This window comes from Poecile atricapillus, chromosome 20 (assembly GCF_030490865.1).
Source record: "Poecile atricapillus isolate bPoeAtr1 chromosome 20, bPoeAtr1.hap1, whole genome shotgun sequence".
NCBI classification, from domain to species: Eukaryota; Metazoa; Chordata; class Aves; order Passeriformes; family Paridae; genus Poecile; species Poecile atricapillus.
In genome coordinates, this window is record NC_081268.1 from 2,994,501 (window position 1) to 3,133,945 (window position 139,445).

At 46.5% G+C, this 139,445-nt stretch overlaps 5 protein-coding genes and 2 long non-coding RNA genes across 10 annotated transcripts; all 7 read right to left on the reverse strand.

The window, feature by feature from the left end:
• Positions 1–3,582: 3,582 nt before the first annotated feature.
• LOC131586653 (uncharacterized) lies at positions 3,583–7,482 on the reverse strand. Its single transcript, XR_009279198.1, has 3 exons — positions 7,400–7,482; positions 5,783–5,990; positions 3,583–5,568 (listed from the first exon to the last, which is right to left on the reverse strand). It is a non-coding gene; the product is annotated as an uncharacterized LOC131586653 (long non-coding RNA).
• A 2,336-nt stretch (positions 7,483–9,818) lies between these two features.
• Positions 9,819–13,746, reverse strand: TMEM250 (transmembrane protein 250). Its single transcript, XM_058853908.1, has 3 exons — positions 13,591–13,746; positions 12,247–12,417; positions 9,819–10,366 (listed from the first exon to the last, which is right to left on the reverse strand). Exon 3 carries the CDS (start codon positions 10,258–10,260, stop codon positions 9,841–9,843), a length of 420 nt encoding a protein of 139 aa, XP_058709891.1. The 5' UTR covers positions 10,261–10,366; positions 12,247–12,417; positions 13,591–13,746; the 3' UTR covers positions 9,819–9,840.
• A 52,707-nt stretch (positions 13,747–66,453) lies between these two features.
• LHX3 (LIM homeobox 3) lies at positions 66,454–72,472 on the reverse strand. The gene is made up of 6 exons (XM_058853757.1): positions 72,403–72,472; positions 69,471–69,642; positions 69,092–69,294; positions 68,753–68,904; positions 68,490–68,661; positions 66,454–66,878 (listed from the first exon to the last, which is right to left on the reverse strand). Exons 1-6 carry the CDS (start codon positions 72,470–72,472, stop codon positions 66,460–66,462), a joined length of 1,188 nt encoding a protein of 395 aa, XP_058709740.1. The 3' UTR covers positions 66,454–66,459.
• A 2,284-nt stretch (positions 72,473–74,756) lies between these two features.
• Positions 74,757–100,006, reverse strand: QSOX2 (quiescin sulfhydryl oxidase 2). Of its 2 annotated transcripts, none has more exons than XM_058853829.1 (12): positions 99,723–100,006; positions 94,242–94,342; positions 92,994–93,042; positions 91,771–91,876; positions 91,497–91,587; positions 90,022–90,167; positions 89,345–89,488; positions 87,466–87,595; positions 85,403–85,525; positions 84,189–84,339; positions 80,532–80,720; positions 74,757–78,421 (listed from the first exon to the last, which is right to left on the reverse strand). In XM_058853829.1, exons 1-12 carry the CDS (start codon positions 99,997–99,999, stop codon positions 77,871–77,873), a joined length of 2,058 nt encoding a protein of 685 aa, XP_058709812.1. In that variant the 5' UTR covers positions 100,000–100,006; the 3' UTR covers positions 74,757–77,870. The 2 variants fall into 2 exon arrangements, with proteins under 2 accessions (XP_058709812.1, XP_058709811.1); XM_058853828.1 differs by having other exon boundaries at positions 91,771–91,879.
• A 2,451-nt stretch (positions 100,007–102,457) lies between these two features.
• On the reverse strand, positions 102,458–107,977 carry LOC131586792 (centrosome-associated protein 350-like). Of its 3 annotated transcripts, XM_058854011.1 has the most exons (6): positions 106,094–107,977; positions 105,644–105,814; positions 104,677–105,018; positions 104,194–104,337; positions 103,633–103,758; positions 102,458–103,349 (listed from the first exon to the last, which is right to left on the reverse strand). In XM_058854011.1, the coding sequence occupies exons 1-6, from the start codon at positions 107,624–107,626 to the stop codon at positions 103,164–103,166; spliced, it is 2,502 nt and encodes an 833-aa protein (XP_058709994.1). In that variant the 5' UTR covers positions 107,627–107,977; the 3' UTR covers positions 102,458–103,163. The 3 variants fall into 3 exon arrangements, with proteins under 3 accessions (XP_058709994.1, XP_058709992.1, XP_058709993.1); XM_058854009.1 differs by having other exon boundaries at positions 102,459–103,349; positions 105,644–107,977; XM_058854010.1 differs by lacking the exon at positions 103,633–103,758 and having other exon boundaries at positions 102,464–103,349; positions 105,644–107,977.
• Positions 107,978–108,340: 363 nt separating this feature from the next.
• CCDC187 (coiled-coil domain containing 187) lies at positions 108,341–121,032 on the reverse strand. Its single transcript, XM_058853990.1, has 13 exons — positions 120,924–121,032; positions 120,592–120,767; positions 115,030–115,127; positions 114,560–114,670; positions 114,175–114,278; positions 113,572–113,675; positions 112,935–113,059; positions 112,625–112,812; positions 111,397–111,484; positions 110,407–110,621; positions 109,071–109,254; positions 108,768–108,885; positions 108,341–108,363 (listed from the first exon to the last, which is right to left on the reverse strand). Exons 2-13 carry the CDS (start codon positions 120,689–120,691, stop codon positions 108,341–108,343), a joined length of 1,458 nt encoding a protein of 485 aa, XP_058709973.1. The 5' UTR covers positions 120,692–120,767; positions 120,924–121,032.
• Positions 121,033–126,090: 5,058 nt separating this feature from the next.
• Positions 126,091–127,481, reverse strand: LOC131586767 (uncharacterized). Its single transcript, XR_009279227.1, has 3 exons — positions 127,302–127,481; positions 126,759–126,858; positions 126,091–126,194 (listed from the first exon to the last, which is right to left on the reverse strand). It is a non-coding gene; the product is annotated as an uncharacterized LOC131586767 (long non-coding RNA).
• Positions 127,482–139,445: the final 11,964 nt, after the last annotated feature.

A 139,445-nucleotide genomic window follows, 5' to 3' on the forward strand; every position in this document is an offset into this window, starting at 1 on the left:
ATAAATCTCCCCTCAACAACCCAGCAAAACCCAGACAGAGCGTGGTTATGTAATTCCCAGCACTTCTGATGTTATTAAAAGGGCTGATTAAAGCAATGTATGCACAAGAATTCCCCATCAGTTTTGCAGGGAAAGCTCCACATTGAAAATTCCGACCCTTTTTCACTGCCTGTGCTGCTCCCCACCTCCCTCCCCTCATCCCCATCCCCATTGCACAACGCTGGTTTCATGTTTGCCACCAGACAGTTTGCAGTCAGCCTCACATGGAAAAGAAGGAAGTAACAGTGCCTACATTGCACAGAACTGCAAGCAAACGCCTTTCCAAGAAACTATTAAGCAGTGCTCATTTGAAGTTTAAACGAAAAAAAAAAAAAAAAAAAAAAAGACAAACTTGGAAGGATTTTTCTTGGCTCGGAGCTTTTTATGAAATTCAGATTGGAAGCGAAACGTGGCCAGGCAACAGCAGTGGGGCAGCAGAGACAGGGTGCAGGCAGGAATGTGCTGATGGATCCAAGCTCTCCGCAGTGCCAGTCCCTTCCCTGGGTGCTGTCCCCTTCCAGAGGGGCTGCAGGAAGGAGCAGTGAGCTGCAGCCCCTGGGGCACAGCTGGCACCCCTGTGCTGCTCCTCCTGCCCCCATGGCCCAGCTGTCCCCTGCTCCATCACCCCACAGCTCCCCTGTGCTGCTCCTGCCTGGTCCCATGGCCCAGCTGTCCCCTGCTCCATCACCCCACAGCTCCCCTGTGCTGCTCCTGCCTGGTCCCATGGCCCAGCTGTCCCCTGCTCCATCACCCCACAGCTCCCCTGTGCTGCTCCTCCTGCCTGGTCCCATGGCCCAGCTGTCCCCTGCTCCATCACCCCACAGCTCCCCTGTGCTCCTCCTGTCCCCATGGCCCAGCTGTCCCCTGCTCCATCACCCCACAGCTCCCCTGTGCTCCTGTCTGGTCCCATGTCCCAGCTGTCCCCTGCTCCATCACCCCACAGCTCCCCTGTGCTGCTCCTCCTGTCCCCATGGCCCAGCTGTCCCCTGCTCCATCACCCCAGAGCCCCCCTGTGCTGCTCCTCCTGCCCCCATGGCCCAGCTGTCCCCTGCTCCATCACCCCACAGCTCCCCTGTGCTCCTGTCTGGTCCCATGGCCCAGCTGTCCCCTGCTCCATCACCCCACAGCTCCCCTGTGCTCCTCCTGTCCCCATGGCCCAGCTGTGCCCTGCTCCATCACCCCACAGCTCCCCTGTGCTGCTCCTCCTGCCCCCATGGCCCAGCTGTCCCCTGCTCCATCACCCCACAGCTCCCCTGTGCTCCTCCTGTCCCCATGGCCCAGCTGTGCCCTGCTCCATCACCCCACAGCTCCCCTGTGCTGCTCCTGTCCCCATGGCCCAGCTGTCCCCTGCTCCATCACCCCACAGCTCCCCTGTGCTGCTCCTGCCTGTCCCCATGGCCCAGCTGTGCCCTGCTCCATCACCCCACAGCTCCCCTGTGCTGCTCCTCCTGCCCCCATGGCCCAGCTGTCCCCTGCTCCATCACCCCACAGCTCCCCTGTGCTGCTCCTGTCCCCATGGCCCAGCTGTGCCCTGCTCCATCACCCCACAGCTCCCCTGTGCTCCTCCTGTCCCCATGGCCCAGCTGTCCCCTGCTCCATCACCCCACAGCTCCCCTGTGCTGCTCCTGTCCCCATGGCCCAGCTGTCCCCTGCTCCATCACCCCACAGCTCCCCTGTGCTGCTCCTGTCCCCATGGCCCAGCTGTCCCCTGCTCCATCACCCCAGAGCCCCCCTGTGCTCCTCCTGCCTGTCCCCATGGCCCAGCTGTCCCCTGCTCCATCACCCCACAGCTCCCCTGTGCTGCTCCTCCTGCCCCCATGGCCCAGCTGTGCCCTGCTCCATCACCCCACAGCTCCCCTGTGCTCCTCCTGTCCCCATGGCCCAGCTGTGCCCTGCTCCATCACCCCACAGCTCCCCTGTGCTCCTCCTGTCCCCATGGCCCAGCTGTCCCCTGCTCCATCACCCCACAGCTCCCCTGTGCTGCTCCTGCCCCCATGGCCCAGCTGTCCCCTGCTCCATCACCCCACAGCTCCCCTGTGCTCCTCCTGTCCCCATGGCCCAGCTGTCCCCTGCTCCATCACCCCACAGCTCCCCTGTGCTGCTCCTCCTGCCTGTCCCCATAGCCCAGCTGTCCCCTGCTCCATCACCCCACAGCTCCCCTGTGCTCCTGTCTGTCCCCATGGCCCAGCTGTCCCCTGCTCCATCACCCCACAGCTCCCCTGTGCTCCTGTCTGTCCCCATGGCCCAGCTGTCCCCTGCTCCATCACCCCACAGCTCCCCTGTGCTGCTCCTCCTGTCCCCATGGCCCAGCTGTCCCCTGCTCCATCACCCCACAGCTCCCCTGTGCTCCTCCTGTCCCCATGGCCCAGCTGTCCCCTGCTCCATCACCCCAGAGCCCCCCTGTGCTCCTCCTGCCTGTCCCCATGGCCCAGCTGTCCCCTGCTCCATCACCCCACAGCTCCCCTGTGCTCCTCCTGTCCCCATGGCCCAGCTGTCCCCTGCTCCATCACCCCAGAGCCCCCCTGTGCTCCTCCTGCCTGTCCCCATGGCCCAGCTGTCCCCTGCTCCATCACCCCACAGCTCCCCTGTGCTGCTCCTGTCTGGTCCCATGGCCCAGCTGTCCCCTGCTCCATCACCCCACAGCTCCCCTGTGCTCCTCCTGTCCCCATGGCCCAGCTGTCCCCTGCTCCATCACCCCACAGCTCCCCTGTGCTGCTCCTGCCCCCATGGCCCAGCTGTCCCCTGCTCCATCACCCCACAGCTCCCCTGTGCTCCTCCTCCTGCCCCCATGGCCCAGCTGTCCCCTGCTCCATCACCCCACAGCTCCCCTGTGCTGCTCCTCCTGCCCCCATGGCCCAGCTGTCCCCTGCTCCATCACCCCAGAGCCCCCCTGTGCTCCTCCTGTCCCCATGGCCCAGCTGTCCCCTGCTCCATCACCCCACAGCTCCCCTGTGCTCCTCCTGTCCCCATGGCCCAGCTGTCCCCTGCTCCATCACCCCACAGCTCCCCTGTGCTCCTCCTCCTGTCCCCATGGCCCAGCTGTCCCCTGCTCCATCACCCCACAGCTCCCCTGTGCTGCTCCTCCTGCCCCCATGGCCCAGCTGTCCCCTGCTCCATCACCCCAGAGCCCCCCTGTGCTCCTCCTGTCCCCATGGCCCAGCTGTCCCCTGCTCCATCACCCCACAGCTCCCCGAGCCCCTCGCACCGCCCGGGGATGTTTTTGGCCGCAGAGGCCGGGGCTGGCCGGGGTCCCGGGGCTGTGTGGGTCCCTGTGCCCAGGGATGCTGGCAGAGCACCCAGCAGGACACGGCAGTGAAACAGCCCCTTTGTGCTGCACACAGCAGCAATTGTTCCCTGGGAGCTCTGCATGGACGAGGCTGCTGTCCCCCGGCGGCTTCAGACACCCTTGATGTCAGAATAAACGAACAGGCAGCGTTAAAGTAACCGCGCTGGGCTTTTCCAATATACATCGCTGGCGTTTATTTTTTAAACCGTTGCTCGTTTTTCGAGGCAGGGAGATAAGACTCCTCTGGAAAAAAAAAAAAAAATAAAAAATCTCTTTGCCCATCTAAATTCTCCCCATTACTGAGCAAATGGTTTGCAACAACAAATTTATTCCTCAGCGACTCCTGTGCTCTTTTTTGTTTGAAAAAGCCACAAACAGATTGTGATTTTCTCTAACAGATTCACCATCTGGGAAATTTTTCATGCAACTCCTTTCCTCACTGGGAGCAAGTTACTCAGAGGGGAATTCCCAGCAGAGAGCAGACTCTGAAGGGATGGGTCGTTCATTTAATTAGCATGCATAATCTGGATGTCCTTACTCAGGCAAAACTCTCACCAGGGCCAATGGGAGATTTATTTCTTTTTTTCAAGAACCAGCTAAGGACTTTGGTATTTGTCTCTTGGTGTTACATACAGTGTTTTCCTTGCAGGGAAAAGTTGGCTTTTGGCTGCATTAGAGGCTCTGATTTACTACAGTCTTGTGCATCCAAGGTCAGGATGTGGCCCTTGCAGGCCCTGTCACAAGGCTGAGCCCTGGCAGGAGCAGCTCCCTTTCACACACTTCCCCAGCCCAGGGAACATCCCACGTTTTGGGAGCGCGCCCTGGGGCGGTGTGGGGTGGAGGTCAGCAGGGGAAGAGGCTCTGCAGACCCCAACATGCATCAGCACAGAGAAGTGTCCTGTTCCTACAGCCCTTGTGTAAGGGCTGAGGTGTTTTTTTTCTCCTCAGCAGATGAATTTATCACTTGGGAAGATGCAGGAAGCGAGGGATGCTCCTTTCATCTGCTCCCTTAGAGCTGCTCCTGTGGAACATCAGCCCCGATTGCAGCCTCCTGAGCAGAGAGCTCAGAGCAGACCCCAGTGCCCGGCTCTGCTCCCACCTCAGCACAGCTCTGAGAGCTGCACAAGGAGATCTTACACTAAACAATTTTCACTGGCTCATTACTGGACAAAACTTCTCTTTGAACTGACGTTTTCTGGGCACGACGAGCGCTTTGAAGCAGGGAGACAAAATTAGTGCAGAGAGTTGGCAGGTGAAGAAATGACAGCGTGGTTTTTTTTCTTTCCCCCAGCAGCAGAGCTGTCCAGGAGCTATGGAAACCTTGTTTGGCTAAATAAAAACGCAGAAAGATAACAAGGCTTCATATTTTCCAGCAACGTGTTCTCTGGAACAGCACTCTATCTGTGCGTGCTGCAGGCTCCAGAACAGCCAAAGCTGTTCCTGAAGGGAAATGTGCTGTGCTCTTCTCCACAACTGGAAGTAAAGACTGTCTCCTTCCTCCCCAGGAGGGAGGGAAATCAAGTCAGTGATGTAGGAGAACCCTGGGAAGAATTGCAGTGAGCATTCAGACAGGTGAGGGGCTGGTTTCTTCTCCAGTCTGTTCCTGGTGACTTTTTGAGACTTGCAGCTATAAACTGGGACAAAACTTGGCCCCAAAGCTCCCTCTAAGAACTGGACAAACAAGTTCTTCCCCAGGAGATGGCAAAGACTCAATATCCACATATTACTGAAAGTTAAAATACATCCACCCTTGTCCAAATCTTCCTCCCTCTCAGAATCCTCCTCCCTCTTCAAGTTCTGCCCTGTGGCTCTTCAGCTCTTGGGATGAGAGAAAGGAGCATCTCCTACACACACAGGGATGGTGGGCTGCTCTATCCACACAAATATGTCTCCAGTTTGGTCTGGAATGGTCCTGCAGGTCTCCAAAACCTCTGCTCCATGGACTCCAACTTTGCCAGTCACTGGGGAAAAGTCCTGTCCAGCATCTATTTTAGGGTTTCATGCTGTTGAACATCACTGCAGTATTTTCCACACAGGAATAATAGGAATGACAGAGTCCACCATAGCAGGAATATTCCTCTGTTCCCATAGGAAGCATCACAACTGTGTCCTGAAACTACAGCTCTGCACAGCAAGCTCAGCTCCACCAGGGAAAGGAGGAAAGACAGCACCTCCTAGGAATTAATTGCTGTGCTCTCAGTGGGAAGTGACAGCTCCTTCCATCCCCTCTACCCTGCATTGCCCTGTTTTGGAGAATCACAGAGTCATTCATTTTGGAAAAGACCTCCAAGATCAAGTCCAGCCTTCATCCTGAGCTGTGCTCCCAGCCTGCCATCCCCACATCACAGCGATACCACCACGAGAAGAGGAAACTCTTCCTTTTTCTTCCCAACCCATCCACCAACATGTTAACAACCCAAGTTTAATGTAGGTGGCATGTTTCATACAGAATCTTACCGGCACCCAAAACACCAGCTGGTGCCATGTTCTGAAGAGTTAACGAGGTGAAACTCCAACACTTCAGTCTCCTTCCAACATTCCCAGACTGAACAACAGGCCCAAGGCAGCTTCGCCACCGCACGGCTATCAGGGATCCCCCGGCACCCAACCACTCGGGAAGCTCTGGAGCCAGCAGGACTCATTCTCCAAAGGCTTTGGAATAGCTCTGCCATGGACATACTCTCCCAAATCAGTATTCCTAATATTTTTTTTTTTTTTTCTAATTAGTCTTAAGGGTGTTTTTAACCCACGATGTAGAATAGCAATGTTTAAAGACCAATGTTTAAATGTGGAAAGAAAGGAAAAGTCCAAGCAAACCATCTGCTCTTGCTGTTTAAGATGGAATCTGCATGAAGGAATGCTGAAATGAAAATTGCAATAATTTTAGAGTTAAAGCCATCTATATTTTTAATAGACTTAATATATGTTGGAGCCTGATCCATTCCTCCCAACACTGAATTTGGAAAGAGCAAAATACCCAAAAGAACATGAACTTCCCCAACGAGGCACAGTTTGGAAGAACCTGCTCAACCTGAAATATTTCTGGCAAATATCATTATAAACCACTCTTGAAAAGCAGAAAGTTCAGCTTCCCCTGTTTCCTTATTTGTATTCTACAACATTTTGTGTGTCCCTTTATTAAAATTGCCAGGTTTTTCAATTAAATTAAAGGGGGGAAAAAGCTCAACTTATTCTTTGCATAAAGTGAATACAATATTTTGTCTGCCTCTTTCTCCCTTCCTCGGCTGTGGCTTGGCTCCCTTTCAGCTTCTGAGAAAGTTTAGGAATCTCAATTCTGCAAGAAAGAAATACTTTGGCAAAATAATCCTAAAAGCTTTTAAAAAAAAATTAAAACCAATGAATTTACATTCTGAACCATTCCCAAGATCTTACTTACTGTGCAACCTCCTGGGGATGTTGTGAGGTTTAATTAGCTCCAGTTGGAAAATGCTTTGAAGAGGAAAAGTGCCAAATATTGCTCCACTCAGGTAGAGCTAAAATGTCTAAATTATTACATCATAAAACAAATACTTTGAAAATTAATTCCTCTTCCTTGCCAGCACAACTTCACAGCGACTTCACTTCCCCAATGTGCTGGTAGGATCACACCACCGAGGTGTCCAAGTGCTGGTACTGACCAAAAATCAGAGATTTTTGAACATCATGGTGCCTTTGAGGCCACCTCAATTACTGAATTTTGGGGTTGTCTAACTCTGTTTGCCACAGGAGAGCTGATCCTCAGGGCATTCTCAGCGCAGGTACTTGGCCACCTTCGTAGTCTCTGAGACTTTGGAGTCACTGAGCTAAAGCAGCTCAGCCCCAGGGTGTCTCTGGAGGAACATCTGGGCATTTGGCAAAGGTTATTTTTCACGATTTAACAAGGACACGTCCTTATTCCTCAGAGCACAGGGCCAGTGGAAATCTGAGCAGCCAACATGGGTTTATTGAAGGAAGGTGTAAAAGTGAGGCTCAGTCTCCAATTCCCTGCACCAAGGACGTGATAATGACCCAAGGCTCCCAAGATGAGATTTTAACTCTGTGATAAGTTGGTTGTGCTCAGCATCAGTCACTCACCCATATCTGCACTGGGCACTGGGGCTCAGCCTCCAGCACTGACCTTGGGAGGCTCCAGCTCCAGGGCAGATCCCCCATCCCGGCAGGGACAGCTCAGAAAAGGTTCCCTCAGGCTGTCATATTTATGGAATAAAGCACTTGGCTCGCAGTCAAATTACAAGTGATGAAAAAAGGTTGTGAGACTTCTTGTACCCGCAAGCTCCTTTGTTCCTTGACCAAATTAGCGCTGGAAGAGGCACCTGCTATTCATGTGTTAATCGCATGATCGCTGCTCTGCTTTACAGGCTCACACACATCAAAGCCGCTTGTGTCACCCTGTTCCTCTGGGGGTTTTCAAAGGACGCCGTGAGACCGGAGAAGTTCACGACCTGCAGAGAGCCCACACCTTTATTTCCCTCGGAGCTGGAAGCGAAGCAGCGCAGGTTTGGCCGGCCACTTGAGTGTGTCCATCACAGAGCACAAAAATCACCCCAAATCACCCCAGGAGTTCAGCCACCCCCAGGTGAAACAAGGTCCCACCGGCCCAGGAGGATCCCGGTTGTCCCAGCCCCCAGCAGGGCTGTTTGCTGTGTGCTGGGACAGGTTTTGTGCAGGAATTCTGGAGCACAGCCACCCCGGGAGCCTCTCCAGGCTGCACCGGGCAGGAGAGCACCGGGCTGGGCATCACTGGGAGCTCTCTCCACACACAGAACGAGCTGGAGCTCAGACCTGCAGGACATTCAGGATCTGAGGTCCACAGAACAATCCCAGAAAAGGCTCTGGGGAGCTCTCTGTCGGGAGGAAAGTTCCAGACACCAGTTTGTGGCAGATGCTGATGCTACATCTTTGCTGCAGAAAGAGCCTTTGGCTCTCTCGGGGATAATCTAAAGTTCACACCACCGTGGCCATTATTTATTCAGCTCTGCTGTTCAGCTGCATTATCTGTAACACTCCATAATGAGAGAATTTCAGGGGGTGCTTCAGCTTTGGCCTCCACACAGAAGCTTCTCTATTTTCTATCCACAAGCCTCCAAACCAAAGTATGTCAGCAAGACTGCATCACTCACGAGCTGAAATGGGAAGGATCTTTCCCTGTGTGCAACTGGAAATCACAGCTCTGACCAAGAAGATGATAAAAAAACAGTCACATAATTTCACTCTTGCTTATTTCTGTATGATTGACCCCAAAGATTTTGTGGAGGGAGGGAAAAAGGCTCTGCATAATTTTTACCAACTTGTTTTCAAACAGCTCCTTAAAGAATGCAGGGAAAAAGGCAATATTCCATCATAAGGCAAAACAAACAAACAAAAGCAGAATAAAAATAAACTTTAGGCCAGCTTCTGGGCTCCAGAAATAGAGTTACTTAACTGACTGCACAGTAACATCTCAGATCAAGACCAGTAGAACTGAGCTTAAAATTAAACTACCTTTCTGAGCTGTTGGTAACGCTCTGCAGTGACCCTCCCTCTCCCTGCTGCAGAGGAAGAACAATTTGTGTCATTTCAGGGAACAATTATTGTCAGCTCAGACCACTCTCTGCTTCCAATCTCTCCTAGGTAAGACAGTCTCACCTCATTGTGCTCCGTGAGACAGAAGAATCTCTGTGAGAAAGCTGGAACTAATCAATTTGGGGAGAAGTAGAAGCAAATGCCAGGATGTGAACACTGAGGATCATTGCAATGGGTCCCCCTTAATCACTGCAAAATGAGAACATATTTGCCGTGACTGGGAATTTCAGGAGCACATGATAGCAAGCCCTGCTCCCATCCCTCCTGTGGATTTGTGCTGTTAGGGAAAGACTCAATTACTCAGCACTAAATGCCTGGAAAGGACAAAGCCACGCAAAGCTACATAATCACCTTAAAGTGGATGAAACAGGAGAGTGGGGCAAATGTATGTCTTGCATAAATCTAAAAATAAGAGGGGAAAAAAACCCCTAAAGCCCTCTAGTCTGGAATTTCGGGCCCAGGTTCTTATTTGGAATATGCAAAATGAAAATCTACAAGAAAGATACTTATTACATGCCTGAGACATTAAGGAACATTTTTAGGAAAACATTTAGGAAACATTTTTAGGTGAAGATGGATTAAGAGTGTGGAATGCAGAATTATCTGGCTTCTGTCCTCCAGCTAAATCACTGCCTTTTTCATGGCCACAGGAATACAGGAACAGCAGCAGAATAGGCTTTTATGGATTAAAAGAAACTTATACTGACCTGCAATGTGCAAAGAATAAAACACCCAATCAAGAGTTGCACTTTGATACTCAAAATGGCACCTCAGCCCTCAAAGAAATACAAATTCCAGACACAAGCACGTTAATTTATCCACAAAAAAAAAAAATAGCACTGAGAAATAAGTTAATTTATATTAAAGAAAAAAAAAAAAAGAGTAGAGGATATTGACACATTTCGGGGGTAGAAGAAAAATCACCTCCTGATCCCACATGCTCTTGGTTTTATTTACATATCCACAAAGACCATGAAACACCAGCCCAGCCCCCCCACCAGCAGCATGGTCACATGAATCCCGTAGATGAGCAGTTCATTCATGAGGCTGAAGTCCACCCGCCTCCGCCCCAGCAAGAGCAGGATGATGGAGAGTTTGTACTGGAAGCGCAGGAAGATGCGGATGCCGAGGTACTGAAGGCAAAACAAGATCGAGAGAGCCACCCAGAGGATGGAGGTAAAGAGGCTGCAGCTGAAGTACAGCAGGAAGCGGATGAAGCCGTACATCCATCGCGATTTGAGATAGATGTCGAAGTTGTTGTACTTGGTGCGCACCAGGTGCGTGGTGCGCACGGGGCCGCAGGCGGAGTGCAGGCAGGTGGTGTGGGGGCCGTGGAACGAGCGCACCCGCCGGGGAATGGGGATCACCGGCATCGGGCCCTGCCCCGCGCAGCCCGCCCCAGGCCACCGGGGCACATATCAGGAGGCAGCGGGACACGGCACTGCTAAGCCTGGGCTGGATGTCCGCGGAGGGAGACACCTGCGGGAGGGAGGCACAGTGAGCACACTCGGCTTTGGTGCTGATAAAGATCACACACCAGAGAAATCTTCTCTAAATAACACAGACAACAGAAAGCTTCGGTTCTCCTGAAGCTGTTGAACAGAGCAACTCATCCTGGCCGATTTCAACTGCCTTCAACTCACAGCTGCCTTCCGAACCTCAACTCCTTCCCTTAAAACATCTTTGTTTTGCCCCTTTGCTTCTTATTCCCCACACAAACACACTCTATTTCCACGCCAGATTCCAAATAAATTCCCCACACAGCACCAGTTGTAGCCTGTTACAAACTTTATCCAGTGTTAATGCAGCAAAAATGCCTGGTCTGAAATTACCCTGGCTAATTCATAGATTATAATATAGATCATAGATATAATTCATAGATCTTCCCTAATCTAACAGCCACCCTGCAGGAGCCCACCCACCTGAGCAATAATATTAATGTGAGAGCAGTAATATTAATGTATGTGTTTGCATTGGGTTGTATTTCCTTTAAAAAAAAAAAAAGAGTTCTCCAAGTACTTTCACAAGTGGATTCCAGATTTGTGCTCATTTCCAAACTTGGCAAAGCTTCACCAAATAAACAAAGTGAAAATAATGGAAGGTCTTGGAAGAACAATGAGGCAATCATGTTTTTCACACTCCACAGGATGTACCTCCCCTGGCTCAGGCCAGCCTTGTGCTCTCACTGTCACTGCAAGGCCAGGCAGCCTTTCAAAGGCATCCACCTGTTTATTTCTCCCCTTGGGGACCTGCAGAGATAAGTGAAATTATCTTGATCTTCTGCAGTGTTTAGGATTTATAATCTTAACATCCTTCCACACACCCATTGTTGTTGTGTGAGTGATGAGCAGGAACCTCTGAGCTGCTCTCTGCTTCACCCCAGGCTTCTGATGTGCCAAATTCCGGGAATTATGAAATGACAATGCACTCATCAGATAATGCTGGAAAACAACAGGGACTTCCCCAGACTCCTCGCACACCCAAGTGTTCAGATCCAGGCAGATCTTTTCTTTGTTGAACCAAAATTCTGACTGCTCTTAAAATTAAAACCAATTCAAGAGTTACTTCAAGAATTCTTTAGTTTCATTACTAACAGAACTAACCACAGAGCAAATGATAAAGCTGCAGGAAATTGTATTTTCGATATCAAAATCCTTCTCTGATTCAATGTGTCTCAGTGGGGAAGTCTCTGCCCTGCTTCCTGCCTCAAATTCCATGGAAATGGAAATTTCCGTTCTGATCTCTCCTGCTCAGCCCCACGTTCCAATCCCTTTTTGCTCTCAGAGAAATGTGAGGCAGAATTGGCTCTACACGGACCAGGGACTACCAAAAAGGACTAGGGGCTAAATTATGATTTAAAGAATTTAGGAAACCAAGGGTTCTCCTCAATCATCACAGACACCCTCACAATTTGAGGTGCCTCTTGCCCCATTTCCTGTCTGGAGCCAGGAAATGCCAATCAGAAATGTGGCTTTTGCAAGGCACAGGAACTGCTCAGACACTGAACCAGCCCTGCCTAAACCCAACCCAGTTCTGTGCCTGCAGCATGTGACCCCACACACTTCCCACATGATGGCTATGAAGTGCTCAGCGTTTGCTCTCAGGGATATTTTTGGAGGACTAAAGCAAGACAGGTCAAAAATCACATGCTGGGGATTCAGAGCATTCAATTCCTGATGATGCAGGCTCTCCTTGCAACTTCCTCCAGCAGGACACAAAGTTTTCCACAGCTTCCACAAACTCTTGCACAGTTACTGTGCCCACCACGGGAACAGCTTTTGGTGGGTTCATGCTCTTTGAATCAACTCAAATATCAACACTGGAACATTGGGAGGACAAAATAAACTCTGAATTATTACATTTTAGGGGTGCTGCCATCCACTCTGCAGGTCAAGGCTCCGATGCCACTCTGGGATGCCGCTGAATTCTTGGAACAAAAGACTGAAGTTTTCCTGTGACTCCTTCTAGGAAGAGTGACAGAAGCTGCTGAAGTGCTTCATAAACTCACAACTCTCTGCACAGGAGCTGATCTAAAAGACAAAAGGGCACAATAATTGTCAGTTTGCTCATTTTGTGCATTAAACTGCTTACAATTACTAGGCCTCTCCTCAAGCATGAATTTCTAAGTCCATAAAGACTCTAAAAAGAATCCAACACTCAGCAATAGATGGATTCCAGCTCCCTGATCCATGCTGGGAACAATCAGTGAGCTGCTACTCAATGCCAGGACAGAAAATCACAACCAGCTCGTGCTGGTCACCTTCTCCTGCCACAGACTGTCCTGGGGCACGTGAAACATGATGCAGGGAGCACAGACTTTCCAAACTGAATATGGAATAGCAGATCCTCCCCTGTGAGGGTGGGGAGGGGCTGGCACAGGGTGCCCAGAGAAGCTGTGGGTGTCCCTGGATCCCTGGAAGTGTCCAGGGCCAGGCTGGACAGGGCTGGGATAGGGGAAGGTGTCCCTGCCATGGCAGGGGTGGGATGGGATCAGGTCCCTTCCAGCCCAAACCCTTCCGTGGTTCTGTGATTCTCCCCCAGTCTGTATTTTGCCCACCAACAGGTTTGGACACCCCTCCACAATTTTGGGGGCCAACTCGGTCTCTTCCCACAGCTCCCAGGATTGCAGCTGGGGCAGCTGTGTGTCCTGCAGGCCGTCACGGTGGGCTCGGCAGGATGTGAAACACACGAATAACTCAGTGTTTAGCCGAGTTCTCAGCGCTCGCCCGTAGGAAGGGAGGGTGCGGTGAGCGAGGAGCTGAATCTCCGCATCCACCGGGAGCTCCGGGCGGGCTCCGCCGGGCCCCGGGCACTCCCCGCTCCCGGAGGAGGAGCGCGGGCAGCACCGAGCCCTCCGGCGGGCCCCGGGCGCTGCAGGAGGAGCCGCACAAGGTTGGGGACAATGACAAATAAAGGTTAGAGCCGGGGGACGAGCGCCGGGAGCGGCGGAAGCGCCAACTCCTCCTCCATGGGCCGATCCCGAACGGAACCGCGGCCGCTCGGGGAACGAGCTGCGGGAGGGAGCTCGGCCCGGCCTTCCCCGGCGGCCCCGCACGGCCGCGATTCACCCCGGGGACCGGAACCCCCGGGCCCGGCGGGCAGTGACCGAGCGCTGCCGCATCGCCGGGCCCCGGGGCGGAGCTGCCGCCGCCGCAGGGCGAGGCCCGGGCCCCGCCGCCCGCCGGGCCGTGCCCCGCACTCACCGTGGTGCCCATGGCCGCGCCGGGCCCGGGCGGAGCGAGGCCCGGGCCGCCGGGCGCCCGCTCTGCGCATGTGCGGGGGCGGCTCCGGTTCCTCCGGTTCCGGCGGCGGCGGCGGGCGGGGAGCGGCGGCGCGCGGTGATGGCGTCATCGCGCCGCGCCGCCCTCAGCCGGAAGTGGCGGGGACGCGTTGCCCTGGCAACGGGGGCGGCCGGGCCTGGTCACACCGGGGGTCACATCGAGGGGTCACACCGGGGGTCACTGCGGGGGTCACACACGGGGGTCACACCAAGGGTCACACCAGGGGTCACTGCGGGGGTCACACACGGGGGTCACACCGGGGGTCACTGCGGGGGTCACACACGGGGGTCACACCGGGGGTCACTGCGGGGGTCACACACGGGGGTCACACCAAGGGTCACATCGAGGGTCACACCAAGGGTCACACCGGGGGTCACACACGGGGGTCACACCAAGGGTCACACCGGGGGTCACACCGGGGGTCACACACGGGGGTCACACCAAGGGTCACATCGAGGGTCACACCAAGGGTCACACACGGGGTCACTCCAGGGGTCACTCCAGGGGTCACTCCAGGGGTCACACTGAAGGTCACTCCAGGACTGAGGTGCCATGTCCAATGTCACAGGAGCAGCAGTCAAGGGTTGTCCACAGAATCCCCAAGAGACACAAAAAGTTCCTAAAAAACAAACAGGTGGAGAAAAATTCAAAATAATGTAAAGGGAAGGAAAACAACTTCCTCCCTGCTGTTTCCTCTTAGCTTTAATTCGGAATTCTTCTCCATAATGGAAAGAATAGACAACTTGGTATTGGCTCCCTTCCCCACTTTCTGTCTGGGCAGTGCCATGGTGGAAAAACATTAAATAATAATAATAATTCAGGCCATCTGTCACCTCTCAGAGCCGCTGCTGTGCACAGGCCAAGCCTCTCCTGGTGTCCCGGTGCCTCCTTCCCCTGCCCTGCAGAGCAGCTTCATCATGAAATGCCAGAGGGAATTCTGGATAAAGCAACAGCTGGGGAGTTCTCCTGGGAAATTGGCATCTCCACGTCCCCCACGCACCTCTTGGTGGGAGGGAGAAGGGGATGTGCAGAGCTGATGAATTTCCCCAGTAGCATGGAACTGGGAACATCTGCTTGGTGACTTGGATGAAGAGGAGAGGCACCCACATTCCGTTTGTTTCCCTCTGCCATTCTCTGGGACTGGAGCCATAAGCCAGGGAATTTCAGCAACAGAATTATGAAGTCACTTTGTCTGTCCAGTTTTGCCTTGGGGAATCACGAGGATGATGCTGAGTGGAAGTGTGGCAGTGGGGGCTCCTGGTGTCCTGCAGGAATCCCTTGAGTGGGAAAGGTCTTTCCTACCCTCCATAAAACCCCAGGGAGTTTCCTGAGTGACCACACAACCCAAATACGTGTGTGCACCGGTGCCAAGGCTGGCCCTTCAGTGTTTTAGATCAGGGTGACCTTCAGCTCAAGGCCTGGTCCAGTGGAAGATGTCCCTGCCCCTGGCAGGGGGTGGAATGAAATGAGTTTTTAAGTCCATTCCAACCCAAACCATTCCATGATTCTGTGACAAAAATCAGGACAGCCCTGTTCAATTTTCTGCCTGGCACATTTTGACCTCTCTGCTGCTGAAAGGCACGTGGGGCTCCATAAACAATAACCTGCCCTGGGGTCAGGCATGAATCGAAGCTTTGACATTCAGAGAGATCCGATCCTGAAGGAGGGCTCCAAGCAGAGCCCACAGGGAACCCGCCCACAGCCCTCGGGGCTGTATTTCTTCCCCGTGCTAATTTTACTAAAGACACAACTCATATTCCTGTTGATTGAACAGTTTTGTGTTGACAGCGTTGAAGATTTGTGATGAAACTCATCATCAGCCCCAAGAGCGAGCCATTAGTCCCCGTCAGCGCGGCCGGCGAGGCCTCGGATATTTTATGGCCCGCTCTGAAGACAAACATACACATTTATATGTCACTTGTTGCAATATAAATGCTAACTTGTACTTCTTTCAAAACTTTTAATGAATTGTACACATTTCACAAGATTTATAGCGAGAAGCGGACGGCTCAAAATATTGCTTTAAACATATTTGTCACTTTGGCAATGGAACAAAAAAAATCTGGAAGATACTGCCTTTAGAAATAAATCATAAATATATGCGTCTTAAAAGAGTTTATTTTGGTCATTAATAGTTGATGCTCCCTCCCCCACCCAGTGCAGGATTTAAAGTTAAATTATGCAAAATCAAAAACAAACCTTATAATACTTAATCAAACACGCATAAAACTGTCAGGACCAAATAAATTCTCTCAATTAACTTGCTTCAGATTGTGATTGCATTTACTAATTTAATCAACACTAGAATAATTTGGAGACTGGGTAATGATGAATTGCTGCGGTGCTGGACGTGAAGGGCCGCTAAGGTGGTGTGCTGAGGCAGGAATGCAAGAAATGCCTTCGAGGCTGAGGGTAAAATACTCACAGCTGAGTCTTCACAATCATTTAGTAATGGAAACAGCTTTTTTTTCCCATTCAGAGGGGAATTTTTGCCAGCAAACACCCATCATGGGTAGCCCTTGTGTGGATGAATGGCTCCAATGTTAGTCCATGGAGTCAATCTAATTTCAGCCCGAGATGAGCGAAGGAGTCAAACGTGCAGAGACTTTCCCTCCCCATTTTTGAGTCATTTTGTGAGTGTGATCTTTCCCTGGGGGTGGAGACCTCGAGCCCTGCTGCCTTCAGCCTCACTCAGGTCGTTTAGGCTGGAGCTGGAGTAACAGCCCTGCAATATCGAGATGTCCTTTAGCTCAGTCCTTTTGCACTTTGAATGGATCTGCACTTACAATAAAATGGGTCTGACCCCTGCCTAGGAAAGCTTTCAATACTATTACTTGTGGAGAGCTAAACATTACACTTCTGCAGGCGTAAGCAAGGTTTTATGGAGAGGTTCTCATTTACAGGTTCATGTGAAGGAGGCTGTAAGGTGTATTCAACCCTATAAAATACCTGAACCTCAGAAAAATCACACCTGTATTTGGTCTTTAACCTTTCCACACCTGTTTTATAAAAAATAACAACGTCCACGTAGTTGCTGTGGAAATGAACTCATTGCAAGACTCTCCTCCTCTCTCTTTCTCTCTATCTCTGAGAAATATGCATTCTACACCCTAACTGACCATTTTGGCCACTTTTTATTTGAAATGGGGATTGTGTTTTATAAATGTCTGGCACTCAGCATCATTTGGTCCCCAGCAGAAATCAGTAAATAAAAATCCATGTTCTGAAGAGAATATCCAGAATAATAGTTAACAAGTTTCCTTGGGTGACCCAGAAACAATTACTTCCCCAGCCATTCCATAGCCATGTAGACATCCATAATTCTTCAGGGTTTAAAGATTAGTGTTGTTAACATGATCTTATTCAAGCATTCACTGCTGCCTTCCAGTCATATCCAAAAGCACCATTCAAAACCAGCAGCATCTTAAACTCCCTTGGGTTTTGCTAAGCAAGAAATAAAACAAATGAAGGAATTAATTCTTTCCTTTTCCTTAAAGGAGACTTGGGATTCAGTCTGGCCCTTAAATTTTAAATGTAATCGATCCTCCCTGCAAATCTAAAGTGCAAAAGCTTGTGAAATAATTTTTCCTTATTACTTCTTTCCAGATATCATCTCATGGCTGAAAATGCCAGCTTTAATCAGTTTGAGGAGATTTGCATGTGGTAAATAATAATGCAGCCTATTAGACTAATCATATAAAAAGACATGTAGCAAAAAGTGGAACTAATTCCAAATTCTGCAGCCCTTCAAGCCCGGGGTGCAGCCCTGGAGCAGCACTCCCAGCCCTTGGCTCTCCCAGCTCCCCAGGGCTGCAGAGTTTTGGGGTTTTATTTAGGGTTTGGCAGCTTTGGAGGGAGTGAGGGATGTACAGCCCAGCAAAGGCTGCACTGAGCACTCTGCAGGCTGGGGAGCAGCAGTGCCAGCTCCGTGCCGTGTGCCAGCGCAGATGGTCGGGTTGTGGAGCTCAGCGAGGCCAGGCTGCCTGTCCCTGCAGGAATCCTCCTCCTGGAAGGGTTTTATGGATATATATTTTACAGGTGACTTGCGAAATATAAAACTAGAGCAGTCTGCAGTTTCTAAAGAAATAAATGATTGGTGTGAGGCTCGGTGAGACAGTAATATTTGATGTATTCCATCTACGTGACACCTCAGGCTGCTTTCAGCCATAATAATCTGCTGCTGCCAGCCTCTGCTGCTCTAAAAACAAACCAGGGGATGCTCGAGGGGCTGGGGGCTGCCTGCCTCCCTTCTACCCCAGAAAACTGCTCCCTCCCTGCTGCAGGAATCAGGACAGTGAGGGAAAATCCTGTGACTGTGTAGGTGGGATCCCAGTGAACCCAGAAAAGGTTGATGCACGTAAAAAATGTGTGTTGTCCTGTAGCAGGGACACTTGATTACCCCAAAAGCCTCACTAGGCTGGCTGTTCCCTCCACCTCTGGAAAATGGGAAGGTGGTTATTTTAAAGATGCTGGAGTCATGGAAAGATTCCTGCTGACCTGCGGGGGCTGGAGCAGGAGGCAGCTGCACACATATGGTGAGTGAGGAACTGTCTCTAAAACAAATGAAAATAGAATCAGATGCTTTGCCAGGGACAGAATTCCTGCCAAAGCTTGTTGCTGCATCATGTTGGCGAGTCCTGATCTGGCTGATGTCAGAAAGTGCTTATTATGCAGAAAACTCTCGAGGAGAAATGTCATTATTGCCTTCTGTTCCTTTGTAGGCTGGGTCTAATTTAAGAAGGAGGCAGTAAAACCCAATCCATCCCTGCCTCGTGGAGCTGAGCTTTGGTGGGACGGATGAGGAAGCTTCCCACACCCTCTGACTCTGCAAAGTGCTTCCCTAAGAGTGATATGTCAGGCCAAAGTAGCAGCTTTTCTCTGGGAATCTCTGTTCCCTGTTTTTCCATTCATCCATACTGATTATATCATGTGCAGATGGGTCCTCTTAAATTCATTGCATAGATCCATCAGGATCCTCCAGTGTGGATGAGATTTGTCTGCTCTGGGGTCACTTTAGCCACAGCAGCCTCCTCTTGTGTCACCCACAGTGCTGGGCCATGCCACGCTTCAGTGACAGGAGAGGCCAGAGACAAACCTTCACTTGGCAAAGGGATTTGTGTCCAAACTCTGAATTGGTGAAATCACCTACCCTGAGCATTGGCCAATGTCAGATTTAGGGACAGCATTCCGTTTGGTGGGATCAATGGAAAACAGAGTTTGCCCCTGTTCCTTGGTCTTCATTCCAGAGCATCAGTCGGTGTCAAGTCCTCACTTGGCTGGGATAAACCGTGATGGCATCACTGTCAGCACGAGAGGGTCCACTGGGCCAGGAATCCAAAACACCACCTGCTTTCCGATGGGGTGCTCTAAATACACCTCTAATAACCTAATTTTAATGTACATTACTGTAAGAGCTCCTTTTAAAATTATTATTTTTCAGAACCAATAGGGAAGAGCAGGTGAGCACCGCTGCACTCCAAACTCCCCAGGCAGCATCTCCCGGGTGGGGAAAGGATCAGCCCCGAGTGGCCGGGACGTGGGCAGCCCTGGAGGGTCCCCGCAGTGTGAGCAGCCCCTGGAGGGTCCCTGCAGTGTGAGCAGCCCCTGGAGGGTCCCCGCAGTGTGAGCAGCCCCTGGAGGGTCCCTGCAGTGTGAGCAGCCCCTGGAGGGTCCCCGCGGTCCGGGCAGCCCTGGAGGGTCCCTGCAGTGTGGGCAGCCCTGGAGGGTCCCTGCAGTGTGGGCAGCCCTGGAGGGTCCCCGCGGTCCGGGCAGCCCCCGGAGGGTCCCCGCGGTCCGGGCAGCCCCCGGAGGGTCCCTGCAGTGTGAGCAGCCCTGGAGGGTCCCTGCAGTGTGGGCAGCCCCCGGAGGGTCCCTGCAGTGTGGGCAGCCCTGGAGGGTCCCTGCAGTGTGGGCAGCCCCCGGAGGGTCCCCGCGGTCCGGGCAGCCCCCGGAGGGTCCCCGCGGTCCGGGCAGCCCCCGGAGGGTCCCTGCGGTCCGGGCAGCCCCCGAAGGGTCCCCGCGGTCCGGGCAGCCCCCGGAGGGTCCCCGCGGTCCGGGCAGCCCCCGGAGGGTCCCCGCGGTCCGGGCTGTGCCTGCGGCCGCATCCCACGTGGCGGTGCTCCTGCCCCAGGGATGCTGCGGCTGCCGCGCCGCAGCCGACAGCGACAGGCGGGGGGGAGAAAACCAACTCCGAAACGTTGGAAGCTTCGAATTCAGGGCGAAACCTCTTCCCCGAGGTTCTCTCGGTGTGAAGCAGGCATGTCCCCCTCGTGTCGTGCCCTGGCCCGTTCCCCCTGGCACAGCAAAGCTGCGGGATGGAGCGGAGCCTGCGGGAAGCAGCATCAGCCCCTGAATCCTCTGTGATGGATTCTCCGTCCTTCACTGCTGCCCCCTGAGCCTTCTCCACCTCTGTTTTTGGGGACATGAACCAAACTCTTACATTTCTGTGGGACAAACTGCATCCCCTGTCTCTTTTGCTCGGTGGAATTTTGTCCCTGTGTTCCCAGGGCAATCGGCACTGGCAACCCAAGAGGTCTGGCTGCAATTTGGAAAAATGCTTTGCTGACAGTTTGAGAGAAACTTCTGGTGCTGAAAAGCTTTTGAGAGTCTTTTTGACATTGATTATGCATAGACTGTGTAGTGCAAATGAGAAAATGGCTTTCCAGCATCAAACAGTAGCAAAATCCATATCAATAAAAATTATCAAGAAAAAGGAACAAAATGTTTTTGAGACAAAACTGTCTTCAAATTTATCCACAATTTTCAAACTGAGGGAAATCATTGCAAGGAAATAAAGCTGATTTTGGTGCAGATCATTGCACTGCCCCTCTCCTTATGTGGGGAAATATGGATCTCTGTGGCAAAATTGCCCCTCCATCAATAATATGATATATATTTTATCACTACAAGAAACACAGGGATAAGAGCTTCTAAAAATGCCACACATGGTCACCCAACAGACGAATTTTGCTGGAGTATTTTTCTGGGGTGTCTCTGCCAGGATGAATCCTGCTCCTTGCTGCCTAACTTTCCGTAATTCACTTCCAGCCTGTAACTTACTGGTGCAACATTTTGCTGGGAAGAACATGAAGGAGACAAAACCTCAAAGCCCTCATCAATCACAGCCTGGTTCCTGATACAATTAGCAAGTTCTATTATCTTAAGAATGACACTTGTAGCACGGAGCAAAGCCAGGCGCACCCAATATTCTAATTCTGCATGGAAAAAAGGGAAGGCTTGAATTGCATTAGCATTGCATTAGATTCCCATGACTTTTTATATCAGCACTTGTGAGTTATTTATGAATTCATTTATTTACAAGGACAGCCCTTTCTGCATTCAGTTGCCATGGTTGCTTTAACTCTTGTATCCTATTAATTCTGGATGTTATGAAATAGATATAGATCAGACAACCATTGTGTGTTGGCGAGGGTTTTTTTATTATTCTTATTTTACTGTTTGATTCTCTGTGTCCTGACCAGAAAGGCTTTAACACCCATCATCTCTCCAGAGTACCCACTGCCAGCTGGCTGGGGAGGTGCTGTTGGGGCAATTCCCAAAGCTCTCCCCCTGCCAATCCTCCCTGGCACAGAGATGCAGCCTGGGCTGGGAGAAATGTGGCAGCTGATTCCTAGCACAGAGCCACTCCAACTTTGGTTTGAGGCAGCAAGTGAAGAGCAGAGCTGGGAGCAAAGAGGGAATTCAGGAAGTTCCAGCCTGTCTGGGTGGCACAGGGAGGCATGTGGCACCCTCACCTTTGGGAATTGCTGCAAAACCTGTCGTGATGGGGATTGTTTTCCTGCCTTCCCCTTGCACACAGTTTGTTTGCAAAAACCTTGGGGAATCCCAGAGTGCCAAAGCAGACTCAGCCCTAGGGAGAAGCCAGAGGGTTTTGTCACCTCAGAGAGATCAGAGTGTGTTTGAGAGCACAAATCTCACATTCAGCTACTCCCCAACTCCTTCTGGGAGGAGGAGATCGGTTTGGCTGCTCTGCCAGCTGAGGGACAGGGAGAAACTTGGCTGACAAGGGAGAGCTTTGAGGTGCTGCCTGTTCCAGCCAGGACAGAACATCCCTTGAGACTCTGGGGTCTGTCGGGACAAGGAGCTTGGGGTTTGTCCCTTGGAGAGGGCAGAGGTGCTGCTCAGGGAGGAGGATGGCGCTGTAGATCCCAAAGCCAATGTGCTGGAAGTGTTTTGTAATAGAATTCCACAAGAAAATTAAATCAATTACTGAGTCTAATAAAGCTCTCAAGGTTTTTAATTAAACGAAGTTTTAATTAAGGCAGCATGAGCCCATGCTCTTTTGATATTCTGCTTCAGACCCCAGAGGATTGTGACTCCTTTTTGTAATTTACACGGGCTGGATCAATCACCAGAGTCACAAAAATGTGAGAACGATGTCAATTTTATGGGATGAAATACTGTACGTGAGCCTGAAAACTCCAACAGCTCCAGCTGGGAGATGTTTTTAGCTTGGGATCACCTTTCCTGCCATGGGCAGGGCATCAGCCTGAGCTGGTGTCTTGGGAAAAGTCCTTTCCCAAGTAAAACTCCTGCCATCTAATCCCAGAGGCCGCTGTTAGTGGGAAGTTACGTGAAGTCAGAAATTCCCTGTTCCACACTGAGCTGCACTTTTGCCTCCCACAGAAACATCTCCCTCTTCCCTCAGCAAAGCCCATCCGAGGCTGTAACTCTGGTTCAGAAGCCAGGCAGGAAAACTGCAGGCAAACCAGACCCACATCTTCCAACCTGGACATCTGGTAAGTGGCCCCAGAATGTTCTGTCTCTATTTTAGTCTTGTTTTGTACACAATATGCCCAAAACATGCTTTATTTCTTAAGGAGATAAGGATCTTTATGTAACCCATTTTTCCTTAACGCTAAGTCCTTTGTCAGGATTAAAGAATCCTAAAACATCTGCACAGGCTTGGGTGGCAGATGTATAGAACAAACAGCCTAAAATAACATGGAATATTAACCTCCTAAATGAGGTATTAAAAAAATAAAATGAAAGGACCCTCTTGCACTCTTACTTACAGCCAATTCCCAACCCCAGCTACCACGGTGCAGGTGAATAACAAGTGGGAAATGGGGATTTTCATCTGAGGAAGAGAGGGGTGAGGAGGGGCCTTTGCTCACTGTGTGTCTGTAGAGTGGGAAAATGGAAACCTGACTCCAGCTCTGCCCTGCCAGGGGCTGCCCCTGCAATGCTGTGCTGGTGGGAAGCAGGATGCTGGTGCTGTTTCTGGACAGGTGTACACAGCTGGACTCAGAGCCTGGGGCTGAGGGGCTGGCAGGGAGCCCCTCTCCAGTGCTGCTGGTCCTTGAGTCCCAGGGGTGTCTGAGAAAGGCTGGGAGCTGTGCAGAGCACAGGAACTGCCCCGTGCCAGCTCCATGGCTGCTCCTTAGCACTGACAGCTCAGCATGGACGGATGGACAGGGGTGTGGGTGGATGGATGGCTCAGGGCACTCAGTGACCACTCTGTCAATACCCAAGATCAAACCTGATGCGGTTCAAAGTCTCCAGAGCAGGTCAGAAATCCCCTGCAGCACCTTGGCCAGTTAGAGCCCAGCATTAGCAGCCTCTGCCATCCTCATCTCCCATTTCCAACGATCCATACAGGTCCCATCAGTCCTGGCCACAGCCAGCTCCCTCCCAGCCAGCCAGCTAAGGCCATTAGTGTGATTACTGGAGGTCATGAAGTTCAAACCAAAATGTCAATTTTCATTTGGAAGAATGGTCCCATTTTAGGAGCAAAGGGAATTTTTTTCCTCTCTCAAAGAGACCCCCACTGTGGAATCATTGCTCCCCAAAGACTTGCAAATTTCTGGCCAGCGAAAGGTGCCAATAGTTGCTGGAGCCAGTGAAAAGATTAACAAGGGTCACCAGTGCTTTCCTCTTTGCCTGCACTCAAAGGCTCTGGGGCCTATTTGGAAGATATTAACCATTGCCTTTACCTTCTGCACGTTCATCACAGGGTTTGGGGTCTTTATGGATTTATTGACAAGACAGTGCCCATTAATCTTCCCTGCAGAATGCCAGCCTGGGAGTCACTCAGGTTACATCACCCTGCAGACAGGAGCCTTTAGGCAGAGTTTTAAAAGGAAGATGGAAATGAGGTGAAGTAGGTGGTGTGTGAAGCCAAGTGCTGCCCTGAGAGGCCCTGGGGTAGGGAGAGCACCCACCCAGCTGCCTCTGCCAGGGTGTGAAGGCAAAACCTGACCTTGGGGAGGCTGCTGGGCTCTGCTCATTGACTCAGCAGGGTCAGGATGACCCCTCTGTGATCTGGGGTTAATGATCCACATTTGGGGGTGATTTAGGAGAGCCCAGAGATGGCGAGAGGATGGATGCTGACCCCACTCACAGTGTCCCGGGCAGGGCTGGTGATGTCATTGGAAGTTTTAGATGTCTCCTCTCTGGAGAAACTCAAAACAGCTCTAAAAGTCCTTTCTCACACCAGGCTGCTGCTGGGAACACTGGCTGGGCCATTGGCACTAGGAGATGTCACGCTTTTAAAGTGGGTTTTTTCTTCTATGTCATTGTGCTAAATAATTAAGTCTGTTCCATCTTTACCTACTGACAATGTGGCACTTAATTAAGTAGTTTAATTAGAAGCTGGCAGCTTTAATTAAGTTTAGGACTGTAGAGGTGATTGGGAGCCTCCAGCCGAGTCACAGAGCCTTTCCCTGGGCATGAAATGTGGTGGGGGAGAAACCTTTGCTCCCTTGTCCATTGTCCTTAGACACACCAGGGAGGGAACCAACACCCTGCTGCAGCCCCCAGCATCTCCCTGCCAATGAGGGAGGGGTGGTTTGAGCACCATTTGGGAGAGCTGGGGTCACTGGGCCCATGGAGCAGGAGGGGTTTGGCCAGGAGGAAGGGTGGGACAGCAGGAGGGTGTCTGCAGCCACAGGCTCTGCCCAGAGGGTGCCAAAGCCTCCTCACCCTGGCTAAACCTGCTGAACACCTGGGAAAGGTGACTCTGAGCACGACAGGTAGCACAGGGTGAAGCCTGTGGTGGGCTCAGAAGAGCATCTGCAATTCTACACCATGCCCAGGGCTGTCTAAAAGATGTATTGCTTTTTAATAATGTAAATATGTAAATATTACCAAGGTGCCATTAATCCTCATTGCTTCAACATGATACCACTCTTAAGAACAAATGTAATAAGAGATTATTAATATGCAAAGTAATAGTACATTAACCTGACTAACACCAATAAATTCCCAGATTAGCACAAAGCCAGAGGTTGCTCAGGAGCAGCCTGAACCCCGCTTGCCTTGGGCCTCCTCCAGCAGCACCCCAGGCTCTGCACCACAGAGAAATCCCAATTATCCCTGCAGGATCCTTTGCCTGGGGATCCCAAACAACTGGGAAGGAGCAAGGAGGCCCTGGGAGAGGAGGTGGGTAGGAGCAGGCTTGCTTTGGAGCCCTAACAGCTGAGGGTCCTTTTCCAAAGCCTCATGTTTCTCAAAGGCATTTCTTGGCCCCTTCTGGAAGCAGATTTATTTTAAATTCTAAACATGTATTAGGAAGGAGAGTCTTGTTGGTCCCAGGAGCACAGGAGTGAACCCAGGCTCTGTGCCAGAATTCCTGGCTGGACTTGCTAAGATGTAGCCAAGCCTCCATCTCCTTGGTGGCTGGAATTTTCTCCCCAGTACCTGCACCTCTATTCCCAGCCCTAAACCTCAGCTCTGTTAAAGGTTTCCAGTGCCCAAGCTGGGTCCAGTGCAGCCCCTTTCTCTCTGCCTGCCTTTGCTGGTGTGTTTCCTATTGGAATACAAGCACATCCAGGGATTACACATTGGAACAAGTGTCCCAATTTTCAGGTTGCTGTCACCTCTCCTTGGCCCTGGCAGGGCAGCCTCTGCCTTGAGCTGTGTGAACAACAAGCGGGATCAGAGGGAGGACACACAGCAGTCCAAAAAGAGCAGGGGAAGCCATAAAATCTGAATTTAGGGCTTGAAAAGGACATTATTCTGTGCAAATGGCTGTTTCAGTTCAAATCAGCCCTGCCTTGTAAATCCTGCTCATCCCTCTCAGGAGGGAAACCCGGTGAAACAGCCAATATTTCAGGAGCACAGACTCCCAGAGACCTTCACCTCTCAGTGTCCCTTCACCCACACCCACGCACGGGCCTGGAGAGCAATTCAGGCACAACACACGGTCATGGTTTATGCAAAAATTAACCTGTTGCCCTTACTTGGGTCAAAGTAATTCCATTTAATTTGGTAATCTGGGCCCTTTATCATTAATGAGTCCTTGGGGGTTGGGGGTCAGAGCATCCCTTTTTTGGCTGAAGAGAGCAGCAGAGATTACTGTTAATATTCAGGCTGTTCAATAGAGCAGAAAGACCTCTTGCTATTGACAGTACTGCTGGTTTTCACCTCATTGGTGAAGGGAAATTGCCAAATTAATCTCTCATTGGATCTGAAATTAATCCTCTATTTTGTGGTTAATGAACATCAGAACACAGATTTACCTGACTAGAGTATACAGTAGTTGTCTACAAATAATCAAGAATAACCAAGGAAAAGAATAAAACATAGTTTCCTTTCTGTGGAAAAATTTGGTGGAACACAGTAAAATCATCAGGCTGATTGTTTTTTCCCCCAGAGCATTGCAGAGTGATGGAACTCACTGCTGAAGGAGCTGTTTAAGTTTTCCCTATGAAGGACCTAAAAAAGGCTATGAAAATTCATACAATACATGTGCATCTACTGCTTTTAACCCAGGGGCTTCTCATCACTGGGTTGCTGAAGGCTGAGATAATTAAACCACTCCAAGCTCACATAAATAAGGGTTTAGGCCAACCAGAAGAGCTCCAGTTTATCTGCCTGAGCTGTTTTTGTCTCTGTCCCTCACCAATGCCCTCCTTGGACTCTGCCACAGTCCCTGGTGCTCCTTTCTCCCCTTCCCCAGCTCACTGGAGCAGCTGGTTGGAGTTCACCGTGCTCAACTGTGCTTCTCTTTCCAGAATGTGAACCTTCCCTTTCCTTCCATGGTTTCTTTTATGCATCATCATTTTAGCAGGCCCTTTTGTACTGGAAATCTGTTTGCCACATGTTAGCTGGAGCTCATCTGCTGAGATCTTCAGTTAAATATTCATGGGGAGGGAGCAGTTGAACTCAGGTTACACAGCAGAGATGAGAAGGGTGCTCTGGCAGAGGAGACCGACTCCATATCAAGTTAAAAACCCTGTGGAAATGGTTTACCCCACATAAGGCCTGGGCATGGAGAGGTAGGAAAACATCCCAGTCACACTGTGCTGCTAAAGTGTCACCCATAAAGTGTCATCCTGGAGCCCTAAAGCACAGTTCTGGTGGCAGGTGAGACACTGCATGAGCTTGTGGCTGTCACAGAAGCCAGAAGGAACTTTCAAACAGGTTGTGCTTGTAAAGGGAAAAGGAAAATGAAGTGTCCTTGCATTGCACGTGTCCATGCCCAAACACACGGGGAAAGGAGATGGGTTGGATGGGGAAAAGCATCAAAGCTGCTGTGCCAGCCTGAAAGAGTGACCCACAAAGAGGAGATGCTTGGGCAGGGCAAGGTGGAGAGCAGCACTGGCTGTGACAGGGCCTTGTCCCTTTGGAGAAGTCTGGGGACAGGACAGCAGCCTCAGCTTTTGGAGGAATGGCTGGGGACAGCGCCTGAGGAGGAGGAGGCTGGGACAGACCACCCAGCCAGCTCCTCTCCACTGGCTCTTAACTCCCACAACCTGGGAACAGGAACAATAAGGGCAAAAGGACAAGAGAGCAGAAGTCAGTCTGGGGTGTCGGGTAACCGGTTACCTGAGCTCTGCCTAAAGGTAACTTCCTCATGAATAGCCCAGGAGCGCTCATCCGAACGCTCATCCCAACAGCGACATGCGAGGCTGCTGAATTATGCAGGGGGGGCGCTGAGCAGATGGCATCGCTGCCGAAACCTGAGCAGCCACACGACACAACACGCAAAGCCCAGCAATTAACCTTTTCCAAGGTTTCCTCTTGTCTCGGGGATTAAACCTCTTTCAACCCCCTGTGCTCCACTCCTGCCCGAGAGAAATGAGTAATCCCCCAAATAAATATGGGAAATAGATTTCGATAGCTCCGGCAGCCCTGTGAGATCGTCACTCGGGCTCCAGCCCTGCACATGAATAGCTGCAGGTCTGAGAGCGAGAGCTCCGTGCTGCCTCTGGCACTTGCCCTTCCCAGCTCCGGAAGAATCCCACCCTGGTGGGCTAAAGACAGGGAAAATGTGGATTCCAATCCCTGTCACTCCACCTTGGCAGCAGCTTGGTGACCACACAGTGCGGTGAGGAAGGGAAATGTGAATGTGGGCAATGATTTACTACTTAGACGAAAAAAATATTTGCCAAATGCGAGGCGTTCACCTCAGTGCATGACAAAAGCTATTATTTTAACTATGATACTTGATCCTCTTTGTAATTAAACTGATTAATTCACAACAATAGAGTCTATATCGCCTAATACTTTTAATTAACCAAGTGTTGTACATATACTGGCAGAGCATTACTGGCATGCTTCCTAGGCAATACACTTAATTCTGTAATAAATTATTAGGACAAATGACTAAGATACATGGCACCCTGGAAGAGACTGTCAAGAGAGAAGGACTTGAGACTCTTGGGCATTGGTTGGGCCATCATGGAGCAGAACAGAGCCTGGGGAAGGTAAATGTGTGCAAATACAACACTGACAGCTACAGCACCTCCAGAACGAGCTGAATGCAGAGCCAGTCCTGCTCCTGCCACCCCTGGTGACTCAAGATTGGGGTCACCAGCCAATGTAGGGACACCCTAGGAAGGAAAAGAGTGGAGTTGCCAGGGGAAGAAAGCACCAGAATGGATCCAACAAGCAGGATTTGACTCTTGGCACATGCTGGACTTCACTTAGAGGTGACCAAAATTTCTATGATCGGTCACCAGGTATGAGAAGGAAACTTTGCCTTGTAAAGTAAGAATATGGAGCTTAGGGGAAGGATCCTATGTTTTCCCAGGTTTATTATGAATCAGTTAAGAGACAAATACCCTGGGGCTGCATGCAAAGCAAAATTCATTCCTGCAACTTTTATTGGATCACAGTTGAAGAACCTCACGGTCACAGGTCATCCTGTGTTGCTTTAAGACACAATCCCTGGGGTCAAGCTAATTAGCACCAGAGATCACATCACAGGCTTTTCCCTTTCCTCTTTGTTTCTGAGTCCTCTCTGACCTCTGGTCAGAGCTTCCCAGTCCCCACTTGCCTCCAGTTTTCTGGCTGGCAGACCTGTGGCTTGGCTCAGACACTCAGCTGAAGAAACATCCAGGTTTCTTCCTCTTCCAGCTCCGTTTGGAACCAGACAAGAAACAATCCATGGCAAACACAAATTTATCCCTCTCTCCAAATTCTGAGAGCTGTTTGCTGGAGAGACCTACCCATAACTGATACACCACAGCTGAAGGGTTTTCAGCAACATTCAACTGGGGCTGAGCACATTCTCTCCTGTCCCTGGGCAATGTGGGCCAGCACCACTTCTCCTCTGACTGGCAGATCCCAGCCCGTTGTGCTTGGTCAGCACATCACAAAGATGAGTTTCATGCAGAAGCTGAGCCTAGCCCCAGTCTCATAAATTTGTTATGCATTACATCCAATTAATGTAAATTATTACAGTGACTAAATAATGGCTCTGCATCAGATAAGGGAATAATCATAAGTGAGCCTGAATAACCCTTTCCCCTGACTCCACTGGACCTGGTGTGAGGACTGGGAACCAGTCCAACTCCTTTGCCTTTGGAAAAGGGGACATGGACACGTAGTCCTGTCTCAGAGGCAGATTTAGTGTGGGCTTTGGGGGGTCTGTGGTCAGAGTGTCCCAGGCAGGGAGCTTATGCTCATCAGAAATGCCTGCAAGTGTCTGTGCTGCTGAAACCTGGAGGGACCCTGGTGTGTTTTTCAAGGCAGAAGTGGTCATCAATGTTTGCAATAATTCCTGGGCTCAGATTAAATGGAATAAAGGCATGAGTTCTGAGCAATAAATAAATAGTCCTCTCCCTGCCTCAACGTGCTTCTCATGGATTCATTCGCAAGATTTCCTGCCTCTTCCTCCTTGCCTTGCTTGTGCCCAGCTCCTCGTGGTACCTGTTTTACCTTGGCAGAGCAGCCCACAAATCATAGTGACACACCAATCAAGAGATCTGGAAATTTTTACACCACTCTGCCTCTTGAAAGATGAGTCACCTTCTGCACCATGTTCCTGGGCATCCAGATAAATCTGTCACAAACTTCTCCTTCCCTCAAGGTGCAAAATCTTCTCCCTCTCAGTAGAGCTGTATTTCCTCCTTTTAAGCTCCTCTTTCTTGCCCCAACGCACATTCCCACCCCTCGGCCATCTCAGTATATTTCTCCCTTTGTTCCTGTTTCACTGACAACTTCATCCTAATAGTCTCCTCAAAGGAATGATGAATGCATAAGCTGCATATTGATCACTGCAGTGATTGATTACTGGATCTCTTTGACAGATGAGCCTACTAAGGTAGTTGCCAATATGGAGGTATGGATGGCAGGGCCCCCTTGTACAACAGTCTAATGGTATCTGACCTGATAGGGCAGAAAGGCAACTCCCTCATTTCAGCAGGAAAAAAGGCCTCTTTATACTCTTTATAAAATAATTCATAGGAAACTTAAAACACTCAGACACAGAGAGATTGCAAATGGGGAAATATGATGGATTATGGGTTGAAAGGAGCCGACTTCTGGAAGCTAAATTGATCCCCAGGAAAATGTTTTTGTCTGCTTTGAAAAATGGGCAATATCTCAGCAGCTCTGGAGGGCTATAATCTGGAAAATAATTTGCTTTTGATTTCCTTTAGTTTCATGCAGCTTTTTTTTTTTATTTTTTTTTTTAAGTTGGTTCCTTGCAGGCTTTGTTGCTCAGCTGGGAGAATCGGTGATGAAACAGGCGAGGGATTAGCCATGGACAAATACGAGCTGATCCTTACTTATGGTTATAAAGCCCTCACCCCACCCAGTGTCACTTATTCCACGGGAGATGTTACACCCCCTGCAAACAGCATTCTTTTGCCTACTAAAAAAAAGCCAAGCCAAGCATGCAGTTGGGTATGAGTGTATCTGAAATAAGTTAAAGAATCTGTGTCCATGATCCTGCAGAGTCCTGCAACCAAATGTGACAAACACACTCTTTCTCTGAATGTCTCCAGATTGCCAGTGTTCCTCACTAACAATGAGGAGTAGATTGCACAAGGTTTGCTCAGTCTCCTTACTCAGTCCTTGCTCAGTGAGAAAGCCTCTGTGTGTGCTGCTGTGAAATTACACAGTTTTGGGAGCACTGCTAGCAAAACTAGGCAGGGAGAGAATTCCATGAGCTTATTTACTGCTTCTGCCCCTCACCAGGGTGTCCTGCCTCTCTAATTTAGGGGCTGGAAAGAGACAGAACATAGGGGTGGTCAGTAAAGCTCATTTAGAAGCTTCCCTTCAGCAGAGGAGTTTCTTTTGCTCCCATTATTTATCCAGCTTCCCGCTTCTGCTGCTAATAACGAGAAATGTTTTGGCAACAACTAGAAGAGTTTTGTCCGAATTCAAAGTGCTAAGAATAAAATTTATAGGAGTAGTTACAGCCTCTCAGTGCCTGGAAATTCCTTGGCAGTAGGCTTTTGCTCCAGAGAAATATTGAATCAATGGTGTGCTAACAGCTCAGGAGCCTATTACAATAACACGCATACCTTGAGTCCAGACAATCAATAACTCAGCAGGATGCAGCTACCACAAAACAACAACAAATTAGTTAGATTTCCATAGACTATACATTTGGTGAGTAATAATCTGTAAGTGGAAATGAACCCAGCCTGGAGAGACCACTGAGCCAAATGGAGATCTTTTATTCATGGCTTCAACTATTCACTGAGCAGGATGCTTGGGGAGGACTTCAACCTTCTAAATATACATGTGCATGTTTGGCTTTACACATATTCCTACTGAGCCCAGCCACTTTATTGCTACACTGGAGTTCTGTTTGCAAAGGTTTTCCAGTATAAGCCAGGAAAAAGGTCCAGTAGTGAAAGACTGGCAGGTTTAAATTTAATGTATCTTATTGTTTGCACATTTCTATTTTGAGGTATGGCCGAAAATTCCTAAATACAGTCCAGAGGTCAAATTTTTCTCAGGTTACATATTATTGCTGCTGACTTATAGACTTCTAAGTCAGCCAGGATTGACCTCTGGCTGTATAAAGCACTTGAAGCATAAGTGCTCTCAGAACAGCAGAACCACAAATCACCAGGTCTAAGTACTACAAACAGTTTCGAGGCTATTTCCATGGTTTCTCTACAGGCAAACTCCTGTTTCCTCTGAGATATCCAAGTTCATTTTTCTCCCTCTGGAATAATGATTATTTGAATTATTTTTTTAATCACAGGTGCCTATCAAAAGTCAATTAGCCCTTTATTGCTAGACCTCCTGTTAAGTAAAGCTAAATGATAAAGAAAAGTGTGAAAAAGCACAGGTGACATCCACACCTCCCCTACTGATTTATTCAGGCCACAGTTGTGCCTGTCGTGTCCCTCACAGATCTGGATCCCAGCTTTTGCCCAGCACCTGTACAGAAAAGAAGGGGCCACAAAAAATGATTTAAATTACTTGGCTAAATTCAAAGCAGCTCAACTTGCATCTTAGTGTAAATTAGATCAGAAAGTAGCCATGGAGTATCAAAACATTAAATGTTTCTCACGCTCACCTGGTGGGCAGTTTCTGAGGAGGCAGATTTCACAGGCTAGGAGCTGATTTTATCTGCTCAGGCATTAAACTCCCTTATTCTTGACAGATTTTAATGAGCCTTTTTCTGAATACCAGCTTTTATTTTGCTCAAACACAAATACCAAAGAGGATGTGTTACAGAGATATATTTGCTTATTGCTTTTAGTAAAGTCTAAATGTCTGCTGCAAGCTCTCTGGGGAAAACACATCTGTATTAAAAGAGGCCTTTCCAACAGGAGAGACCCTTCATAGCTGCTGTTATTCATCATAAAAGCTTTTAATTACATAGTTCTGACTGGACCTAGTGAGTGGCTGTATCTGTAGATAACACCAACCACTTGCCTCTGTATTTCTTTATATTTTATGATCAGGATGTAATTATCTTTAATTTATAAGAAACACAAATTTTCAAAGGAAATAAGAATCCCTATAATAACAATGAACTTCTGGATATTTCCAACCCTGCACCACAATCTGATGCAAGCTGAGAACAGGCAGGAAAGAGTCTCTTAAATGAAGATATAAAGAAAAGGCTGTGCTTATCACAAGAACATACATTAAGTAGCTCCAGGAACATATGTACCTGTGGGGGTGTTGGGGAGGGTCCAAAATAGTGAATCCCATTTCAGGGAGACATTTTCATATGGATGTGGGGAAGCATTCAGCAGTGTCATGGAGTGATGTATGGCTATTGCCAACACAGGCCAGGCACAAGCACTGCAGTGAACTTCCACACTCGTGCACGTGGAACTATTTTTCATGGATCTGATGAATTCTGCAGCGACGTTCATCGCAGTAGGACACATTATTGCTGCAATATATGACTATCAGTAACACCTACAAGCCTTTAATATTCTGCAGCTGAACTGTGGAAACAGAAGAAAGTCACTTGTAAATGCCTAATTCACAGTGTAAGTGGGTTGTCTGTCAAAATAATGCTCAGATGTGAAACTTCAAGTAGGAAGCCTAAAAATCAGAAAAATGCAAGGAACCTCTTGATGAATGTTAAAAGCAGTTTAGAGAAGGAGAAAACGACCAGAATACTTTTCTGCTTTCATCCTCATCACAGAGTTGCAATTAGCTCTGTCTGTACAGGTATCTAATCACAGGAATTTCATTAGTCTTAGCAGCCATCATCTGAAGAGTAAAAAGGGTTGTTTCAAGCAACAGGGCTTTGTGGGCAGAATATGGCAAAATGGTTTCTACCCTTCATTTTCCCACTACAGGAAATGTCTCCTGCTTATTTCTAGCTCCCAGTTCCTTTGTTTCAATAGAAATGGTGGCTAAGTGTGCTGTGCTCCAGGATTAGCAGCTATTTATAAATAACCTGTTCCTCTACAGATGGAGCTGGTCTCCCATCACAGCACCCATTCACTTATGGGAGCAGGTCCTCAAATCTACCTCTCCAAGGACATGAAAGTTAGATGGTGGCAGGATAATTCAGACTTGGAGAAAGAATGGACTGAAGAGAAGGGATGCAACACAAAAAACACATTAAAAAATAGACATTTTGTGTTACATGATGGAATTGTCCCCTCCTGCCTCACTCCAATGCCAAACCTGCTGCGGATTTGCAGCCTGTGAGTCCATCAGTCTTTACATGTTTGTGCTGCACCTACAGGGAGCTGGCATGGGGTAAATAATGAGCAATAGCTGCAGAAACTGCAGCACAAACCGAGGGGAGCTCCCCTCTCCTGAACAGCAGCGATCCAGCAGGACACATCCTCGTTGGCATTCCCGACATTGGAACCACCTGACAGCTCTGTGCATGAAACATTGTCCAAGGCTTTGGCAGGAAGTTGTGCTTAACGACAGACTCTCATAGGAGCCACTTGATTATATTAGACAGATAATTATTGATCCAGCTATAGTTTATCCTTGCTGCCTAATTTCAATAAACAACAGCTTGGGGGAATTAGCAAGGGATTCTGTTCCCCCTCCCCCTGCTTCTTCAGGATTTGTCAGAAACAAGATGATTTATGTGTATTCCAGTAAGATTCTCGTTTGTTGGCAGGCTGCAGGGATTGTTTGGGGTTGGAAGTACTGAGCTTTTATATTTAAATGCTTCCATGTGAGTATTCATGGGTCTCACTGCCTTGCATTGTAATATCTGAATAATAACTGTGACTTATGCAAACCAGTTTTCAGCTGTTCATCGGGATCAATTTTTCATTTTAAGCAACTCCCTGCCATCCCAGGGAAAAAAAAAATAATAATCTGATAGGCAAGAAGAGTGAGACCCAAGGAAGGCAGCAATACTCTTCCCTTTTTAAATAATGCACAACTCATTTCTGGAGCACTTTCAAATGTGTTGCTTTCTATTAAGCACAGATAATATTCTGAGGATGTTCCCCCCTCCTTTCAGGTGAGGCTTTTGGAATAGCAAAGGTCCACAAAGCACAGGCAGGATGGCCAAATAACTTCAGTTCCTTCAGGGAACACCTTGGTGTCATTTCTCTTTTTTAATAAAAATCTCCCACTTGGACAGTGAAAGAAAATTCTTACTGCTAACAGTTAGATCTCTGCTGGTAAATAAGTTTTTAAAAAACACCCTGGTTTTACTTCTACTTCCTGGCTTAGTTGCTAGAAGACTGCTCTGGATTTAGTTGTTTCTTACTGGCACAGTTTGGAAGCTTGCTGTATAATAAACACTTCATTAAGCAGCAGACTGATGAGTTACAACACGATTTACAGATGAGCACTTGGGAATGATCTGCTCACTTCCAGGCCTGGCCTTCCCTGTGGGAACCAGATCCCAGCTGGAGGTTTTCTCAAGGCCAGTTAGATTGATGCTCTGGTATTTCAGCTCTGACCAAGAGACAGAGTAGCCAAAATTCTTTCATTAACTACCAGATACAAAGGTCACATAGGAAATGGCTTGAGTGGGTATCCATGGAAAATCCCTGATTTGGCAATATCCATGTGCTTGCAGTCTGCAGTTAGGAGGAGCCTGGAGTTCTTGCAGGCATCAGCAAGGAATCCTTTTGTCCAGGAAAATAGAAGGTAAACAGATTCTATACAGGGCACACAGTATTTCATACTGTCACTTGATTATTTACTTTACTTTTAAGAAAGGTTTCAGGATAACCTTTAAAAACTGAACACTAAGAAAAAAAAAACTAAAAGAAACTCAGAAAACCCAACCCTCTTCCCATCTTAGTTCCAAGACCTCCTTACTCCTAAGTCACAGTCCCTATCATAAATTGTAAATTCTGCCCAGAAAAAGGTGAGATAAGGACCTGTTGTAGCTGGGCTACAACAAAAAAAATAAACAGAAAATCTGGCATGGCACAGCCTTCCCATTTCCTTTGGCCTCCCACAAAAAGAGTAAGACCCTTTTCCAGAAGCTTCTGCAGTAGTGGGGCAAGAGAACAACCTTCCAACAGACACCTGGCCTGGTTTTAAAGACTTAGAGGGACTTAAAGACTTTAGAGGGGAACATTCCCACTGCCCATGGGAAGAGAGCCCAGCAGTGAATCACTAGCACAGCTGAGAAAATTTAACAGGTTCAGTCAAGAATTACTGGAATGAGGCAGTTTTCACAAATATTGACTCTTGCAGAAAAGATCCTGTGTTATTTTTCACTCTCTTGCAGTACAAGCATCCAGGATCTCCTTTGCTGCATATTTAGTGAACAGCATCTGCAGCATCTTAATTACAGTAGCTGTTCTCATCTTAATCTCTTGCTTCAGAATAAGGTTAAGTGTAATCTGTCCTAGATTCTTATACAGATGGTTCGTTTCTTAAATACTTGAGAAGAGTTTAGTCGATCTTTAATTCCTTAATCTGGGAACCAAGACCAACCAACCTGATTCTGACTGATATTTTAGCAAATTTTATGACAAAAATGTAACACACACACACTAACATGGATTGACTCTTTCTCAATATTTTTTTTGTTCTAATGAAAGTTGCTGGGAGTGAGAAGATCCACATGACTCTGCCTTCCTCCCATTTAACCCAAATAACTATACAGCATTTTGGATAAAGAGCACCTGAATGTCAGAAGAAGCCAGCAAATATATTTTTATTTTTTAGCTGAAATATAGGAGTTTCTAAACAGTTCAATAATATAATCAGCAGAATTTTTTTTTAAAAAAAATCTATATCCAGATTGCTGGCATTGCCAAAAAATACAGATCCTGATTGGACATAGATTTCCTTTCTGCAAGAAAACTGTGCCTACCCAATTATGATCCTAGGAAGGAACAAACACGCATAATGACAGATTTCAGTTTGGTTTATATTGAAACACAGCAGTGAAAACTGATGTAAAATTTTAAACAAGAGTTTTAGGTTTTAGTTATTTATCCAAGTCTTGAACCAAACTTCTTGACCTTCACACAACCATGAAGAAAATAAAAGAATAGATTTTTCACTCAGATTAAAGGAATGAAAACCTCAAGGGTTCACTACACTTTTTCTTGTCTGCTTCAATTTCCCTTTACAAGCTGAGTTGCTCTTTTATTCCCAGTATTGCACCAAGGGAACCCAGCTGATGAGAGCAGAGTTTCATCGCTCCACACTCCCAGTGAGAAGCAACGACTGCTCCCAAAAGCAGCCAAAGGAAGCTTTTTCAATCTCAGTTATGAAGTGAGAAATCGCCACCCCAAAATCCTGTGGCAGTGTCAGCCCAGGAAGCTGCATCCCCAGAGTTACAGGCTGCTGTCCAGCACAGCCCTTCTTTTCCAGAGGAAATAACTGTTCACCTCTTTGAGCTAATAATCACTTCACCATTTTAATTCCCCAGCTCTCGGCTCATGCTTATGATTTCAAGCTTTGAATTCAGTAAGACCAGAAAGAAAGCTCAAGAAATGAGTTCCCCAATAGTCAGTTCTCTTGGTGGACTCTTCCAGAACAAGCTCTGCCTGCTCTGACCTTTGGGAAACCTCCAGGGAAGGCATTTTTACACCCTTTCCAGCAATCCTGGGAGCTCCATGTAAAACTAATTGAGATGTTTTATTTCCCCTCAAATATGGAGTGAGGAATTTTCTGAGTCCATTTTAAAAAATAGCCGTGGTGGGTGTAGAACCACAGAATTGTTAAAATTGGAAAAGACCTCTAAGATCATCAAGACCAAATGTAGATAAGGAAAGCCTACAAGGAAGACGGAGAGGGACTTTTTATAAGAGCGTGTAGTGACAGGACATGGAGGAATGGCTTCAAACTGAAAGAGAAGAGGTTTAGATGAGATATTAAGAAGAAATTGTTCCCCATGAAGGTGGGGAGGTGCTGGCAGAGGGTGCCCAGAGAAGCTGTGGCTGCCCCATCCCTGGAAGTGTCCAAGGCCAGGCTGGTGACACTCCCAGGAATGGTGACTCCGCTACTTCCCCAGGAACCCTGTGCCAATGCTTGACAACCCTTTTGATGGAGAGTTTTTTCCTAATATCCAACCTAAACCTCCCCTGGCACAACCTGAGGCCGTTTCCTCTGGTTCTTTCCCTTGTTACTTGGGAGAAGAGATTTTGTTGCTCCCCTTTGAGATTCCCAGGGCTGGAGCCAAACGCTGCAGGATATCTGCACCCACCCTGCAGGGTGAATGAACCATTCCCCCAAAGCCTCAACCCCGCACGTATTAAGGCATTGATGTGAGTTAACAATAATCTTTATTTATGTCCTTGGTAAATCAGAGGCTCCTCAGGCCCAGGACTCCCGGCAGGACCCCTCGAGAGCCGGGTCTCCCTACACAACCTCTTTGTCACAGCCCCTTCCCCCTGCCCACACTCAGCTTCCCCAATTCCTAATGTGCCTCTTGGCAAGCCGCAATTTTTTCTCCAGGATTATAAATTTCCGCGGTTGCCCTGATCCGGCAGCTGCCGGGCTGCCAGCGCGCCGCGATTGCTCCCCGGTGACACGAGCAGATCGATTTCTCGCCTCGCAGCGCGCGGCCGGATTAACACAGTGATAAATGGCCGGGGATTGATTTGCACTTAATTGACAATTTGGTGAACCTGCTCTAAAACCCCGAGGTTTGGCCCCGGGTAATGGAGCGGGATGGAGCCGTGAGGGGAGCGCGGCGCGGGCCGACAGGGGGCGCTCAGAGGCTGCGGGACGGTTGGCGCGGGGCCCTGAGGGCTGAGGGGAGCGGGGGGGGCGGCGGCGCCTTCCCGCCACTCGCTGCTCCCGCCTGTGGAGCCACAGCCCTGAAGGGTTAAATAAACATGGATATGGCACCTGGGAACACGGGATAGCGGTGGTCATGGTCGTGGTGCTGGGGTGATCGTAGAGGCACGGGATGGTTTGGGTTGGAAGGACCTTAAAGCTCATCCTCTGCCGTTGGCAGGGACACCTTCCAACCTGGTCTGGGACATTTCCAGGGATGGGGCAGCCACAAATTCTCTGGGAAATCTGTGCCAGGGCCTCACCACACTCACAGAAAATCTTCTCTTTGTAATATCCAATCTAAGCCTACTCTCAGTTTGAAGCCATTACCCCTTGTCCCATCACGCCAGACAAAAATAAAATAATCTCTCTTCACCTTTCTTGTAGGCTCCTTTTATGTACTGGAAAGTCACAATTAGCTTGCTCCAAGCCTCCTCTGCTCCAGGCTGAACTACCCCAATTCTCTCAGTCTTCCCTTACCCAGCTGCTCCGGGAGTGGTTCCAAACTCATTACCTCTGGCTTTACCTGTGGCATTATGTTTATCTTAAATGTAACATAAACTTCCCCCAGGATCAGTCACCTGTGACTATGGGGCTTTATGGACAAAGCAGGAATGGGCTTGCTGACAGGAGTGAAAGTTAAGGCCAGGGAGGAAGTTAATTAACAAAAACTGTAACATTCATTTGCCTTTTCTGTCATCTTTTGTTCTTACCTTCTGTTGTGCTAAATCCCACAGCTTTTACCCAATAACCCCACAACACAGTCTGCATTATATGATAAAAGCTCTGTGCAATTCACGACAGCAGAGCAACATTATCCTCCAGTATTTATCTATTATTTATCACAAAGAACTTTAGAGTTGACAAGAGAAGCACTACGGAGTCAACCTGTTGAACAGCTCATTTCAGCCCCACCTTGTGTTCGAGTTTTCTGAAGGGCTGCGTAGCTGCATGGCTGTGTCCCCATAGTGAACAAAACTCAGACATCCCCTGAACATAAAGGATGTCTGACTTGGGAATTTTTCCAGTAACTTTTTAAATTCCAACTAACCTGAGCTTCAGTTCCAACAACAGCATCCACCACCACCTCTGCATTTCAGTCTCTAGGTTGCAATTGCTACATTTGGTAAAATAAATTGCAAACAAAGCTAAATCCTTCATATTGAAGAATTACTTTAGGCTTTACATCTTCTCTTCCTGCTCACCCCCATGCCTTCTCTGGGGAAGCTGGCATAAACTGAGTGAGTTTCAGTTTGTGAAACAAATGCAAGTTTCACGGAGCAGAGCGCATCCTGTGTTCCACAGCCATGTGTGCACACATGTAGAACCCATCTCCCTGGAAATGCAGAGCTCCTCCAAATAATAGAAACTCTGAAAATAATCACAAGGGCTGCAGCACACACTGGGCCCACAATGGGCTCTGACCCTGCAAGGCAGCTCTTCCTTGGGAGCGACCAGATTGCAAACAGGGCAATTCCCAGCTCCAGGATTGTCTCCAGCTCTGCTTCAAGCAAGGATGACCAGTACTACATAAAAACTCAATACACATTGCCTACAAGACAGCCTTCTAGACTATTTTGTTACATTGGTTATATAATGGAAAGGAGATAGAGAAGAAAATTAATCACTTGGGATAAAGAAAAGATCTTTTTAATGTCACCTGTAGCTTTGTGGCATCTTCATACTGATTACAGCAAAGGGAAAATAGATTAGAAGCCAAGTCAGAATGCACTGTCAATATGTTTCATTGGAAATGAAAGGACAGGTTTACTAGTTAATTAAGAACCATATCAAAAGGCAGCTAAAATTACAAGGAAAGAAAAACTTGAAATTTCTCTGGCCCCAGAATGACCTCCACTCCTGCCTGCAGCTCCCTTTGTATGCTGTTTAGCCAAACCTCTGTGTGTATCTTACCTGGAGAAACAGGAATGTAGCTGAGGGTGTCAGGAAGCAAAATAACAGTGGTTGGCACAATAAATGAATGCAGAGTTATAACTCCTGGCATGGAGAGGGTTTAAATAATTATATGTTCAATGATTTTATCTCCTTGTGCAAGAATCAGGGTGTAAAATAAAACCTGATAGTGCTAGAATGAAATAGCACCTTCTGACAATTCCAGTGTGGTAAAAGCTGGTGACTGCTGAGCATTCGTGTTTTAATTATTGGACACACATAAATCATTTATTACACATTGATTTGTTTTTTAAGAATGTTTTGGTAGTGTGAAAATAGCTGGCAATTAACTTGTCATCAGATACATGTAACCCCTTAGCAAAGCAGGGGGAACATTTGAAGGCTTATGTTTATCAACCATTTCACTTTAATTCTAAAAACAAGTCCAAAGCTCACAGTTTCTTTCTGAAGATATGGAAATATCCTGTGGAAAGTCATTAAAAAATTGTCAGAATTCTCTTTGTCTGGAAGAACCAAAAGTAAAGATTTCAGATTCATAAGAATTCGGATTGTGCCTGTGATTTTTATTCGATTCCTAAGCAGTATCCAGAGGAACAGCTAATTGCATACTAGGAGTTCATTAGTTGTTCAGAAAAGCAATATTGGTAGAAATAGCTGAATCCTTGTACAACAGAAGTCTCACCCTTGTCCTGTGTGTCCTTCTGCTGGCTCCTGTGGGTCAGGGTTTCACCCAAAGGCTTGAAAGCTTTTCAGCAGAGATTGTTTTATTTACTGCACTTTTATAATGAAACTCGTAAGAAAGAGGCTTTCGTGTAGAAACAAGCAAGGAGGAACGGAAATGAGCTACTTTGTAATCAGCCAAGTCAAAGCAGCAAATGAACCTGGCTGGTTTGAGTTTCTCATTCAGATGCTATTCAATGCCACTGTAATTTCTGAGCATGATGGTGCAGCCAAGTCTGGAAAAGGAGGGATTTGGAAAACAACAGGAAGAAATTCCATATCCCCTACCTGTCCTGTGAAATGCTACAGGAGACCCATGGGATAATTATTGCCAATGGCAATCTGGGTCTGCACCAGGGGACAGAGGGTTAAGCCCAAGTTATTTCGAACAATAGATTTCACTTTATTTTCCTGTTTCCTACTTTGCAGACTTATATTCTGAGGCTTTACTACTTAATCCCCACTGTAGTAATAAAAATTTTTAATCCTGTGTTTAAAATATGAGATTTACTTGTCAAAATCTGGATATACAGCATGGAATTATAATCGCTGTTCAGCAAAAGCAATTCCCCTCAAGTTCAGGCTGGTGTTTGGGAGAGCCTGTCAGGTGCTTTGTGTCAGCACTGGAGGAATGAGCAGACTGCAGAGGTCACAGCAGCTTTCCATGCATGCTGGGAACACAAGTTCACATGCATTTCACAGCTACCAGCTCACATTTCCCACTTTTTCTCTGATTTTGTGTTTTAATCCCCCTATTCTTGCTGGAGTGTTAATAGCAAGTTTGGCTCCCTCAGCCAGCACCTGCCCAGCAATTACTACCTGGCAATTAATGGGTAAAGCATTCATCCAGCATGAAAATGAAGAGCAGGGTTGTCATAACATCACAACCACAGCTGGGCACTGCTCAGCTTTGCACAGACTTGAGTCAGGGAATTTTTGGCACCAGGAAAGCCTTGGGAGCCTCAGCAGGGATCAGTCCCCTGCACTGGGCACCCTTAGCAGGCCCAGGATGCCCAGACCAGCCAGGCACTGCCCCAAAGGGTCAAGGTTAAACTTCTCCCGAGCTGAAGCTGAGATGCTGATAAGGAGCAGATGTGGGATCTAACACAGATTAACATCCAATTGCCAGCACTGTGGCTCCGGGAGAGGGAATTCCAGGCTGACCTCACCACTTTAATAATAAACTTGAAATATATTCCTCACTGGAACAACATTTAGCTTCCTCACCCAATATTTGTTCAGAGCAGATTTGGAATGTGCAACACCTACCCATCTTGTGTTACAATAATATGACAGAAGATATTAAACTCTGTGTGTTTTAGTGGGAAAATTAATGCAAATATCCCTGAGCTGTTTACTGTATTCTTAAACAGCTGTAAGCTCTCACACAGATATACAGATATTGGAATAATTCTGTTTCCAATAAAAGCAGCTCCAGGAAAAATATGCCAATTTATTAACAGTTATTCTGGATTTTCTTATGTTTGGTTTTGAGACAATAAGCTGGGAATGTTGTATTTATCCCAGTGTTAATCTTCTTCCAGCTGAAGAAAAAGAGAAGTTACTCCTTGGATGATTTTTTTCCCTTTAAATTGCACCATTCCCTTTGCATTTTTGCAGCTCATCTCCCTTATTAATTACAAAATTTGGTGCTAGGAAAGGAGCATACAGTGAGCCAGCTTGTGGCAGGGCAGCGTCATTACTCTGGGGTGTTTTCAGAGTACCTGGTGATTTCAGCATTGCTTTGAGATTGTTTCTAACCAGCAGCTCTTTATCTTGTCCAATGGCAAGAACACTTTCCCTTCCTGGCTAAAAGAAGGTTTCAATCTCGGTGAGGAAAAGGAAACCTAGGAATAGTGATTATTTTTTCTTAATGGAAAATTATAACTATCAACTAAATCATCCTTCATGCTACACATGACAGACTTAAGCACTTTGAAGTGATTGATTTTTAAATGATATTATGATTTCACGGTTGAAGCAGTAATACTCTTTGCTTTTGCAGACTCTGTGTATCATCCTATTCCTTACCCAGTAGAGACACCATTAAGTAGCAATTTGGGACTTTTATTTCTAGAGATGGAGATAAAATTACATTATTTTACTTGCACAATGCCCAAGTGTCTCTGCTATACCAGGTCTAACACTGCCCAGGGCTGGCTTTACCCAGGGCATGGTGCTGCCCTGCTCTTTGCTGTTTTCCAGCTACTCCAGTGTCCTTTTTTTGGCCAGGAAATGAGGACACAGCTGCTGGATGGGCCATCCAAATCCCACCTACAGCCAGTCTTGCCTTTCACTCTGTTGGTTAAACCACTGCTTCATTCAGGGAAAGAAAATCTGTGAGAAACACACAAAAAGCATTTAAAATGCAATCAGCTTTCAGCCAAATATCTCACTTGGTTATCCTGACCTGAAAACCTGTGCTGCAGAATCAGAGCTGGGTTCCAGGAGCTGGATAAAATAAAGATATTCTCTCTGCTTCATTTGGCCCAGTACAGACTCCCTTCCCAGCACATCTTTGTCCAAACACTGTGACCTGAACTGCAACAAATGGAGCCAACCTTTCCATCAAGAAAGCCTTAATTTATGGTGAGCAAAGAACAACAAATCACAGCCCCTCAGATTTATGGCCCCCAGGATCTGAATTGACCATACAGCACAGCAGCCTTTCCAGCACTCTAGTCATTTCTTTAATAAAGTTGAAAATATCAAATCTGCATGCATGCAGAGCCACCCCATCTAAATTTTATGTAAAGTGCACAGTAAGTTTATGGATGGTAGTAACGTATTACTCCTTGTAATTTCATTATGTAAAAAGACACAGTTGGGATCTCTTAGGCCCCTATTTCAACATTTATGAATTAAATAACAGAATGTATGCAAGGCTGGAATTGCAGAACAACATTTTCCAACAGGCAGAATGGATGGGGAAGGGTTCTCAGTATTTTATGAGGTGGTAACAAACTCTTTGCTGCCTAATTAGAGAGAATCTGAGAAGGAAAAAAAAAGAGGGAAAAAAACAACAAAAGAAAGCAGAAATCTGTCAAGATGGGGATAAAGCAAATATTAGTGCAAATTTAGGACCTTGGAACAAACCCAGCCTGAACTGCAGATAATTCTAGTATCAGACCTAGGTGCAAACTGTAAGACTTGTGTCTGTCAGCAAGAGAACTGGGAACCCCTTGGGTCAATCCAGAAGCCCTAATGGTTACTCCACCAGCTGTGTGGATAAGCCTTTGCTGTATCTTGTCAAACTATAAAAATGTGTTCATTCCCTGGATCTGTTCCTCCCCTCACCCCCACTCCCAGAAATCTTGAGTTTAATTTCACTAAAAATTCAATATTTTGGTCATGGTGGCTGTACAACCAAGGAAGGAAAAGCCTGGAGTAGATTCTGGTTTATGATGTTATGTGTGGGACATCTCATGCCCTGAGTTAAGTAAACTCTAACCTGTTTGGGCAATACCTTTTGGTCCATAGAAATGCCATTATTTAGACTATCACAATCAATAAATTGGATTTTGCTTTTGCAAGTGAAAAGGCTGTTATTTTTCATACAGTTTGTCAATAGGCTCCAGGTTAGGAGATATATGAAAGATATTCTACACAGGCCAGAGAGTTATGAGCTCTCAGGCAGATGAATTATTTAAGTTCTTTTCCACTTCTATAAAAAAATAAATACAGAGATGGCCAAAACAGATGCCATAAATTGTGGGTTTGATGTAGGATTTCCATCTTTCCTTGTCTGTTCTAAAAAGCCTGGGTTCTTTGTGCTGAAAATCCTTTTGCCATTTGCATCTGTGAAGTGAAAGACATTATTACACACTGAAATAGTGTCCTGTGAACTGGACTTACAGGTGAAGACTTACAGCTGTTGGGTGACCCTGGGAACTGAAGCAACCAAGGACATTTCATTCCCTCCTGCCTGTTCCCTCCCATGTCTAGACCCCAGGAAAAGGCATGAGGGCACAATACCTTCCATTTTCTGACATCCCTGTGATTCCTGCCTTTCTGCCAGTCTAGCAATTACCCATCCCCATGAGCAACTGTAAAGAAATCTCAAAGGAAATTAATTAATTGAAAAATTATTTGAGAATACAACAAACTCTGTGTGATCTGGACTGAGTTCCTGTGTTCCAGTGGTTTGAAATCTCTCTTCCCACCTGCCCCTTCTCTTTGCCCTCAGTGTCTCTCTAACCCTCACACACCAACTTGACAGAATTTCTGCCCTGCCATTCCACTCTGCCATGTTCCATTATTTACTCCTAATGTGCTCTATATACCTTATCAGCATGTTCAATGCATATATTTTCATTTACAAGTGTTCTCTCAAGAGCCAGGACAGAGAGCATGGCCTCTTTGCTGCCAGATGCTGCAGGGATGTTTAAGCAGTAGGGGAATTCTTACATCCAATCTCATATATTGGGATATTGGTTCCTTTTTCCCACCAGCACATGCTTAGAGCACTCTGAGCCAGCCAGCTCTGCCCTTGCTGTTTCCTTACCCAATCCACTCTAGTTAAATACCTTTTTCATAAGGAGTTTTAAATTATAAGTCTAAATGAGGCCAATAAATTATACTTCATAAAATCCTGTGCGCATCATTTCCTCACAGAAGAGGCTTCCAAGAAATATTTTCCATGCCACCACCTATGTTCCCATCCCTTTGCAATATAACATTTATTCTAATATTAAAATGGCAGCTGCTCTATAAATTGTGAATCATTAGCACTCTTCATTGATTTTTCCCTTGCAGCCTGCAACCCTGGGCAGCGACTGCGTGTGAATATCAGTCTATTGGATTGAGATTCATATCCTATTTGAGGGTCAAAGACCGGGACCTCGTGAGCTTGAACTTCTATCAGCCTAAAGCTGATCAATACCTGGAGATGTATTTGATTCTGGCTGCTAGCACAGATTAAGTGGCCATAAATACAATCAAAAACGTGAGGCTGCTGGGGGAGCAGGAGCCCAGCTGCAGAGATGCCAGCTCCAGTGGGATTTCTGGGAGCAGGGACAAGTCTGCAGGGCTGGCTCCTGCAATTTTGGGGAAGCTCAGCCCAGTCTGTAGCTGGTGGAGGAAGAAAGGAGGATTTGCAGCAGAGACAGGATGCAGCGTTGTTTTCCATGATGTTCCTGTTGGACATGGGACCACTTCAAGTTCCCACCCCTCAGGTATCCCAGGAGGTGAGGGAACTTCTCCTGACATGGATCAGAGCCACTGCTCAGCTTGTCATAAACACCACGGGTGGAAACAGGGGGAGGGATTAGCTGAAAAACATTAAACAGATCAAATAATTCCCTTTTCTTCCTGTGTCCCCTCTCCCCCTCTATCTCCAAGTGAAACTTTAAATATATGATTAAAATGACCTATTAAAGAGAAGAGACTCATTCCATTTGAGTATATTAATGGTGATCCTCTGTTGGCTGAGGAAGAAAAAAATCCATAATCATAAGCCTTATTAAAGAACAATATCCTTCGAGGGCTTATTGTTTTCCCCTTTAGAGAGTGTGAAGCCTTGAAAAATAGACATGGAAACAGAGAGAAATAAAGACAGTGTGTTGCACTGCTCCAGACACCATGGCACTCAGGGAAATTACCTCCCTATTTTTAGGCATGTTTACAACAGGCCTATTTGCAGTATTACCTTTGATCCTAAACTCTAATTTAAATGATTCTTTTAAATGCTTGGGAGATCCAGAGGGGAAATAATTAGAGGTGGCAGGAAGTCTGAAAAAGCAAGGGGCTCTTCTCCACAGCAAGTGGCTGTGGGATGGGGTGGAGGATGCGACTCTGGGCACAAACCATCCCTTGTGTGGAAGGAGCAGTGGCACCATCGGGGCACCTGCAGGATGCAGCTCCCTCCAGCAGCCCTTGGTGCTGATTTTAGGAGAGAAGCCTCTGTCTGGCTATAATCAAATCCAGGCTGGTGTTTATATTTACATGGTTTCTTGTCCTTGCAGTGTCCTTGGGGGGAAGAGACTTCATTATCATAAAGAATATGTTTTTATTCCACTACATAAGTACTACTTATTATAGTCTCATATATTTTCTGACACTACCAAGGGGTCTTTATTGTTGTACATCAAGGTCACTGACAAGTAATATATTCAATCTATTAAGTTATTAGGGAGATAAATAATTTGGATGCAAGCTGAACTCTGAACTTTTACCTTTTCCCCTGACAGCCGGGTAGTTTCTTGGCGTTCATACTAATCTCAGCTCTGCTTGAATAGTAATTCCATTAGGGTTATGGCTGCTGCTATACATATGCAATGACCTCAAACACAATTTCTTTATGGACATGGGCAATAGGAATATTAAAATTTTAAGCCAAAGAGGATGTAATGTAACTTTACATTATTTATTGTAGACACAAATCCTTTATAATATTAAAGGATAAAGAATTAATAAAAGAAAGATCCCATAAACAATCCATAAAGTCAAATGTAGTTCTTGATTTAATGCAATTGCTTTTTAGTGTCTTCTGGTTACAGGCTTACACTTCATTAAAAAAAATCTAGTCAAGAATCAGGAACATCCTGGTAACTCAGTGGTCCCTGGGTGGTTTGGAAAGCAGCTTTAACCCTCTGGTTCTGCTTGTGACAATCTACCCAGGGATGGGCATGAGCCAAGGAGTGGTTATGCTTAATCCAGAGTTATTACAGTTATTTCAGTCCCCAAAACTGGGATCTCTACAGTTGCTAAGCCAAGTTTCACTCTGTGAGACCACACAAGCCAGGTCTTCCTGCTGTCAGGACACCTTGGGATTGGCTTTAACCTGGCAGTGCCCCAGGGAAAGCCTCTAAAATTGGGAGTTTCTGTTTCTCCTCTCCCAAACATTCCACCAAGTAGTTTTCACTCCTGATAAACCCAGCTGCAGGGACTGTGTGCCTCTGAAGTTGTAATATGGGAACATCATGTGCCAGATTCTGGGAAAGGAAGTGTTTGGGAGCATCATCCCTGAATGCTGGAGCAGGGATGCTGCTTCCTCCAGGCTGATGTTGTGTGGTCCTGCTATCCAAAATCACATCATATTTGATGGGTGTTGACAACTAATGTGTTAAAGCTGCTTTCATGTAAATTCTCTCTAATTTAGGCTTCTGATATCAAGAGAATGCAAACCTTGCTGAAAACACCAGTAATCTAAATAATTAGCTGAACTTTGGAGGGAGCTTTTCTCTAATGAGAGCAGAATGAAAGTGGAGGAAATAAACCAATGAGACTTTCTTGTTAAATTTTATATGCTGCTGTAACCTGTGGCAAGAGAACAGCTATGATTATTACTTTTTTCCCTCTGTTTATTTAGGATTGGAGCTTGGGATACATATGAGAGAGTGTTCTAATCACCTCCTGGGCATTCTAGAACTAACCTGGATTATTTTTGCAGAGAGAGGAATAGCTGTGTGATCCTGCCAGGGAGGATGTCCAGGGAGATGTTTTATTCCTGCTGCTGAAGACAGAAGTCAAACCCATCTGGGTGACACTGCCACAGTCAGAGTTCAAGCATTTCTTTTCACATTCTCCATTCTTGCTTCTTTTTTTTCCCTTCTCCCTCATTCATCATCCCCTGCCCACACCCTCTCACCACTCCTCAGTGTCATCTTCCGACAGGGAAATCTCTCAGGGGCTCAGAGCAAATTGTTCCCCAGGCACCTGCAGCCCCCACCCTGCTCTCCCTGGGGATCTGGGCACAAAACAGCCCCCCCAGCACCCAGCCCATACAGAAATCCCTTCCTCAGCCCCAGGGCAGCAGGAGCTTTGCCCACAGGGAATGTTTGTTTATGATGTTTTCACACTACAATGTGCCAATAAATGAGCTTGATCCAGAGTTGAGGTTTTTCTCGGTTTTACTTTATTTTTTCAGTTGTACTTGTTGGACATTTGGGCTGCTCCAGCTCTGCCCCAAGCTTTTATATTGCAATAAGCAAAATTCACTTTACATCACCACTTTTAAACCAAATCTCTCACTTGTGCTATTAATCTAGATTTAATAGAACTATTGCTGATTAAATAATTACCCATTGGTTGTAATGGTGAATTGGGGGTTACTGAACTTGAGAAAAGAGCCTTTAAGTACTTAGACTGCAATGGTGAAGCTGTTCTGCCCAGCAGGGCTGGTGACCTGTGCTTGAGTGGGCACAAAGCCAAGCAGAGTGAGGAGCTTTGGGACTCCCCCCCAGCAGCTGGTCCCTTCCCCGAGTCTGCTGTTCAATAAATCAGTGATGGATGGGTCTGTCAGGTGGGCACAGCCCTAAAGAACACCCCTGAATTCTGTGGAATGGCTCTTGGGATGCTCCCAGGAATAGAGTTTGGTCCTTCCAAATGAGCATTCCAGCCTGAGGAGGGGTCCCTGCAGGCAGGGTGGGCTGGGATGTTCCTGCAGCATGCTGGGGAGCACAACCCCCTCTGTTCAGGGAGGGACACATGAGGGTTTAGCTCTGCTGCTGCAAATCAAACGAATGACATGGATTTGTGGCCTATCATCTTGACAGCCCCCTTTAAACTGCTTATTTTAAAACAGGATAAACAGAGGATTAATAACCTTGCAGAACACAGAGAGCCTGGTTCCTCCCAGGGAAGCCTCTGTAACATTTCTCCCTGGCAGCTGGGCAAGGATCTCACCCCCCTCCTGCCCTGCACCCTGGAAATTGTGTCCCCAGGAGTGAGCTGTGTCCCACTCAGCCTGCAAAAATCATTCAGGATATGCCCTGATTCAGTTATAGGAAAAAGGTAATACTGAAAGATTATTTTCCTCTGCACTGCTTGATTTAGGAGGGAAGAGGTCTGTGTGGTAAATCTGAATATTTTTTTAATCATCAATATAAAATAATTTCAAGTCCAGCTCATGTTTCCACACTGAGGAACAGTCTGGTTCCCCCACCCCTCATTCATGTTGGGTAGAAATGCTCTTCCAAAACATGCAAGTTAAAGCTGTTGAAAAATTCACAGGTTCCTTCCAATAAACACAAACACTCTTGTATTTCCAAGTGAGTAACTCCACTGAGCAGAACAGGGCGGGTTTTATCCAAGTCCTCCTGTGGCTCAGTCATTTCAGGGCAGATTTTCCATCCATTGCCTCTGGACAGCCCCACAGAGCCCACGGGTGGAAGGGTGAGCAGGGAACACCAGGAAGGTCCCTTTCACACTTCTGCCAGACCTTGCTGACTTGAAAATGCCACATTTGCAGCAAAGCAGCAGCACATCTAATAAATCACATCTGTACACTGCTTTATTCACAGGCACTGACAGTTTAGGATTGACGACACCCAGGGCAACCTAATGTCAAGCACTCCTAATGAAAACTATCCCATTTTGCTCCAGTAGCAGCAGCTGCCAACAGACATAATCTACTGGCATATGGAGAAGGCCATGCTAATCCCTGCAAGGTCATTAACAAGAGGGTGAAAATTACATGCAAAGCACCAGCTGTGGCATCCCCACTGCCTCACACTTGCTGTGGCAGGGGCAACAGAGGTGAAAAATGCAGCTACGTCTCAGCAGGCCAAGAGTTCTGGTAGAGCAGAGCTATTTCCACCCCTTCCTTCCCCAAAGCAGGGGTCAGTGCTGCTGAAATTCTTCCTGTTCTCTCAGAGGAGCTGGGAGATTTTCAAATGTCACCTGATTTCACAGTGGCTTGAGGAGAGATGGGCTCCAGAATGGTTGGAGCTCACAGGAGAATGAGGGGATCTTGGTTTATCCTGTCTCATGGGCAGGAGCCGTGTCCCACCCTCCCGACAGCCTGGCACTGTTGCCCTCAGTGGAACAGATCTTTCCAAGCAAATCCATGGAGATGTGGGGCCTGGGGAATGGTTTTGTGGTGGATCTTGGGCTTGATGGTCTTAAAGGGCTTTTCTCCTCCCACACAGCACAGAATTGTAAATGTTTTCCCAGCAGTGAGGAGTAGCATTACACATGGACAAGGGGAAGCAAAGTGTCCAACCTGTCTTTCCTCCAACCCCTAATCCACAAATGAGGCCCCTGTCACTCCAGGCTCACCTCAGCTTTGTACATTTTAACATTTACATGCACATGAGCTCTGTTTCCACAATCCCAAACTCCCAAAGAATGTATTACCCTCACTTTTACATGGGAATTTAGGATCTCAGTTTGTCTTTCCATTAAATCATGCAAACCTTTTTATAAGGCATAAATCAAAAACTCTGTTAAAACACCTCAGCAAGGATTACCTAAAACAAATCTTTCCCAATTTAAATCCCAGCCTGCATTAACAATCAATCCCATAAACTCCCTAATTGTTAACATTACTTTGGGTAATGTTTAAAAACATTAATTTCAAAAAATGTAATAGGAAAAAAGCTCTTTAAATCGGCAAAAAGATAAATGGTCTCCAGCAGCATGACCTTTCCCCATACCACAGTGACATTGAATCATTTTAAAGTTATTTACATTTTCATTCTTCCCTGGAAAAATGTTGACAAGGCTTTCACGGACCATAATGGATACACAGTAACATCTGTGGGAAATGTAACTGCATCAAGAGCCCTTCCTCGATTCCTCATCACACCAACCAGCTTTAATTAACAGGGGAGAGGTGATTCCAGAGTGAGCTGGCTCCTTAGTGGGGCTGGCTGAGCTGTGGGAGGTTCCACAGCTCCTCAAAACCTAAAAGGGGTTTAACCACCAGTGTCTCCCTGCCTCGGAGCCCATGTGCCTTGGACTCTGCTTTTCCAAGATGAATTTGCCTCATAATCCCCACCAGGCTGGGCTGTGACAGCACAAAAACACCTGAGAGAAGTCTTGGCTTTTCCTTCCAGTCTGTAGTGGAACATCCCCCTGGGCAGAGTCTGTGTCGTGGTGTGCACACACTGTCCCCAACACACCAAACACACCAAACACACCAAACACACCAAACACACCAAAAAGTGCTCCTGCAGAGACCTGTGACCTCCCCGAGCCATTCCCCTGGCTAGGCTCAAGTTTGGCACCACCCCTGCATTAATTCCCAGCAGGAACAGGGATAAGCTTAAGAAAAATGAAAAGAACTCTGTTTTTCCCTTCCTCCATCTTGTGCTGAGCGTTTGGGGCTTTAGAAAGCAAAATATCTGCCCTGGTGGAAGCAGGAGATCACTCCTGGCTGAATTCTGTCCCCACAGACACAGCAAGGCAGAGCTGGTGGGGCCAGACTCAGCCCTGACTCACGAGCCTGCAATAGCTTTCCTTGATATTCCAACAGCATTCCCTGATATTCCAACAGCATCCCCTGATATTCCAACAGCATCCCCTGATATTCCAACAGCATTCCCTGAAATTCCTGCTGCCCATTCCAGCCCAGGCATCCCAGGCCTGTCCCTGCAGCCCTCTGGGCACGGCTGCACCAACGCTCCCCACACAGCAACTCGAGCCCTGCTCAGCTTCCTCAAATATTAATGACAAGTAATGTGCCAACCCCCAGAGGCACAGTGATCGTGTTCCAGCAGTGCTGTGCCCAGAGGGGTGACACAGGCTCACCTGGGCTCCAGGGTCATGCAAAGGAGCAGGACAGGTGCCAGGGCACAGGGACACGTCCTGTGGCTGCACATCATGAACAGACTGCAAATGGCTGAGCTGCTACTTCAGGGTTATTTTGGTGACAGCTCCTGCAAACACTGGCACTGAGAGGTGGCTCAGGACTTGCTGCATCCCTGTGCTTGGTCCAAACACTTCTCACACACAGGACACAACCCTCATGTTGAAGTGGGACAGAAATATCCCACCTGATCAAAGCATGTCAATTAGTGTTCATCTAAATTAACGAGATGCTTCAACTAACACAAGGGAATTTATTTTGGAACATAATGATTTTTCTTTTGGCAAATCTAGTGATAAAAACCTGCACAAATCTGTATTTCAATGGAGCTGGGCTGCAGCCTGGCTCCAGACTGGCTCAGGGTGGTTGTGCTGCCCTGGTGCTGTGGCATGGCAAATATCAGCATCCAACAATTAGCACACAGCTTATTAATCCCTGCAAATAAATGAGCCTGGTCCTCCAGTCCAGAAAAACACTTGGGGGACCAATTCTTTATTTCTGAGTGTATGATTAGTACAAATTAAAACCAGAATAAGTTTTAATTTTGCCACATCAAGCAGGTTAATCAAAACACCCTTAACCCCCAGAGTCAGATCCCAATAAAGGCATAACAAGGGGATGTTTCAACTAGAATGATTAGGACAGTCCAGGAAAATTAATTTTGAAGTTCATGGCAGCCTCCTGTCAGAAACAGGCCACAGTGAGGAGGGAATGTTCAGGAAATGAAAATGAAAAGGCTGTGCTAAGTACTGCTGGTGGCAAGGAACAGGCAGGACCTGGCTCTGCTCCTTCTCAAACACTCTCATAAAAGCATCACATCCTATGAAGCCAATTCAATGTGATACCCTCAACAACTGGAGCCCAATTCCCAAGTACAGAGCTCTGCTGCCCAGATCCTCCCTCATTTCCTAAAGGCTCCCCCTGGCTCTGATTTGTGCTGCTCAGAGCCATCGGAGCAGGTGCTGCTGGAGAGGGGCTGCACATTAACAAACAGGGCACCGAGGACAACACGGGATGTTCAACTTTCCAAAAAGCACAATTCAAACTAATTTCCCTTTAACGTTGCTGCCTTCTGCCAGCCTGGCTCTGCCCAGCACACACAGCCTTGCTCTGCTCTATCAAACCCACCAGGCACCACCTGGGCTGTGGGACCTTCATCCCACTGCAGCCAGGGATGGTTCTGGTGCAGGGATCCACAGTGCTCAGCGCTTCCTCAGCCCCATGGAGAGCACCAGTCCTCCTCTTCTGCACCACAGACACAGCTTGGCTTGTGCCTCTGAGTGTCAGGACTCTCCTGTCCCCTGCACAGAGCTCCCCAGAGATGAGGCAGCAGCAGCAGACCCAGAGCAGGGCTCCCTCCAGGAGCAGGAAAGCAGCAATTTCAGCACCTGCTCTCCAGACAATATTATAACCACTTTCAAGCTGTAATTCACATTTGAAAAAATAAAACAGAGCCAAATAAATCCTAGGACAGCTTGTAGCACACAGAAGGAAAAGCAGCCACAGCTCATGCATGGCCTCAGAAAAAGGAACCAGCAAACAGCCTCTCAAACCAGGCTGTGTTAAAAGTTCATTATGCAGCAAGCTGAGATCATCTAAGCTTTGGTGCTTTTTGTTGGGTTTTGGTTGGGGTTTTTTCCCGTTTGAGAAAAGAATCACACACTGGGAACCAACCTCCTTATCCATTTCCTTTATGGTCCACACAAATGCCAGGACAAATCCTGGGGAAACACCAAGCACCACGTCCTGAGACGAAATCAACACCACACCTCATGATTTTGCAACCATCTCTCCCAGGCACAACCAGCACAACTGACTCAGTCCAGAGGGAAGATTCAATCCCAGATCCTACAGAGTCAACAGAGAGGGACCCCATGATGGTTGAGGGAAACCAGGAATCAGCAAGGCCACAACCCTGGATAAGGAGAGCCAGGGGACATTAAATAACTTCCCTCTGCCCTCACCTGCAGAGCCTGGGTGGGCCTGGGTAAGGCCCATCCCTTTTTGCAGGCAGATTTGAGGAAATCAGCTGCTTTGAGTGGAAATCTACCCCAAACCCTGCCAGCCCTGTGTGGTGTCTGTAGGAGAGAGGTCCCTGTCCTTCATTTCCCTCCTGTGCTTTGCACCTCTGTTCCCTGCCCTGATTTACCCCAGCACGGGCGAGGGGAGCCTGGCCTTGCACCCCATCCCTGCTGTTAACGAATATTCCAATGGGCTTGTTGAGGGTTAGGTGGGAATTTTTACCCATTATGTGCTGAGAAACCTAACTACCAGTACTTAAAGGTGCTCACGAAGGACAAAGAGTAGCCGGGCCCAGAGTGGCGGGGAAGGGGGCAGAAAAAGAAGGGTGGGGACAGTTTTTAGCTGGCTTTTTTCCTCGGCTTCGGGGAAGAAGGACGTTCGTGCGCTGGGTCGCGGAGCTGCTTCTTCTCCTTCTCCCCTCTTGGCTGGTGGCCTCGCACCCGCTGTCCTGCCAGGCATCGCCGTGGAGCTGCTGATACACCTCATCCACCAGCCCAGGATCGCAGCTCGTCCCTGCTGTCCCAGCTGACTGTTTCCTCGGAGCCCTGCAGGAGCACCGGGACTGACTGCCCGAGGGGTTTGTGAAAACAAAGCCTCTCCTCCATCCCGTCTCAGCCGAGAAAGCTGTCCCGGGGTCCCTAGTTCTGTTTTCTTGTTATTGCTGTAGTTATTGTTTGTTTGTTTACCTGGTTATACTAGTAAAGAACTGTTATTCCTATCCCCAGATCTCTGCCTGAAAGCCCCTGATTTCAAAATTATAATAATTCGGAGAGAGGAGGTCTACATTCTTTCATCCCAAGAGAAGCTCCTGCTCTCCCTAGCAGACACCTGTCTTCTAGAACCAAGACAGATTTTGGCGCCCAACGTGGGGCACTGAGAGAAAAAGGGCAAAAAAGGAATAACAGTTCTTAAATAACCTAACTTTTGTGTGCTGGATTTAGAAACCTTGTTAGGTAGAACCATGCTGTTTAGCTTACCCAAGTTCGTGGGCCATGTGGTCACAGCTATATTTCTCCCATTTGCTGCACCTTACCTAAATATGGGTCCTATAACTAAGGCTACTGTGGCTATTATCCAGCTTGTTTTGTGGGTTGATAAGGTGAGGAATTCATGGATGTTTAACGTCCTCTGGACGGCGGGCTCATGGATTCAGAGCTGTCACACACTAACTGGATGGTTTTCAGGTTACTTTAATAATGGTACCTACTGGGAGAAAAAGACAGCTGGGGAAATTTTCTCCCAACCTTTCACCCAGTTCCTTGGGCCTACCCCGCCAGTTTTCAAAGGGCTAAAATCTTCTCTGGATGCTAATGACATCATACAGTGGCTGGTGTTGCTGATAGGCCTGTTCTACCTAGCCTTCAGAAACAAAGGGAAAGAGACCGGAGGTGCTGCTCCAGAGCCTGGCACAGCCCCAGAGACAGGGAGTGCTGCTCCAGAGCCTGCCCCTGCCCCAGAGACAGGGAGTGCTGCTCCAGAGCCTGCCTCTGCCGCAGAGACAGGGAGTGCTGCTCCAGAGCCTACCCCTGCCCCACAGCCCACCTCAGAAATGAACCACCCAGGGTGGGTGGGGGTGCTGGTGAAGGAGATGCATGAGATAGGCCAGATGCTAAAGGAGTGCATTTACTCAGCTGCTGGGAAACCCTTCCCCTGCCCCAAAAAGAGAGAGTCTGATGGTGCAGCAGTGGAACCCACAGATGTTACAACCGTCCAGGTTCCAGCTGAACCACAAGGGCAGTCACAGCCAGCAGCTGTTGCCCCTGTGGAAACAAGGAAGTCTAAGATGAAATCACAGCACCCTGCTGATAAGGATAAGAAAGGAGGGTCCTCACAACCCACAGGGGAGCCAGAAGTTAAAATCATTACTGAGTCTCTGACATATGACAGTCTCCGTAAGTTACAAAAAGACATTGTGAGGCGGGGGCGTGAGCCTTATACCACCTGGTTACTTCGGGTCTGGGACCTTATGGGTACAGGCGTGCAGCTGGATGGTGGTGAGGCAAGGAATGTGAGACCCTTGACGCAGGACTCAGGTGTGAATCAGATATTCGTCAGGGAGCAAGGGCCCCTTTCCCTCTGGGAGCGGCTTTTGATGAGTGTAAGAGAGAGGTTTGTCCACAGAGAGAGAATGGAAGAGCACTATCATAGAAGGGAATGGAAAACCATTGAAGAAGGGATCCAACAGCTGAGAGAAGTGGCGATATTAGAGGTCCTTTTTGGAAGGGGTGGACAGCATGATAATGACCCCGACAAAGTCAGGTGCACTGGGCAGATGTTGTGGAATCTGGCAAATCTAGGGCCACGTGACTACACCACCTATATTGCAACGATTAATGCCGATAACGGCCGAGAGACGGTGGGTTCTGTTGCCACCAGGCTTAGAAATTATGACAGTATGGTCCATGGCCCACATCAGGCTAAGATTTCTGCTGTGATTAAGGAACTCAAAGAGGAGATGAGGGAAATGAGGGAAGAGATGAGGAAGAGCAGTTCCCATATGGCACCAGTGCGGGTCACAAGCCCAAAACTCCAAGCCCCACGTCCCCCAGCTAGAGAGAGAGGGTACACCTCACGAACTGAGCTGTGGTTCTTTCTACGTGACCATGGGGAAGACATGGGAAAGTGGGATGGGAAACCCACTTCTGCCCTGGCAGCACGAGTGCGTCAACTCAGGCAGGGAACCAGTAACCAGAAAGGTTCCACTAAAGTGAAGGTAGCCTCAGCCTCCCGTGACGAAACTGCCAGATATTACAGAAAAGAGGATGATCCCCTTGAAGGAACCTCTAGCATGTATGCCCAGGGAGGAGAGGATGACCAGTGCTAGAGGGGCCCTGCCTCTAGCCAGGAAGAGGCACGGGAAAACCGGGTCTTTTGGACGGTGTGGATCCGATGGCCTGGCACATCAGAGCCACAAAAATACGAAGCTTTAGTTAATACTGGTGCACAGTGTACCCTAATGCCGTCAGGACATGTGGGGGCAGAACCTGTTTCCATTGCTGGGGTGACGGGGGGATCGCAGCAATTGACTCTGTTGGAAGCTGAGGTGAGCCTGACTGGGAAAGAGTGGCAAAAACATCCCATTGTGACTGGCCCAGAGGCCCCGTGTATTCTGAGCATAGACTTCCTTCGAAATGGCTATTACAAAGACCCAAAGGAACTCAGGTGAGCTTTTGGAATAGCTGCTGTAGAGGCAGAGGACATTAAGCAATTGAACACCTTGCCTGGACTATCAGAGAACCCATCTGCAGTAGGACTCCTGAAGGTGGAAGAACAGCGAGTGCCAATTGCCACCTCGACGGTGCACCGCCGACAGTATAAGACAAATCAAGATGCTGTGATCCCCATCCACAAGATGATCCGAGAACTGGAGAGCCAAGGGGTGGTCAGCAAAACCCACTCACCCTTCAACAGCCCCATCTGGCCTGTGCGCAAGTCTGACAAAGAATGGAGATTGACTGTGGACTATCGTGCATTGAATGAAGTGACTCCACCGCTGAGCGCTGCCGTGCCGGACATGCTGAAGCTCCAGTATGAGCTGGAGTCCAAAGCAGCGAAGTGGTATGCCACTATCGACATTGCTAATGCATTTTTCTCCATTCCCTTGGCAGCAGAATGCAGGCCTCAGTTTGCCTTCACGTGGAGGGGAGTGCAGTACACCTGGAACCGACTGCCCCAGGGGTGGAAGCACAGCCCCACCATCTGCCATAGACTGATCCAGGCTGCCCTGGAAAAGGGTGAGGCTCCAGAACATCTGCAGTACATTGATGACATCATTGTGTGGGGGAACACAGCAGTGGAAGTATTTGAGAAAAGAGAAAAGATCATCCAGATTCTGCTAGAAGCCGGCTTTGCCATCAAGAAGAACAAAGTCAAAGGACCTGCTCGAGAGATCCAGTTCCTGGGAGTAAAGTGGCAAGATGGGCGGCGTCAGATTCCCACTGAGGTCGTCAATAAGATCACTGCAATGTCTCCACCAGCCAACAAGAAGGAAACACAAGCTTTCCTAGGTGCCATAGGTTTTTGGAGGATGCACATTCCTGAGTACAGCCAGATCGTGAGCCCTCTCTACCTGGTTACCCGAAAAAAGAATGATTTCCACTGGGGCCCTGAACAGCAGCAAGCCTTTGCTCAGATCAAACAAGAGATTGCTCATGCAGTAGCCCTTAGCCCAGTCAGGACAGGACCAGACGTGAAGAACGTGCTCTACTCTGCAGCTGGGAACAATGGTTTGTCCTGGAGCCTTTGGCAGAAAGTGCCTGGGGAGACTCGAGGCCGACCACTGGGATTCTGGAGCCGAAGCTACAGAGGGTCCGAAGCCAACTACACTCCCACAGAGAAGGAAATCTTAGCTGCCTATGAAGGAGTCCAAGCCGCCTCAGAAGTGATTGGCACAGAAGCACAACTCCTCCTGGCACCCCGACTGCCAGTGCTGGGGTGGATGTTTAAAGGAAAAGTTCCTGCTACTCACCATGCCACCGACGCTACATGGAGCAAGTGGATCGCCCTCATCACGCAGCGCGCCCGTATTAGAAACCCAAATCGCCCTGGGATTTTGGAGATAATTACAAACTGGCCTGAAGGTGAAAACTTTAGTCTCACTGATGAAGAGGAGCAGGAACAAGTGACACGGGCTGAAGAAGCTCCACCGTATAACCAGCTGCCAGCAGAAGAAACACGCTACGCTCTGTTCACTGATAGTTCCTGTCGCATCGTAGGGATGAACCGGAAGTGGAAAGCAGCCGTATAGAGCCCCACACGACAGGTTGCAGAGGCCACTGAAGGAGAAGGTGGATCAAGCCAACTTGCTGAACTCAAAGCTGTTCAACTGGCCCTGGACATTGCTGAAAGAGAGAGGTGGCCAAAGCTCTACCTCTACACAAATTCATAAATAGTAGCCAACGCTCTGTGGGGATGGTTAGAAAGGTGGAAAAAGGCCAACTGGCAACGCAGAGGAAAGCCAATCTGGGCTGCTGATGAGTGGAAAGACATCGCCACCAGGGTAGAGAAACTGTCTGTGAGGGTCCGTCATGTAGATGCCCATGTCCCCAAGAGTAGGGCTAATGAAGAGCACCGAAACAATGAGCAGGTAGATCAGGCTGCAAAGATAGAGGTGTCAAAGACAGACTTAGATTAGCAACACAAGAGAGAGTTGTTCCTAGCTCGATGGGCCCATGACGCCTCAGGTCATCAGGGTAGAGATGCCACCTATAAGTGGGCACGAGACCGAGGGGTGGATCTAACCATGGACAGTATTTCTCAGGTTATCCATGACTGTGAGACGTGTGCCACGATCAAGCAGGCCAAGCGGTTGAAGCCCCTCTGGTACAGTGGGCGGTGGTCCAGATACAAGTATGGGGAGGCCTGGCAGATTGACTACATCACACTGCCCCAAACCCGCCAAGGCAAGCGCTATGTGCTCACCATGGTAGAAGCCACCACTGGATGGTTAGAAACCTACCCTGTGCCTCATGCCACTGCCCGGAACACCATCCTGGGACTTGAAAAGCAGGTCCTTTGGAGGCATGGCACCCCTGAGAAGATTGAGTCAGACAATGGGACTCATTTCAAGAACAGCCTTATAAACAGCTGGGCTAGAGAACATGGCATTGAGTGGGTGTACCATATCCCCTACCATGCACCTGCTGCTGGAAAAGTTGAACGGTGCAATGGCCTGCTTAAAACCAGCTTGAAGGCGCTGGGTGGGGGAACTTTCAAGAACTGAGAGATTAATTTAGCAAAAGCCACATGGTTAGTGAACACCCGAGGTTCCACTAACCGAGCAGGCCCTGCCCAATCTGAGCCCTTTAAAACGACAGATGGAGATAAAGTTCCAGTAGTACATATGAGAAGTATGCTGAGAAAAACTGTTTGGGTTAATTCTGCCTCCAGCAAAGACAATCCAATCCGTGGGGTTGTCTTTGCTCAAAGACCGGGTTGCACTTGGTAAGTGATGCAAAAAAATGGAGAGACCCGGTGCATACCTCAAGGAGACCTAGTTTTAGGGTGAACTACCCATGACACTGTGCTTGTATCTGTATCTGCATGTACATATGTATATAGTTAAAGTAGTATGTGTTAGTGTATAATTTAAAAGTTTAATATTTGATGTAACATTTCGGTATGAGAAAAAATTCGAGGTGGATAGTGTTGAGGGTTAGGTGGGAATTTTTACCCATTATGTGCTGAGAAACCTAACTACCAGTACTTAAAGGTGCTCACGAAGGACAAAGAGTAGCCGGGCCCAGAGTGGCGGGGAAGGGGGCAGAAAAAGAAGGGTGGGGACAGTTTTTAGCTGGCTTTTTTCCTCGGCTTCGGGGAAGAAGGACGTTCGTGCGCTGGGTCGCGGAGCTGCTTCTTCTCCTTCTCCCCTCTTGGCTGGTGGCCTCGCACCCGCTGTCCTGCCAGGCATCGCCGTGGAGCTGCTGATACACCTCATCCACCAGCCCAGGATCGCAGCTCGTCCCTGCTGTCCCAGCTGACTGTTTCCTCGGAGCCCTGCAGGAGCACCGGGACTGACTGCCCGAGGGGTTTGTGAAAACAAAGCCTCTCCTCCATCCCGTCTCAGCCGAGAAAGCTGTCCCGGGGTCCCTAGTTCTGTTTTCTTGTTATTGCTGTAGTTATTGTTTGTTTGTTTACCTGGTTATACTAGTAAAGAACTGTTATTCCTATCCCCAGATCTCTGCCTGAAAGCCCCTGATTTCAAAATTATAATAATTCGGAGAGAGGAGGTCTACATTCTTTCATCCCAAGAGAAGCTCCTGCTCTCCCTAGCAGACACCTGTCTTCTAGAACCAAGACAGGGCTGCTCCCATTGACTGAGAACAGCATCCTCCCTCGGCAAAACAGAAGTGATTCCTGAATTAATTTAGATTTCCCGCTGCCTTGTTAGACCAGCTGGATATGGCACGCTTCATCTTCCCTGCAAACAGTGCCGCCGTCCCTGGGGGACACTCAGCACTTTATAAACCTGTCAAGCCCTTAAAGCCGGTGACCGTGAGGCTTCACAACAAAACGTGGGGAGGTTTATGGCCACACACACACCAGGCAGCCCCAGAGAGGAGCTCCAGCACGGCTGGGTTGGGAACTGAGGGGATGTTGTTTTGTGCTGTGCTTTCATTTAAAAGCAAGCAAGCAAAAAAAGAAAAAGTGCTGCATGATTTATTTTAAAGCATCCAAGCTGCTGCAGCCTGCGATGCTTTGAGAGCGTGTGTGTATACATGGGAAATGGGAGATTGTCTCCAAAGTAATTTGCATTCATTCCTCTCTCCCCCTCCTCCGTGCAGGGAGGGTTTTTAAGAGGCCTTATCCTGCAAAAGGCTGAATACCTGCAACTTGTGCAGAAATCTGACTTTGGGGGGCAGAGCACCTGATCCAGCTGGTTTTTATTTAGGAAAGATATTGTTCTGCCAGTTCCCCCCTCCAGTCCCGATTTAGTTCTCTACCCTTCCTGGACAAGCTTTTCAGCATCTCCGTGACTCGCTCAGGCCGAGCCCTCCCCGAGCTCCGGGCAGAGCAATGCCCGGTGATGCCGGGGGATGCTCCTGCTGTGCCCATCCCTGGAGCACGGGGGATTTGTTCTCCGGGCTGGGCTCGCTCCTGGAGCCGAGCTCAGCTGCCGGACGCTGGCTGTGTCCCAGCTGGAGGAGCTGCCAGCTCCCGGCCACTCCGCTGTCCCTCGCTGTCCCCACCCGGCGTTTGCTCAGCCTGACAAGTCGGCATCTGATGGAGCCGCTGCCGTTTGTGTCCCTCAGGGATTATGAGATGACTGCAGCAGGTCCCAGCTATTCTCCGCAGCCCAGCATGTTGTTGCTTCATTAAACGCCAAATTGTTACATTAATTCTAACTGCCCTGTAGAGATGTAGCTGTCAGGAATGATTTACTCGCCTCCAGCTGACTCGGAGCCTTTTTCCAGGCTCTGCGGAGGCGCTGGAAGACGCCAGGGCCTGGGTGGGAGAGGGATGAAGGACTTGAGTCCAGCCAGATCCGGGCTCTGCCCTCCCTGGACAGACAGGGACACTCTTCACTCCTCAGTGGAAGGAGAACCAGGGAGCTAAGTATGTGTGCAATTTGCTTTTGCCAAACTGTGGGCAGCTGGTGAGAGAAGTTTCCTGTTAACAGGCAGCATTTTTTCTGGAATATTTACTGAGACCAAATCTCTGGGGCTCTCCCTCATCCCACCCAGCAGCTCTGCCTGTGCTGCAGGAGGAGGATCCGGAGATTTTCCTGCCTTGTTCCTCAAAATCGTGACTTGGGCAGGGGGAGGCGAGGTGGGACGTGAGGGCAGTGGGAACACCTTTGCTCAGATGCTCTGATATATCTGGGAGAAGCCACCAGAAGGGACCTGAGGATGAGCTGGCTGTGTCCACCTTCCCTGCTCCCTGTGGATGAGGGGTTTCACCTGGCCCACACCCCCAAAATGGGCACTGAGGTGCCCAAGCCCCCTTTTGTCACCTCCTCCCCTGGATGAGACTGGATAGGAGAGGAGGTGTCTGCTCCCTGGACATGAGGGATTTGGTTTCATTGGCTTCACGTGGCAAATCCAAATAAGAAAAAATAAGCTGCTTCTAGTATTTGACAGAAAATCCAAACATTTCTGTAGGAAGCACAAGTTTAGGCACAAAGGTGAATATGCTGTTCGGAAAAAGAAAAAAAAAAGATTAATACAGTAAATTTTCCTCATTGAGAAGACAAAAAATTCCCTGCCACTCATGTACTGATGGAAATCAGTGGAGGTTGTAAAGCCACCTGCAAATTGAGCAGTGCAAACCTCCTCTTCCTAACTCTGCCTGGGTTTTACAAGCTGTCAGTCAGTTGGACAGTGCAAGTTTTATTTGCCTCTTTCAAATTGGTTTTCTTTTTAATGGGAAGAAAGCATTTATATTAATGGAATCCTTGAGCCTCGGCCCTGAAAGGAGAGGCTGAAATGCAATCCCTGAATTTGAGCTCAGGACACTCGGGGAGCTCTTCTCCCTGTTCAGAGCAGCACAAGCGCCAGCAACTTCCAGCCCCGTTCTGCCTTTCTGAGCAAAGCACAAAGGCACAGGGGGAGATTTGCATTTCTTCCTTTCTTAAATTCAGCCATCCCCTGGGAATTCCCAGGGGGAGAGGAACAACAGAGCCCGTTATTTACTGGGAGGGAAACAATGAGAAAAATATCTATAAAACACAGGTTCAATTACTACAGTTATTAGACTGGTTTTAAAACAACAGAATTATCCTAAAACCAGCTGCATTGCTGTCTTTCTGTCGTTATTTCTTAAGTTTTAGGAATTAAGAGTATTTCAAAGTATTTTTTTAGTCTTCTATATGAAAATATTATCAATCCTTGAACTGCCAAAATATTTTTATGCAAAACACCTGCCCAGATTTAGTGAGGACATTTCTAGACACAGAATTCTTGAAAATACAAACTCTTCTTTTTTTCTTTTGGTGAAGTTCTGCAATCTGCTTGTTTTAAATGCCACAGTTTTCTATCTACTCCATAAATTTCTGTAAGGAATGTCCTTGTGGTGTAACTTCAGGCTGGCAGCAACAGTTGTCTCTTTATTATTCACTTCTGGAGAAGGAAGGAGACGCTGCCGAGCCCAGCTCTGGACTCAGGAGCTCAGAACTGAAGGAGGCAAATTTTTGCCTGGGCTTTCTCCCATCCCAGCCACGGCTCTCGGAGTGGATCTCCCGGAGAGAAAAGAGGGAGTTTCTCTGTTGGGTGAGCAATTCTTCCCTGAAGCAGCACCCATGGACCTGCTCTGCTTTGGGCAGGCTCCTTGTGCTCCCTGAGAGCAGAACCTGGGGTGCCAGCAAGGAAAGGAGGGGGCGATGGGCAGCACAGCCCTCAAACTGCCCAGCAGCGGCCACGGCTCCTTTAGAAAAGGCGAGGAATAAAAGCCGGGATGTCGCAGGTGTCCCCGGGCCGGTGAATCCCCCCGGGGCTGTGCCAGGCTGTGCCAGCCCGCAGGGCACCGCTCCACCCACAGCTACCGGGGCATCCCCCGGGCTCTGCTGCTGCTCTCCTGGAAGAGCCCGGTGCAAATATCCCCTGACATCCCAGGGGAGTGAGAACCTCAGAGCCCACGTGTGTTAAAAAGGTCAGGTGGGGTATGTATTTGTGTGTAAATATATATATATATATTTATATTTATATATATATATATATATATATATATATATATATGTATTTATACACATGTGTTTGGTCAAACTGATTCCCTTAGGAATTTTTTCCCTTTCTTCCTGATTTCTCTTTGAAATATTTCCGGATCTGTGTTTCACATTCACAACTTTCTGCAGACACACAACATCAGACTCTATTTCCTGTTGCTGTGTCAGCCACCACCTTTGCCACAATTGCTGGAAAATAACAATGTCCCATCAAAAATATGATCAAAGCCAGAGCAATCCTGTTCAGATGTCCCAAGGACTGCCAGCCTCCCATGTCCTCATTTTATTTTTGTTCCAAAGCATTTCCACATCAGTGGGTTTGCTCCCCTATTGAAAGGGAATATTTCAACACTTTGTGCAACCATGGCATCAAGTTTTAAGAGCTTTTAGTTTCAGGTTTTTTTATTTACTGTGAATGATGTGAATTTAGAAAAAGACTATTTAAAGTTTAGCTGACAAATTTATTTGTAATCTTGAAGTATTTGATCATCAGAGAGAAAGCGAGAATATAAATAAAAGACACTGGACATCCACATAATCTACAGTTAATTCCATAATTTTTACAGATAACAATATACATATTGTCTTGCCTTTCCTCACGATCAGCTTGCACAATATCCGTGGAAATACACAAATGCCTGGAACAGAACATGTCCCCAGGGGAAGGGGGTGCTCACTCCAGCAGTGCCTGGGGAAGGGCTCAGCTTAAACCAGCCCGACCCCCCGAGAAGGTTTTTGGCAACAAGACATCAGGGTGATTTTTGAGACACTTTGCAGTAAAACTGATGCAAAGAAATTTGAAGGAAAAGCGTGAGATCCACAACCAAGATCCACCACCGGTGTCCCTGGGTCAAGAAAATTCACCTCTTGACCTCGTGATAAACGTGGAATTACTTGGTAATAAATACATCTATTCACGGTTTAATGTTTATATGGAAGAGTCAGCCTAACAATCTACAAATTAAAAAGGGAAGAAGCAGAATTAACATATGATTTTCATTTTACAAAGGAAAAGGGCTGTTGATAAATGATTGGCATATTAAAGAGCATTTCATTTTAGAAAAGTTAATGTAAATTCAAAGTAAAACAAAACATACCGCATTGGTGCGCTTTTAAAAAATCTGTTGGAAGAACAGAGAAGTTTCCTACTATGGATTTCTGAAGTGATTCACTATGAACATTTCTCCTATAGAAATATAGACATTGTCACACCTTTCACCGTGGATGAGGATTTTATTTTCCCTTAAAAATGTTTCGGTGTGGATGGGTGATGGAGCAAGTCCTTGCTTTGGAGAATGCACTGACAACAAAACGTAAAATACCTCATATCAAATCTGTAAAGCACAGGTCTTGGTGTTTGGTAAAGACACGAGAATCAGTTTGGTTTGGGCGCTCCGGGTGCCAATGGTTGCAGTGCCAGGGCCTTTGTCCACCATCCTCTGCCAGGCTCATCTCCGGAATCCCCTCTGCTCCCTCCGTCACATTCCTGCCCCGCTCGGCACTCACGGCTCGTCCCTCTGTCCTTTGCAAGAGCAGGTGACATTTAACAGCACCGAGTCCTTTCCCTTCCCGCTGCCTGGGGGTGGCCCCTGTATCAAAACTGAGCGTGGTCGACCTCATCCAGCCAGGAGGCCGGGCTGGCCGGGAAATCCGGGTACCCCCCGCTGCTGCCGGTGGAGAGGTCGGAGCTCGGTCCATTCCCTGCCAGGACTCTCATGGTCTGGGGCACCCCTTGTCCGCTCTGTCCCACCATGGCCAAGCCGTTGTCTGGGTAAACCAAGCTGGAGATCAAGGGCTGGTGGCCTGGCAGCGCTTGCAGGGCCGCTGGTGACTGCGGGATGCCGTAGGGGCTGGTGGAGCGCAGGTCGTGGAACTGGTCCTGAGCCGCCATCCCGCTGGGATCCAGCCCAAAGCTCCCGTTGGGCCCTGCCTGCCTCCCCAGCGCCGGGGACGCCTCGTTGAGATTGCTGTAAATCCCATTGGAATGGCTCATTTCGGACATGGAGGGCTCATCTGAAAGGGAAAAGGACTGGTTTTACTGGCGGAGCAATGGTCAGTGCTGGAGTGGACTGGTTTTACTGGAAGAGCACCGCTCACCCTGGAGCTCCTGCAAGCTCTGGGTATAAATAGATTAAAAGGATGGGAGCTGAGCAGCCACGCTCTTCCACTTGTAATTCCTTATTATTCCCTTGCTTGCTGAGAGATCTTCATAGGCAGCCATCGGATTATTATTTTATCTAATATATTTCAACTAATACATCTTGGATTTTAAAAATATGCATGAAAAGTACATACTAAAATATAAGACTGTGATTTAAAAATAATTCTTTAAAGGGGAAGTGAATTCAATGTCTTTCCACCTTTTGTTTCTATTTGGTTTTGAGGTTTATCTTGAATTTTGGTATCACTTTTGGGAGCTACTGAACCAATGCAAGATAAATTCCACATTGCTGAGGAAAAGAGATATTAAAATAAGATATTTGTCTGCTCGGGAAGAAGGTAATGAAATCACAAACACAAAATGTATTTGTATGGCTTAAAAACACTCTTGAAAAATGAGCAGTATTTTTTAAGTTCCCAGCAAAAATTGTTTGTATTTGTTAGGGGCTTTATGGGCAGTGAGAGCTGCTCTGTTGCCTGGGATACAAACCTGTTTGTGGCATCGAGCTCTCAATAATTGTTCGACATATTTTAGTTATTATTTATAGACTATTCATATTTAATGAGGTGATACACAGTGTGTATAAACAGACTCGAAAATCAAATAGTTTTTAGGAGCACGGGAGAGGAGCTGAGATGAAAAACTGTGTGTTTATAAATACACAGTCTGTGTAAATATACAGAGAGGTTTGCTTTTCAGCTTCTCTCCCATTCCTAAAAATGATACAAAAATTTGGGCTGGAGCGCTGGGCTGGAGTTGGGATTGTGAAGAACATGTCCCTGCAAATGCCACCCTGTCCCTGTCCCTGTCCCTGTGGGTCTGGAGAGTGCAGGGTGAGGCTGCACAGGACCAGAGCTGCTGTTTCTGTCCTGGGTTTGTCACCAGAAATCTCGGCTCCAAAGAGGGGACACTGCTGCAGAACTGCCTAACACTGCAACAATTTCCTTTCTGCAGCACAGGAACGGCTCCCACAGGACTGAGGAGTCCTAGTGAGCAACTGCACAAATAAAACCATCCCTATATAAAACTAAAAAAAAATTAATTAAAAAAAAAAATAAAATCACACTCGTTTTCCCATAGAAACATTCAGCGGTTCTGGGCTTCCCGGTTTTTGTATTTCCAAGAATCCCTTGAAAAGGCCGTGTCTGAGCAGCGGCTCCGACACTGCAGCGCCTGCCCGGGGAGTTCTCCCTTCTCTTCCCGCAGCTTTTGGGCCGGGCTGGAGGCAGAGCGGAGCTTCCCCCGCCCTTCCTCGGTCCCGGCTGCCCCTCTGTGCCCGGCTCCGCTTCCCCCGGGTGGATCCCACGGCTCTGCCCTTCTCTCGCCTCGGCCGCTTTGTTTCACCCACTGTTTCCCTGCTGAAAATTGTGACCGCGGCACGGAGCGGGTGAAAGCAGCCGGGGCAGGGCGGGGAGGACACAGCCCGAGCTCGCAAAGCCCCGGCTGGGGCTGCGGCCACCGACCTGTGAAGGAAACCTCGGCGTCGCTGTCGGGCCCCTCCTCCTGGATGCTGTCCTTGTCGGACTTGGATGTCCCCCGGGATCGCTTCATGTTCCTGAAGTACTGCCCCCACCGCTGCCTACCCGCGTCCTTCTTCAGCCTTTTCTCCTTGGCCCTGCGGTTCTGGAACCAGACCTGCGAGCAGGGCACGCCGGGGAGCTCCGGGCTGCGGGGCCGCTCCGTGCCCGCCCCCCGGCCCGGTGCTGCCCCCCGGCCCCGCTCTCACCTGCACCACCCGCATGTCCAGTCCGGTCTCCGACGAGAGCTGCTCCCGGACGTGCCGCGCCGGTTTGGGCGAGTTGTTATAAGCGTTTTTGAGGGTCTCCAGCTGCTTGGCCGTGATGGTGGTGCGGGGCCTCTTGGCCGTAGACTCAGCCTCTGCCGACACGGGGCGAGTTAGGGGTGAAGTTACCACGGAGCGGCCCCGGTGAGGCGGGACCCCCGACCCTCCCCGGGCTCTCCCGGCACCCTCCCGCCCGCCGTGTGAGCCTGTCCCGGAGGGCAGAAGCGCCCCGGGCCGCCTCCCTGCTGCCCTCGGGGCTGGAAGGGACAGGGCAGGGGGTACCTCTCTGCTTGGCCGTCTCGTAGTCCGCCTTGCAGACCAGCCTGCTGTCCTCCATGAGGTAGAACTCGTCGCCGGTGGCCAGCTGCCGCTTGCAGACGATGCAGGCGAAGCAGTGCAGGTGGTAAACGAAGTCCTGGGCCCGGCGCACCACCTGGGTCGGGGGGATGCCCTGCTGGCAGGCGGCACACTTCGTCCCGAAGCGCCTGAGCAGGGGGGGACAAGCGGCGGCCCCTGAGCTGCGGGAGGCCGGGCACGGTCCCGGCGCTGTCCGCGGTGCTCGCCCGGTGCCGCTGTCCCGGTGCTGAACCCCAAACGCGCCCGTGCTGGGACACGCACCCGGCCCCGGCCGCCCCCCGTTCCCTCCCGTGCCCCCACGCACTTGAAGAAGTCTTCCTTGCAGTAGACGCCGTCCCCGCGGCTGAAGCACTTCTCGGCCAGCTGCGTCTGGCAGTCGGAGCATTTCAGGCACTTGCTGTGCCAGTGCCGGTCCAGGACTTTGAGGATGAACCTGTCCACGATGTGCTGGTTGCAGCCGGCGCACAGCGGGATCTCTGCGGGGAGGCAGCTCCCGTCAGCCCCGATGGCCCCGCCGCCTCCCCGACCGGCCCGGCCCGGCCCGCCGCCCCGGGGCTGCTGCCGACCGACGGCGGAACCGGGGATGGCCCGAGAAACAGCACGAAAAAAACCATTATTCGTTCAAATTCGTTGTTGCAGCGTCGCGGAGAGCGGCGAACCCCCGGGCCGAGAACACTCCGGGAGAAGTGCCCGGGACAACCGGGATAAACAAGGAGGGAAGTGATGGAAACGGAATTAATCCCCCGAGCGAGCCGCCGGCAAGGCTGTAATTATTCCAGGCTCTTTTTCCTTTTCCTAAACTTTCAAAATTCACCTGTGAACAACGGCGGGGTAGCCCGAACGGGGTGGGAAAAGAAACTACCAAAAATTACGATAATTGCCCTGAAAATAAAAACGCGGCAGTCTTGTCCCTCCTCTAGATAGCGACAGAGATTATACAGAAAGAGATAAGGATACAATCATGGAGAAATAGAGATATAAAAATAAACAGATACAGCAGACAGAGAACGAAATGTACAGATATATAGACATAAATATATAAATTTCAGTATATAGGTATAGATAGAGATAAGCAGGTGAAAATATGGATATGAGGTACATAAATACAGATATATCGGTACAAATAGAGGCGGAGAGATGTATGACACGGCTGTAGAGAAACAGATGGATACGGACATGAGAGTGTTTCTATGTGAAGATAATTATATGTAGAGATACGGAGCTGGATCGCCGTGCACGGGGGTAAGAGGTGGAGGTGATAATCGTTATCCTTAACAATTCACCTCGCCCAAACAACCAACCCCAAGAGCGGCACCGCTACAGGCGGCGGCCCGGCCAGGAGGGAGCTCCGGCAGCGGGCACGGTACCACGGCACAGCCCGGCAGGGACCGGTACAGCCCCGCAGGGACCGGCACAGCCCCGCAGGGTCACTCACAGCCCCGCAGGGACCGGCACAGCCCCGCAGGGACCGGCACAGCCCCGCGGGGACCGGCACAGCCCCGCGGGGACCGGCACAGCCCCGCGGGGTGACTCACAGCCCCGCAGGGACCGGCACAGCCCGGACCGCGGCTCTTACGCTGCATGGCGATCCGCGGGCCGCGGCGGCTCCGCTCCCTCAGGCGGGCCGCGGGCTCTGGCGCATCTTCCGCCGCCGGCCCCAGCCCCGCGCCCGCCGGACCCCCCCAAATCACGGCGGCTGCTGTTCCCCGCTCCGACCGCTGCCACCCCCGCGCCGCCGGGGATTTAATTCGCTAAAGCGGGTTATTTTTAGACGCCGGGCCTCGCCGCCGGTGCCGGTCTGAAGCGCCGGGCAGGGCATCGCGGCGCGCTGTATTTAATCCCCCCCGCCCCCGGGGCCGGCGGCACATCCCCTCCCGCCGCCCCTTCCCGGCTGCGCTCGGCGGGAGGGACGCGGCTCCGGGGCGCCCAGAAACGAGCCCCGACGGGGCCGGCGGCGGGCGGGGGTCGCGCCGGGGGAGGCAGCGCCGGTCGCTGCCCCGAGCTCGTTGTGAGCAGCAAACCCCGGGATTTACCCCGGGCCCGGGAAAAGCACCTCACGGTTCGCCCCCCCGGCGGCGCGAAGCCCCCCGGGACTGGCCCTCGGCCACGGTAAGCCCCGCCGAGCCCTTCCCGCTGCCTCCCCGGGCCCCGACAGAGCCCAGGACCGCGGGGCTATAAACGAGAGTCGCGTCCTGCGGGGAAGAAAAGGTGTTTGCGTGTCTTTCGTTCTACCGGGAGCTCGATTTCGGTGGTGTCGCCTCCGCCCCTGGGGAGCACACGCAGCTCCCGGTTGCCGGGTCGGAGGCTCAGCTGCCGCGGCCGCGATGAGCGCACCGGGGGGAGCCCATGGGGACCGCCCCGGAAAGGCGAACCGGGCTAGGACAGGGGGCACCGGCCCGTTCGCGGCGGCTGCGGGGCCGCTCGGTCGGTCCCGCTCACGGTGACACCGCTGTCCCCGCATATCGGCGGGGGCCCCGTCCCGGCTCGTCGTTGATTTTATTTTTAAGCCGCATCGACCGCTTTCAATGTTGGCGAGAACCGGGATGGCCCCGATCCGGGACCGGACCCGCTGCTCCGAACCCGGCTCAGCCTCCCCGGTTGAGCCCCGGAGCCCCGGTGACACCGGGGGAGCGCAGCCCGGTGCTCCCCGCTCCGACAGGGCTGGCTCCGTTCGTTCAACGGGACGAAGGAACGTTCAAGAGAAGAATTAACGGAGTTTTTCTAAAGCGGGGGAAAAGCGGCGTGGGAGGCGGGCAGGGGGGCGCGGGTGGAGCCCGCAGTCGGAGGGAACCGTCGGACAATGGGAAGACCCCGTTCCGTCCCCGTTCTCGTTGAGCGGGGAGCGGTGGGACCCCGGGGCAGGAGCCGCAGCTCCGCCGGGCCGGGCAGAGCTCCCGTGAGAGCGGGGCAGGCTCCGCTTTCCCCCGGGATTGACCGGGAGCCCCAGTCCAGACCCGACGGGACCCAAACAGGCGCCTGGAGGCGGGGGGTGCGAGGGGGGCTCTGACATCGGGGACGAGGCAGGAGAGAGCGAGAGAGAGCGCGGGGCGGGCGGGATGGAGCGGGACGGATCCCCCGATGCCGTCGGGCCTCCCTTCCCCGCAGCCAGCCCCGACCGCGGCCCCGACGGTGCCCCCGGGGACGCGGACCCGGCACAGACGGAGCACGGCCGGGCCCGGGGCTCCCGGAGCAGCCGCCGGTGCCTCCGCGGGGGGACGCGGAGATCTCCCCCTCACCTGGGCTCCGCGGGAAGGGGCAGAGCTCCGCTGCCTTCTCCGAACCGGCGCGGACCCGCTCCAGCAGCATCGCGGCCTCCGTGGGCGCCGTCCGAAGTGCGCGGGTGGCTGCGGAGGAGTGGCGGAGCGGCGCGGAGGGGCGCGCAGGGAGCGGAGCGGGGCTGGGCGGGGCGGGGGGGCGCGGGGGGCGGGCCGGGGGCGGCACCGGGCCGCAGCTGGGCCGCGGTTCACCGCCGGGCTCTTTAGCATCACAAAAGCGGCGGGGGGAGCGCCGGCCCCTCCGGCCCACGCGTGGGCTCGGGCTGCAGCCGCCGCCCTCGGGCTCAAAGCGGCCCCGGGGCCCCCGCGAACCCCCCGGCGGCCGCACGAAGGGGGTCGGGGGAGCCGCCGTCGGGGGAGCCTCCGCCAGAGCCCGGCTGCTCGCCGGCCGCCCCAGAGCCCAGATTTCGTTTGTCCCCGCGGTGCGGGGCTCCCCCGACGCCGCCCGTGGGCAGCGGGGGGGCTCATTCCCCTCCGCTAATTAATTAATTAACGAACGCGGAGAGGTAGCGGGTGTTTGAGCCACGGCCAGCGGTGGCTGCAGGTTAATTGCGCTAATTGAAGACGGGGCCCACACGGAAGGAGAGTGCGGGTGAAGAACATGCGGGGTTGCGGCTGTGCGGGGTTCTGTGAGTGCGGCGGCCCCGGGAGCGCAGGCGGGGCCGGGCGGTGTCTGCCTGTGCCCGCAGCTGTGGGGTGCCCGTGCCCGGAGCCTGTGCTCGTGTTCTGTTCGTTCCAGGGCACCTCGCGGTCCCGCGTGTGCGGTCACAGCCGTGCGGGGACCGTGTTTGTCTGGGAAGAGCCCCGTGCGTGTGTGCACCGCTTGCCGCAGGCAGCCGGAGCTGATAATTGTGGTTGTTACTGTGAGCCCGTTAATCCCCCGAATCCCTTTACCTCCTGCTCGCAGGGGATTACAAATTAATAAAAGCAGCTTAGGGGCGGGAGCCTCCAAACTCGCATATGCTCCTGCCGACGGCAGCACCGGGACTTTCGCCCGCTCCTGGGGGCGGCCGTGGAGCGCCCGGCGAGACCCCGACCCCGGGGTGCCGGAGCACCCTCCCCGCTCCGGGTCCTGCGGGGCCGAGGGCCGGGTCAGGGCCGGCCCCTGGGATGGCTCGTCCGGCCGGGGACAGCTCCGGTCCGCGGGACAGCTCAGCCCCGTGTGGCTGGGAAACGCAGGGAGACACTTTGGGGACCGGGATTGGGGTCCCCAGATAAAGTACCAGGAATGCCAGGCGGGAGTTGGGGTCCAGGTAGGTCCTGCCCGGGTGACCGATGCCGTGCTGCAGTGACACCGGGTGCCACCAGCACCTGGCCCTCCCCAGGGCCATGAACATCTTCTGGGGGCAGCTGATGACCCACACGGTTCCTTTTAAGCTTGGTTTTTAAGTGGATTTTTAGTCTGAGCCTCTAAGGAAGCGCTTTAAACAAACCCGTGTGTGGTGGTGTCGGCTCCCCCGGGCACAGGGCAGGGCTGGGGCAGCTGTGGCCGGGCAGGAGGGAGGGCAGGGGACAGGGGCTGTGTCCCACTCAGGACAGGGGACAGGAGCTCTGTGTGTCACAGGGGCTGTGTCACACTCGGGACAGGGGCTGTGTGTGTCACAGGGGCTGTGTCACACTCAGGACAGGGGCTGTGTGTGTCACAGGGGCTGTGTCACACTCGGGACAGGGGCTGTGTGTGTCACAGGGGCTGTGTCACACTCAGGACAGGGGACAGGGGCTGTGTGTGTCACAGGGGCTGTGTGTGTCCCACTCAGGACAGGGGCTGTGTGTGTCACAGGGGCTGTGTGTGTCCCACTCAGGACAGGGGACAGGAGCTGTGTGTGTCACAGGGGCTGTGTCACACTCGGGACAGGGGCTGTGTGTGTCACAGGGGCTGTGTCACACTCAGGACAGGGGACAGGAGCTGTGTGTGTCACAGGGGCTGTGTCACACTCAGGACCAGCAGTGGCACCTGCCAGCCCCATGGTGACATCCAGGACCCCACAAAAGCCCCAGTGCTGATCCCTCCCTGCTCACCCTCCTGTGCCCCCCTGCACCAGACCTGCCCATGGCCTTCCTCACTTGGGCTTCTGCCAGTAGTGAAAAACAATCATTAATAAAAACCAACCCTCTCAAACATTTCTTTCTCCCTGCTTTATTTTCTCTCCCCTCGTTCAGATTCCTTAGCAGATCCTGAGAAGTTTGGGATTAAAAATACAGCCCCCCAAGGTGATGGATCTGGTTTATCATGGAAATGTTCATGTGCTGTCCTGGCAATCAAGCTCAGCTCAAAACAATTTACAAACACAGGTAAAGAGCCCAGACACATCCACTTTGCCCAAACATCTGCAGTTTATTTTAAACAAGCACATTAATTTACAATTTAGTATGAAACAGTCACTTTTCCTTCCAAGAGAGGAATGAGTCAGTAAAAACCCAACCCAACCAGAACAGACTTGGAAATATCAAGTTATTGACTTCAAATAAATAGAACATTTAAATTACTGAAATGGTATCGTTGCTATTTTCAACACCCCATGTGCAACACCACACCTGGGACCTTCGTTCCCATCCAGTTCTGGGCAGGAGCAGCAGGATGGATGCACTGCTGGAAACAGAAAATTAGGAGTTCTCCCAAATAACTTCATCAGGTTTCTTTAGCACTTGCAGTTTTTGTCTCTCTTGGCACATTCCACTCCTTTTATTTTAATGTTCCCTATTTGAAAACATCCCGAGAGCAAAGAAAGCTCCATGAATTACAAAGGGCCAAGAGACAGCACAATTCCCACAGGGAAGTGGCATTGCAGGAACCTCTGTGGACAACACACCACACAAATAAACCCTCCAAAATCGAGGAGGTGGGGCTTGGAGGCAATTTTTAAACCAGAAACATTTTCCTGGCAGCATCACCCTTCTGCCACCACAGACTGTACTGTTACATAAAATGGTATAATTTGTCATTAGAAAGTCAGAAAATAAACCCAAGCAAATCAAGATTTACTCAAGTGAATTCAAAGTCAAGAAAACCTTCCTAGATGAGAACATTGAAGTGTGAAGCCTTGGCTGGTTCACTGGCAAGAGCTGAAGCACCAACATGGACAAGGGACATCCTAATTTCATTAATTTCATACCTTTATCCTCTGAAGAGACCAAAAAAAGCCACTGAAGTTTGAGAACTGATTCATTTTGTTGCAGGGTCACAGCAATGTGGAAGTTAAATGTGTGTAACAAAAGCCCCAATTTTTATTCCAAACCCACATTTGCCATTTTTTAATGGCAAAATCGTCCCTACAAACCTCCAAGGCTTTTTGCTTTCATGTGCAGATGAAAATCAGCAGAATGAGTCAAAGCTCAGGTCTGTGTATTTGTTAGAATTCTAAACAACAGCTGTAATGACTGAATTTCAGCTGGAGAATGTGCAATAATTAATGTGCAGGGATTAACTGGCCCAACTTCCCAGATCCAACATTGCTGTGCTGGGTGAGGTTTTCCTGCTGTTTCCATTTTCTTGTCAAGCTGAGTGTCCTTGCTGGTGGGCTGAGGACACTTGCCCAGATCAGGCCACCCCAAAGTTACCAGATTTTCAAAACTCAATGTGGAATCTCCAGGTTTTCCTTGGAATGAGCCTTGCCCTGGGATCTGTCACTGGACTCCAGCCCAAAGCAAAGGGCCCTGATGAGGCTGGATCACTCCTGTGCTTACAGGGTGTTTGAGCATCCAAGCCCAGCTGCTCTAAGGATGGGAATCAAAAATTCCTAAAGAGGAAAGACCCAGGATGGCTCCTTGTGCCAGAACTCTGGAATTCTGAGGGTCCTCAACAAGCACAGACCCATCCCCTCTGCATGGAATGCTGGACTAACAGGATAAAGGGAATTGAGATTTCTTCCTCTGACATATTCACAGCAACCCCAGAAAGTTGTTGCTCTATGTGGGTGTTATTTTGATAAATAAACATGGACAGTGAGTCTATGCAGCTCAATTTTGTTATTCCTATTGGATGCTGCAGAGACACATCAGAAATACTCGATTTTGTGAACAGCCAACATTTGATTATGAAAAAAAATAACCCTGTGGAGTTTTTGTGCTTTTTTCTTGCTAGGCTTCAAACTTTCTATGCTGGGGCTTCTGAGGGAAATCAGAGGAGGACACATCAATGGTATAAATGGTATAAATCCAGGGAATTGGCCAGGGACTCCTCATTCCTTCTCGTGTAACAGAGGAGCCAGCAAACATTCAATTAAATTAAAAGTTGCAAATGTAGAATTGAAAGGAAAAGCCTTTTTATATAACATAATTAATCTGGAGAACTCACTGCCATGAGAAAACATTGAGGCCAAAACCTATTAGGATTAACTAAAGATTAGGTAATGGATAACTAGAACATGCTCAATTACATTGGATAGGATTATAAACTTCACTATCCAGGACGTGAATTATCCCCCCCAGCCAGGATCACAGCAACTCCTACTCCCAAGGATGATTTTGTAATGTTTTCATGGTTTCTTTTCACTGCTGCTCCAAGGACCCCACACTGACCTGCAGAGGGAACTGCCACATCCCAGAACTGGGCAGCTCTGGGCCTCAGCCATTGTGGAGCTGGAAATACCAAGGGAAGTGTTAATTGCTCTCTTGTGATGGAGAAATTCAACAGAAGAAACTCAGTATCTGCAGATTTTCCAATCTGTTCTGCCATGGTAACACAAATCTTGATGTCCTTGACTAAAAACATTGTTTTCCTTTCCAAGAGTTCATCAGGATTGGTTTCCACCTGGATATCACCATAATTACTTAGCAATCAGAATCAGGCTGCTAATTGCACCCCAAAACTCTCATCCTAGCGATGACACACACATATCCTTGGCTGGAATGCACCAGAGAATGGATGAATGATTTGAACATGGAATGCTTCCTGCTTTAAATATGTAAATATTTCAGAAAGTCACAGAGGCTTAGAATTGATTTAATCAGAAGAGAACTCTTGTTTCCTGAAAAAAACACCATCAGAATTCCTGCTTCTCCCAGTGAAGCAGCCAAGGTACCATTCAGAGGAACCGTTCAGCACTCGGGGAAGTGAAATAAGCTCTGGATGAATTGAAAAAAAAAAATAACACCTGACTTGAAAATACACCAAACAATATCCAATTTCCTTCTCCAGCAGGCACAGTGGATTGCATAATGCAATGTTTACTCTGGAAATGAGTAAAGGATGTTGGTGGGAAGTCATGGAAAAATCTTAACTGCCAAATGCAACCCTCCCGTGTGAGGACGTTGACGTGGCCTTGGGCAAAGCCTGGGGATCTCAAGGCCACCTCCACCTGTTCACCTGAACACCTGGGAAATGCCTCGGGAAGAAAGGGGTCTGAAACAAGGAATACTGCATATAAAATCCCTGATCATAAATATTAAAGCTGTGTGTGGGACCCAACAGCCACGTACAGCGAGAACTCCTACACCGAGGAACGGTAATACTTCACTTTCCAGCGCTTGGATCTCATCCGGAAAAAAAAGTACATGATCATTAAAAACAAGGATGAAGCCACATAGAGGATGACACACAGACTCATGTCTAGGTTGGAAAATCCAATCCCTAGGAAGGACACAGCCTGCCTGCTCCCTTTGAGGTTCACGGATGCAGCTGCGCTTTTGCCGCTACCTTGGACAGCTCCAGGATTTCCCAGTGGCTTCTCTAACCCCTTGGAGCCTGGATCGACTGCGTTTTCCTTATCCTGGAGCTCATTTTCTCCATTTCCCCCCGAGTTCTTCAGCAGGTTTTTGTCTTTCACCTCCCTCGTGTCTCCCTGCTCGTTGTCACTGGGGTCAGTCTGGCTCTCAGTGTATTTATAGAGAATATTTTCACTGCTGTAGTGGGATTTCAGGAATTGCAGGACTTGGTCTTCATTCCAGCTGTGCAGCCCTTTGATTTCTTCGTGACATGCAGGACAAATGTCTGGAGTTGGCCACTGAACTTTAGGGAATTTTGGATCTTCAGTCAAATCACCTAATTGGGAGGAGAAAAACATCAATAGAAAAAAGTCAGGGGGAATGAAGTGGGAAAGCTGCACCATCAGACACTGCCCAGGGAGTATTTTCCACTTTCAGTGAGGCTGCCATAAAAAGCCACAGCACAACAATTGAATTAAACAAAGACAATCACAAATTTGGAAGTTATCAATTGTGATCCAAACCATTTCAAAATACAAACACTAAATCACAATTATTTCCCTCTTCTCACAGTAAAATCTGCAGAATTTCAACCCCAACCCCAAATCCTGCAATTGCTGCTTTTAGGAGGCAGGAACACAAAACTGTCTGGGCCCTGCAGGGTTAACCTGAATTATGGTGCAAAACAAACTGCTCTTTTCACTCCTTAATCCCTGTTTTCTGCCTGGTTTGCAGGAGCAGCTCCAAGGCCAGACACTCAGATATTTTCATGTTTCTGTGTTATGAACCATTCCATCCCAAGCTCGCTTTTCCACAGCTCTGCACCGTTACCAGAACAAAATGAAATATTTCAAAAGCCATGTTCATGTTTAAGATGTATTTTTCAACTGAAACACAAATATTTTAAAAAGTAGCACTGTCTTTAATTAAATCTAATTTTAACATTTCAGATGCTCACAGCTCTGGCCATGTTTCTGAGCTGAATGCTGCAGCTGGTCTCACACTTTGCTCTAAAAACCAGTATTTTAAAATGTGAATGGAGATAATTTTTAGAAACAAAATCTCCAACTGATAAAACCCCTGATTTATTTACCTGATTAATACACTAGCACTTAAAATATTTTAGAAATAATAATTTCACATTTTATTTTCATTCTATTATTTTTATTCTTTTTAAAAGCAGGAAACTTCCCCATGTTTTTGGGTAAAATAGTGATTCAAAAGACATTTAAAAATATTTGTCACCTTGATATTTACGAGCAAGAGAGCAAATTTGCTTTTGTATCCTAAAGATCACTCAGCAATCAATTTGTTTCAATAAAAAGTGCAGAAACAAAATGTGTAACAGCAAGGTTACAACCAGAAAACTCCCTGTACTTTGTGTTTTCCTGCCAAAGAGGGAAATGCTGTAAATCCTGTGCATTCTAAAGGAACAGGGAATAATTCAATAGGGCAGAGCCATATCCAACCACCTCCTGACCCCCAGCCCAAGGTGTTTTCATTCACCAAACATCATTTCTCACGCAGCACCACAAATACAGATGCAGCTTTTAAGGGTGAAAATATATCACTGTCCCACAGAGAAATTTTAGCAAACTGAAAAAGCATAATTTAACATTGTTATTTATTCCAGTGTGTTTATAGTTCTTACTAAAAGGGTATTTTAGCTGGCTGCTGCATCACCTAAATCAATATCCATGTGAGTTTTCCAATACCTTAATGTTCTAAATAAGTGCATTGCTCCACCACTTAGCAACTCCAAGTCCACAGGAGTTGCCTGTTATAGGAACCAAAATTAGGGGATGTTTTTCTTTAATCTCTTATTATTTCCTTTTTTCTCCTCAGAGAAAGGAGGCAAAGTGTTTGTACTCACAGCAGTATTTAATTCTTCATAAATCCTGGGAATGCAGCAGGAGCATAATATGAACACAATGTAGCATATTTAAATTGTAACTAATGCTGCATTACCCAGATCCATAACAGCAGACAGGGATTTAGTGCAAAGAGAAACCAATTTTCTTTAGTGCTTCAGTTACTTGATACCTCCATAACAGAATGGATTAAACACAACCAGTATTTTAACAGCACTTTCAGTCTAACACAGAAAACACAGGGATATGGAGGGAGCACAGATTTCCTTTATAGAGTAATTTTATTTTATTCAGCTGCTGATCTGCCAAAATTGAAGCTCTTTTATCCTAAGGAAGCCTCTTGTTCAATTGACATAATTTTCCAAAACAAAACAAAGGTAGGTTTTAACCCTAAACTGGTACAGGAAGAAATGTAATTATTTTTTATCCACTGCTAAGCAGCTGAATTGCTCCTTTGATTTGTGCTCCAGAAAGAGCCTCACCAAGGAACAGGTGAAATCTCAGAAGAAACCAGCCCTGAGATTGATGTTTTGCATTCTCTCCCAGCTCTGTCTCAGGTGTTTCTCTCTCCCCTACCTGCCAGCCTGTTGTTCACCACGTTGTGCTTCTCCCAGAGCCACAGAACAGCCTGGTCCAAGCTTTTTATGGAATCCATGGATTCTTTGGCCATCTCCTCAAAGTGCTGAGCACAAGCCTTGCACCCAAAGAAGTGCTGGATGTATCTCCTCATGACCTGCAGCACAATCTGGGGGTTGTCCTCAAGACCTACAAGACAAGGGACAGACACAGCTCCAACAGCAGGAAAGCAACGTGGGGGAGAAGGGAAGGAAAAGTTGCTGCATTCTTGTTCTGTAGAATTGACACTTGATCTGAAATGAATCACTTTTGCAATTTAAAGTGTTTATACCAATGTATTATTTATACCAACAACACATTCAGTCTGTACAATTGTGCTCAAAGTTACCCTGAACACCACAATCAAATAAAAGTCAAGTGGTCTCTACAGTGACATTTCTCCTTTCAGAGTATCTTAAAATTTGAGGGGAAAACCAAACTTAGTTAATGAAAACCAGCCATTATTTTTATCAGAGAACATTGTGAAATTGTTAAAATATGCAAAATTCACACTTTCTGTATGTCACAACTCCTGTGGAATTAGAGATTTTCTCCAAGCTCTTGCCCAATAACTGAGTATTTATATTACACATTTACCTCTATATTCGTGCCCAGGCACTGAAATTATGGTGACTTTGCTACTGAAAAATCAAGAGTCAAACCCCCTTTGGTGAGTCCTGCACAAGGTACCTGTGAGGGCTGTTTGTTACCCCACAGTTCTGAGGAATTAGACAGCACCCCAATCTCATAAGAATTATTAATTCCATGGCTTTTTTGGCAGGCTCTGAATGCACAGAGCAGCTGCTGAGCAACACTTGGCAGAATAAATCAGGAATTCTTCCTAAAATAAACACAGACACAAGATTCTTTCTTTAACATTCACACTTTCACACTAAGATAATTATAATTAATTCAGCAGGAGGATAAGGCCTGCACAGGTTGAGAACTTTCTGGCCTTTCCTGTGTCAGCAGGTAGCTCCTTACATCTCTAAGTGCCTTGAAAACCTGATATAATTTGTTGAAATCCTAATGTCTCATCTCTGTCTCACAGAATTCCTGACTCATGCTTAATTGACCCAGTAAATTATGTCAAAATGTATTTAAAAATGTCCTGTGTGTTACCATGAGCACACACTTGTCAAATTAAACACATTTTATGGTGCAGATTGATCAAATTACAGACTCCTGCTGCTGAACACCACGAGTAATTTACTATTGCTTTGTTTTCCTGGAAAAAAAAAAAATCAACAAAACCTGCTGAAATTATCAGGGCACTCATCTGCTATAGATATGGGAAATATATAAAGACTGTCATCAACACCTTTATTTAGAATAACAACAGGATATTCTTAAACACAGCAGCAAAAAGAAGTCTTTAAAGCCCAAAAGAAATCCTAAAAAATAAACAATTTCTCCTCAGCCATTCAATATCTGTGATTGAACAGACATGTATAAATAAAAGCTACGAGATTAAAGCAGATTAAATTACTGCATTAAAAGAAAGGTTGGAAAATTATTTTGGAAGTTGAAATGAATTTCAAGCAGAACAGTTTTACCATTTATACTGAAATATGTATTTAGGGAAAAAAAACCCAGCAAATTATCTCTTTGTGGAGAAACAAGAGATTCATACACAAATTTAATTTCATCTGTTCTCCTGTGCAATGGTACACCCTTGAAAATTCATTTTGTGAGGAAATCTGTCAAATTCAGCAATTTTAAATGGATTCTAAAATTTATATTATTTATTTAATAAATAAGATATTTATTTATTTAGATAATTTATTATAAAATCCACAAGCCTGTTTTATTCACATCAAAGCATCCCGTTACCTAAAACCACATTTCTTGTAATTAAGTGTGCTCAGGAAATGATTTCTACAATGATTTTACACATCCTTGGGAGTGAGCAGTTCTGTGCTGAGTTCCTTTGGATCCCTCCTGCTACTCCCACTGCAGGTTCAAATTTCCTCATTCAGCATTAAAATATATCAAATATAACCCAACAAAATCATTTTATCCAGAAAAGCCACAGGGAGTTCACCCAGAGTGCCAGGCCCTGGAGCAGAGGGGACGATCAAGAAAAATACATCTGCTCCAGAAAGAAAACAATTGCAAAATGGCTCATTTGGTTTGTTTTTCTTTTATCAGCCCCGAGATGAATCTTCTATTAACATCTGCCATGTATCATTGTGTAATCCTCCTTTTCTCTTTCCTCCCAAACTACTGCAATTCAGGGTAACCCTAATCTTTAAAGTGGACAAGAACCATAAAACCCTACCTGTGGTGGGAAGGATTAGGGAGTACATCATGCTTTTTAGTAGATGGGATTTAAACAAGCAATAAGGAGAGGAAAACCTCCCAAGACATAATCCCACAGTCTCAGACTGACCCAATTCTTTCACCATAAGAAGTGATCATCACATATCTGGCCCGATTTACAGCCAGGGTTAACTGTGCCAAAGAGTTCTCAGGTTCTACAATGTATTTTTAACTTCAGGATCATGCCTGAAACACACATTTTGAGGTGCAATTTTGTGTAGTTAAATATTAAGATTATTTTTTAGGTTTAATCAGAATGCTTTGGGACTAAAAGGGGAAATTTAAGTTATGTAGGATCCCGCTGAAGAGCTCAAACCCCTCAAACTCAGCAGGCAGTGAATGCACTAAATTGAAGAAATTCAATCTATTGTCCCACAAATAACAAACAAAACAAAGAGAAACAAAAATCAACAGCAGAATAATTTGCTATCAAAAGATGCCTGTTCTGCAGGAGAATTATTCAGATTTGAAGGATTTTTCACTCTGACTGCAAATAATGTATGGGTCCATAATGTGAAATAATAAAATCCTTTTTAACATAGAATCAACAGCTGGTAAATTGAAAATTTCTGAGTTTTATGATGTCTATGTAGAATTCTCATATTCCTTGGAAAAGACATTTAAAAGGCTTTAAATGAAAACAAAATAGAAGTGTAACCAAACAAAGCACTGTCCTGGCAAGAATAAAAACCAAAATTTTAGCATTAGCAATTCTATTTTCATTGGGTGAGGAAAACAGATTTTATAACCAGCATGTTTCTTAAACAGGAATCATCACTAGAATATTAACACTCAGCTTCACAAGATGCTGCAAGTCTAAAAATGAGCAATTTTACAGAGTGCTGGCAAAGTAGTAAATCAGTGCAGGGATTAATGACAGGTACATTCAGCTGAAAAAAAAGAAAAAAAACCCAAACAGTCATAACATTCAGTATTTAAGAAATAACATTACAGAAGGATCAGCTAATGGTTGTACATCTTTTATAGCTACTGAACTGTATGGTTAAACCTCATTTTCCTCCAATTTCATTCCCAGCACAACTTCAGGTAACCTGGATCATTTTCATCCCTTTGCAGGGAGCTCAACATTTCTTTGTTTGAAATTCTCTTTTTCCTCCCCCCTCTTTTTTTCTGTTTTATTACTCCCAGCTTTAGGGCCACACACTTTATTTAGCACATTTCCAAACCTTCCTGCTGCAGCCAAGCTCTGACCCCTGCTGGTGCAGCCCTGCAGCCACTCTCCTCCACAAACGGATTCCTGCAGGATTTACACACCAAAAAATATTTGCTGCTCACCTGTGTTTATCAAAGCTTTTGGTCTCAGTGCAGCCTGAACAGTGAGGGTATGGAAAAGCTTCCAGAGGGAGCAGCTGTAGCCCCTCAGCTCTGGTCTGCTGCCCTGGCAGCCAACCCACTGGACTTTCCTGGGGAGAAATATCCCAGAAATCTGCAAAAAAAAAAAAAAGAGATATATTTAAGGTATGTGCTGCTCTGGGGCCTAAGTGTACCATTGAGTGTGGCAGCACAGTTGATCCCACATGGAATTGAGGTGATCCAGGGTAAAGAACAATAAATGACTTTCTGCACTTGTTGCTAATGAATTCATGCTTCAGGTAAACAAAAATCCTCATGTCTCACATACTCTGAAGCATCATCATAAAACTCATCCCTTTTGGACAAGATACAAATTGCTCAGTCATTGACATCAAACCTACTAAAATCAGTCTGACAGAACACACAAAGCAGTTTAACCTGTAAAGATATTTTTTTTTTAAGAACACAACACAAAAAAATATTCCTGTACACTGACAGAGCTCCAGCTCCTCTAGGCACATTCAAAATTCCCTATTCCTCCACAAGGTGCACATGATTTACAGTGAAATACCTTAACTGGCTGTAAAATTCAGTATTATTTCTTCTTAGAACAAACCCACTCCTTATTCATTGCACCTGAAATCCAGTACAAGATTTTAGTTTCTGAGACTTCTCTCTCCTCTTCTTACAACACACAGAAGGTTTCCAAATTTTAGACAGAAATATGGAAGAAATTGTTAAGTCAACCCTACCACAGGGCTTTGCCAAAGTGGGATCAGATTTCATGAAGGAATTAGAGAGTAGTTGGGAAACTCTTCAGGAATAATGCACATTTCAGTGGGTAAATTTCCCATCACTCAAACTCTGACATTCAAGAGAATCCTGCTGCTAGCAGGCACAACAAAGTCAGAAGTATCCTCTGGGAATCTTGCATCCCTGGGGATAACATTAGGGAACAAATATTGCTTGCTCATTATAAAACCCAGCCAGGATCGTGTGTTTCAATTCTCTCATTTCAATTTCTTCGTGTGGATGTGGGTTGTTTTTTTCTGCTAATGATTTCACTTTACTTTCATTTTAACCTTCTTATAACTCCATTATGGCTGGGGGAGCAGCAGTAAGTGATGTCTTAGATTGATATAGAATCTTATCCTTTCCTAATGCCCTGTTTTATGCTGGAACTGGGAACAGCTTACCCGCATTTTGTTGTTGACCAGATCCAGGATAGCATCATAAGGGATTTTGTCTAATGGAAGGCTCACCAGCCACTCCTGCAAGGTCTCTAACAACTTCACCACAGGCTGACGGCCAGGAAAGAGCTGAGAAAAATAATAATAATAATTAAAAAAAAAACAAAACAAGGAAGAAAACATTTTCAAGCGCAAATCTCATTAGCAGCGAGACGCTTTTGGCTTTATCCAAATGTTTTTCCCGTCTGTAAAATGCCTGATTTTTTTTTTTCTGATGAGCAAATTAATTACTTGTTCTGCTTTCACTAAAAAGCTTATCCCACACCAGCTTTTGCTTACAAAATTCCACAAGTTTTTTTTGTGCAAAATGTTAAAAATGAAGCAGGCAGGAATGCTACAGAACAACTTGACATTATCTAGGATTTCACATTAAGATAATTCAGTTCACAATGTTGCTCAAAACAGAGTGAAACACCTCAGTGAAAAACAGAGCCTGAAATCCTTCCCCTTTTCTGAAGATAAATCACAAAGAATAGTTCTTTTTAGTCAGATTTCTGTAAGTTCAGGAGTTGTTATCCAGATGAACATTTTCCTTTCCATGTGCAACAGTGATTTCCAAAGGGATCTGGAATCAGGGACTTCCTTAACTCAGAACTTACAGGAGCCACAGCCTGGCAGGTGAGTGTGAGGAACTGTAAATCAGTGCCAAGGCCATTATTTTACAGCAGAAATGGTATTTTACTTTAATGAGGGTTGGAATTATTACAGAATTAAGTCAAATATCTGCCATTCTGTAGGACCCTTCTAGAGGGAGCAGGATTTCAGTCACGAAAATTCCCCGAGCAGGGAATCAGAGACCTCTGACTGGACCTTTGGATTGACCATCACTATAAAAAATTTCCTAACAGAAGCAGCTGAAAATATGAATGAGAGCAATGAGGAAAGTGTTACATGACAAAAAAAAGTGCAAATAAAGGACAGCCCTGGTGGGGCAGGGCAGGTGGACATGAGCAGCCACCTAAAATAAAACATTGCCCATTTATCACCAAAAGCCAGGGAATCAAATGGCATCAGCTGGCCAGGAGCCACAGGGAAGAACAGAGGATGTTTTAGGGATAATATGATGGAAAGATTACCACCACACTTTCTTAAAGAAATGAGGCCAGCTGGAGATTTCTGACCTCTGATGGCTGCAGGGGGGAGCTGGCTGGGGAAGGAACTGTCTGTCTGATTTTCAGATAAACCCAGACAGTTGGAAATGGTTCATATAGGCCTTATTATTCCCTTAAGAGTTACTGATTCACTTTTTAAAAGTAAAACATAGTGTTAGCCACACAGTGAGTAAAAATAAAGATATATAGGTCATTTCAGAAAGCTGGCACTATAAAGGAAAATTATTTTTAATTTTTTCAAGTCATATCACATTATATATATATTTTCTTTTAATGCAAATGGAACAGATAAGCATTTTTAATTTTTAAATACTTAAATTATATTTTTACTTTTATATACTTTTAAATACTTAATATTATATTTACTTATATTTACTTTTAAATACTTAATTATATTTAATAACTTAATAATTAAATAATACTTATTTAATTAAAATCAGTACCTCAATTATATTCAAAATTCAGACAGAAGCTACCAACATCTCTAAATAGAACAGCTTTTGCTAAGTATGCAATTAATGAAATCCAAAAGTCAAGAATGAAAAACAAATGTTAGTTTAATCCCACTGAGTTACAATAGCTACTTATCCTGAAAATCTGATAAATGAACTATATTTACAGTGTTTGTTCAATATGCTGCAGACTACTTAAGCTTTATTTAATTTTGAGCCCCCTAAGGTGAAATTAAATAGCATTTTAACCCTGTAAGTATGCCAGAACAGCAAACAATAGCTCAAAAATAGCCTTTAAATAAACCCACCAAACTCTTTTTTAAGCTACTGAGGATGCACGCACTTAAACACTGTGCGAGACATTTTGAGAGACTTATGTCCCACAATAAATTTTCTGGGGGTGTCACTTTATCTTCACAAATAATCAAAGCCCAGAAGTGCCTACCTTGGCAGAGATGGTGACAAAGTCCTTGAAGGTTTTTAGCTCAGCTCCCTCGAGCGCCTTGTGCGTGGCCAGCTCCACCCGGAGCAGGAAATGCAATCCCGACTCAAGGTCAGCCATGTAGAGCCTGGACCTGGAACACACATCAATCCTGGCATGCTCTGGCAGCCTCCTGCCACTCCTTTCCTCACCACTCACAGGGGTAAAATTGATGAGAGGAGATGTCATTAAAGCCACCCCACAGTGATTGCAGAGTCCTGCCCAGCAGGGACTGCTCAGCCCGAGAGTCACACGCAGAGTTTGGGCAACTGAGGCACAACCACATGTGAGAAATGGTTTTTTATATTTGACTGGACTTTTTGTCTCCTAGCCATCCTTGTAATGAAATTACAGCCCTGGTGTAAGGAAATTACAGCTTCTCTGCTGGGCTGACCACAAACAGAAACAGGACATGCTCTGAACAACAGGGGATTCTGCACAGGGCAGGGGTGCAAACAAGACTGAAAATGTCAGTGTTGGAAAGGACTGAATTAGAAATCCTCTCCAAAATGCAGCAGTTTTACTGCAGCTCCTTTACCTCTGTGTTAAAACACAGCAGCTCTTTAGACAAGAGCTCTGACAGGTACAAGTAAACCATATAAACCAAATAAAACATTTTCAAAGTTCCTTCTCACATCCAAATATCATCATAACTAAACCTGCTTTACAAAGTACAAATGCATCAGGCACACAGCCCCAGCTTTCAATGCTTTCCAGGCTGTGTGAGACAGAGCAATGGAACTGAACAAACACAAATTCACAGAGTGAACACCTCTGTAAGAGGTTCATCAGCACTATTGTTGCTAAAAAACAGAATTAAAAAACAATAATTGAAAAAACTGGCTTCTCCCACCTCCTAAATAACATGCAGGAAAGAAGATATTAAAAGTCACAATCATCTATAATAATATATACTACATCTATAATTTAATTTAAGACAAACTTATTCTGAACTTATCTCCTTAATTAATAAAATACTCACTTAAATTATAAACAACAGCAAAATTCTGCTTCAAGTTTCTTAAATAAAGAGACATCCACATGAATGCAGGAGGTTCTCCAAAAGGATCCTATTTAGAAGATACTTGGAGTGGAGATTCGTGTCAACAAGATTTTGCCTTGCTGGAAAGCAGCTCAATTTAACTAAGTTGTTTTGCTAACAGAGTGTTCCATATAAAGTATTTTATAATAGTCACTGAAAGAAGATGACACTAATAGTGTCTATGAAAGGAAAATAAGTATTATATTAAAGCACTCAGTCCCACTTCTTTTCCATCTAAAGATGCTGAGGGATTATCTCTCTGCAAAGGCTTTGCATCCTTCTCTCAAAGAGGGAAAGAGGGTGAAGATAAACCTCAGAGGATTTGGGGTGATAAACATCTTTTAAAGTGACTTTAGTATTTTCTATTATACTTGCATTTGACAAGCCCTTTCCAGTGGGCACTGTTTCACTACTGCACACACAGAGAATTTCCTACAGAAATGTTACAGCTTGGTATGTTACCATTTATTGTTTCAGGGACACTGATCACTTCTTTCAGGTAGTGGGTGATAAGCCCTTGGTATTTTCAAGGAAACTGACTATTTCACAACACTTCTGGTAAAAACATTCCTTCCAGAGCAGTGCAGATATTTGCTGCCAAAACCAAAAATACCTCAGTAATTTCACCTGTGAATTGTTTGAAAAGCTGCTCACAACTGAACTGAACAGTGTGAAATGAAGCAAAATATGGAACTGCATTAGGATTTTATAACAAATGACAGCACAGCTTCCCTCATGGCAGGAAAAAGCTGCAGGTCATTTTTAATAACCACATTTATTAGAATCAAGGGCATCACTTACTTATCAAACTCTTTCCACACCTTGATTTCTGTGTTCTCCTCTTTGTTTTCTGGAGCAGGCAGCTGCAGTGGCAAAAGGAGCTTTTTCCTTACACCTGGCAGTGACTTTAAATACGAAGAAAAGAAAGACCGTAGAGGCTTCAAACTGCAAATGGACAAAGAGAGATCACTTTTAATCTCAGACTAAGTGAATGTCCAAAGCAAGTAACTGTATTTATAAAATAAGATATTCACTTTGGTTTATATTTTACAGGTCTAGTGCACCATGGCCTGTTTTGACACAAAGTGAAAAGAAATAATGTTCAATTTATGAATAACAAATCACTTGGATTAGGGGTGTGAAATTCTGTTCAAAATAAGAACAAATAAAGTTTATCCAAATGTCAGTTCATGTTACACAAGAAATGGGCTTTTCAAAGAACTTTTAAGCTGCTTCATTTATTTTTTCCACTTCTACCCCAAACTTTTTTTTCCTTTCAGAAGCATCACAGTAATAAATTAAAGCTAAAAATAGGCAACAGTGGTAAGTAAAAGCAGTATTAGATCTTTTATTGATAATACAGGGAACACACAACTTCAGTCAGTACAATGTATTGATGAGGTGTCAGGACTTCAAATCCTGACATTTTTATAAGTTAAGTGAACCTCCCCATAACCCTCTGACAGATAATAACTTACTTGTTAATTAATCCATGGCTGCCATTGGGGTGTATCAGGTAGCATGAGGGGACTGAGGTGAGCCCCAGCTTCTCCAGGAAAGGTTTATCAAAATTCAACGCTCTCCTCACCACGATGTTTTCATACTGGACCAAGTCTAAGATAACCTGGGTAATGAAAGGATGCCATGAATTATACATTGTTCAAGGAATATCCAATCTTGCAGGACAAGACACATAAGCAGGTGAAGTGCATCATCCTTTAAGGGCATCATTAAACTGTTTGCAGGAAGTGCAGCTATGGCTGCTCCATGCACACAAACGATTCCACTTAAAGAAGATTTACTCTTCTCTAGAAATTATTGCTCCTATCTTCCTTTTATTTTTTCTTGGTCTATTCTGGTCTTTTCCTCTCTCCTTCCATCAGTGATGACACATGGCCTCCTTCTCTTCAGAAGTATGGGAAGGTTTGTCCATTTTGTCTTGTGTTGTAAACATGAAAACAATTCTATTTTCTTTTTCACTAAACTATTCTATAATGCTCAAATATTATGTAACACTAGCAAACATTTTTTATTCTGAAAGCAGACTCCACTTTGTGTTAATCAAATGACTCTCTTCCCCTCTAACTGTAGATAATAAAAACAGAGGGTGATAAAAAGCTGAAGAACTTTATAACCTTCACATTTCTTCAGTGATACCCACTCACAGCACCACAGCAGCTTCCAGAAAACAGATGCCTGGAAAAAGCCTGATCCCAAAGTGATTCCCACTTCTGGCAGCACAATCTCCTCCACTCATGACACTGAGCCATGTCAGCATCCAATCTAATTAGAAACATTTTGCAGACACTGGATGTTTCCACACAGATCATGCTTGGATAATTATGCTTTTTTTTTTTTTTTTTTTTCACTTATTCTAGATCTTAGAAGAAAAAAGCCACAGTTGTCTGAGCTAACAGCAGGCTCATTAGGTGGGGAAATGACGCCAAATCAAACATTTTATTGGGAAGCAAAAACTAAAGACATCCACTTCCCCTGTGTTTCTCAACTGGATAAATAATTTTATGCTACTGTCTTAATTTTCCAAAAGTTATATGTGAAGAAAGGGAACTGGAGAATTTAAATTATTACAAACAGTTGGCCAGAGGAACAAGTACTAAAAATGGTTCTCCAGTAGTAACAAAACAATAATGTAATCTGGCAATATTTTTGTTGCAATCTTTCAAATTCTTGAAAGAAAATTGTGCTGAGAACAGAACTGAGAAATTAACCTTCCTCTAAACTAAGAATGGAAGAAGTTAACGTGACATCACGTTCCTTTGTTACCAAGTTCCCCTGTGTGAATGAACACCACAGCCCTACAAAACCCTTGGGTTTTATGATCCCCCAAGCATGTGTGACCTGCAGTCACAGAGCTGTTGCTTGGCTAGCTAAACTCAAATCCAGCTGGTTTATGGTACCATCCATACTCTGTCCCTCACAAGGCCCACGTTACCTCTCGGCCCACGTAGGAGCTGTTGCTCTCAAACACAATGGCTGTGTAGTGGTGGCTGCTCTTGTCAAAAAGAGATGTGAGATCACTGGACCTTTGAAGAAAAGAAAAGCAGTTTAGCACAGAATGCAATACACCCACTGCTACCCATGGAATTTCCTGTTACAATCTCATAGCAAACTGGTACTAAAAAAAAACTCACTGTGTTTTTAATCTTCTAATTATTTAATTAACTGAATAAAGAGAGAGCAGCTACGTTTTTAAACAAGGAACTTACAACACTGGATCCAGTGGTGGGCAAGCAGGAGGTCTCACCTCCTGGGAATGGTTCTGGAGGAAGTCAATCATCATCTGACGAAGAGTTTGCAGCTCTCGATCTGCTCCTGCTGGGAACAGGTTCCAAAAAACCACAACCTTTCAGAAAACTGGGAAAACATGACTCACATGAAGGTTTGCTGTGCATGTGGGTTTTCTCATGCTTGTCTGGGTCAGGGTTTTGCTTTAAATTCAGACTTAAAACCCAGGATACTATTTGGCTGAAGAAAAGGAACTAAGGATTTAATTGGAGGATTTCATTTTAATGCTGCTGTGAGATCATATCTAAAAGCTGTCATCCCACCCCAAAATTAATAAAACCTGAAGACTTTTCCAAGTGTATCCATCTGCTTGCCTTGCTGATTTTCTCTTCAAACAATGTTTGATTCTTAATGTGAACATTTTCACTGTAGTTGCTATGGACAACTTCAGCAGGATGTTAACCACAAATTAAAATCTGCCAAGGTGTATCATTCCTACCAAATGGAGAGGCCACAAAACCATGGAACAAAAGGAGAAAATAGCTCAAGTGTGAGAATATTTTGTTTGCTTTAAAAGAACCCCATTAGAAAGCAGAAAATACTTCAAATGCCCAAGAAGTAAAACTAAGGTCTCTTGTACAGGAAGGGTTAATGGTGCAGGTGGTCTCTCCTCTGACCTCTGGCCTTTTAAATGTTCATCCATAGAAAGGGACAACATTACTTTTGTCCCAGACAAACCACCTCAAGCTGTGATCCTGTCAAACCCTGGGATAAGCCTATTTTCAGGGAGTCACCATCTGAATAAGGGCTCTCCCAGTGCAACTCAGGATGCCTGAAAAGTGGCTGAGGGATCAAAAGGCACACGAGTCAGGATTGAGCAAATTGGATCTCGTGCTGATGAGGAGTGTGCTGGAAAAATAAGGGATTAAAAGAAAATTAACAAGCCATTTGGGAAAATTAAGAGCTACATTAAAAAGAAAAATAGGAATGTGATCCCTAAGTTCTTGAAGAGATGTTTTGTCTGCCTAAAATTCTGATTAATACTTCATAGAGTACTTGAAATATTCTGTCTTAAAGAGCTATTTAGTGTCTCCCCATCCCTGTCCAAAGGAATTGACGGCAAAGGGATTTTGCTTGTTGTGAGACACAGCCCTGGCCGACAGGAAAACTGCTCTGGGAATTTCTTACAACAAAATGTTCTTACCTTGGTAATTTTCTCCAATTGTGAACTGCTTTGTAAATGCTTTGAAGTACTGTGTGGGAGGGAAAAAAAAGTCACTTATCAGGCAAAAAAAGCCCAGTTTAGGAACAAAAACTGCTTTCAAGAGTTTTACTTTTACAGCTCTAACTACAAAACATTTTTATATATCTGGTCAGGATACAGTTTTCCCTCTTAGCCTATAAGTTCCAAAAAGCTGCTTCTCACCTACCTGAGGGCAAGAGGAAAAATACTAATGCATAATTCAATGGTGTGTATTGATCCTGTACTGCAGACATTAACCCAAACACAAATGAACTGATCACCAAATCAGTGCTACCAAATGTGTGTATACTTGGAACACTATTCACATTTTCCTAACTCCCTCCAGTGGTTAAACAGGAGATCTAAGGGAGCTTGTCTGCCTTCTGCTACGAAAAATAAAATGGAAAAGATTCAGTGTTTAATAAAGAGGATATCACAATTTACACCTTGAACTTTGAAGAGTAAAAGAAAATTAAAATACTGGTTTTCCTATCAGGGTAAAAGATCACAAATCCTACATTGAAATGTCTCCTGTTCCCTCTCCTGTCATCACAAGCAGTTTATTCAACCCTCTCCATCTACCACATTCTGCTCATACTTAATAAAATGATTAATACAGACTGACTGAGAAGGTAAACATTGCATTTAGACTTAAAAATGAACAATGGCAGATGCTTTTGGCTAATGTGGCATCCTTCTTAAAAGGCAGTTTAAGCATTTTATTATGAAAAATATTATGAAATCAATCAAAAAATAGTGAAGTATCCATCAAGGGTAAATTTTTAACTGGTCATGCAATCAACTGTTTTCATGAGGCAATTTCGATGTGTTCCCTTTACTTTCACACACCAAAACTAAAACCATTATTAACAATCCTGTAATAACATCTGAATTTGAAAAATATTTATACAAATGGCTATTATCTAATAAATCTATTGAAACTAGGGGTTATATACATGTGATAACACGATACTTTACAGAATGGTATCTTTTTTCAATAAGAATTTTTCAGACTCAGAACTGAATTACTGCTTAAAAAGCTGCATCACTTCTTGCATTCAGCAAAACCCCCTCAAATGAATATTTTATCAATTCTGCAGTTTTCTCAGCAAACTAAAGCAAAACTCCAGCTACAGAACAATGAGGCACACAGTCTAATTACTATAAAACATGCATCATTTGCCTAAGGCAAGATGTTCTGCCACTTACCCTTAAAGTTGGGTAATAGTGAATCCCATATTCTTTGCACGTCTCATAGTTCCCTTCTTCCCCACAGTCCAGCACTCCAACTCTAATTGCAGATTCCCAGTCTGCAAACAAAGATATCTTTCAATTTTCAGCAGGAGTGACCATGAATCCCAGCTGATGAATTACCTTGCTTCCCATGGAAACCAGCAACAGGACTCTGAGAGATTCCAGTGGCTTAAAAATCCAGCCCTGGGTCAATTCTCATTTGCCATTCATTTCCATCCCCCAGTGTAATACAATCCACTGATTTTTAAAATAACTAAAACCTCCCTGTTTTTCTTGGCTGCTTCAGTGTTTTCCATGCACCTGAACAAGAAGAATCCCAGCACATCAATGCAGCAGTTCCAGGGGTAAATCCAAGAAGATGAAATCAGGGCCAATCCAACACTTGCAAGGATTGAATTCCTCAGCTTTTCCCATTAGCTGTGCTCATAAATAGAGCATGCAGAATGTATATAACTGAATAAAATTCACCCAACAGTTACTCATCCACATGGCTGTTACAAACCCATACATTTGATGCACCTTGTAGTAGAGCCTTTTTAAAAAGCTGCTTTTTCTCCAACTTACAGTTTTCTGAGAGGCCTCAGAATTACAGAGTCCCCAGCTCATGTAGTGTCTCCTGAAAGCTGCATTTCTCTGGCAGCATTGTTCAGAAATACATTAGTTATATCCCAAAAAATACCCAAGTTTTAATCAGACTGTTCAATAGTTGAGTTTGAGCATCACTCTGACTTTCCTTTACAGCAATAACCATTAGAGTTCAAGAATTTCCATAAATATGCTAATATAACTTCAATAAAAGCTTTTAACTGTAAGCAGTTACTAAAGTAAGTTACTTGACTAACATTTTTCTAATTCTAATTTCTTTACTAATATTTTTCCTTCTCTTTTTGCTGGGAATTTATCTTTTTGAGCCAGGCTCTGCTGCAGCAATCACTTTAAGGAAGAACTACTCCAAGAGAATCCTTAGCTGCTTTTTAAAGCAAAGTTAAATCAAACCAGCCAGGGGTAGAATTTTAAGGGCCCCCTCAATTCCAAATAAAATTTAAAAAGCACTAAAATTAAACCTGCTTTTATAGCAAAGAGCATGAAAGCTTCATCAAGTTCAAGAACTGATGGACAGTTCTGGTGTCTGAAATTCAGCTTGACCTTTAGTTGTGTTTGGAGGAGGCCGGGACAGCTGATGGAGAGGTTTGTGCTGAATGTGCCAAGAGCTGAGCGGGCACCAGGAGAGCCCTGAAACACGCTGGAGCAGATGGGCACTCATTCACAGCAGCACAAAGGACACAACAGCCCATTTCATCAAATAAAATGCAAAATACAAAAGAAAAGTTTGGCTTCTGGTTATCTCCTTCATTCAACTTTCACCACTCCTCCTCCTCCTTTTTCCACCTGTCTGGATCCTGCTCCACGCAGTGAATAGGAACTCTCTGAACATAATGCAAATAACCCAGCACAACAAAGCAGCCCCACCCCAGCTAAACACTGGGGTTAAAGAGCACCAGCTGGGATGTGCTGCTCAGCATTCCTGCTGCTGGAAACGGAGCTTTTCCTTTCCAAGGGATGCCAGAGTTGCTGGAGTGCACAGCCAACACTCTGGAGTTACTGTGGCACTGTAGTCTGGGCTGGATTGTTTTGAAATGCTGATTAATTTTAAATTAGCATTAGTGGTTTTGAAATACTGACTCACAAACGATGGGAAAGAGGCTGATGAGGGATGCATTAACCAACACAATCTCTGTTTATGCTAAACAAGCTCCAGTGAATGACAGGACTGTGTTGGACAAACTGGAATCCTGCAGGTGGGTCAAACCTCCCACGTGAGAAAGGGAATTACAAGGAATACACTTCCTTTTTGTAAACTTGTGTATTTTCCATCAGGAAGTTTCAGCCAGGGAGGTAAAAGGCTCATCACAGGCATCATCAAAGGCTTTCTCACGGCTATTTGAGAGTTGTCTACTTTGACAGAGCCCTGATTGATGAGGAGGTGACTGCAGCTCCCCACCAAATGTGTTCAAAGAAGAGTTTCTAGCAGGAAGTCATTATTGCTGGGTTTGAAACAAAACCTGCTAAATTTGGACAGTTACTCCAAATCCTGAGGAGTGAATTGATTCTGTTTATAATTCACAGGTTGTCTTCTGGGTTTGTTACTACACATAATTCCAGACTGTGGATATTTTGCTGGATAGACTTAATAATCTTTTAGACAGAAAAAGGGTAATTAACTCTAATGGCCACTTTGGCTACAGCTGTAATAAAACAAAATGTGTGATTAGGAAACTAGCAGCACTGACTGAGCTTAAAGCCTGTTCTGAGAGGGAGTATCAAAATGAAAATATAAATTACACAGAAGCAAACACTGATCCTATTTTTCAGGAGGATTATGTTCTGCTGTGAAGTCTGCAATGATAGTATTGCCAAGACTTAACAAATGAGAAACGAAATAAAAATTAAGTCTATTACTACAGGCCTTTTTTGGACAAAGCTGTTGCACCAATTTAACTGGATTTCTTTTGGACACCAAATCAGCAAACATAACTCCAGTGATCTAGGAATTCCCTAATGTAAAAGCTGCATCCTCAAGGATATCCTTTAATATTCCAGCAGATGAGTAAATATTTTTGAAAAATAAATGTTGAGACAAATTAAGTGGGCAAAATGTTTTGGGTTTGGTTTCTTTGATGAAGCTACCAATGAAAAGTGTGACTGTTCTCAGTCTCCTAAAATCCATTCATCCAGCTTGAAAATGGAAACATTTGGCTGACAACACCAGAAGCCAATAGCATTTGCTTGTCGTGCCAATATCCACAAACATTCAAAATCCACTTTCTAAATGAAAGTTTTTATAAAAACTCAGTGGATTAAAGGAGAGGCCTTTAACTGATTGCAGTGATACAACTGCATAACAGCATCTGCAGTTATGAAAGAAAATAGGCATTTGAAGAAGTCTTTACAAGTTACAGAGGTATCACACTGCTGTAATCCTATGTAAATCCCTTATTTTGACCAAAGCTCTGGCCAGTTTGGGCTCTTCATGCTCTCCACTGCTGTGCTCAAAGACATCCTTGTTACTTCAAAGAAGATCTAATATTATTTTGGCCACATGAAGATTAAAGCAGCAGAGAAAATGTTACATAAACTTATGTAAATTAAGCAGAAAATAGTTACTGGTTTATAAACAAACCCTTCATGTAAGTAAGGAGCGTTTAAAGTGCTCTGAAAAACCATTACTGCTCTGTGTTTCTCTGCTTCTGAGTTTTTGCTCATAAATCCCAATTCCTCTGCATGTGATGAGTTCATCAGGACCTATTTTAGGTTGGGTTTCCATTTCCATATATCTAAATGTACACCTAATACTGCACCTACATTTCATGTGAGTTGTTCATGCTTTTCAGAGTGTCACAGAACAGCCAGAGCTCTTCAGTCCCTCTCAAAGTGAAACTGTGAGTGCATTAAAACTGCTGTATCCATCCTGGAAACATCTCCTGGGTGAAATGTGAAATTAAGAGCAGTTTAAAAGCCTTTTACACTGCTATATTAAGCATAACGTTTTCTACAAATCCGATCTCAGGTTTCCTCCTCAGGAGAAGTACTGAACTTTAATCAATACCTCAGGGGCCTGTTTGTTTCCTTACATCTACAAATTGAGTAAAACACTTCGGCACCCGCCAAAAAAATTTAGCAGGCTAAGAGACAGCAAGGCAGGTCCCTCAGCATAGCTGTGGAGGCCACCATTACTTTTAAAGTCACTAATTGTTAAACATGAAAACCTGGTTCTCACTCTGCTCGGTTTTTGTATTATTTTCTGGTGGTCCTTTTCCCCCTTTGAGCCCACCTGCACCACACTGAATTTGCAAGATATAAACCAAGTGTGTACATGGCCTCTCCAGTAGCACAGTATTTTTTGTTTATCCTCTGAAACAAGCTGTTCTCTTTATAAAACATTTAGAAGATAAACATCATGCCTTCAAGAGCTCAGTCTAAACAAACCTCGGGTACACAGGGACACTTAGATGCAAATCCACAGCTGGACTGCTATGTGCATGCAAGGTGATGTTTTATCCCTGGATTCCTTCAAAACCTTTAACTTGGAGGTGAGTTAACCTCCAACCTCCACCATCCACCCCTTGCTCTGTCCCATGTGCTGTTTTAGCTGTGTGGAACCACGAGAGCAGGGGATGAGGGTGATGCTCACACACCAGACACCACCAGAGCAGGGGATGAGGGTGATGCTCACACCAGACACCACCTGAGCAGGGGATGAGGGTGATGATGCTCGCACACCAGGCACCACCTGAGCAGGAGAGAAAGGTGATGCTCACACCAGGCACTACCAGAGCAGGGGATGAGGGTGATGATGCTCACACACCAGGCACCACCTGAGCAGGAGAGAAAGGTGATGCTCACACCAGGCACCACCAGAGCAGGGGATGAGGGTGATGCTCACACACCAGGCACCACCAGAGAAGGGGATGAGGGTAATGATGCTCACACACCAGACACCACCAGAGCAGGGGATGAGGGTGATGATGCTCACACACCAGGCACCACCAGAGAAGGGGATGAGGGTAATGATGCTCACACACCAGGCACCACCAGAGCAGGGGATGAGGGTGATGATGCTCACACACCAGGCACCACCAGAGCAGGGGATGAGGGTGATGCTCACACCAGGCACCACCAGAGCAGGGGATGAGGGTGATGCTCACACACCAGACACCACCAGAGCAGGGGATGAGGGTGATGCTCACACCAGGCACCACCAGAGCAGGGGATGAGGGTGATGCTCACACATCAGGCACCACCAGAGCAGGGGATGAGGATGATGCTCACACATCAGGCACCACCAGAGAAGGGGATGAAGGTCATGCTCACACATCAGGCACCACGAGAGCAGGGGATGAGGGTGATGCTCACACCAGGCACCACCAGAGCAGGGGATGAGGGTGATGCTCACACCAGACACCACCGGAGCAGAGGATGAGGGTGATGATGCTCGCACACCAGGCACCACCTGAGCAGGAGAGAAAGGTGATGCTCACACCAGGCACCACCAGAGCAGGGGATGAGGGTGATGCTCACACACCAGGCACCACCAGAGAAGGGGATGAGGGTAATGATGCTCACACACCAGACACCACCTGAGCACGGGATGAGGGTGATCCTCACACACCAGGCACCACCAGAGCAGGGGATGAGGGTGATGATGCTCGCACGCCAAGGCACCGCGGCTCACACAACACCTGGCCACACGTGGCACGGCCCACGGCTGGCACAGTGACCGAGGCCCCGCGGTCCCCCAGCCCAGCGCCCCTCGGGGCACCGCGAGGCACGGCCGCGGCCCTGCAGCGGCTCCGGGCACGGCGGGAGGCCGCGAAGGGCCGCGGGACAGCGGCCGGCCCGGCGGGGCCGTGTGCGGTGACCCGGTCCGAGCCTCACCTTTGACGTCCCCCGCCAGCGCTCGCCAGGTGGGCGCGAAGGCGACGCAGTGGCCGCAGGACGAGCTGTAGAACTGCACCACCCAGGCGGCCGAGGAGTTGAGCAGCGCCGGCCGCACGGAGCCGGCCGTCAGCACGGTCAGCGGGTCGTGCCCGGGCCGGTACAGCCGCGCCGTGGCGGCGGCCGCCAGCAGCAGCAGGAGCAGCCCCGGGAACGGCACCGGGAGCGGCCCCGGGAGCGGGAGCAGCGCCCGCCGGCCCCCGCCCGCCGCCGCCATGTTGGGACGCGCGGAGAGGGGCGGGGCGGGGCCGCGCCATAGCAACGCGCCGGCCATGGCGGCCCGGCCTGCGGGCAGCGGCGGTGCCCCGAGCGGAGCGCAGGCTCTCCCGCGTCCCTGAGGGCAGCGGCGACTGCCCCGTGCTCCTGGGAGGAGCTGGGGTTGTCCGTGTTCCTGAGGGGACCGCCCCGTGTCCTCTGGGGGGATTGGGAACCCTCCCATGTCCCCTGAGGGAAGCGGGGGTTGCCCGAGTCCCTGGCGGGATTGCCCGTGCCCGTCAGGGAAGCAGGGACCGCACGGTGTCCCTGAGGGGAGCAAGGACCCTCCGTGTTCCCTGCGCGTTGCAAAATACGGAATATATAAAATTTTTATTAAAAAATAATGTTATTTGATACTTGATTCAATCCGTGAAACAGAGAGCAACCAACAAGCTCCAAGTGTTGGAAAAACGCTCGTCACTGAAGTGGCCGCGCACAGGAACAGGTTGCCCTGAGGGAATGTGGAGTCTCCCCCACTGCAGATATTCCAGAGCCATCGGGACACAATCCTGTGCCATGTCCTGCACCAGGAGCTTGCACTCCCGGACACACCGTGGTCTCTTCCACTCTTACACATTCTGGCCTTCGGTGGCAAATTTATGTGACAATTGGTATAGAAAGAGAAGTTTTAACTTCATGAATCTTCTCACTGAGCAGAGATGAAAGCGGGGCAGCCTTTGGGTCGAGAGCTCTTTCATCCCAAAGTACTTCTCTCGGCAGGGAAGAGCCATCTCTCCTCAAACCGGAGCTCTGATAAAAGGCTGCACGTAGGTGGTTTGATAGAAGCTCTGTCCTTTCCATAAATTCAGGATGTGCAGTAGTAATGGATTTGAGCACCTTTTATAGCTCTAGCCCAGTGTGGAAGTCTCCTTTCATTTCTAAATACAGGCTCAAGAATTTTCATTACGTTAATGAGAAGCAGAAATCCAACAGTGTCCCCAGAGAAGGGTTTCAGAGGAGTTTAAAACTCAGATAATGAAAGACTGAGGTCTCTGAAAAGATAATTCTTGCTTCTGCTACTCACAAACACTTCTAATCCTTGAAGAACAAGTAGGGAACAAAGGGGTTTAAATTCTTACTTCAGGCCCATTGGGGGAGCTCAGGGTTAGAACTTAATTTATCATTGTTTGTGGCTAGCAACCCACAAACAGTACAAGAGCAAATTTCTGTCACTTTTGCCTTTTCCTGACCCTTTCTTTTTTTAGACCATTAAATATCTAAAGACGTTCAGACACATCTTTTGATACATTTCCTACAACCTAAATAGTTTCTCATATCACATCCCAGCTTTGGGGTTTTCTGTCTCCATTTTTCCTGGGTACAGCAAGCAATAAAATAGATGGTTACAATAGCAAAGCCCAACAGCTTCCAAGAATTGAAAAATCTTGTAGCAGCTGCTAATTAGGATTTTAAAAATCTGCAGCGCCTAAGATATTTTAAAGCACATTTTATTCAGAAGAATTGTTAAATGTATGAAGATGAAAGAGATGGATTACAGGAGAATTAAATGTAGGGTTTAACTGAGAAATAATCATTTTCTATGAAAGATAATGACTCCTCTTGAGGCTAGTATCAAGATTTATTGACCCAGGAGGTTAATATTGATCAAACCCAAGGCAAACAAAATATTAGACCTTGAAGGAGAGTAATCTTGATATTGAAGCCTTGCCACTGAGTGAGCAGGTCAATATATCTGGGTGCCAGAATCTCGGGCTTTGAACACAGAATGGTGGGGGATATTAAACATGTCTGACATGTTCTGTGTACACACTTTTTATTCTCTACTTTATAGCTGTGTCCTTCCCTGCAGAGCACCGTGTGAGGGTTCAGGCTTCACTCACAACCCTCATCACAAATCTGATGGGTCACTGCCTCAGGTGTAGCATAAGGCTAAATTCAGGTCATTCAGCTATTTATTCATATCTAAGTGATATCTTTAATAGATTTCGTTCCAAACACAAGGATTCTGCTGCTGCAAAACCAGAGTGAGAAAAAGCTGAAAAACCAGAGTGCTGCAATTTATAGATTTGTTAGTGCATCCAACACCCTCAGTCCAGGAGGAAAAAAAATTGAGTTAAATTCTGCTAGAAACTGACAACAAGAAAACAAGTAACTTATGTGGATTAACTAATCAATGAGGATAAAGTCAGAGACAAGGAAATGTACCACTAGAGACATGAAAATAGTTTATAGCATAAGCTCACCAGTTAAGGCACTGGGGGCAGAAGTTGCCTTTTTATTTCTGTTCATATGGCAACAAGCAGGAGGGTTTAATGTGCCCAGCAAAACAAAACAAAAGTGCAGCCATTCACTGCTGAAAAAAGCAGTGTGTACAAGATAATCTGTAATTCTAATTGATTTCAGTGAAATAAACACAATAAGCCATGTGCATCGTATTTTATTCAGAAAACAAGTACAAAAACAATTAAGCCAACGGTATTTAAAAATACAAACATAAAATGGCTTTTTATTCTCCCAAACTAGATTTTAAGTATTGTATTTTTAAATCTTAAGTTTAGATATAATTTCTTTATTGATCCTGATTTTAATTTTATTTGAAAGACACTCTGAATGAATAGGATTGTAAAGAGATCAGATTTTTTCCAATCAATTGTTCAATAATGAATAGTTTCTGAATTCCAGTAAAAAATATTTGCACAGTATTTATTTTAAAAAGAACTAGCAAAAATTTGATTTGCTCAATACAAAATAGATGGAACCACAGCAATTAGCACAGGGAACAATTACCATGCTGAGGAAATGCTTCTATTTCCTTGTCAAAAACTTGATTTTTCCAGTTTTGCCAATACAAAAGGAGTATTGATTTCCTCTGTTTTGTCTATTAAAGTACATTCTCAGCACCCCATATTTGGATGTTGTAAAAATTCAATGGGCTCTTGTGAATTGCATGATAAATAATCCAATTACAGACACATATCTAATTGTTTGGAATTGAAAGTGCTGATAGAAAAGCCTCCAATTTAAAGTGCATCACATCAGTATTTACCTCATTTGCATAAGATTATAGACATTTATCCTGAATATGTCTGGTTCCAGGTCCTGCCCTTCCCTGTGCCACGTCTCTGAAGCCATCTCCAGGCTCCTTCTAACCAGTTCCACAGTGTACTAAAAGAAAAAAGGTGGTGCACAGTCACCTTTAAAACAGGCTTTTTTCAGATAAATCTTATTAAGGACTCTGATTGTATCAAGGATCAAGCTGTCAAATATGGTTTCAGTCATCCTCATCTTCACTGTTAATTCATCATCACCATAGGAAGTCCACTGAGATTCTTCTTTGCGGAGCTCCTGGATCTAAAATATAACATGGAAATTAATTTTTACTTCAAAAATAAGAGCTTCACTGAAGTACTGAGACACTGCACCTAATCCAATAACTTTACATCTGCATCATTAATTTATTTAATTTAAACCACTCACAAGAACTGGAAATACTGGATTATTAATTCGGTTTTAAAAAGGCAGTAATTTGAAGTTCTGAAGTTAATTTAAGTAAATGTGATTCTCACAAAAGGATGAGAATCTCTAGTTTAAATTTAGAGGAAATAAACAAATCCCCATTGGAAATTCTGCTTACCAGAATAAGGTCCACTCTGTCTCTCTTACAGTTTCCATATTTGGTCATATTTAGGACTTTTCTTTTCATTTCTAAGTCATTCTTTTCCAGGTTCATTATTTTAATAATTTCACCCTGAACAAATGTCTACAAAATAAAGAAGGCTGAAAAGAACTCTCCGCAGAAGAATTCTGGTGCTGTGAAGGTTCCAGATGAGCAACAGGTACCAGTGGGAAGATCCAGCCTTAAGTCCAGAAACATCCCAAAGTTTAGGGCAGTGACCTAGAGGTAGCTGATCCATACTGACCAACCAACACATTTTAATCATAATATTACTTTAGAGGTTACACACAAAGTAGTCTTAATTAGGAGAGTTTAAAGGCCCATTTCCATTCTTAACTCCATGCATCTGGGATGTTTCAACTAAACAGCTCAGTCTGTATTTATTCAGACATTTCAGAGTAATGCTGTTTCTTCTCCCATCACCTCAGTTACACTGCCATAATACTCACTAATTTCGTATTTCTTTTTGCCATTGCAATCTCTGCTCTTTTCCTTGTACTTTACATTGCCAGAACATACCTTGACATCACTGACATCCATCCTTCTGCAGAGATGCCTGGAACAGTGAGATCCTACATTTTTTTTCATCCATGGGAACATATTTGGCTTGGCAGTCACTGGATATTCTGCACACAGCAACTCATGACTCAAATCAAATATAACCTGTAACAAACTCAGCAGGACATTGAAGTCAGGAAAACTGAATTCCAGTCCCCACCTCTCCATGGAACTTGACTTTTCCTGAACAGACCCAACCCAGACACTGGGTCACATGTTCAAGGTCTTATGGTGGAACTCTGGCAAAATTCTGGATTCTCTGCAAGAGCATTTATTCTACGGGAATTATTCTGCAGCAAATTGTAAAATACTCCCAGTAGTAACTTTCAGTGTCCCTTTAGTTATATTTAGTGTTAGCAACTGGAATAATTTTAATATTAGCTAATATGATTCAGCCTCCAGAACACTACAAAAGTTAATTAACAGTTAATGCTTTAAGAATACCTGATTATACATCCTCTTGCTTTCTGCTTCCAAATCATTCCTTGGGTGATCATTATATTCCAAGTACTTTGGCACATTGATGTTCCTGAAATTTGAATTTATGTTCTCTGGGGTCCATAATTCTTCCACAGCAAATGCAGACAAATTTTTAACATGAGAACTGTTATGTGGTATCACAAGAGGAACTTCCACAGTTTTCTTCCAAGGAGCTGAGTGCCACTGGTCTAATTTGCACAAGTATTGCTTTTGTGTCTGTCTCACCAGCATGTTTTGGTCAGAATTAGGCTGATCAAAATCTTCAGAGCTTCCAAAAACTCCAGCATCAAGGATTTTTGAAAGTAGCTTCAAGAGAGGAAAAGACAGATGATATATTTAATATTTTCACAGGTATTGAGATTCTTAGCAACTGATCAAGGCCACACTTAAAACCATCTTATTCATGGGCTCAAAGAAAGGCTTACTGATATATTATTTAAAAAACCCCAAACCTATTTGAACTGTATTTGGCAGAATTTAGAATTAGAATTACAGTTCTGGAGTTCCATGAATATTTTTGACATTTAGCAACATTTTTGTCCTTAATGTGGAGCTGATCTCCCTAGCACCACCCTCAAAGCAATTTTCTCACAGCCAGAAGCTGGAAAAGAGTCAGGCAGATGTGCTGACAAGTGTCCAGGTTCACCCTGAAGTTAATAAAAATTGATGTTTGTACAGATTTAACAGTTTTGACAACTGACAAATTCCAATAAAGAAGTCACATTTTCTTTGTTTGGACCATACACGTGCTATCTAATGGATACAGGGTAATTCCTTAAATAAGGAATGGATCACATGAAGTAAGCAATCTGGTTCCTAACATTGATACAATTTTTATGGATGATGAAAAACTGGGCCACACATATTCTTGCCTCTATAAACCCAGCTTCAGGGCCAGCACTTGAAATAAAAACTTTCTCATTATACTCACAGGCAAAGTGGTTGGAGAAGTCTCTGGAGATAAATGAAGTACCTTGTCTTCTTTTGATCTGTGTTTTCTTTTAATCTTCTTATATTCTTTAACTGCATCATCTATAAATTTAGTTACAATTCTGTCTGTTGCTGTGTGACAACCATGAATGCAAAGTGTATCAAAATCACCCTGTAAAACATCAGAAACCTTTGCTGATGGTTCAGATAAGGCAGCAACTAAATTTTCTTTGAGGAGAAATGGTTTCTGATTGTCTTCTTGCCTTAGGCCTTTGCCATAATTCATCATGCCTTTTTCAAAGGCATTTTTATATTTGTGTTGAGCTGTTTCAGAAAATGCAATTAAAATGTCAAACAGAAGTTTTTTACTGAGATCACTTGCAATATCATCAGCAAGTTTAATTCTTTTCTGATCCTCTACCAAGCAACAAATATTTTTGCTTGTGTTTACCTCATCTGTCTTGCTTTTCTTTGGAAGAGCATCTGCAAATACAGTTTGTTTTATTTGTGCCAGTTCTGTTTTTTCATTGTCTGATCCCAAGCACGTTAAGTTCTTTTGACAGAGGAGTTCATTACAGTTACACTGGTTGGAATGGGGAAACTTTTGCCCTTTTCCAGGCAGCAAGGCACTGTGTAGCCCAGACTGGTTTTCTTTTGCTTCTGAACCTCCTGCACTCTTTGTGTCTTCTGCTTTTTCCTCTGCAAACCCCACTATCTGCTCATCATCTTCAGAATACTTGTAGTCTCCTTTGAGGGAGTCTTCATCATCATGGAAGGAGTCAGAGTCCTCATTTTCCATGTAACTGGAACTATTTTTGTTAACCCCCAACAGGTGTGAAATCTCATCAGGTGTGACAAAGACCCCACAATGCTGTGCACAGTCCAAATACTTCACCCCTTCATAAATTCCAGCATTGTCACCTTCAGCTTTGTCCAGTGCAACACCAGCCCAATGGCCACTGCCAAAATGAGTCTGGCTTTCGAACATCAGAGTCCGAGGCTGGCTCTGCTTTACCAACAATTTGTCCCCAGTTTCAAATGATGATAATGGGTCATCACTGTCCTCCTCAGTGCTCAGCTTTTCATACATTTTGTGTTGTTTCATTGGGAATTCAGGACTTTTACTTCCACCAGAAGAATCTATATTTGACACAGGCAGAAACCCCAAATGCTGCAAAGCCATCTCCTGTTCTCCATGCTGGTTTTCTGACAAACAGCTGGAATGAGCTGTAAATGTAGATTGTCCTGAGAGACAAACATCCCGAGTTGAAAAAGCACCACTTGTCTCTGTACTGAGCAGGGGAAGTTCTTCAGGCACAGTGTTATCAGGTAATGGGGGTAATGCATCCATTTCCAGTGATATATCTTCATCCATGCCCTGAGTAGACTCTGAGCCTGTAATTTGTTCCAGTGGAGATGGGAAATCATCTGTGCTGGAGGCAGGATCACCATTTTTCATTGCATCTGCACCTAAAGGGGGAGGAGGAGGAAGATCTTCACTTTGAAATGACAAATCTTTTTTGTTAGAGGATGGCAAGTCAGCACTTCCAGAGGACAATACTTCATCCACAGGACACAGCATTTCAGACAAGGTATCCTCATCCATTGGAGGGCGACCCTTATCACTACTGGAGCTTGCATCAGTGTGTAAAGGGCTGGCAGCTGCATCATTCCCCAGTGCTGGGATCACCTGAGAACAGGGTTTGTTTCTGCTGCAGCTTTGTGAGGCACTTGGGTGTGGCTCATCCACTCCCTCAGAAGGGTTTTCAGACTGGGAGGAATGCACTGACTCTGTTCTGGAGACATTTGCTTCATCTGCTGGGATGAAAGAAGGCAAGTGATCAGTGCAGCCACCATCCAACACATCTCCGGGGTATTTCTGGGAGAGGGATGAAGTCTCAGCTTTGTCATCTTCAGGCAGCTCACGTTCATGGTGTTTGTCACTAGGTGATGTTTCCTTTCCATTGCTTATTGCTATCAGCATCTCTTTTGAGAGATCTGCAAACACATCACTACTGTCACAGACAAACTCTTCTGGGACACTGACATCTGTGTCCTCTCCATGTTTCAGCTCTAATTCCGGGTCTGAAATGGAACTTTTTGAGGTGTCAATCCAAACTGCAGACACTTTCTGAAATTCTGAGTGAGAAGAGTCTGATTTGGCATTTTCACATTTCAAAAAGAAGTTGTTTGACTTGGACGATGATTTGGTGGAAGTTAATCCTTCATAAAATGCTTTTAAATGTAGTTCATCAGAAGCTTCATGAGAAATATGGTCCAAATGCTTCAAACACTGACTGGCATCCACCTGATGGATCTCAGAAGGGACAGCCACTTCCACTTTAACTGGAACATTTAAAAGAATTTTTTTTTAAAATCAGCATTTTAAAGAAACCCCATATTTGTAGAAGAGCTTGCTGATAGATCACTTAGGATACACTAATCTATAATGCTCCTCACTATGATATCTAGGAGTAAATTAGGACTTGGATTTTATGATCCTTGGGAGTCCCTTCCAAATCAGGATATTCTAGGATTCTATGAAATGCAGAAAGATGGTTCATTAGAAGAATGACAGAAATAGGAAATATTGCCACAATATGCAAATATTTATATTACAGAGATTATGCATACCTAGAACTATGTAAATTATATAACTAACTCATATATAAACAGACAGTTTTATTTTTTACCTGTCCTACTGAGAGTAAGAAATATGAACTGAGGATAAAACCTGGAAACAAAAATAACTCCAGCATGTCCTGTCCAAGTCTATCTTCAACTGATCTATGTTCTTTTAAAAAGAACAGCCTTAAATTCTTGAAAAATTGTATCAAAAGAGAGCAAATTGTTAATGACACAATCAGAGTAAGTTATGATTTTGTTCTGGGGAAGCAGTATAATCTTAATAAACCTCTGAGAGATCCCCACCATCTTGCCCAGCAGTGATTTATACATTGGCTATAGTGAGCAAGACACTTTGGTAATACACGAGAAGATTGTCTCTCTTTCTGTTTGGATTAAAATTTGATTGAAATAGTTGAAACAGATTGGACATAATAACATTAAATATGATTGACCTGTTCCTTCAAGAGTATTTTCTGCCTGAACCAGGCATAAGTTACACCAAGTAGGAAGCATCCCCAAGCCTTTCACTGGGTACTTTCTGCCACAAGGATTAATATCTTCATTAACTTTAGGATCAGGGTTAGAAAGAAGTGGCTTTTCCTCCAGCACAGGTTCCTAGAATGTAAATATTTAGGAGACAGAGTTAATATCTTAAGGAAATAGTGCACATAACCAACACACTTATTTTGACTTTATGTTCCTAAGTGCCAAATGAGTCTTGTGCTGGTCCAATTTTAAGGCAAATATAATCTGTGGTACCCCTTCTTTAGCATTAATGGAATTCCAGAGGTGGTCCTTACCAGAAATAGACACTTTTGGCCTTTTCTTGTAAAGAGTGTGGCTCTAGGTTCCATTCCAGCTGAATTTCTAGGTTCCAGAGGTAAGAAAATATTATCCTGAGCATTAATGGACTGCTCCAAAGCTGGGAACTCCTCCACCTGTTTCTGATGTTGTACCAGTGATTCCTTGTTCTCAGTAGAAAATCTGTAATGAGTTAGAGGTAGAATGCTTCGTTCCTGATCAGTATAAAATATGAACATACCCATGCAGGTGGATAAATAGCATAATCACCACTCTGCACTCCTGCACAGGACAGAGATCTATGGACAATCAGCCAGACTTTGGGTGCATGAGTTCCACCAGCCCCTGGCTGCTCCAGACTGACACCAATATTCACTGTTCTCCTACGAGCAGCCTTGTCAGTAATAAGAAGTGAAAGCACAGCCAAGAAACCTTTTAAAGATTTCTCTGACTTGTAATCAATAATACCATGAATTATAGATCAGTTCCATGGAGGGATTTATTTGAAAGCCTTCCCCTGTGGGGGCTTAAGTAAATGCACAAACCTGACTCACCACCCTGCTAAAGCTCTGGGTAATACTGAATGAAAGGGGGTTTTAATTCATATAGATAAATATATGTCTTTAACTGCTTTTTATCTTCCTGAAGCAAACTAGATTTTTGTTCTGAGCAGTGTGGATTCTGTGGGGTTCTAATTCATGCTGCTCATCTCCTCCAGCCCAGCAGGAAGCAGACAGGGATGCAGGGGATACAGTTCCTGAGGAACAGCAGGAATGGGATTTATCAGTCTAACTAAACTCCTGAATTATATCTCACTGTAGGATTTTCTATCACACCTCTGTGCTTCAGTTTAAGCTAAGATTTAGCCCCATGTATTACAAAATCTGTTGTAAGTGGTTATACCCTCAGTGAAGCACAGACCAGCTCTAAGGGGCTGAGTGATCCAGAGGCTCAGAGCCAGAGGGTGACAAAGGAGTGAATTTCACCAATTAAATCAATACCTTTCTACTCATTCCATATGGGTATTGTGAAGACTAATTAATATATAGTTGCAAAGTGGTTTGGGTTTGTAGTTAAAAGCCACCATGAAAACATGAGCTATCATTAACAGTTGTGTGGCATCATTAAAGGTGCCCTGAGGAACTCACCATTTGGGACAGATTGATAAGCAGTGACCTTAATTTATCAACTGCTTGAACACAGAAGTTTTAAAGATTTATCATCTTAAACTTCCTCTCTGGAGTATCTAAAGCTCACACAATTAGCTAGGACATACCTGTCTCCATCTTGGATTTGGTCTTCCCTTCAGCAGTCGATGAGAAAGGTTTTACTTACCCCTCATACTTCTTGCTCTTTTTATGCTTTAGCTGGACACAACTGTCTTTACTCCCTGACTTCATAACCTCCTGCTTCCCAGCAAAACTGTGCAGCTTTTCCTGGAGTTGTGCTGTTGAATGCTGCATCATTAAGAGTTCTGACTGCCGCTTTAATAAAAGCTTCCTTTCTTGATGGGCTGCCCTGTGGATGTTTTGCAAGTGCTGGATTTCTGCCTACACAAAGCAGAGAAAGAAAGGAGCATAATAGAGTGAAGATAACAAAGAGCTATACTTAAAAATATGTATAACAGTTTCTTAACATAGGGCACTTTTAATCCCAAAATACCCTGGAAATTCAATAAGTAGGTTTTTTCCTTTTTTATAAAATAAATTTGCAGCTTTTTTTTCAACAGGGGTTTCACCTGTGAAAACTGATGACAAGTAAAGGGATGTTTTGATGGGCTGTCAAGAGTGATGAGACCTTTAAAAATTAATTGTCTTCAGATCATTCAAAACTACAGGGTGCTTGTGGTTTGCACAAGGAATCCCTTTACTTAAACGAGAGGCTTGCACTACGTAAGGAGCAGGACAAATTTTCTGACTACCAAGTGTAATTATGAACCCTGCATAGTAGAATAACTGAGACTATAAAATTAGCTGTCAGATTAATTTAATATATTTCAACATCACAAGCATAAATCAGTGGAAACCTACATTATATGACCTGTTTGTTATGGCATAAACAGAAAAATCCACAATAACAGTAAGGTAGCAGAAGATAAAAAAAAAAGATGTTTTCTTTTATCCAAGATTTACAGACTGCTGACTTTGGCACAAAACCCACCTTGCTGTGGGTATGTAGGAAACATGCAGAATAATGGATGCAAAGTAATTTCTTTTTTTTTTTAAACCCAAACCCCACTTGATCCAGCAAATCCAAACACCTCCCTGTGCTTCATCCTCCCTGTGGGTATGGGATGAACCCCAGCTCCTCTCACTGCAGCATTACCTGCTCCTCTTTCAGCTCCATCAGGATTTTGTGCTGCTTTGCTGCCATGGCAGAGGCTCCAGTACTATCCTGCAGGTTTTCCAGAACACTGGGGATCACAAGGATGAGAATCAGAGTCAGATCATTAAATGCCTTGAATTTATGGATGGCAGCAAAGCTCCTCTCAAAGCAGCTGTAGGTATGGAAGGCTCTGCAGAAAGTTCTGACACACTCAGAAGACATCTCACCAGCCTGGGGCTATGGTGCCTGGACCTCTCCTGAAACAACGCCTGAGAACTGAGGGGTTCCTCACAGTGTCTCAGCCCAGTCAGCACGGAGGGACACCCCTCGCTGTCCATCCCTGAGGGCTCCTCATCCTGGTCAGTGCTGAGGGACACCCCTCGCTGTCCGGCCCCGAGGGACACCCCTCGCTGTCCGGCCCCGAGGGACACCCCTCGCTGTCCGGCCCCGAGGGACACCCCTCGCTGTCCGGCCCCGAGGGACACCCCTCGCTGTCCGGCCCCGAGGGACACCCCTCGCTGTCCATCCCTGAGGGACACCCCTCGCTGTCCATCCCTGAGGGACACCCCTCGCTGTCCATCCCTGAGGGCTCCTCATCCTGGTCAGTGCCGAGGGACACCCCTCGCTGTCCGGCCCCGAGGGACACCCCTCGCTGTCCATCCCTGAGGGACACCCCTCGCTGTCCGGCCCCGAGGGCTCCTCATCCTGGTCAGCACTGAGGGACACCCCTCCCTGTCCGGCCCCGAGGGACACCCCTCGCTGTCCATCCCCGAGGGACACCCCTCGCTGTCCGGCCCCGACGGACACCCCTCGCTGTCCGGCCCCGACGGACACCCCTCGCTGTCCGGCCCCGACGGACACCCCTCGCTGTCCATCCCTCAGGGACACCCCTCGCTGTCCGGCCCCGAGGGCTCCTCATCCTGGTCAGCACTGAGGGACACCCCTCGCTGTCCGGCCCCGAGGGACACCCCTCCCTGTCCGGCCCCGAGGGACACCCCCTCGCTGTCCGGCCCCGAGGGCTCCTCAGCTCAGTTGGTGCCTCACACCACCACAGAGGAGGCTGCAGTAGAAGCTCAGCTGTACTCTGAAGACACTAAAACCATGCATGCTCCTTTCCTCTCCTCATGCTTTACTTACTGCATGTTTCCTAAGAAGATTTTACATTTATTGTGTTCCCCTGGAAGGAGGGAGCCAGGCCCAGCCGAGCAGTGCCCCCCGTGCCCCTCACCGTCTCTGGTGCTCCAGCCAGGCCAGCTCGGCCCTGGCCCTCTCCCGCAGAGCCTTTCTCCGGAGCCGCAGGAGCATGGCCTGGTGCCGAGCCCGCAGCTCCTCTCCCCTCAGAAACTGCTCCACCACGGCCAGGCTGGAACCATGGAAGGTGCTGGAGCCTCCGAAGTGTGGAATGGCTGTGCTCCACTGGGGACAGAGCAGAGTATCAGCATCATCGGGTGAACAGTTTGATAGAGGGACTAAAACAAAAAATCCAGCCAACCCAGAGAAAGATACACCCCTCAGACTATTTTGAGAGCTGGTGTTACCTGGCTGTCAGAGCTGGCCTGCTCACTGCTCTCTCCAGAGTTGTCCCAGGTGTCTCTGTGGGGCAGATTCACCCAAGGTGACAACAGATTCAAGGTGTGATGACCGTGCAGTGACTGCCCATGATCTGCTGGCAGAGATCCCAAGGCAAAGAGTTAATGTCACCAAAAATAAAATATCTGAAAGGAAAAAAAGAGACCCAAAAAACAACTTCCCCAGTAGAAGTTAACATCTATTCCTGAACTCAAGGCGCCTGTGGCAAATACTTGTCAGCCAAGCCCATGCTCTGCCCTCAGCAGGAGCTGGAGGAGTCATCCTTCAGCTGTTCACTTCCAGGAGCAAGGTGTGGACATCAACCTCCCTTACAAGTGAAATCGTGGTAAACAGGTAAAAATTAAAAAAGGGGCCCATCAGGGTAAATAACTCTCAGCTCCCAACATGATCATCTTAGAAGGGCCAGGAGTACAGAGGAAAATGGCCATGGCTTAAATATACACAGTGAGCATAAACATTTAGGTGAAAATTTTCAAAATTAGTTAGAAAATTGTGTTCCAGGCCAGGTTGAATGGGGCATTTTCCCAGTACCACTATATCCTCTAACTTCATGTTCACCTCCTTGAAGCACTGAGCAACATGAACCTCCTCCTCGAGGTTTTCTTCCTCCCAATATTTTGGAATCCACCAGACTGGGATCTCTTTCTATCTTCAGTGCAGAGTGTGTCAGTGAACTCATCTCTTGATTACTGAAGATAAAAGGAAATATTTTCTTATTGCAGTCAGAGATATTATTTCAATTCCTTGCTTTCACAGCCAAGTCCTCTGTGGAGAGTGAATCTTTTCAAACAAGAATGCTGCTCATTTTTATGTGATACTGAAAGTTTTACCTGTGCAAAGGTGCCTTTCTGGTAATTGCATCCGTAAGACCCTGGAAGCAATTCTCAAGTCTTTATGCCACTTTAAATGAGCATAAAAATTTGCACATACAGTATTCTAATTTACATCAAGGGTATGATAGTAAAGCAAAACGAAGAAAATTAATTTCACACAAGTTTCAGAGGGGTTTCTACCTTTTTAGAAGTGCAAGATCTCCCACAACATTGGAAAGGTGTTAATACAGTAGTTTGGGCATAAGTCAGGGTAAAAAAACAACTATATAGTAATTACTTTAGTGCCCCAAAATATTAATATAGTCAAACACAGGCCAAATCCTTGGAGTGCCTCACTGTATCCTGCCTCCTGTACCTGCCAGCAGCAAGGTCATCTTCCAGCCAGTGTCCTCTCTGTGCCTGCTCTGCGTGGTACGGTCTGGTCACAGAAGGATCACTGCCTTTGGAATTCCTGCTGTCCTGCACACACAGAAATTGTCACACACCTCAATGATCTATTTGAAAAGCAAAATATTTAAACCTTTTTTTCCTCATCTTCTTTGGAAAGCCCCCAGTTGTAGATAATGCTTTTCCTATGCCAACAATTCCTAAAGAGGTGATTAATTAATGGGCTGGGAGAAAACTCTGTGTATATGAGGGTAAGGTGGTAGAGCAGCTCATAAATTGCTGCGTGTTTAGAACTGCTCTTATGAGAGTTGGGGCCTAGAGGTGTTAACCCAAGATCCTAAATCATAACTTACCTCTGAATCGAGCTGTAGCAGGTCCCTCAAAAACCTGTGGCTTTTCTCAACCTCTTGCTTTGCTTTCTCCCTCAGCACCATAAGCTGATGCTGCTGCTGTTTCTGCTGGAGCTGCGTTAGGAAATGACACATCATAAATGGTATCTTTAACCAGGTGACACAACACCTGAGAGCTGGGGGCAAAGGGCAGGACAGGAGCTGCACAGGCAGCTCCTGCCACATCCTCCTGCCTTGGCTGCAGCACAGCAACATCTTCCCACCCACCAGAGCTATCCTAAGATCTCCAAACAGCAACTGAGCTCTGGCACTTCACTTTTATAGTCCATGAGGGTTTATAAACCTGACTCAGATCAGCTGATGCCAACAGATTACAGCCTAAGCACACCTGAATCTGGGAATAGGGAGCATCTTTCCTCCTGGGACAGTGGAACTGGATTTCCCTTTTCTCGTTACACAGGTTTCCCACTGACCTTCATTTTGTGAGCCAGCAGTAGGGAGGTTTGCCTCAAAATGTCCAGCTGGCTCCTGTGTTTGTCTTCCAGCTCTGTGCCACCAGAATATCCCTCACCTGCAGAAGTTTAGGGGATCATCACAAGGGGAATATGTACATTGTTCCAACTGCATTTTCCTTTGGAATCCACCCTGGGCCTATTTTTGGAAGCCTCCCAAATCTGACGTCTGCCTTTGTTCCTGAAATAACTTCTCTGCATACATTTACTTCTTCTACCATAACTGTAGAAAGAAAATGTCAGTACCTATAACCTGTCAAAAAATGTGTGAGCCTAAAGTCCTGCAAGTATTGGGAACTGGCAGAACTTGAGGGTCTATGCCAGAAGAGAGGAATGAGGAACAATTCCTGTTCTAAGCTTGAATTTCAGAGTGTGGCATATTGTCACTCTTGTTCCCACTGCTCCTTTGTTGCACCAACAGGATCAGAGCCACTGGATACCAAAGAAAAACTTCCCAACCTCGTGACCAGGTTTCCCAAGTGACAAAAAGTGACTTCTTTGGGAACTCGAGCAGTATCCTGCAAGTCCCCTCCATCAGTATTGGGATACAGGCTGGTTCCTCTCTCTTTTATCACTGGGGGACACAAACCTCTGGGAAAAAGCTTTCATTTTGAAGTGGGGAATATTTCCCTCTTGGTCCAGGTGCACCTTTTTCACTTCTACTTCCTTATTGCACCTCCCCTGCCTGTGTGTGACAGTGCAGCTGATATTATGTTTACCAGAGAAATGTTCTTGGATACTTGAGCTTCTCAGATGAATTTCTCAGCTTAGGCAAACAGGTTGTGTGTTTATTCTGTGCTGTGCCACTGTCACAGCAACCAGAGTAATAAAAGAATTGAAGTGTGGGTCATAAATAGAAATAGGTTTGACTTGGAAACTTGAGATAAAATCTCTGTCTCTATCCAGGTCACCTGAATCCAAATTACCCCATGGTGCAGGATAAGCCCATGACATGCGGAGTTTGTTTTTCCTTTACAGACTGAAGGGCCTGTAACACAGAAGGAGCAGAGATGTGGGCTTGTTTGCCTGCTAGGATGAGTTTTGTGTTTATGTGGGTGTGAGTGAAATAAAATATTAAATCTTTGAGCCTGGTGCAGATTTTCTATCAGAATGCTGCTCTGTTTTTATTAACAGCTTGATTGCAGATTTCACTTTCCTCCTACAGTGGTACTATACCAGGTTTCTCTTAACCCCTCCTTTTCAGAGTCAACAGACTGGATGGAAACCTCATCCTTTATTTTGCTAATGGGCCTTTCCTGGGTTTGGAGAGTGGTTTGAAAAGGCAAAATCATACTAAATTATCTAGACATGCCAAATTAAGATTACATCTTTTTAGAAAGAATTTTCATTTTAGCCAGCCTTTCTAATTTTGGGGACTGAGTCAGACTCTTTAATGCTGATAGTTAACTAGAGATGATTTTGTGCAATGACCTATTTAGGAAAATGGAGTGGATGAAAAAGCTGGGTTTTGCACAGAGAAGTTTTAATAGTGGTTTTAAGCAATGCAATAGAAAAAAGACAAGTGAACAATTCTTCAGTGGGTCCACAGACAGCACTTTCAAAAGCTCCTTCAATACTAACAAAAAAGGTCATTCTATTTTAAAAAGTTACAAGTTATATTTATTGATGCTAAGTTGTCTGAGTAGCTTTTAATATCTGGGCCAGTCAAAAATATGATCATCTATTAGGATATAATTTTAAACCTGACAAATAGTTTCAATTTGTGCCTCAAACTGAACAATGCTCTTGTTCTGACCAAAGCCCAACCAGTGGTATTGACCTCAAAGTGATTAAAAAGTTTGCTCTGATCTCTTTTCCCTCCTTTTGAATGTAATTTTCCTAATTGTGCCTATTTCCAGATGCATTTCTTGTGCTGCAACATCCTGCATTAAAGAAAATACCATCTGGCTAAACTTCACGTCCTTTTAGGTGATGATGAATGGCATTTACTGCCTACCCAGATAGCTTCAATGTGCATACACTCAGCCTTGTGAAAAAAATGCTATTTATTAAATCACTTTCCGCTGCACCTGCAGAATCTCAGCAAAGCCCTGTAGAATCTCCCTGACATATAATTAAAAAAGCCAGGCTAAAAGTCTCATTTTTCTAATCACTTGAAGCAAGGCAGAAGCATTTACTGCTGCTTTACTCAAGGACAGCTTTTTCTCTTTCTGCCCATGTCAGCAATCAGACCAACCCAGTTATTATAAAAATACATACTTGCAACTTTAGCTGTAAGCACGACTTTGTCTGCATTATTGCCTGGAGGCGTAGGAATATGGGCTGTAAAGTGTCCTGAAATGCTGCTGTGGAGTGGAGCAGCAGATCCAGAAGGAATTTCCCCATTTGTGCACTCCTTCCCCTCTCCAGAATCACCGTGTTAGCTCAATTGCCTTATTATTTCAGGATGCTCTCCAGCTAGGGTGAAATACCACCAAGATTCCAGCACTCTCTGTGCAGGAAGGGAGCTGCAGTGATGACAGGCAAAAGGGGAGGAAGAAAAGAGGTTTGGTAACCCCTGATCACAGCTGAGAAACGCAGCACAGGCTGTTTGGTCCATGAGCTGTGAGCTACGAGCAATCCCCACGCAAGAGACTCTAAATGTGAAGGCTCTGCCTGTTCCCTCAGGAAATCCATGGGCTGAGCTGTGCTCTGGAGTATCTTGGAGAATCCCACTTGTCACTGAAGAGTGGCTGCTTACCAAACAAGGGGATTAATGTGGCCTGTGCTGCTCCTGTGCTCTGCATATTTTGTGTTTATATCTAAATCCTCTGGTGTGGAGGGCTGGCCTGAGTTCAGCTCCCAGCCAGATGTTGCAGCACATGGCAGTGCCTCACCCTGCTGCTGCCCCTTCTCACACGGAGCTGCAGGAAAGCTCTTGGCTCAGGATAGCAACAGAGCTGGGCCTGAACCTGGACCTAACCAGAATCCTGAATTTCCATGGAATGATCCTTTTGCTCCTCATCAATTATTCTAAACTCTCTCAGTCAATGACAACGTCATTGCAGACAACTCCAGACGTGCTGAAGGCAGAGCTGGAGCTCCCTGGAGCTGTGGGAAATACAGAACACAGCTTAGGATTTGGGAGGGAACACGAAGAGCTGCCTTAGCTCAATACTCTCCATCAGAGCACAATTAGCTGAAGCCATGCTGATACATTTCTGTGCTTATTCCACTAATTTAATAATTTCTCCCTCTTCTAGAAGCAAGAAGGCAGCTCCCTCTAGTGATACAAGAAAATATATCAACCAGCAGTTTAGGGAAATATGATACATGTAAATAAATACATTTTTCTTGTAGTTCAGGTTAAAATTCTGCATTTCAAGAACAATGGAAAACATTCAATTTGCTTTCCTAATGCAAATTATTTTAAAGCAGTAGCCATGATAAAGATTCAACATTTAGAAAATACATTTTAAACAATTTGTTTCAGCTTAAATATTGTTCTCTCTCAAACACAAAAAAAAAAAGCAAACCCAAGAAATAAAAAGTCTGATCTGATGAAATGAGATTTCTGGCTCATTCAATCCAGTCTGGCTCAAAGGCCATTCCCTAGACGGTAGGAAGGGGCACAGGCAAAATGTTGGGGTTTTAAAAAATCATATAATTCTCTTATTTAATAGAAATACAGAAATTTGGGCTGTATTCAGAGGACATGTTGGAGTAGCAAGGAAAATATAGCTCATCTCCTCAGCTCCCTGTGGGAGAGCCCTGGTGGTTTGGCAGGAATGACAGAATGATTTTACATAGTGGTGTAATATGCAGAGCCCTTCCTTATGAGCTCATTGGTTATACCAAGTTTTGTGCCTAAACTGATGAGAAATTCGTATAAATGCAATGTGAAATACTTCCCAACGTTACCTGTGGAGACAATTTTTGTTTACCACAGCATGAACTTCCAGGATTTGCAATTCTGTGTTTTATACTGGCTGTGTTTAAAAAGAAAATTCAACAATTCAGGACAAGTTCACTGTCTTACCCCAAGTAATAAACAAATATTTTGTGTATATCTTCTTCTCTCTGCTTTAAGATATTTGAAATGAAATTTGTTATTTTGCCAAGTGTGTTTACTACAGAAAATCTTTCTTTGGTACAGCAGTGGGTTGACATGTGTCCCTCTGAAAGGTAAATATGTGTATTTGGCAGCAGTTGTAGAATTACACCTCATTATGTTGCGTGTGCACGGTGACTTCTGTGTCCTGTGAAAGGACAGAGCCAACTGCTGGGTGATGCCTCTGAGCAGACAATGCAGCCTCGAGTCTGAACCCCTGTCCCTGCTCTGGGTGGTGACACAGCCACTTGTGACCCATATTTCAAAGCCACACTGTGTTGAGCAAGGCAGCTCTGTGCCTCCTGTGGCCATGGTGGGAGTGCTGCTTCCCAGTCCAGCCTTGGGCTGGCAGCTCCTGCAAATGCTCAGGGAAGGGGAAGAAGGTTTCTCCTGGCAGAGACACGAGGCAGCAGCTCCTATTGTTCCTGTGGTGAATAGTGGATGGCTGGGCCTTGCAGAATTGGGGCCCTCAGTTATTAATAGTAAACAAATAGGTTGTCTTTCGCTTAGGGTAAAACATTTCAGACAACGGCCTTGCTGCCCAATGTCTAAGATGCCCTCCTGGTCCCTGGGGGGGAGGGAGAAGCACAGTAAACAATGCTGGCTTCTCCACCACCCCAAAATCCAATATTATGTATAAAATGTTGTGAGGAAAACAATGAAGAATCCTTAATAAGAGCAAAGGCTTTTTGTAAGTACCCTCTTTGAGGAAAGGTTATCTGATCTTGTTCTTTTGTCTAGGAAAAGCCCTTAAAACAATGCACCATCTGCTCCTGTTTGGTGGGAGCAGGCAGAGATCTCTTCAGACAGAGCGCTCTGCACGCTACTGGTTGGCTTTTAACCCTTTCGGCCACGAACTTTCCCTTGTTTCTGTGCAAACCTTTGCTCCGGGCAGAAGTGGCCATGCCCTGCACCCCTGGCCAGCCCCGAGCACCCTGCAGCACATCCCTCCATTCCCCCTGCACCCTGCCCATGTCCTGTGCCTTGATGTCCCTTGCTGTCCAAGCAGGACAATATCCCACTCTGCTCGGATGGGTTTATTATGAAGAGTTAATTGTAAGGCTCCCAGAGACCTCCAGATGAAGCTGCGAGGTGCTGGAAATGTCTCTGAGCTAAATGGGGTTTGTTCCACCTGTAGCTGTCACTGTGAGCTGAATTGACACGTGTGACAGCACAGCATGGAAAAGGCAAAGAGGTTATATTGTGTTTTATGCAATTTTAATAATAATAATTCCATATAATCTCTTAGATTGTGCATATATGTTGAGAGGACAATTTTTCATGCACCCTTTCTCACCTTTGAAATCTGGAAGAGAACCATCTATTTGAAACTTCCCCCAAACCCAGAAGATTTTTCAGCCCTAGCCAGAACCATCATCAAGAATTCTGTTGCAATAAGGAACTATTCATTCCACAGCACATGGAATACTTTGGAAGGGCACCCAGCAACCCTCTGGGAGATGCCACCTTACCCAAGTCCTGCTCAAAGCTGTCAACGCTCAGAGTGGCAGAGGGCTGGAAGCTCAGGCTGGCCCAGATCCTCAGGCTCTCTCCAGGTGATGGGTTGGCCATTTCCTCTTGGTTCTGAATTTTCAAAACAGTCTCACATCCACACTGATCCCTCCGTGCTGTGAATTCTCCCTGTGAGCTGTGTCAAGGTGACAATAACAATTACCAAGTTTCTGAGATGTGTATAAAGCAATATTTTGAACATAAAATAAAATAAAAAAAAAAGGTAATTTCATTTAAACAGAACTATTCAATTTTGTCAAACAGAAACAAAAGGCTCCCTGAGATGTCATACCTGGCAACAAACAAAATCTCCTGTCTTGTACCTTGATGTTGTCAGGAAAGCTAACAACACTCATTTTTACCTACTCTAATTACTGCTCTGAAAGAGCTGGGTATTTTTCAACCTGGTGGCAAACACAAACAACAACCTTGCAGTGTGGAAGCTTAATGTACAATCTGTGCCATTGTCGGGACTTGGTTGCACAATCCAGCTCTGAACCTTGGCAAAGAAATCTGTTTAGAAACACCAAGTCCTGAACTCTGTTCCAGTGTTTCTGGGACTTGTGCTGAGCATGGCTCTGGCCCAACTAAGATCTGGGAGTGATGCATATACTTTAATATTTCAAAACAATGTCATCACCAAGTCCTGCAGATGAAGACCTCAGCTAACTGATTTTATTTTGTTTTGGTCTGTAACTATCTGAGCTTAACTAAAAAGATTAAGAAAGAAGGTGTGAAATTGAGCATTTATTGATCAAGCCTCAGCTGAACCACACACAGGGACACTGAGACACTGAAATGGTGACAGATGTTTTCTTTTTTATACAGAAAAATGAATGTGGAAATTTTTTTTATCAGCAATCAGCTTAGGGAAATCTTATTTCATTTTTCTCGTTAATAAGCTTTTCTTTGTTTTTCATGACCCAGAAACTGCTAAAACGATTAGTACAGCTTCCACTAACGCGTCTTGGATGTAGTCTTCAGAAAGTGGGAGCAAAGGTGGATGAGAGAGAAAGAATAGAGGAAACAGGGATTTCTTACAGTTCTAATATTCATTGGTTAAATGTGCTCAGTTTTGTCTCTGCAGTTGTGTTGGGATGGTTTTTTAGGCACTGTTTTCTTTGGCTCTTGGGAAGTGCCTACTCTGTTTGGTGAGACCGATGCCAAGGTTTACATCCTGGGAAGGGCATCAGTGGAAATCAATGCAGATTCTACAGAAAATACTGGGTTTCCACAGGAGTGGTCAGCAGTGCCTGTCCTCCAGACACAGCCAGCTCTGCATAAACCACCACAACTCCCAGATGAGGCTCTTTGGGTTTGAACTAACAAGAAAGCATTGCTGAGTGCACAGGAGGAGGCAGAGCTGTGATCCAACAGGGGACTCTCCAGCCACCACCCTCTGTCCCTGCCCCTGAAGCCACCCAGAGCACTTTCAAATCTGAATCTACAGCAAAAAATGAGATTATTTTTTTGACTCTCAAGAACACAGCCACTTATAGAGGCAACTGAAACAAAAAAAAAAGATGGAATTGCCCACACATTTTCAGGCTGTTTGGAGAATTCCCATCAGTGAGTCATTTGCATCAGCAACAAATCTCCGCCAGCCGCCCCTGCGGACGGGGGAGCAGCCGGGCATGAAATGGGAACATTTCTTATGGAAACAGGCACCTGCAGGATTTTGTGCATGAACACGAGCTGCTGTTTTCAGAGCTATAATTAAACATGTAAACAGCAAACTGTGCTGTTGAAACTGGCTGTGGAGAAGGTCATGCTCAAGAGCGCTGGGTCTGAAGTGCTGGATGTTTTGTATTTGTGAATGAGGCCAGCACACAGTCAGTTTTAACAGGTGGCTTTGCTCAGATCAGCTATTGGAGAGAGAGAACTTGGTCTGTTGTAGCCAAATGTGGACTCCTAACTCCTTAGCAGTGGAAGTCAAAGCACAGACCCAACTCAGGTGCTTTTACCATCCCATTTTCTAACCCAGCTCTAGTAACATCAGTGAGAGCTCTATAGAAACAGGTTTACAAGGCAAAGAACACAGCACTGACCCCTCTGGTTAGCACAGCCTGTGAAGTTTTGTGTGCAAGAGACAGGTTCCCTTCACTGCCTGCTGCCACTCCCCACAGAGAGTTCATGCACTCAAAGTGCAAATGCTCCTGGAGCAGGAGAAACTCTAATTTCCACAGTTACCTCCTTAGAGCACACTGGTGCTCCTTTATCTGGTGGCTTTCTGTCTGATTTGATCTGCAATGAATCAGTTGATACCAAATCAACTTCAGGAATAATTTGATCACAGGTGCCTCACTCTGTGTACCAAAGGACTCATCCACTTTTGCTTCCTGTGAGTGTGCAGCATTCAGGAGAGGTGCAAACCAGACTCTAGATTATATACAAATAAAAGCTGAGGACAAAAGACAAGCTTTTATTCTGAGCCTTTGTATTAATTATGTATTTTCCAGTAGCTAAGGAAGGGTTAGGCATGGGGTGGTCTTTCCTTTATATTGTCCCCTCACTGTCACTGCTGCTGCATCACAGGGAGCCCTCAGCCCACCAGGAGATGAGCCTGGAGTCATTCACAATACAGCCACACTTTCCACTTCTAATCTCTAAATACAGCGATATTTTATCTGCAAGTAGCTCTCCTCATCTTTTGAAGCAGCACTTGCAAGAGGGCTGTGATTTATTGTTTGAGAGGTTTTATTGGTGTTTTTTTCAGTGATGCTCTGAGGACTTTTTGACTCTGGCTGCTTTGCTTTCTCAGTAATTGCATTGTTCAGCAGATCAGTGCAATCTGTCTTATTTCTCCTTGGTTTGATGCTTGTCCCTTACAGCTGTTCCTGTTGGGCCCAGAGGGTCCTGCACCTTCCACCATTTCTGTGAATTTGGGTGGTGTCAGGACAAGAGTGATGGAGCCCACAGCTGCTGGGCTGTGCTCCCCAAGGTGCAGTGCAGACACAGCTCTGACTCTCTCCACTGCACACTCTGAGTGTCTGCTGCTCATGTTTTATACATTTGCCATCTTCTGTGACAGAACATCTCCATAATCCTTGTAAACTGATCTCTCGGAGCAGAAATCAGCCCAACCTTTGGGAGTGTGGTGGTTGTGCACAAAGAACAGGGCTTTAACTCTTGTTAATTACAGTAATTACTCCTCATAACTTTGGTAAGCTCATCTGTCTGGACTTATCTCTCCAATTTTCATTTTCCTCCTCTTTACTTTGCACTGCAAAGCTGTAAACAATTTTCTTGAAAAGAACACTGGGCCTAATATCCCAACTTCAATTAAAAAGAGAAAAACCATTCTTTTTCCCACTAGAGATGTTTAGCTGCAGAGAGTTTGCCCCAGCCAGCTCATTCCCAGGCACCAGTGGAGTGCCCATGGAGCAGATCCAGGCCATTCCTGGATGGCACCAGCTCCTGGTCCTTGTCTGTGAATGGGACACTGGGGATGCAGTGGCCAGTTTGCTGCACATATGTCCTTTCTTTGCTAATATGTCCAGGTCATAGTTGATCTTCCAGGGCTCAGGGGATTTATTCTCTTCTCTGCAGAGCTGTGTGGCCTCTGTGGGAACTCTGGCTTTGTCCTTTCCTGTGGCTGGGCAGGGACACGCTGTGACCTGCAGATAATGATTGTCCCTTCGCGGTCCCCCCATCACCAGAGAGGACCCAATGGCGCAGTTTGCTCTCTAACACAGGCCAAATTCAAAGGGTTTTCTCTCAACTGCTGTCTACATTAAATATTTAATTAATGTAGGCTGACAACCACCTACATTAATGAAATCCTTTTTTCTACACTTCCTGCTCCCAAACCGATTTTCCACAATAATCACACATGTGCTATGCAGGGAAAGGTGCTGTGTGTGAGCACGCACACAGCCTACGGAACTGCACTGTTCAGGTGGGAATATTTCACCCGCTTTTGTAGCAAAGCGAGTGAAAACAATCGCTAGAAATGAATTTTTTAATTAATCCCGCTCGGAGGAGGCCGGGGCAGCTTCACCCAGGGGCTCCCTCCGTCCCGCTCCGCGCCCGCGGCGCCCTCCGGTGGCGAGAGAGCGTCATTGCAGCACGGCCGGGAGCCCGCCGGGCCCGGGATCCACCGGAGCCGGGATCCACCGGAGCCGGGATCCACCTGTAATAAATTATGTGTAAGTAAAAATTCGAAAAGATATATAAATAAGATGTATATGTTAAAATAATAAAAACCAAAGATGTGTATGTAAAAAGAAAGAAATCCTCCTCCCAAACCTGGCTGGGAGCTCTTCTCCGAAAGAAAAAGATTGTAGCCAACACCCAGATAAGAGACATTAACTCGGAAAATAGGCAGGATGGGAGCCATCAAAGACAACAAAAGGACTAGCTCGGGGGAGGAACCCAACTCCGGACCTGACCAACGTCTCTGCAGACATCAGTTGTGAAACAATCAAAGTCGACAAAGACAAGCCTCAGAAAAAGTATCCTCTGCGAGTCCTGAATCCCCCACCTGTCAGACTAGTGTTGGAGATACAATCACTGGAAACAAAGGGGGAGACTCCGCCAAGATTTCCATCGGCACCAACCCGGATTCCACCACCCTGTCATGAAAAACTTAACTTTGCAATACACAGAGTCTCCTTTGCATGAGAGGAGATTCTGGCCGGACACAAAATAATGTCATCATTCTAGGTCAGGAAATCCATTCACTAGACAATCAAGGACACTTGGTGAATGGAACTTGCCTGGAATTTTGGCCTGAGGACTTAAAAATCCTATAAAACCCCAATCCTGAGGATGCTCAGACGTGGATTTGGGAAACCTATACCTCCGGTGTAGACCCCTGTCCACCCAGCGCTGCGCTGTTCTTTTTATTGTGAGTTTTTATCGCTGTTTCTACTTATTATTATTTATTAATAAATTTTTCTTTGATTTTATCCCAAAATTGCCTTTGCATTTATAACACACCGGAGCCGGGATCAACTGACCGGAACCGGGATCCACCCACCGGAGCCGGGATCAACTGACCGGAACCGGGATCCACCCACCGGAGCCTGGATCCACCGGGCCCGGGATCCACCGGAGCCGGGATCCACCGGAGCCGGGATCCACCGGCCGGAGTCGGGATCCACCGGAGCCGGGATCCACCCACCGGAGCCGGGATCAACTGACCGGAACCGGGATCCACCCACCGGAGCCTGGATCCACCGGGCCCAGGATCCACCGGAGCCGGGATCAACTGACCGGAACCGGGATCCACCCACCGGAGCCTGGATCCACCGGGCCCGGGATCCACCGGAGCCGGGATCCACCCACCAGAGTCGGGATCCACCGACTGGAGCCGGGATCCACCCACCGGAGCCGGGATCCACCGGAGCCGGGATCCACCAACCAGAGCTGGGACCCAACTGGAGCTGGGATCCACCGGACCCAGGACCCCCTGACCGGAGCCAAGATCCACTGACCGGACCCAGGATCCCCTGACTGGAGCCAGTATCCACCACCCAACCTGGGATCCACTGACTGGACTTGGGGATCCACTGATCAGAGCCAGGATCCACCAACTGGAACCAGGATCCACCAACTGGACCTGGGGATCCAAGGCTCCCGGGAGATCCAGCAAACCTGGGGATCCACCACTTCTGGGAACCCATCAGACCTGAGATCCACCAACCCTTCCTGGGGATCCACTGCTCCCAGGGGCCCCACTGCTCTCTGGGATTCACCACTCCTGAGGAACCCTCTGAACCCGGGATCCACCAACCCCTCCTGGGGATCCACCGCTCCCAGGGATCCACCAGCCCCAGGGAATTCACCATCCCTGCTATTTATTTTAAGTCTGTGTGGCACATTCAGCAGAGGATAATATATCCAGCTTTGTTATCCCCAGATTTCCAACTACGTGGGGTCGGGTTTATATTTCCTTTCTTACTTTTGGGAAAGCCTAGGCAGCAGAAGGGGAAGTCATGTGTCCAAAATTAGTGGTAAAGCCAAAGGTAAAATTATGAAATGTCATTTCACAGATGCAATGAGAGGAAAGTGAAGCCTAGAAGATCCACTGCCCCGAGTCTGGCTCCATGCTGAATTTGTGCTCCTTATTTTAAATACACACAAGGAACATTTAGCAGAGAATAAAATATCCAGCTTTGTTTACCTTCTAGTGAGGAATCTGTGAGCTGGAGAGGCTGAGCTGGTTACTGGCTTTTCATGCCATAGACTTATGTCCACCTTGGAGCCCTTTTTCACAGGGAAACCTTTTAAAAAGACAAATGAAGGCATTTAATAAATATGCTCTTCATAGAATGAAATGACCCAAGCTTTGGCATCTATTCACTGCCTACTTACGGGTGAGCACTTCACTTCAACACAGCTCTTCTTGTCCACAGGTTTTCAACTACATGGGCTTAGGTTTATAATTCTTTTACTCCTGGGAAAGCCTAGGCACCAGAAGGTGATATGTCCAAAATTGGTGGCAAAGCCACAGATAAAATTATGAGATGTCATTTCACATGTGCAAGGAGAGGGGAGGAAAGTAAAACCTAGGAGAGCCACTGCTCAGGGATTTCCCAAGACACAACATTTCTAATAAATAAATAAATAGCCAGGGGGAGATGAAGCTTAACCTCTGCTTGTAGCTTTGAAAGACCTGGGCAGTGGTACCTGAGCATCCCTGTTGTGTCATGTGGAAAGGATTTACCTTGCAATGTGTTGCTCAGGTTTCCTGCAGAGCTGAGGTGACTCTGTCCTGCACGATGTGTGATCCAGGGCATTTCTTCCCTCTCAGAGTTCCTACCAGGCAAAGGAGTTGGCTTTTCCTTCTGTCTGTCCAGGTCTCCCCCAGTGCTGCCCACCAGGCCAGTTCTGCCCAGTCCATGGCCTTCCCTATCGGATGTCACATGAAGCACATCAGGATCTGTGCTGTCCAGAAGCATTTGAGCAGTCACTGTCCTCTCTTGCCTATCCCTGGAGGTCTCAGGTTCTGGCACAGAAGGAGGATCACTGTAAAGGTCCAGAGTTGTCTCTGTTGATTGTTTGTCAGCAGAGGCTTTAACCCAGCTGGCTGCACTCAGCCTCTTCCTTGCCACGTCAATCTTTTCTGTGAGTTCCCTGGACAGACTATGAATGGCTCTCACTCGATCCTGTGTGCTTCTGTGTGGAGAAAGTACAAAAGATGAGTCCTTGGGGGAAGGTTTTGCATCTTTCTGAGGAACAGAAAAGCTCAGAGGGGGTGAATGCAGAGATGGGGGAGAGCAGTCCCTCAAGTCTTCATATTTCAGAGGACTGAGAAACCAGAATTTGGATTCCAGTGGTGCTGGAGGACCTGATGGCTCTCCTTTTTTAGGTGATTGAGCTGTTTCTAGGAGTTCATTCCTGTTTAAAAAAAAACAAAAAAACAAGAGAGATGTCTGCAGTGTGGGCTGAGAAAGAGGCTTTCTAGGATGCCTTTTATGTCTGAGTACCTTCTTCTGTGATCTTCAGGTGATAGAAGAGAGGATGTTTCATCCACCCAGGCCATAAAACTCCTTTCCAGTACTCCCCCACTGGTTTGCTCCTGAAAGAGAAGAGCCTGGCAATGTAAGCACTCAATAGCTGATAACAGAAAGGTAATGTTTAGCTTTTATTCCACCTAATAATTGGCTCATGTAACTGGAAAACTGCTCACACCACACAGCAAATCTGTTCTTTTAGCTCAGGCACTGGAGATTTTCAGGTTTTTGGCCTGAAGTTGAGGGTTCCAGCCCTACTAATGAGCCCAGCATGTTTTCTAGATAAAACTTTTTCTCCCTGGCACTTCAAAGTATTGGTATGAAGTGTTTCATGTCCTACACAGTGCTGCACTGATCAAGGAGGGGTTTCAATCTGCCTCTCCTTAGGACTTACTTGCTCAAATTCACACTGAGGATTTCCTTTGGCAGAACCTGTTTTCCCAATGGGTTTGTGCATCTCATCAGGAGAGGATTTCTTCCCAATAGCTTCTTTTTGTTTCCTGTACACTTCTTGCAACCTCTTCTTCCTCATCTCCACAGCCTGTGCCAAAGACTTTTTCTCTTCGAGGATTTTTTTCTTTCTTTCTGCTTTTTTTTGGTGCATAAATTCCCGAACGCTTTCAGGGCTGTAGGAGTGAGGTTTTTTAAGGTTTACCCTCCTCTTTGAAGGTTGCTTTATATTTTCTTTCTCAGACCCTTTTGGTCTCTGAGGAGATGCACTTTTTCCTCTGCTGCAGCTTCCTGAGGTGCTGGGCTTGGCTCCATCTTTCATTAATGAAAGTCCAGGTGGAGGAGAATGGATCCCTTGGGGTTGGTGTTTCACAGCATTTCTGGGGAGCCTGATATGTCTGTGTTCCGCACAGGCCTGGCTTTGCGAGAGAAGCTTCCTGAGTGTTTGCTTTGTATCCTCTGTGGGTGCATTTTTGCCCCTTTCAGCTTTGCTGGGAGCCACCACAGCACTGTGGGCTCCAGGGCTCTCCCCATTTCCCTTCATTCTGGAGCTGATCTCCATCACCAGCATTGCCCCAAGTCCTCGACCTCCTTCCAAAGGTTCTGTGGGAAAGATTAGGAAACAACAGTGATGTAATTATTTCAGAGAGTAACAATTCCTGTATCTATACCCAACCTGCTTCCCACCACAGCACTGAGGACTATTTGCTTCTATCTGTTGTAAAATCTCTGATATTCAGGCAGAAGATAAATCTGTAAAGGTGAAATTTGAAGTTGCAATGGCAAATTGTTTAAAGAAAGGTGATCAGAAGGGCCTGGAAATCTTTAGTTTCATTTAAGTTTAATAAACCCTTTTTTGTTTTTTGGGTGTGCCAAAACAACCAGTGCTGTAGAGGGACAGCTGTACCAAAGGTTTTTGCTGTGCTCAGCTCTCCAGTTCTGCTCCTCAAATGTGGAAGTGGAAGGGGTGGACCCAGCAGCCTTCTAGCCAGCTTCTGACCTTCTCTCCATGCAGAAACACCAGGTAGATTCACACCTGAAACAGAGAGCTTTTATTTAATTATTAAAGCCCCGCATGTTAATTGAAAGACTATTGTAACTCTTATTCCAGTCCATTTAATGGTGATTTCCAGGAATCACACTCAAGGCATGGAGAGATCTAAAAAGTTTAAGTTTGAGCAGGTTTAAAATAAAAAAAGTTGGTGCTACTTTGATAACAAAAAGTTTTTAAAGCACTCAGACTTTGGAGGCTGCCAGGATCATGAATCAGATGGGTTGATGAGTGTAAAATGTGAAGGTTCAGTGCTTTCCTAAGGCTTTACCATCAGCAGTTATATAATTCCACACTTGTAGTGTGTTCACACAGTCCTTTGAAGTTTTACTCAGAAATCACTGACTCCCAGAGGCCTCAAAAACACAGAGAAAAGGTCAGGACTTCCTGGGTACCAGCGCATTTGAGAACTGAAGGGAAGGGGATAACAAAATCATTCTTTTCCTTGTGATTACTTCAAACTCACCAGAGGAAACTAATTCATTTTTAAACTGGTGAGAATCAGCAGGATGTGGTGTGGAAGAATCAATGGAGGATACAGGATGAGGGACAATGTCTAATGCAGAAATAAACGGTGCAGAATGCAGCACAAACAAATTACTCTTGCTTAATAGGTGATGCCACATAATAGACAACATTTATCACTGTTTTACTTCATAATTTCAGATTGTATTCACAGCATGCCAAAACTTGCACAATTATATATTTATTGCAAAACACTTACAAGCACAAGGTGGCTGAAGAGGTACTTAGTTGAGTTTTGCATGGAGATTCTACCCCCCAATATCTGCCCCAATTCAAATACTCACTTTTTTTTTTAATAGGAAAGGTTTTACTCTGAAATCAGCATCAGCCTCAGCTCATGTGGTTCAGTGCTCAGTCAATGGACTGAGTCAGGCTTTTCAAGCTGTTGCTCAGAACTTTGTCTGTGTGCTGAGCTGTGGGCAGCAGCCTGGAGTCAGGGAGGGACACAAAGGACTCTCCAAAGCCTCATGGTGAGTGGGACTGCCCTGAGATTCCCCTGTGCTTTGGGAACAGTGTCAGGCACCATCTTCTCCTCCACCACGGCCACTGAAGGAGTCACAGCCAACAACTTTTATGTTTTCATTTGCAGCAGCCTCTGCAGGCTCATGTGAATCGTGTCACAGGGGGAATTATGTTTTCCAGACAAGGAAGAGCCACACTCTCTGTGGGGCTGAAGTCACTTCCTAGAATCCCATGGACTTCCTTTGGAAGGAATTATCACCAGATCTGTGCCTGGTGTTCACAGCAGGAGCACAGAGGGAATTGCCAGGTTCTGCTGGGCTCAGAAGGGATCCATTCATGTCTTTAAGGAAACAGCTTGCTGTGTCACTTTGTTTTGTGTTTAGCAGTACTAAAAATGCATTTATTTTGTACCCTGTCTTAGCTCCTCTGAATGCACCAGACAACTAATATGTGGATCTAACAATTTTGCTTCATCATGTTATTTCAATTAAATCTTCTTTTTTATCTGCATCATGTTCATTAACTACAGCAACTATGATGCTAAAGTTCAAGAGCAGCCTGCATTCCTGATGAGAACAGTTGGTAGAAGAAACTCTTTTGATTTAAATATTCTCCTGGGTTTTTTCCCTACCTATGAACAGATGAATATTTTATAGCCATGGTGACTTAATTTTTTGTTAACTACAGCAAATTTATAATTCATCAAATTCCTGAGTGCTCTGGCTCTGACCCCTGCCCCTCATTCATCTCTTTGTAGCCCTGCCTTGGCTCTTTCAGTGACAGAAACTAATAGCCAATAAAGACACCATGACACTGGCAGTTACAATGATGAATGCTTCACGTGGCATGGTCTTATTATGACCCACTCTCAGAGGAAGAGCAAGCCATTTTTCAAACAATCCATTAAAACAGAAAACAAAAAACAAACAAAAAAACCCAACAAAAATAAAAAGAGGGAGAAGGAAATTATCACATATTTCATGTGTTTTAAATCATACTTAGGGACTGCAGCATGCTATGCTGATAATTCCATCTGGATTAGAGAGCTTGGATTTTTTTATTTCTGCTTCACACAAGTTACGTGGGAACTTGGCTGGTGTGAAGTACAACCCACAGCACTTCCACTTCTTCCCCACAACATCTGAATGCAACCATTTCTATGCAAAGCTATAGCATTCAATGGGTAAAATGACACCAGGAATTCAAACCTGCCCTTAGAAATACCTGTCAAATAAAACTGAGAACCAGAAATTGACACCTGCATAATTAATCTGACTTTTCACTGCCTGGATTCGGACCCTGCTTGGCAGGGCAGGAAATCCCTGCCTTTGGTGGCACCCTTAATTCATCAGGGAAACAGAACTGAATAGGTGGCAGACAGATCTTTCCACTGAGAATGTATGATTTATTTTTCATTTCTGATGATTTTTAATCCTGGTAGATCTGGAACTCAACTGCAGTTCTGTCCATCAGTCCTTGGAATTTTTCATGGTTTTCAGCCTTACCTTTCCCTGCCACTGCTCTCTCCAGAACACAGGACTTGGATGAAAGCTGCTTCTGGTGTTCTGTTTGAATTCTCCTTGCTGAGCTTCTCTCTCTTTGGTCTTTAATCAGGAGGTGAAAATAAAACACAGAAAAGAGTTAGTGCAGCCAAAATCAAACTCACTGAACCCAATAATTCAATCCCAGGCCCATTCCCTTGGAATGCAAAAGCAGGAGTCTCTTTATTGAAACTGGTCACCAAACATGCAGAAATCCTTTGTTTTATTTTTGTTGTATAGATGTCCCAGGAAAGGAAGCAATGGCCTGGATCTGTCCCTGAGGCTGATCCATGACCCTGTCTATCCATACATCACAAGAAACAGCCCAGCCCTGACTGCTGCACCCTGTGGGTGCAGTGGGACACCTTCCCTTGGTGTCTCTGGAGTCCAGGCCAGCCTTTCCATGCAGAGTTAACATTGAATACTTGGGGAAGTTCCCAGTTACGATACATCATTGCTAACCTGGGATCTTTGGGGCTTTTTTATAATCCCTTCCTTGTCCAGAGATGGTAAATCCTCTGCCTGGTATTCTGTGCTCTTCATCAGGCAAGGAGAGAACAGAGTTGGGTTCAGAGCACTAAAGCCCAGAAAAACAAATGTTTGAGAGCCATTAGGCTGCAAGGAGCTGTGCAGATGTTGGTATTGAGCAGCTGAGCTCCTGCACATGTGGAAAGCAGCATTGGGCTCCTGAGGCTGGGCTGCAGGTGTCTGACAGAGGGAATGCTTGGCACAGCAGCTGTGACACACTTCTTTCACTAGTACAGTACAGGCAAAGTGAACAAGATGCAGCTGAACTGGAGCTGTTAATTCCCAGCCTCAGAGTCTGTCTGTCCCACAAGTCGAGCAGTTTGTCTGGAAGTTCCCTCAATTACATAAAACAGTCTGGGCTAAAAACAAACTAAACAATCCTTCCCTTGGGAATATCCCAGGGAGGCTCAGCCTGGATTGTGGCTCTGGCTTTAAGAGGGGTAACACCAGGCTCTGGTGACAGAAAGGGCTCCCTGATGCAGCTGGAAAGGGACACATGGCTGCACAGACCTGAGGGCAGCACCACAACATCCCTGCAAAAGGTTAGAGAGGAGCAAATCCAAGGGAAACGCCCCTGGAAGCTGGTGGGGTGTGCCAGGGATGCCAGTGCCCAGCGAATTAACACTAATGCTATTAGAGCAATGAGATTTATTAGGTGCAGCTTTTCAGCTCGGCTCCTCTGCTCCCGTATTCCCTCGGTAATCCCCCTTGGCTGAGGCTGCTGGGCTGGCCCCGGGCAGCTCCCGGCTCCACGCCTTGCTCCCAGCAATCCCAGATCTTCAACCACACTAAACTGAAGTGACAGCTGCGGATGGATGGTTCTTCAGCCCCAAATTTAGCAGCAAAGCAGGATAAGAAGGTCTAATAATATTTGCTTTCAGTTCCACTGAATGAACTGTTAAATCCCCTGTAAGGCCTCTGAACTACACAATTCCTGCTTTAAATACCTGTGGTGCCTTTCCTCACTACTGTGCTGATGGCTCCTATTCCATGTTTTGTATGTGGCAAAAGGAAGAATGTGTGAGGAAATGGGAGAAAAGAATAAATTTGCAGCAAATTCTTTACTATTTTGAGGAAATTTATGAGTTAGTGTGTGCTGGGGAGTAAATCCTGTGGGGAAGTGAACTCAGTGAGCAGGGAGGGATGGACAGCACAGGGAGGTTTGGACCTGCAGAAATAAATGGATTTATCACAAGAACATGGGTGATGCCCCCCTGACACCACAGGGAGGGGTGGAACCTGTGGTAAATTATTCAGCTGTGCCAAAGCACTGCTAGGGAATACCCAGTCCCAGCCTTTCTCCATTGATTCCAGACCACCACTGACCTCTGTGAGCTGGAGCAGGAGCAGAGACCACTCTGCAAACCTTTCTTTTCAGGGCTCTCTTTGGCCGGGAGTCTGCAGCAAAAATCAGGCGCTCCTGCTCCCGGGATGCTGCTTGCTGCTTTCTCTTCTGCTCCTGGATCCTCTTCTTGAGTTGCTCTAACTTATTTTGGGGTGATTTTCTCCACAGCTCTTGCAGCTTCTGATCCCTGGCCTTGCTGGCTGGTGAAAGGTGGGATGTGGGAAGCAGGAGAGCCATGGGCATGGGAGTGTTGCTGCCAAACAGGACAGAGGAGCTGCTCCTTGCAGGGAAGCAAGGTGGGCGATGCAGGGAGCAGGGAGATTTTTCCTTCTGTGCTGGGAATCCTCTTGAATCTCCCAGCTCCATGAAATTGTCCCTTCTTGGGTTGTCCAGGCTTTTTGCAGGCACCCATGTCCCAGCTGAGCCTTTTCCATCCACAGCCCAATTGCTGGCAGGGCTGCAGCATCCTGAGGCTGCCCTGGGGGGCAGAGGGGACATTCTGGATGGGCCAGGGATCACAACAGGGCTCTCAGGAAAGCAGGTCTGTGAGAGAGCAGGGCAGAGAACAGCAGAGCTTCCCTCTCTTCAGAAAAAGAGAAACAAAGGTCAGTATGTAGGATTAAAAATGATTGAATTGGTCGATACACTGACATGAGTGACTGCTGAGTTTGTGCATGTTCTGATGGTGACCTCAGCATCTCCACAGAATCAGCATTTTGCCAGTCACCAGCAGCCTGGCAAATGAAGATAATATTAGGGAAGTACAGTGCAAATTGTGATCTGATATGAGAAATTATGCCATGATATCAGGCACTGCCTTCCTCCACTGCCTTCTTGGTCCCAGCTGAGGGAGAAATTGCTTGGTGATTCTTTTGCTCCTTTTTTCCCCCAATAAACAGTAAGGTACTAAACATTTTCTGAAGTCCTACATCCCAGAAATTTAAATCCCTTTACATGTGCCTCTATCAGCCCACCCCCAGGTGCTGTACACTCGGGTTATTATTTACCTGTGGGCTGGAGCAATCTCATTGCTCTTCTTCTCACTCAAAGCTGTTTCATCTTTGTTCCTCTTGCCATCTACAGCACATCAAAACTATGTCAATGTCAAAATGTCAAAAATACTCCTTAACCATTAAATTCAAAGAGCAACTTTGACTGGGAACCGTCCCCCCCAAAAAACCTGGCCCAAAAATATTAAATAAATATTAAAGGTTGGCAGCTGAAACTGTTCCCAGCCAACAAACCACCTCAGAAACAAATATTTAACAGACATAAAAATAACAAGTGAAATCTGTTCTTGCTATTAGTTTTTAAGAACAGTCTGGAATTGGGTTAAATTTCCTGCTTTTTTCTTCTCCCACTTCATTTTTAGAAACAATTTTAAACACATTATGTATCTCCTGCCAAAGTTAGCAAACAAAATGCTGCATTTCCATCACTTCAGTTGATCTCTAGGGAAGAAACCCTCAGAGGAGAAGCACAGGGAGCTTTTATTGTGCTGGAGCTGGTGGGTGCTGATGCTGAAGCTTTTGCTTCAGCTCTCCCCAGCAAGGTGTGACTTCCTGTGCATTGTGATATTTTGCTGGGAACAGACAGAAAGCTGATGAAAATACACACTTGCGTTACTAAAGAGGGTTTTTCACTATCTCCTGTCACCTTCCCTTCCCTCCAGCACCAAAGCAGTCCCATCTCAGCGGTTTCCCAGTAACTCAGAACTCACCACAGCTCTTTTTGTGCCAAAGCTTTCTTCTGGCTGCCTGTGATTTGGCACAGCTCCACGTTTGATGATAAAATTTGTTTTCAATCCTTTGTAGCTGTGAAAAAGCAGATTTTTCTTTTGAAGGGAGACATATGTTTTGGGTTTTTTCTGGAGTAGCTTTTTGTTGGCATCCACTGCTTCTCTGATTAATTTTGCAGCTCCTAGTTACTGTGTAAATACTGGCTTGTCTGAGCATGTTCCATGTGGTATTTCCTACAGTTGGAAAGAATGCAGTTGACAGGGAATATAAGAGGTGAAATCACCTCTCTCCTTTATTCACACTTTGCATGTGTGTGTGCCTGAAATTTTTACTGATGTTTTTAAAACCAGCTTAAGCTGGAGGTGTCCCCAGCCAAGAGCAGCTTCAGTGGGATGCTGCTGTCAGGCCTTCGCTGTGCAAGCAACACCCTGTGGATTTGGATAATATTCTGCATTTATCCAAGGAATGTGAGTTATGATGGCAGCTGCTGTGCTCACAACTCCATCATGTTCCCTACTAAGAGGATGATAAGACAGGGAGAATCCAGAGGATGTCCCAGCTGTTGTTCTGCTCAGGGCTTCAAACATGAGCAAGGCAAAGCTTTGTCTGTTCTTGTCATTAACTTTGTGAGTGGTGTGAAATTGGGTAAAATTCCTTGCTTTTCCCCTTATCCTCTCTTTGTTATTTAGCAAGTAAAGAGGTGATGTGTCACTGGTTAAAAAACAACCCAGTGGAAGGTTTACATTGCTTTCAATTACAATATTTCCATGGAATTCAGCCTGGAGGTGATGCACAGGCAGCTGACAGAAAGAGATAAAGGTGTGTGACAGCAAGTGCTCCCTGAACTGCACATACCACTGCTTTGGCTTCCTGGAGACTCTTCCAAGACAAGGCCACAGCTGTGGAATCAAGAGATGAAAGATATTTTAGCATCTCCTCACTACTGACAGTTTCCCCTCATGCCCAAGCCAGAGTAGATCATGAGCTGGTGGCTGAAACACAGAACTGCTCCTGAAATATTCTGCCTGGGCTGCTTTTGTATCTCAGTGTGTGCTGAGTTCCATCAGCTCTCTGGGCTGTGTTAGTGCTTATTCAGCAAAATCCTTGCTGATATTAGCACACATTTAAAAAAGACTGAGCTGAATTTCCCAATTCAGTCCTATTTGCAGTAGTTGCTTAAAAAACACCCCAAAACACACAGTATTAATTGTGAAAGAATGGCTCATGTCTTTTTATGGAAAAAAAGATAAGGGACACATCAGATACAGAGAAGCTCCTGCTGTGAACTCATTGAATCCACTGGACAGAAAGTGAGCTGTGATGCTCTCAGGCTGAGGAGGTTCACAGAGCAGGTTTCTTTAGAAAGCAGCATGAAATGGGGGGCTGGTGTTGTTTTGAGGGTTATGAACAATTACAAAACTGCCCAGCGCTCTCCAAACTTCAAAATATGTGCTCCATTGTTCCTGAAGTCACACAATCCAGATTAAACTAAGCACTAAAGTATTTCCACAAGCGATAAATCCTGGGTTTAAAATAAAGTTACCCAAGTCTCTGCTATGACTGTGCCACTGAAAGTGGAATTTCATTACCCACATACCAGTGAGAGGATCCAGCTCTCCAGAGGCAAAGCTGTTCTCCATCTTTCAGCTCTGCTGCAGCTCTGCTTCCTTGGTCTCCATGTCTGAAACAGCCATGCAAAGGGACAGGTCACTGCTGCCCTCTGAGAACAGCCCAGGGCATTTATATGTGATATAAATATACATTTTCTCATCTCTTATTGCTGACTGCCCATAAAGAGCCTCAGCATTTACATTTTTGTGGTGTTTGCAAATGTTACCTGCTATTATTTATTTTCTCAGCCTTGTGAAGGAATCTTAAGAGAGACTGAGCTGGTAAATGTCCTGCTGGGGGTCAGTGCACTTTGCAGAGCTGCCTGGGAGATCAGGAGTGGTCAGAGAGCTGGAAAAATCAACTCCATCCATCCATCCATCCATCCATCCATCCATCCATCCATCCATCCATCCATCCCTCATCCATCATCCATCATCCATCCATCATCCATCCATCATCCATCATCCATCCATCCATCCATCCATCATCCATCATCCATCATCCATCCATCATCATCCATCATCCATCCATCCATCATCCATCATCCATCCATCATCCATCCATCCATCATCCATCCATCCATCCATCATCCATCCATCATCCATCCATCCATCATCCATCCATCATCCATCCATCATCCATCCATCCATCATCCATCCATCCATCCATCATCCATCCATCCATCCATCATCCATCCATCCATCATCCATCCATCCATCATCCATCCATCCATCCATCATCCATCCATCATCCATCCATCCATCCATCCATCCATCCATCCATCCATCCATCATCCATCATCCATCCATCCATCATCCATCCATCATCCATCCATCATCCATCATCCATCCATCCATCATCCATCCATCCATCATCCATCCATCATCCATCCATCATCCATCATCCATCCATCCATCCATCCATCCATCCATCCATCATCCATCCATCCATCCATCATCCATCCATCATCCATCCATCATCCATCCATCCATCATCCATCCATCCATCATCCATCATCCATCCATCATCCATCATCCATCCATCATCCATCATCCATCATCCATCATCCATCCATCCATCCATCATCCATCCATCATCCATCCATCATCCATCCATCCATCCATCCATCATCCATCATCCATCCATCATCCATCCATCATCCATCCATCCATCCATCCATCCATCATCCATCCATCCATCATCCATCCATCCATCCATCATCCATCCATCCATCATCCATCATCCATCATCCATCATCCATCATCATCCATCATCCATCATCCATCCATCCATCATCCATCATCCATCCATCCATCATCCATCCATCCATCATCCATCATCCATTCATCATCCATCCATCATCCATCCATCATTCATCCATCATCCATCCATCCATCCATCATCCATCCATCATCCATCATCCATCCATCATCCATCCATCATCCATCCATCATCCATCATCCATCCATCATCCATCCATCATCCATCATCCATCCATCCATCATCCATCCATCCATCCATCCATCCATCCATCCATCCATCCATCCATCCATCATCCATCCATCCATCATCCATCCATCCATCCATCATCCATCCATCCATCATCCATCATCCATCCATCCATCATCCATCATCCATCATCCATCCATCCATCCCCCTGTTCCTGCCAGTTCAACACTTACCTTTTGAAGCCTCAGCCATGCATGGAACAAAATCTCCCCTTAGGAGCTGTGCCAAAGCCCTTTGGAGATGATCTGCAGTCTTTCAAGAGCAGCTGATCCCAAAGGCACTTCCAAAAAAAAGCTGTGAGAGCAGCCACCAGCTGGGAAATCAGGGGAGCCACGTCCCAGGTCTGCCCTGCCCAGGAGTCTCGGGAGGAGTGAGAGGACCGGAGGGATCCCACTGACCCCTCCAGAGCTCAGCCATCGCCACACCTTTGTTTGTGCCCTTCTGTGCAGGGCGACAGCGGCCACAGCACAGGGAGGGGCTGTTGGGAGCAGAGGAGAAAACAAACAGCAACAAGAGGAGCCTGAGTGCTGATCTCAGCTTGCAAACACGTGGCAAGGCGCCAGCAGATTTCGTGACAAGCCCTTGTGTCCTTT

Coding starts and splice junctions, on each gene's coding strand:
- TMEM250 (XM_058853908.1), bottom strand. CDS start 10,260: ATGCCGGTGATCCCCATTCCCCGGCGGGTGCGCTCGTTCCACGGCCCC.
- LHX3 (XM_058853757.1), bottom strand. CDS start 72,472: ATGCTGCTGGAGCGGGTCCGCGCCGGTTCGGAGAAGGCAGCGGAGCTC. Junction 69,295..69,470: donor TGCAAGGAAGACTTCTTCAA/GTGCGTGGGGGC, acceptor CCCCCTGCTCAG/GCGCTTCGGGACGAAGTGTG. Junction 68,662..68,752: donor TGGACATGCGGGTGGTGCAG/GTGAGAGCGGGG, acceptor CCCTGCTCGCAG/GTCTGGTTCCAGAACCGCAG.
- QSOX2 (XM_058853828.1), bottom strand. CDS start 99,999: ATGGCGGCGGCGGGCGGGGGCCGGCGGGCGCTGCTCCCGCTCCCGGGG. Junction 94,343..99,722: donor GCTGGCGGGGGACGTCAAAG/GTGAGGCTCGGA, acceptor CTTTGTTTGCAG/ACTGGGAATCTGCAATTAGA. Junction 80,721..84,188: donor AAAAGCTTTGATAAACACAG/GTGAGCAGCAAA, acceptor CTTGTCTTGTAG/GTCTTGAGGACAACCCCCAG.
- LOC131586792 (XM_058854009.1), bottom strand. CDS start 107,626: ATGCTGATAGCAATAAGCAATGGAAAGGAAACATCACCTAGTGACAAA. Junction 105,019..105,643: donor CTTCTCCAACCACTTTGCCT/GTGAGTATAATG, acceptor CCTCTCTTGAAG/CTACTTTCAAAAATCCTTGA. Junction 104,338..104,676: donor GCAAGAGGATGTATAATCAG/GTATTCTTAAAG, acceptor AGTTTGTTACAG/GTTATATTTGATTTGAGTCA.
- CCDC187 (XM_058853990.1), bottom strand. CDS start 120,691: ATGGCCAACCCATCACCTGGAGAGAGCCTGAGGATCTGGGCCAGCCTG. Junction 108,886..109,070: donor GCCAAAAGTGTCTATTTCTG/GTAAGGACCACC, acceptor TTTACATTCTAG/GAACCTGTGCTGGAGGAAAA. Junction 108,364..108,767: donor GGGGATGCTTCCTACTTGGT/GTAACTTATGCC, acceptor TTTTATCCTCAG/TTCATATTTCTTACTCTCAG.